Here is a 144,179-nt window from a genome sequence, read left to right as displayed (position 1 = left end):
GCGCACACCAAAAATAGGAAAGGGAGCTCGGCTAAATACACAATAAAAGTACAATAAAGGTTTAATTAAGGGTGTAAGGTCCTTCATTTAGACCGCTCAGTAAGGCTGGATTCCATTCGAAAACGTGATGTTTCATACACCATTTCCAAATCGGAAACGTTTAATGCTCTACTCGAAACCCATTTTCCGGGTAGTAGAACTCTCTCTGAAGTAGAGAGTGGCATGAACAATAACGGTAGCAACGGTGGAACCTCTAGGTACAGCTGGTATATTGCTAGTCGGATAGTGGCAAAGAAATCGATAAAGTTTTCCTTGTCTTCCTTTGAGAGCTTTAAGTTCCCTGGACCTGATGGAATATATCCAGCAATGCCTAAAAAAGGAGGAGACAGGCTGATTGAGGCCCTGAAAAGGATCTTCACAGCCTGTCTTGCATTTGGTTGCATACCATCCCAATGGCAATGCGTAAGAGTAGTATTTATTCCGAAACCAGGAAAAGATGACTATTCCCTAGCAAAAAGTTTTAGACTAATCAGTTTGATATCGTTCATGTTGAAAAGTCTGGAACGAGTGGTGGAGAAACATATTCGAGTGGGGGTATTGCCGAGATGTCCACTTAGCAGAAATCAACACGCTTACCAGAGTGGAAAATCATGTGAATCAGCCTTACACGATCTTGTTAGCAAGATTGAAGCCGGGCTGGAAGCTGACGAATACACAATGGGCGTGTTCGTGGACATTGAGGGGGCTTTTGATAATGCCACCTTCGGCGCGATATGTTCTTCTGCCGAACGACCCGGAGTTAATCAAACCATTGTAGAATGGATATACTCCATGCTCCCTGAGAGGCTGTTAACCGCTGGTGAGAACAGTGGCGAGCTAATCAACGTCAGGGCCAAGCAAGGATGTCCCCGCTTCTTACTCCGCTGCTGTGGTACTTCGTCGTAGACTTTCTATTAGTGGAGATGCAGGAACTCGGTTTTCACGTCCAAGTATATGCGGACGATGTCTGTGCGCTAACATCAGATAAATCCTTAAGGAGGCTTAGCACGAAAGTGCAGAGGATTCTTGACAAAATCAATGATTGGTGCATGAGACAAGGTCTTTCCGTTACTCCGAACAAAACAACCATAGTCTTGTTCACGAGAAAACGGAAATTGGACGGACTCAGTCTTCCAACACTGAAAAGTGTGACACTTGGTCTTTCCGACGAAGTTAAATATCTAGGAGTAATCTTGGATAAGAAGCTGACTTGGGAGACACACGTTTCACTGAAGGTGAATCGTGCATTGAAGATTTTTCAGCAATGCCGTAGAGCCTTTGGTAAAACTTGGGGTCTGAAACCTGCTGTGGTCCTATGGATATACACAGCACTTATCAGACTAATCATTACTTACGCTTCTGTGGCCTGGTGGTGACGGAGCATTTTTAAATCCACAATCCGGGAGCTATACAGGCTGCAAAGAGGCTGTATGTTTATGCATCACGGGTGCCATGAGTACAACCTCTGGTGATGCCCTAAATGCTATGCTTGATTTGCTCCCCCTGGATCTTAAGATACAACAGGAAGCAATAAAAGCAATGTGTAGACTCCATAAATATGGCTTCTAGCACGAAGATGGAGCTTCGGAACACAGAGAAATCTTTAAGTTTCTATCGGAGCAGTATCCACTGTTTTTGGCACCTAAAGATGACCTGATACCCACAGTTTCATTTGGAAGGAAATTTGATGTCAGATTTCCATTGCGTGAGCAATGGAGCAATCCAGAATGCATGCAGAGAGGTTTGACGGATATTTTCTTTACCGATGGGTCCAGAATGAAATAGGGTCTGGAGCTGGATGGTACTTAAACGATGGTAATAAGTATCACTATGTTATGGGGGAAATGGCAACTGTTTTCCAAACAGAAGTTTTTGCCATCCTGAAAGTAGCCGAATGGATAATCGAGAGGAGATGGAGCGGGAAACAGATTGAAGTCTTCAGTGACAGTCAGGCTGCATTGAAGGCCCTGGAGAACGCGAAGCAAACCTCAAAGATTGTTCAAGAATATAAGAAGAAGCTTAATTCTGTCGCAAGACAAAACAGGCTTGTACTTATATGGGCTCCAGGACACTTCGGTGTTCAAGGAAACGAAACTTCCGATGAATTGGCCAACCGTGGATCAGCGGTGCCCCCAAGAGCGATGGTGTGGTCTAGAACGCTGCAGAAGTGCAAAGTTTTTTGTGACAAGTCCGAACAGAAAACTGTCAAACTTTCTACTAAAACTTAGAAGGAAAGGCATTCAGTGATGACCCAGTGTGTCTGTCTTGCTTGGAGGAGGCGGATAGCACTGAGCACTTTCTCTGTGAGTGTCCCGCCTTCGTTAGTGCACGGCTACGAGTATTGGGTTCCGATGTCATGAGAATGAGCAATATTCGTTCTCTAAAACTGGAGGATATTTACAGATTTGTCAAAGAATCTGGAAAATTCTCACAGGACTAACTATCTCTATCTCTATCTCTGTCTCTATTCTTTCCTATCTCTTTCTCTGATACTTTCCTCCTTCCCTCCTTGACTATCCACCCCCTTTCCAGAGCTTTAAATACATGGGCTTTTTAGCCTGAGTGTTTCAGGAGCCACCAAATCTCCTGGTGCTCCTTAGCTCGACCTTTTCAAATTTCAATTTCACTAGGACGAGTTCCATAAACGTATTGCTTAAACAAACAAACAGAGTGGAGTGCAGTGCATCAATTTGTTTCGGTGGGCCTTCTCATATAAAATTTGTATTTAACATATACCGGTATGATAACAAATAATATTTTCAAAAATGTTAAAATTGTCCAGAGTTTAAACTTAAATTTCAAAATTTGAGGCCTCTGCTGGCGACAGCAGACATCATTCGATTGGGCTGAAATTTGGCACACACTTTATTAGTCTAACAGTGCAACTTTTCCGCACTATTAGAATTCGATCCTAAAAAAAATTTTTGTTCGGCCCACTCTAATACACATTTAACCCATTAATGCCCAGTGGGTATTTAAATACCCATAAGCTCAGGTTAGTTTGTGCGAAATATCATATCTCGGAAATGGTAAGTGTTGGTAGAGTGTTTTTAGGCGTTCTTTCTTAAGGTCAGTACTAACTTTACAGCCGTAAAATTTCGCAAGCAACATCCATTTGTCTTGCCGTGAAATGTTGCTGGCAACATTGAATGTCGAATGAGAAGAAACATCAAATTTATTAGCATCGCCCTAGAAGCAATTAGTAAATTTTTGTACGAAACGTGTGTTTAAACAATTTAATACAAATATATTTAGAAAAAATACAGGGTGCGCCATCTTTTATGTCGGTATGAAAACATTGAATAACTTTGCAAAAAAAAAAAACTAATTTGTATAAGTGAGGTTTTTTTATTTGGTTTGGTTATTTACAATTTATTAAAACTATTTTCTGAATACAATACCAATCAAGTGGGCACCTTTATTAGCAATCACAAATTGCGATCTTTTTCCTGCGTTTATCATAACCTTGTCAAGCATTTCGGGCTTTATAGCGTCGATTTCGGCACGAATGTTTGCCTTAAGCTGGCCAATAGTCTACGACTTGTTGGCGTAAACCTTACTTTTCAGATAACCTCACAAAAAGAAGTCCGGGGAGTTAAGTCAGGTGATCTGGGGGGCCAGTCGATGTCGCCTCTTTTTGACACTAAAGGGTCCCGCGAATTTTCATTGCAAAAATTCAATTGTTGCATTCGCAGTGTGGCATGGCGCACCGTCTTGTTGAAACCAGTAACCGCCTCAACCTTTCACACGCATTTGCGGGCACACGTTTCGTTTTCTCGTTAAAAATATGGCCCAATAATGGTACTTTCCGGTCATGCAATGGCGTTTCATGGATCTCGTGTGGATTCTTAGTTCCCCAAATGCGGCAATTTTGTTTATTCACGCTGCCAGAGGGGTTAAAATGTGCCTCGTTAGTCATTAAAATTTGCTTCCAAAAATTGGGTTCAGTGTCAACCATTCGAGCGACTGTTTGGCCGTATTGCAAGCGACGTGAATGGTCTGTGGGCAATATTCTTTGTGTCAATTGCACTTTATGCGGAAACAAATTTAAATCATCCTTTAAAATGCGTCGCATTGTGGTTTCACTGACGCCAAACTGCTGAGCGCGCCGACGATACGAAACTGTTGACTCCTGGGCAACGCTCTCCCACACTGCTTCGACAAGTTCATTGGAACGTCTTGGTCGCTGATGAACGGCATATTGACGAACTCCTGTTGTCGCTTGCTCAAAAAGATTCGACACCAAACGACGAATAGTATTGTCAGACGGTGCCTGTTTGCCGCGATACTTTTTGCGATATGCGCGTTGAGTTAAAACAATAGAACGACTATTTTCGATGTATGGCGTCATTATTTAAGCGCATTGTTTCGGTGTAGAGCGATCCATGGTTGAAATTGTACTGAATTGACGTATCGAAAACATGTATATGTTGAAGTCGATCGGTTGGTAAGTGGCAAAAGAGTTCAGCGTTTACATACCGACATAAAATATGGCGCACCCTGTATATAAAGAATACTTACTTGTACTCTTTGTGATGACGCTTCACTTACAAATGCCATATCTTCGGAGCATTCGAGCCGAGGCACTTCTCTCGCAAGCGAACTGCCAGTTTTCACTGAATTTTAAATGGCATGCGCACTCAACATTACAATATATTAAAATCCCATTTATGCGATCGCGTCTTTCAAATTGAATGCGACACATATTCTGATGCGAAAGAAATTAAAGCTGGTGTCCCACAGGGCAGCCATTTGGGGCCCATCCTTTACCTCATTTGTACATGCGATATGCCTATTGAGCAAAACTGCGTCACAGCAACGTTTGAAGACGACACCGCAGTCAGTTGGAAATACACAGATTGAGTGAATTGCAAATCTTCAAAAATATTTAAACGAAATATAAAATTAAACAAAACAAAAAAGCAAAATCCGTTTATATTAACTTCACGTACAATGAAATGCGATTGCTTCCACTACATATAAATGGAGTGCAAGTCCCAGTCCCCAAAGTAAAGAAGAGAAGAGGAGAACTTGATATTGAATTTAGAGACATGTGTTGGCTTATGGGTAATCGATCCGCGTTGTCCACTTACAATCCACTTCTCTACAAGCAAATACTAAAACCGATTTGGACGTATGGGACCCAACTATAGAGTTGCTCAAGCTCTAGCAACATACTTTAAATGCAAAGGTTCTAGAATAAAGTCTTGCGATGCGCTACTAATGCGCCCCGATATGTACGCATCAGCAACCTTAAACGCGACTTCGGCATAGAACCAGTTGCCGTCGTAGTTATAAAAAGTTCCTTATCTCATATGCGAAGTTTCAGCTCTCACCGACTAATACAAATCGTTCGCAAGGTTGAAATGCAAGAAGCTGTGGCTACTCCAGAAAATAGTTCCTTAGTTTATTTATAGTTAACGAGTTGCAATGTAAAAATAAAAAGGCAAGAAAGTGCACCCACAAAGGTGTGAGAAAATATTGCTGCCATGTTGCGCGGCGTGAATAAGAGGTGTTATCCTCCAATGCTTTCGTTGCTTGTGTGGCACGTAGCGCCGTCTTGTTGAAAATAGATGTTGTCCAGATCAATACCATCCAATTCCGGCCATAAAAAATCGTTAATCATATCTCGATAGCGCAATCCATTCACACTAACTGTTGCTTCAGCTTCATATTTGAAAAAGTAAGGTCGGATGACTTCGCCGGACCATAAACCGCACCCAACGATAGAGAGGCTTTTCAACAATAACTCCTGGATTTTCTGAGCCCCAGATCCGACAATTTTGCTTGTGCAAATGGGCCTCTCACTCAAGTCGATTTTTCGATGGAATTTTAGATCATTTTCATACATTTCAACGACCCAATCAGCAAAGACACGACGTTGTTGATGATCGACCGGCTTGAGTTCTTGTGTTAACTGGACTTTATAAGCCTTAAGACCCAAATCTTTATGCAAAATACGGTGTAATGACGTTTGTGGAATGCTGAATTCCAAAGAAAGACGAGGAATGGACAAACCTGGGTTTTCTTCAACACTTTCGGCTACAACAGCAATATTTTCGGCTGTCCTTGAGTGACGTGCACGGGTTTTATTCTTTACATCCATATTTCCCTTATTCTATAGTTGTAGTAGTCCCTTGTAAATCGTGTTTTCTTGGCTTCTTGAAATAAATAAAGTAGAAAAAATAAATAAAAAAATTGCCTTATTTGCACAACTGGTTTTGTTACTGAGCCTGTGATAAACGAAACCTTTCGCCCAATCTGCTATTGAGCTCTACCAATGCGGTTTCAGACCTAGTTCCTCCAGCATCGACCAAATATTCTCACTGCGACAGATCGTGAGGAAAACCCATAAGGACTAAATCAGCACACACCACCTACAAGGTAGCCTGTGTTACCCTGATTCGCGATCAACCACATCACATAATGTCTGAGTTCGTTATCCCTGCTAAACTGGTACGGCTGTGCAGAATGGCGTTGAACAGTACGCAAAGCTCCGTCAAGATAGGAAAGGACATTTTGATATCGGTCGAGGTTTCAGACAAGCTGACCCATTGTGATATGGTCTCTTCAAGAATGTGACTCGCAGGACGGGGGTGGAACGAAACGGAACTTTTTCCTTTTTCCAGCTCCATGGGTGTACTAATGACATCGACATCGTCGGTCATACCATGCAGGATGTCGCAGCCTATTTTACGTCTATTGAAAAGGAGTCCGCACATTTAAGTCTGAGAGTACCCGAGGGCAAAACCAAGCATAAGCAGGTATCTTACATTGAGCCGTGGTATCTTGAACTACGGATCGAAGTTAACACCTATATATTCGATGTGGTCGAGGTCTTCATTTATCTTGGTTCCGCTATAACCCGTAATAAAGATCAAGCGAAGGATAATGCTTGCCAAAAGGTGCTACTTTGGGCTAAGTGCGTAATTGAGTGATTAAGCCATCCTTCGACGAACGAACACTCTACAAGACGGTCATCATCCCGGTGCTTCTTTATGGCGTTGACGCCTGGACAATGAAACAATCAGAAGCAGCCACTCTTAGAGTTTTCGAGAGGAAAGCACTTCTCAAGGGCACTTTTTGGCCCTGCTCGCTTAGATGTTGGTTACAACATTCGAATGAACCACGAGCTGTAAGCGCTTTACGGAGATACTGACTTAGTGACACAAGTCTCCCTACAGCGACTTAAGTGGCTGGGTCATTTCGTCCGTATGGAAGAAACTACTACCGCGAAGAAGGTGCTTGAGACGATAATTGGCGGTCGACGGTGAAGAGGACGTGCTCGTGTCCGGTGCAAGGAACAAATTGAATATCGCCTGGCTTCTTTTGGCTCAAGAAACTGGCAAAGGTGTACGAAAAACAGAGACACCTGGTAAGACATTATTCGGCAGGTTGTAACTCGGTAACGGATTGCTATGACCAATTAAGTAAGGAAGTGGAATTTATGTGAAGAAACCAAAAACAATAGAAGCTTTGAAATAAAGGGTGGTTAAATTTCAAGGGCCGATTTTGAATGTAAACCACACCTAAACGTCAACGACACCGTTGGACTTCTTTCTTTGAGGTTATTTGAAATAAAAGGTGTACGTCGATAAGCCAGCAACAATTCAAGAGCTAAAGGATGAGATAACTCGGCACATTAACGGCATAGAACCTCAAATATGCCTCAGCGTCATCGAAAATTTGGACCATCGGATAGAGGTGTGCCGCCGAGGCCGCGGCAGCCATTTGGCCGATATTTTGTTTGGTAAGTAATTGAATCATACCAGTTTTATCATAATAAAGAGAAATGATAATAATTTTTTAAAACAATTGTATTTTATTCAAAATCAACATCGGCCCTTAAAACTTAACCACCATTTACAACGAGAAGGTGTCATGAAAATTGCATCAAAACTTTTTGCAAAATTTCATTAGTAATTCATAAACTGTAGGCCCTGTACCACCTAAGGCAATAAATAAATAATGAATTCCCATTCCAAATATGTGTTTCATTTTAGTTTTAAAAAGTGACTCGGGTGTTAAACGCTCTCAATAACGCAATTTGGTTTGTCATAGTTTTAAATTAATTAGCTTTATCGCGATTATCGCTTATTTTGAATTAATTGAAATGTTCCATTAGCAGCAGATAACCTTAGTTATTTAACCAACTATCCAATTCGCAGAAATGCCTCACTCAGTTGCTAATTTTGTGTTAGTCGTGCAAGTCGCTTACCGTTTCAGCGAAAATGCAAAACCGCAATCGTATTTTTTATTCGATAAGTGAAAACTTCAAAGATTCATCACAGCAACACACAAATCCCATACTTGCCTATCTCAAGTGGCATTTGTTGTTGCTGAAGTACATCGGTGTGATACCATTTTATACTACGCTCAACATGCACGAGATCGGTGCGCCCACTCGCCGTTGGCTGCTCATTACCAGAGCCATAGTTTGCATTAAGGTTCTTTTGAATCTCCTTCATGTCTATGCAATATTTTCGGCTTCAATTCTGCAAATGCTTTTCTTGAAAAGCAAAACGGATGGCATTAACAATATTCTCGATGTGGCCTTTTGTATGCTCAGCAACATAACCATTTCGTGGACGTGTGCTTGCAATGCCACACAAATAATTGCAATAATCAATCGGCTGCTGAAAGTTGATGAACTTCTCAAACGATATCCAGATTCACCTGCACAGAAGTCGTACAACAAAAATTTGTACAACACTTATTTAATATTGGCATTCAGTTACATCTTCGTTATAATGATGGCATACGTGAAGCGTACTGTGGATGTGTTATCCTTCTACTTTTGCCTGTACGTAGCCTTTTATCAGTTGGAAAATGCCGCCTCCTGCGCTTTTACCATTTTCATTTCGTCGCTGATGCATCTGCTGGCAGAACGTTTCCAATACATCAACCAGATGTTGAGCCAATATGACAGCAAAATTTTACATAAATCCGAATATTCTTCTACGAGCATTAAATTGGCTATAAATTCGAAAGGGGAGGGAAATATGCAGAGTGAGGCGAATTTACGTTTGTTTGCGCAAAATTCGAAAATGATTTATAGTTTGCATAATGACTTGTTGGATATATATAAAATGATTAACAGTTATGCCGGTCTGGGCTTGCTGGCATTCCTACTGTACGCCTTCTATGGATTGCTGTCCTCCACTTACGGCTGCTTTTTGTACCATTGGCAAAATAAATTTCATTGGAAGTATATTCTATTTACCGTATCATGGATACCGCTTTATACAGGAGTTTTGATATTGTTGACGAGCAACTGCGAAATCGCTACAAAAGAGGTTGGAGCAATAGATTTATTTATTATTATTTAAAACTAAAATTATTTACAAAATTACTTACTCTCACATGGGGTGTTATTGACAAATTTATTTCTGTTATTTTTTATTTATTTATTATTTATGATTATTCCAAGCCTCAATTTAACATAAAAAATTCAGCAGGTCTAAATGATAATTTTATGTGTTTAATTAGTAAATCTAGAAATACACGGTTTCATACAGGTTATACAGGGTAGCCAATATTCGACGGACCCATCTGTTAACCCTGTATCTTTTGACAGGTCAGATCGTTTAATGACTTACCGCGTTGGAAGCGTCAGTCTAAGCAGATTTTTACCATGAAACAGTACACGCCACGCGAGCGCTCCCAAATTGTTGAAATTTACATACAACAAAAGAAGTCAATTGTGAAAACTCAACGTGCGTATACAAAATTAAAAAATGTGAAAAGTGCGCCTTCTAAGAACACCATTAAACGTTTGTACGAAAGGTACGACCAAGGTAATCGGATGAGAATATTGCTCTTGTACGGGCCAGTGTTGAGACGTCGCCAAGGACATCCCAAAATCGCCGTTCTCAGCAGTTGGGAATTGCTCGGACCACTTTACAACGAATTATCCGCATTGATTTGCATTTATTCCCGCATAAGATTCAAGTGACGCAAAGATTGTTGCCTGCAGACAAGCCTCGTCGATTGGAATGGGCCCAAAAAACCCATGGGTCCGTCGAATATAGAAATTATAGTGACAATTATAAGTTATTATTTCGCAACTAAAGGGTTTTTAATATGTTATTTGATCTTCAAAGAAAAATTATATTTTTTAATATAAATTATCGGATGTTTATTTCATTATAAAGAGCAAGGTATGCCGTTAACAGTGGAAAATAACATTAGGCAAATGACCACCATGGCCACGCTTACAGGACAATATCCTTTTCATGAAATTTTCCATAACCGAATTGCAAAGTGGCTGCCGTATGTCCTCGATAGCCTCACGAATTCCCTCTTTGAGGTCTTGAATCGACCCAGGGCTGTTGGCGTAGACCTTCTCTTTCAAGTGGCCCCAAAGAAAAAGTCACAAAGTGTTAAATCACTAGATCTCGGTGGCCAATTGTGATCACCTCCTCGAGAGATAGCACGGTCAGGAAACCCGTAAAAGATCAATAGTTTCGTTGCGTGTGTGGTACGTAGTGCCATCTTGTTGAAAATAAACGTTGTCTAGATCAATAGCATCTTCCGGCCATGAAAAATCGTTAAACAGCTCCCGATAGCGCAATCCATTCACCTGTAACACCTATTATTGGAAAACCTTTATTTAAAAAATTTACTGAGTGATAATTGTAAATTATATTTAGATGGCGTTAAATCAAAAGCCAATGAACTCAAAATCGTGTTGAACTCATTCAATGTTCTAATCGAAGGTGTATTCGAGTCATAAACAGTTCTGACCCGCTTTAGGATGAAAAAATCATTACTACGAATTTTTTATTCAGTTACGTGAAAATGAATGCGCTTTAAAAGAAAAGGCGAGTCAACAGCCGCATTTGTAATATTGAAAATAAACCAATATACTTCATCAAATTATAAGTCTACTGTAACAATTTTAAATTGAATAATTCACATCTTGCTCTGCATGAAATAATCGATTAAGTGAAGTTTAACGATCAGAGTGCAAAACAAAGAAAATTTTTTTGAAGACCTTCAAGTCTACTACTGTAGCATTGATGAGATGGCTTCCAAACAAAAACGCAGCTTAGACCGTGCGAGCGAAGTAAATAGTGACTTTAACGTGCATAGACCCATTAAATCAGAGGCAAAACGCGGAATGAATTCAAGTGCAAAATACGATTTGGCGATGACAAAGTTCAAGTAACTAAAATACTGAAAAGTGGAATCAAAGATTGCTGCCAAATCAGTAATTTCACTAAGAGTATTTAGACGTAATCTTTGTACAAAATGTGAGATTGAGATTAAATGCTAAGACTTAGAATTTGGCTCATGACAAGATTTCTTAATATTTAGTTGAAGTAGATTCTTGCCACGCCATGCCACGACCTTGTTGAGTCTGATTGAAGGTTGTACGAATAAGACAGGACAAGATGTAGGTTTAGAAAAGTTTAAGTCGTCTGCATGTAAAAAACCAAACACTCAGAAAAATGAAAACATTCAATAAAACAATTATTAATAACAAAAAATATTGTAAAAGACCAAAAATGTTGCTCTGAGGGACACCTAAAGAGGAAGTAAAAAGTGACAGTGTACGTTATCGGCTACGACTAACATTTTAAACACTTTCCTCAAAATTTTGTAAAATGTCGGGTATGCGGTTTCATAGCCCACTAAATTTTTATCCAATTAGGCACAAGTTTGAGGTGGCGTAAATATCACGTTGGTTTCCGACAATTTTTTTTTTAATTTTTTTGCTGACGGCCTAATGCATTTTCTCCATTTACCAAATGTCCTACATTATTTTGCATATTGAAGAAAACACCGAATCATCAGAAAGTCAGAAAAAATAAAATTCAAATTCGTTCATTTAACATTTTTTTTAAGTTTTCCATTTCTCTTATTATATATGTATGTATATAAAAATATCTTATTATAAAAAAATTATATTAATTATAAATAATTTCCTTTTTTTCCAATTTCAAAAAATTGTATGGGAATAAGTTTCCGCCTGATACCATTTTTATGTTCGCTCTAGTAATATACTGGTAATTTGAAGGTGTATATATGAGGTCTCAATCGCAATAGTTGGCATTCGTTTGAAGCGTAAAGATCCTGACGCCAAACATGTCTACGTGCGTCCCGAAACAACAGCATTTGTGGAAATTTATGCTTCATTATTACCTTTTAAAGAAAAGTGCAGCTGAACGGTGTCGTATATTGACCAATATTTACGGTAATCACGCTCCATCAAATACAACTTGTAAAGAGTGGTTTCGACGCTTCCAAAGTGGCAATTTTGACGTAAATGATAAAGATCGTGAAGGGGCACCGACAAAATTTGAAGATACTCAACTATAAAAATTATTGGATGAAAGTGCATGTCAAGCTTTGAACCCTTGATTATATGTGTAAAGAGTTGAATGCTGATAGATCAACCATCGGTAAACGTTTTCACGCAATGGGAATGGTCCAAAAAGCAGGTAGCTGGATGCCAGAGGGAGACGGATATGGAGGGACGTTTGGTGTCGTGTGAGAAGGGCAGAAAGGGAAAGTTTTCTGCAACGCATCGTCACTGGCGATGAAAAATGGATCTATTATGATAACCCTAAGCGTCGAAAATGCTCGACACTGCCAGGTGAACCATGCTTCAAAGGTTATGTTGTGCATCTGGTGGGAACAGAAGGGTGTCATCTATTATGAAATCCTTAAACCATCTGAGAACATTACTGGCGATCGTTACCAACAGCTACTAATGCGTTTGAATCGAGCTTTCAAAGAAAAGCGGCCGGAATGGGACGGTAGACATGGCAAACTGATTTAGCTGCATGACAACGCCAGGCCACACGTTGCTAAATCGGTTCAGAAATATTTAGAGGGACTGAAGTGGGAAATCTTGCCCCACTCGCCGTATTCCCCAGACATTGCACCTTCGAATTACCATTTTTTCCGATCAATGCAGTCAGCCCTTACTCGAGAGTGGCTCACTTCTTACGAGAGCATCTCAAACTGGCTCAATGAATGCATGAAGTCAAAAAAACTCGAATTTTTCGTCAGAGAAATCCGTATGCTGCGTGATGCGAATGGACTAAAGCTGGATGTAGCTTCCAATGGCGCATACTTCACATAATATTATGTATTATTTACTTGCTTAAATATTCGTAATTTTGGCTAAGAAAGGACGGAAACTTATTCTCATACCAATATCATTTGCGCGTACACACCTTTGGGGTGTTTGGCCGAGCTCCTCCTCCTATTTGTGGCGTGCGTCTTGATATTGGCAGATATTTTTTATGAGGAGCTTTTTTGGGAGCTTTTTCCATACCCAATAATTTAAGCTATTGATATACCCAATAATAGCTATTGATACACTTTTAATACAGCAGATTTTTGACAATTTTTTTGCTGACAGCCTTATACATTTTCTCCTATTTGTTATACTCCACATGGGTTCTTATCGAAGAAAACATTCAAACCTGCCATTAAAAACGCTCGCCAGTTCCACTGCAGTGGCTTGTCATGTTGCAGAAAAGCAGGAATTGCTTCACTATTTTCTGTCACAATATATAGGACGGGATTTTTTTCAATTTCTTCCTGTATAAATAAATAAAAAATATTAGAGGTCTTTAAAAGGCTAAAGAAACCCTGCTTAGTGGAATGTGCCTCTTCGCGGTGCCAACGGCGGGCATTCACAAGAGAAAATTATCCGCATGGATGAGAGTGATAAAATTTCTCTATATAGTCCCACCCTGCAATTTTAACTTTACATAGAAGATACAAGAAATGGAATAAGGAAAATCTGATTACAAGATGTTCGTTCTAAAGTGAAACTAATATTACTTCTTTTTTTCTTTTTAGGCAAATAAAACCGCACAAATACTGTCACGTATCTATGGCAAAGGACAGGAATATCAGAGTGTTGTACGTATCAAAATTTAATTAAGTAAAATTACTACCTTTTCTTCGACAGATAGACAAGTTTTTGACAAAGAGCATCAAGCAGGAGGTGCACTTCACTGCTTATGGATTTTTTACCATCGATAAAACAACGCTGTTCAAGGTAGAAAATATTTAATAAATTAGACTGGAAATTTAGATGGAATAGAAATGCGTGGTTTTTAACAAAAATATAATTTTTTTTAGATTTTTTCAGCTGTCACTACTTATCTGGTACTTTTGATTCAATTCAGGCAGTTGGAGGAATCGAAGTCGAGCAATTAACTGAAAATACAAAGTCCAGTTTACATAAAATTTAATCTGTAAATAAATTAGAAAATATATATGAGAGCTTCTATGTTATATTTGAGCAATTCTATTACAAGAATAAGCCAGTCTTTGTATTTATAATGAAAAATATATCTGAAATTTTGTTATGTGGAAGTTTGTTTCTTTATTTATTTCTTTGTAGTTTTTAAACTCCTAAGCCATTCAGCCGAATGCAATACGATTTTGGTGAGTTGTTCTGAACATAACCGTGAATGTTCATAAGTTTGTTTGGAGCCCATAGGTGTCGCTGTAGTCGAGATATTTGGGGAAATTTTATTCATGTCCCAATTTCTTACCTACTTCGAGGTTTTTGTAAAATAAGGGGACTTTAGAATTCGCTAAAAAATTATAAAAAAAAATTTGAAATTTATGTATAGCCCGCATTTCATTTATGATATTTTTAGTTGCATTTTTATTATATTCAAATATCTTCGTTTCCTTTAGCATTTTTGTAATTCATATAGAAAGATATATGTAATCAAAGATTAGAATATACTTAAAAGCAAAATAGTTGAGAAAAAGATTTAGTTTGGTGATTAAAACCTTTTGTAAAAAAAAAATCAAATTTTATAATTTTTGAAAAAAAAAAACATTTTTTTATAATTTTTGGAAATTTCTTTTTTATAATTTTTGGAACAATTTTTTTTATATTTTTTGAAAAATTCTTTTTGATAAATTTTTTTAAAAAATGTATGTGATTTTTTTTTTTATTTCTGCTGATTTTTTCTGATAACTTTTGGAAATTCGTTGAATTTTTGTGAATTTCGTGAAAGATTTAGTGCTTTGAGTTATTTTGTTTTTGTTGTAAAAACATAATTTTTTTTTAATTGTTAAAATGTATGTAAATGTAATTATAGATTAGAATATACATACAAACAAAGTATTTAAGAAAAAGATTTATTTTCTTAATTAGAAATTTTTTGAAAAAAAATTTTTTTTTGATAATTTTTGGAAGCGAAATCAATTTTTTGTTTTTGATAATTTTTGTACAAAAAAAATATCTTTTTATGATTTTTGGAAATAAATTGATTTTTTTAATAAATGTTTGGAATTTTTTTTTTTATTATTGTTGATTTTTTCTGACAAATATAGCAAATTTGTTAAATTTTTGTGAATACATGTATCATAAATATAGTTAAAGATTAGAATATACATAAAAACAAAAGATTTATTTTTTTAATTAAAAATTTTTGGAAAAAACATTTTTTTGGATAATTCTTGGAAACGAACAAAGTTTTTTGTCTCTGATAATTTTTGAACAAAAAATTTTTTTTTCATAATTTTTGGAATTTTTTTTTTTTAATGTTCGAAAAACAGTGTTCATATTTGTGCTAATTTTCTATGATTTTCCTGAAAAATTTTTTTAATATGTTACATTTTTGTGTATTTCGTACAATGTTGGGTGCTTTGAGTTAAATAGTTTTTGTTGTAAAATAAATAAAATAAAAAACACAGAAATGTATTAAGAAAAATTGTTAAATTAAGCAATTTGTCGTGTTACTATTATATTGAACGCAGCTATACATAAACGCCTCTAAAATTTGTTGACGTTATCACTCACATTTAATTTTCCTTTGACAAATTATTTTCATGAATTCTCATTGGAGATCAGGTTTTAAAGCTAATTTTTAAGAAATTCAAATCGTTATGGACCCAAAAGTCGCTCGGTAATAAAATATTAGAATACAATTATTTCATATGGCTACCTAATTGCGACTGCTGGCAGCTGCTTTGAGAGGTTATCCCCCAAAGTGCGGCTATATCTTCCAAAAAACTCACACATACATCTGTGCACAACTACTTTTATGTTGATAATATTATTATTAAACGTACTACTTCACTAAAGTGCATGCAGGCATTTCCTTTTCCAGCTAATAACTACTTATACATTTGTGCGCACGTAAGTATGAGTGTATGTGTGCTTGTTCGATTTCCAATTATCGTAATTGCGTTCGATGCATATCTGAAGGCGAAGTTGAATGGCTGCTAGGTAGATATGTTAATGCCTTTATCAGTGAATCTAGAGTGGATAACGGTATTTGTGTATATATATTTGGCTTCAAACGCACATATTTGTGCATATATTTGTAGTTGGTTATTTGTAGTTATCCTTACCTTTGCATTCTCATCAATTCTACTACCCACTCGCATAACTTGAAAATATGGAGGAAAAATATGCAGAAGAGATACAATTTTTTTTTTTTAATTTCACTTTTAAATTTGAATTAAAAGAAAATGCAATACAATTAAACATATTCTGGACAACTGACATGCACTTTGCCGCATCGGATATATTTGAGATCTGATTTGCATAAGAGTTTCAGTAATTGAAACTAGTGTTTGTAGGTCAGCGCACTTGAAGGTTAGTTATAAAGAATTTTCCCCGTCTATACGCAGATTTTTTTTTTTTTTTATCTTAATAAAGGCTTACATAATTTTTCTTGCACACGAAATTTCTACTCACATGTATCTTAGTATTGAAATTTAATAATTTTGGATTTGTTAAGCTTCCACCTAAAAGCAGTTTTCATATTTAATGGAAACATCGCTGTGTGAAGAAATGGAAGCAAGTGTTTGAAAAATCCGACTGGAATGGCATGCACAGAGTAAAGCTGGCTTTGTTGCATAAAGTAAAGCGCTTTTCATATATTGAGACACATGAAAGCCCTGCAAATGGATTGTGGCATCATAGTGAAAGGCATTCCGATCTGTACTCTAAGCCTACACTCGGTATGATTTTAAGTCAAGAAAAACATTTTATTAAGTCGAAAAAAGAATTTTTAAATTTAATATAAATATTTATGTACATTTCTGTGCAATAAACTCCATTTAAGTTATGTCCAATAAGGTAGATTTTAGACTGGAATTTATTGGAGGCTCGCACTTCAATCCCATGGCATTTTGCGCCTTCTACTCACCACAGTACCTCATCCAGACCCAGTTACCTTATTAAAGATAAGATAGAGCTGGGTTGGACGTAGAGCTGGAAGGCGTATGTGGCTTTCTTCCGACTGTAAATGGCCAGGATATCGCAATCTTCTCCGCACTATAGCGCTGCATTTAAGAAGAAGCTGGATTGGAATATCCTGAGATTGGTCACAGAAACGACAAGAGACAGTGGACCATATCACGATCATGTGGAGATGACTACGCAGTCTGAAATACCCTGTGAGAAAGAGCGTGAGCATTTTCAGTTTATTCATATGAATTTTTTTATCGTCTTTTAGATGTACCACCTCCCCCCAGTAAGAATTTTGCCTGGCTAACCTCCATTAGCTTTAGCTCTTCACTCCTAAGCCTCTCCTTGATGGTGTGGGGGGCCATAGCAAAGAAGAGCTTGGGTCTTATTAATGACAAGGCCGTAGCCTATCTTGCCAATTCATCTGCTACTTCGTTTCCAGTTACACACCTGTGTCCCGAGAACCAAATTAGCCGGATGCGATTCAGATTCAGTTCCTCGATACACTCAAGGACGAGTGAGGACTTAATCGCAAAGGATGGCATAGCTTTCATTCCCGAAATTCTATCTCATCAAATTGCGGGACATCAGAATTCGTTTTAGAGGTATGGTTCCTTCGGCAAAGTTTCTTATTTTTATCCATAGAATACGATTTTCACAGAGCAATGAGCGATTTTTAAATCAACCCGCCCTAGTACATACATAATTCTATTACATTAACTGGTTTCGTTCCACCTCAATGGAAAGTAGCTAAAATAAAAATGACCCTAAAACTAGGTAAACGCGCTAAATAAGTCGAGTCATATCGGCCCATCAGTCTATTGCCACTAATGGAATCTGTTTTCCACAAAAGAATGGTCCCTATAGTTGAAGGCCGAAATATAATCTTAAATCACCGATTCGGTTTCAGCAAAGACTCATAAACAGCATGCACAAAGCATTTGAACATAAAAAAAATATTGCACAGCGGCTTACCCCGATATATCTCAAGCCTTTGAACACGTTTGGCATGATGGCTTACTCTATAAAATAAAGGACCCTCTACCAATTAAATATTACATATTTATTAAGTGCTACCTCGAAATCGATATTTCTTTGTCAAACAAGACGAAGAACAGTCTGAACTATGTGAAAGTTGAGCTGGTGTATCCCAAGGCAGTATTATGGGCCCCATCCTATAATTGCTATACATCTACGAGGCGCATTAAGGGGAAAAAAACAAAATCTGCCAAAGTCACTTTTATACTAAATCAATAAAAACAAATTTTAAACTTTTTTTTATTATTTTTTTATGTTTCTATAAAAGTATAGTGCATTCTACAACAGAAACTATACAGCTCAAAATCCCAAGTTTTCGACAAAAATCACAAACACTCAATACATGAAAATAAGCTTCAAAATACGATTTTTAAGCCACTTCAAATTTAAACTCTATTTTACTACAACTCAATAGACTTTAAAATCGGATGAATTTCCTTTTTCTAAAAAATCTGATTAAAATTGAAAATTTTTAGCACAATTTTTCGAAATTTCTTAAATTTTTGAGAAAATTTTTGGCAAAAAAAATATTTTTTTCTGCCAGTTTTTGGAAGAAAGTAAATGTAAATTTTTTATAATTTTAAGAAAATAAAGTTTTTTTATAATTTTTGGAAAAGTTTTTTTTTTATAATTTTTGGATTTGTTTTTATTACTGCTGATTTTTTTCGGTTTTTTCTGATAATTTTTGGACATTTTTTTCAAAAATTATCAGAAAAACAGATTTTTGAGTTTTCTTATATTTGCTGATTTTTTCTGAAAGCTTTTTGAAATTTGTCAAGTTTTTGTGAATTTCGTGCTTGGTTTGGTGCTTCGAGTTATATAGTTTTTGTTGTAAAATGTACTATACTTTTATAAAAATGTAAAACAAAATAATTACAAAAAAATTATTTAAAATCAAACAAATTTTTTTTTTTTCATTGTTAAAATGTATGTAAAATGTAATTACAGATTAGAATATACATAAAAACAAAATATTTGAGAAAAAGAAGGAATCAGAATCAGGAATTGAGATAAAGATTTAGTTCTTTATTAAAAATTTTGAAAATTTGTTGGAACAAAATTTAAATCAAAAATAAATAAAACACTTGCCCACCAGCCAAAAACTTCCCAAGCCACTGTTACACTAAATCATCCATGTTTCTCTTGAAAGTAAGCTCTCACTTTATTCAGCTATCGAAAACCGCGACAAATGGCAACCGGTACTTTTTTGATAGAATGTAAATAAATTTAAAAAACATTAATAACCTTCTAGGGTGCCATCACGACGGGTGCGTTTGTGCATGACTTCCTTTCGAAGGCTCCGTATTCCGAACTGTCCACTGGCATGAAACATCAAATTATAAAAAAAGCTTTTACGGAATTATGGTTCGATAGTCTGGAACCCATGCTACCAAATATTCATAGGTAAGCTAGAATCTAGAATTTTTTAAAGTTTCGTGATAAGAGATTTTTCAGAAAACTCGTTATATGAACTTCATCCTTGGAATAATTCTCTGAAAATAAATCATCTTCGCAAAATAATTTGTATTTATAGTTGAACTGCCCAAGGGATCGATTTCTATCTAATTTTTTCTGGCGAAAGTTAGTCTTCATTTTCTATCTCGAATATGAAGCGGCCCCTTTTCATAAAACCATTTAAAAGAAGCTTATTGCTCCTTATCCTTATGTTGAATTGAGGGCAGCTGAAAAAAATTTGGTACCCATATTTCGACGAAGATTTCATAGTAACAGCAAAAATCAAATGGCTAACATGGCTGGTAATATCATTGAATTGTACCAAGGCAAACGTTAGCAAGCAAAAAATATTGCATTGAAAAAATATTCAAAATATTGGGAATATTGTAAAAAATTCACTGTGTCGAAACTTTTTTGACTGACTGTATATACAACTTCAAACATAATTTACTAATCACTAATGCGTAACCCTTATTTCTTCAAATTTGCCTGCAATATTGTAAAAACAAAAAATCATTGTGCCAAAACTTTTTTGACTAACTGTATATACAACTTCAAATATAATTTACTCATCACTAATGCATAACCTTATTTCTTCACATTTGCCTGCAATTTTGTAAAAAAAATTACTGTGCCAAAACTTTTTTGACTGACTGTATATACAACTTCAAATATAATCTACTAATCACTAATGCTTAACCTTATTTCTTCACTTTTGCCTGCAATATTCTAAAAACAAAAAATCACTGTGCCAAAACTTTTTTGACTGACTGTATATACAACTGCAAACATAATTTATTAATCACTAATGCGTAACCCTTATTTCCTCACATTCGCCTGCCTTATTCTTCCATACAACAAAAGTGGAACTGCACACACATTCCTTACTCATTTTACACAAACATTCACGCATTCACATGAAAACCTCTCTTTCTTGCGCTCGGTTGTACTTGAAATCGTCACAACTTCACAAACTATTCGCACACTTAGTTTCACCTTATCCACCGGTGTATAAAACCGTTGTTGAGTTACTGAACTCTCGTCATATTGGCACTAAAATGCCTACAGAAAATATTCGATTGCGCGCGCCTTTGAATGTTTTACATAAGCAAACGCCGCGGCACAAACTCACTACAGTTTACCATCTCGTTAAGGACTTGAAATGGATATTATTATTGCTGAAAGTTTTCGGAATCATACCTCTTTTCCAAATTGTACACGCATTCAAACTTACGCCGCCCAAAACGAGAAGCTACTCCACATTTTACACCAGCTTCATGCGCATCATCGCCTTCCTTGTGGTAGTGCTTGACGCATTACTCATCTTTACGCCCACGGGTGGTGCGATGATTTTTGTCTACGGAGAATTAGATAATGCCACCATAGCATTACAAATTCTACTCAGCATCGCCATCTACGGCTTAATCATGTGGAAGAGCGCCTTTAAACCGCCACATTTCATAACCATCATCAACAGTTTGCTAAATGTGGACAAAGCACTGCAGCTGCATCCACGCGCGCCAGCTGCACTGCACAATAATTGCGCCTTCCACAAAGTCTATGTGGGTCTATTGGTGATGCAGTCATCATGCACAATATGGGTTATAAATTGGGTGCGAGTGAAAAAATACAGCTCGCAATTATTGTGTGTCGGATTATATTTCTTTCATTTGAAAAGGGCGGCGGCATTTAACGGTTATATAATATTCGTAGCAACATTGTTGCATTTGTTGGCCGTACGATTTCGATATTTGAATAATTTCATAGAAATGTACACAACAAAGGAGGATTTTTACGAAAACTTGCCAAAGCAGAGCGCAACGCACGCCAATATGCGTCAGGAGGGTGATGAGGGTAATGAATTGGCGATGCAATATTTTGCAATTGACGCGCTATTCTTCTACCGCATGCACAATAAATTATTGGAAATATACAAAATGCTGAACGATTACGTGCGCAGCGTGTTGCTGTTTTTCATCGCGCATTTCTTCTACGCCAGCAGTATGACGGCGTATCAGTTATATTTCGTTGCGGAAATGGATAAAAATTTCCAAATAAAAAGTTTGTTTTGGTGCGGTATCTTTATATGTGTGTATGTACCGGTTGCGGCACTGCTAATGAGTTGTTGTGATGCAGCTACTAAGGAGGTGAGTATAAAATTAATAAGTGCAGCAATAACAATAAGCAGAATTTTATGTGAATGGAAGTTAGATTAGGTTGAAGCGGTTGTCCACTTTGGGGCACACTCAGGCTCATAGCCCATTGTGATGATGTGTGGGGAACTTGTCCTTATCTCTCCCAAAGGGCTTATATACAGTTAAAAGGCCGATAAAGGCAAATTTTCCAGAATTTTTCTGAGAAAACTTTTAAACTTATTGATCTAAAAATTTGTATACATATTATGTTATCTTTTAACTGTATTTTAAAAATAAGTATTAGTAAAAATATTTATTTGGAAAGGACCTACAGCTAGTCTCCGGGAGCTCCTCTCAAAAAAGACGTTTTGCGGTGACCCCTATATCTCTGAACTGGATCCTCTGAAATTAAAAGACTAAACAGAGTTCGTTAAGGAAATGTTAAATCTAGTAGTTAGTCGAAGGAACAAGCAAAATAAATTTGTTTGACCAAAAGGCGGTTTCTCAAAACAATCAATCGATTTTTGATCAAAATTCCGGCCTTAAATTGTTTATAAAAAAAAAGTATTTATCGGTGAGAATAAATCTTCCATTAATTACTAACAAATATATTATATTTAAGAAGCTCGTGTTAAAACTTGAGACTAATCGGTTTAGCCGTTTTTAAGTAATTTTGTTGCGAAACACCATTTTGTGAAAAACGCGTTTAAAGTTTGAAAAGCACTTTACACGCACTCTGAAACGCCTTTTTAAATTTGCGTGTAACTTTGAAAATATTCACTGTAACGATATTAAATTTTCTGTATGTATTCTTAAATATATGTACATTAAGAAAAAAATAAAAATAAATAAAAAAAACTTCATTTTTTGAAAATTCGACATGTATGTAACCCCTAAAGCCAGAGCGCACTTTAAAAAAAATTGATAAGGTCGCTGAAGTCCACAGTACTGAGATTTTCCAATTCATTAAAAAATTGTCTACCTAAAGTAGTAAATCTACATGTGAGTAGAGCAAGACAATGGCACAGGAGGTGCGAGATCGTCTCTTTCTCTTACTCATCTAGACAGCTTCTGCAGAGGTCGTGTGTTTGCATCCCCATCCACTGGGCGTGTCTGCTTATTAGGCAGAGTCCCGCAATAGCTGAAATCAGTGTGCTAAAGCTGTTATTTGGGCTTAGCAGAGTTTCTATGCGTTAAACATTGAGAGTCGGCCACAATTGTCGTGCAATTCTGCAGGTGGGTTCGTTACGCCATCTTTCATTTGCTGCTCTTACATTTTCCTCAAAGAGCAGTGCATGGAAATAAAATGATAAAATAAAAAATCACTTATTCAACGTAATTTATTCTGATGCAATAGTTGTGTTTTTTTAACTTAATTAAATGAATCAGCCTATGGAAAGATGTTATCATTTTTGCACTTCACAAAAGCGTGAAATAATTATGTTGATTTGTTCCACCAATAAATGGTCAGTGGGGTTGGCGCAGCGTGAATATCTATGTCGACTTGTTAATCATCTCGGGCCAACAGAGCAAACGTTCCTGCATCGAACTGCTCGACTCGAACAGACTGCAACAATACGTGAGCTTGCAGGGCTCAGCCACCATCGAACTGCTCGTTTGACAGAGAATATCCCAGGTGGGTCCGCCGATGTCGCTGAGAACTAAGAAACATCAACCAAATGACGGGTTACGCATTCGGGCATCACCAGACGAAACTTGCTGTGAGGAAGGCGTCGAGTGTACAGTCTTGTCGGGCACGAATAATGCCAAACAGCGGCGGCCCTAGCCATAGCAAAAGAATGTTATATAATAGAATTGTCAGCTCGGTCCTTTTGTACGCGGCACAGATTTGGGCTGACGCATTGAATATAAAAAGCTATGTAAGCTTCACCATTGCAACATTACTTCCGATAGCATTTTCGGCAAAAGAAATGAATTCAGTACATATAAAGCTATCCGAACAAGACGATAGAGTAAGGCTTAAAAATATTGTAGCAGAGGAAAGGCGTCATTTGATCGTCTATTAACAGGACTGGTGGAACAGGTGAGTCAAAGGTAGATGGATGAATGAGCTAATACCTATCCTTACGACATGGCTAGAAAGGCACCATGGGGAAGCAAACTGCCAGCTAACCCAATTCCTTTCAGGGTAAGGGTGATTTAGAAAATACTCATGAACGGCGAGGCGCTTTTTCACTTAAGCGGTTACGTAAAGGGTGTTTTTTTTAGAGGTTAGGTTTTCAAGTTGGCACTACTTTTTTCGTAGATGATCTTTTTGAGAGCTGTCACTTGATTTATGCTCAGTCTGGTTTGCCATTTCATAATGAATAGACTTACACCTAAACAACGTTTGCAAATCGTGCAAATTTATTACGAAAATAATGGTTCGGTTCGCGCGACGCATCGAAGAAAATTTTGTTCAGCGATGAAGCTCACTTTTGGTTGAATGGGTATGTCAATAAGCAAAATTGTCGCATTTGGAGTGAACATAATCCACAAGCCATTGCTGAGACGCCGTTACATCCTCAAAAAGTCACTGTTTGGTGTGCTCTATGGGCAGAGGGATTCATTGGTCCATATTTCTTTAAAAATGAAGCCGGCCATAATGTTACAGTCAATGGAGAGCGCTATAGAGCCATGATTAATGACTTTTTCGTGCCTGAATTGGACGATGATGATGTGGACGACCTTTGGTTCCAACAAGACGGCGCTACATGCCATACAGCCAACGCAACAATCGATTTATTGAAGGAAACTTTTGGTGAGCGCATTATCTCGCGCAGTGGACCTGTGGCGTGGCCTCCAAGATCGTGCGATATAACACCGCTGGACTATTTGACGTCTTGGAAGAGAATATTCGGCGCGTTATTGCTGACATACGGCCCCAATTGCTGCAAAAAGTGGTCGAAAATTGGGCCTCTCGGCTGGAATTTATTCGAGCCAGCCGCGGCGGCCACTGGCCCGAAATCATTTTTAAAACATAATGGCAAACCCTTATCTTTATAATAAAGCTAAATTCTTGGTCATAACATTAAATTATATACGTTTTATTTCATCTTGAAAACCTAACCTCTAAAAAAACACCCTTTATAACCAAGTCTTGGGACATTGAAAATCCACGTGTGAAGCATAAAAGAGCTACCACATCTACTCCAAGACACTTAGTAGGCCCCCGTTCACGGAGAAGGAGCGATTGGGCCGTCGTTTTTTTTTCTTTTTTGTTGACAACATCAACGCCAATAGGGTCACCGTTACACGGACATCGGCGCAACCGCACACACATCATGGGTCACAAGGGATGTTGTAGAGGAAGCGTTTACTGGTCGCAAAACCTCTCGTTATGACAGAATTTGACATGATCAAGATCGCCCGATTTATCCATCCGAGACCTCTTTATTTGCAGTACTTGAAGTCGCGGGTTTATGGTTACAAGCCCCAGAACATAGCAGCCCTTAAGACGGATATTCGACAGAAATGCGAAGAGTTGTCACCGGAAATCTTGAGAAAAGTCATTGGAAAATCGGTTTACCCCGGGCACAAATGTGAATCAACACTGGCGACAGTCGCTTGAAGGATATCAACTTTTCCACTTAACAGAACAAATTTTAAGTGTCAAAATAAAGATTTCCCTCACTCAAAACAATTTGTTTTTTATTTTGCAAAACAAACTAAAAACCTAAATCAAAATTCTGCCACCTTGTATTTACTACTTATTAAGTCTCGGCACAAAATTCCATCAATAATGTTTTTATAATTCATAAACGAAGAATTCTCTCAGTTATCAACCAAAATTTCTCAACTTCCTTAACTTCCTTTCGCTGACAATTTTTATACTGCATACCATTCCGCCATTATTTTTCACAAAACTGTATTTCAGATTTGCATTAAAAATTTAAATTAAAATCCCTTCGCATCCATAAATTTTCAGGCAAACACAACATCACGGATTTTGGCGCGCATCTACGGCAGAGACGCGGAGCAGCAGAGACTTGTACGTAGTAGTTTTCAAATTTAAATTTCAGATTTTCTTACGCATTTCTAATGTTCATACAAAGTACTAGCAATGAAAATAAGCACATTGTTTTCCCGCTTAGATTGATAAATTCCTCTCGAAGAACATCAAGCAGGATGTACAGTTCACGGCTTACGGTTTCTTCGCTATCGACAAATCTACACTTTTCAAGGTGAAATTAAAAAATCTTAAAAAAATACTGCTTTTGTTAATTAGTTCTGCTTTTAGATGTGCTCAGCCATTACAACATATCTGGTTATTCTAATACAATTTAGGCAATTAGAAAACTCAAGGTCCATGAGCTCCACTGCGAATAAAATAAATGATGGCAATTAATTGGTACAAAATTGTAAACAGTTTAAAAAAGTGTTGGGCTTAGTAAACAATTTATTTGTTGTTTTAATTGTGTAAATTATTATTCATATTAGGCGATATGACACTCACTCACTCAGTGACTTAAAAATCATGCTGGCACTTAATCAAACGCACTGCCAACTATGTGAAGCAATTAAAAAATAAAAATCAGTATCAGAGTACGACTTAAAATCAGTCAGCTTAAGAGTACGACTTAAAATACGTGAGCAAACAAATGAGATGCTTTCCTACATCAGCTTACAAAATCTGCAATAATTTTCTTCTGAAAGTCCCGCATTTCCAAGGTGGTATCTCACCTCGCAATATTCAGTTGTTATTTGGCTTCCTCTGAGTTCCTAGAGGCACCCAATTATGTTCCAGTACTTGTTCATAGACAATTTGTTGACATCATCCGCCTTAAACACCGCGCTGTTAGTTCTGCCTTTTCCGAACTGGATAAAGAAACAAAGCGAATGCGTCTGATGGAGAACGAGAACAAAACTAAGTACCTCCTGTCATCAAACCAACAGTCGACGAAATCGCGTATCAACATCAATGGCACTGTTGACAGTTATGATTTTTATGATTGCGTCAATCAAGAAAAAGACGTCAATCATAGACTGTCCAAGAAAGAGCTATGAATCACGCCGATTGCTTTTCCCCCCTTTAATATACGCCAGTGTGCTGAAGTGTGTATCCCACAGAGAGTCCTCTTATCCCCCTAGTAGTTCTACAATCTATCCCTTGCGTATTTCGCTACAAGGCTCTTTACAGGCAAGCCTCGTTGGGACCACGTTTTGTAAAAATGCCAGCCTGTTTGTAACCGTCACACTCTCCATGGTCGATACCCAGAAGAACTCGACGTTGCTCGTTCGTGATTATAAGATCTCAATTGGTGTTCTAAAAGACTTTCGTGTACCTACAACCTTTCACACCATTTTTTTTTTGTAAAATCTAAGGATTTTAATCCTTCTTAATTGTCATAGAAGGTACACTATTTTTTGTTTTGTTGCACTTGTTTTTCTATGAATATGAAATCATCTATTTAAATTGTGAGAACCTCCGTCCAGTACTTGATTGGGGGGAGTATGCGCTTTGGAAAATTTTTCTGAAATTTAGGTCCAGCACACCCAACAGAGGGCACTAAATATGTCAAAATGTTGATGTGAAGGGCAGGCCGATGATTTTTCTAAAATATTTCGTGCATCTTTCTTTACGTCCAACACCTCCATCCGATGGTCCAAATTTTCGATGACGCTAAGGCATAATTGAGGTTCTATGCCGTTAATGTACCGAATTATCTCATCCTTTAGCTCTTGAATTGTTGCTAGCTTATCGACGTACACCTTTTCTTTCAAATAACCCCAAAGAAAGAAGTCCAACGGTGTCAAATCACATGATCTTGGCGGCCAATTGACATCGCCGCGACGTGAGATTATTCGGACATCAAATTTTTCGCACAAAAGAGCCATTGTTTCGTTAGCTGTGTGACAAGTGGCACCGTCCTGTTGAAACCACATATCGTCCACATCCATATCTTCTAATTCGGGCCATCGTCCAATGACCGATAAGCACAGCTCTTGTGGTTTGGAAATTGAATGACGTGAAGTCCTCAGGACTATCTGCGTTCAACGTCTGTTGTACTGAGATCAAAGTATTTTCGAAATAGCACATGAAGAAATGCAATAAAGGTTGTGAGAGGAACAGTCAAGCGGATGCTGATGACTAGATGGGAGGCTGCTAAGACCAATTCAGTCGTCCCTTCCTGGTAAGCTCATTAATAACTTCATGTCCCTTTATGTTACTACGTTCTGGAACCCAGATCAGAGAGATGGTACCTGCACACCCAAGAGATTTAATCACCTAATTACAGGAGTTGAACAGTGCAGTATTTTGCAATATATTTTTTCTTAAAGAGTTTTTTACCTTAAAAAAATAAAAAAAGTAGTAAAATGTTGCAAGGAAGCAAAGATATTTCACTTTAAAAGGTTCTGTACCAAAAATTTCAAAGCTGAATAAACTTCGAAATTTACATTTTTTTTTTTTAATTTTTTTCAGCTTACTTTTTATTATTCTCAAGCCAATAAGTAAATAATTTGTTAGTAGAATTGATGAAAATGCTCAATGCAAGTGCCTGACATAGAATCGTTCACTCGGAAGAAAGTCAAAAGAAAAGAAAATATTGTATTTCTTTACAGCGGCTTCTAGCGCAAACAGAAATAAAAGGGACGTGCGTTATTATGGGAAAATTCATCAAGCGGTTGAGATCAACTCCAAATAAACTCTAAGGTTTGTTGATGAAATGACAGTTAAAGTAAAGGGTTTTCCAATAACAGGTGTTGTTGGTGAATGGATTGCGCTATCGAGAGATGATTAACGATTTTTATGGCGGGATTGGATGGTATTGATCTGGACAACGTTTATTTTCAACAAGACGGCGCTACGTGCTACACAAGCAACGAAACCATTGATCTTTTACGGGAAAAGTTTCCGGACCGTGTTATCTCTCGAAGAGGTGATCACAATTGGCCACCGAGATCTTGTGATTTAGAGCCTTGTGACTTCTTTCTTGAGGCCATGTGAAAGAGAAGGTCTACGCCAACAGCTCAAGGTCGCTTGAAGACCTCAAAGATGGAATTCTTGCGGCTATCGAGGACATAGGGCAGCTACTTTACAATTCGGCTATGGAAAACATCAGGAAAAGAATATTGTCCGGTAAGCGTGGTCATGGTGGTCATTTGCCTGATGTTACTTTTCACTGTTAACGGCATACCTTCCTCTTTATAATGAAATAAACATCCGATCATTTATATTAAAAAAATATAAGTATTCTTTGAATATCAAAATACCACCTCTTATTGGAAAACCCTCTATTTCAATTGCATCCGCGTGAAAGCAGGATGGCTTAGAAGAAAGTGATAAGATTATCGCAATTCAGCGTCTCCAAACACTCAGCACAAAGAGTTGAGTCTCACCGCATCTCCTTTCGGAATGTGGCCCACCAATATAGTCTCAATATCGAAAGTTTCAGATTTGCTAGTTTCTGAATGAGGCGCTTAGTTTAAAATAAATAATAAATACAAGTTGGAAATTGTATGCCTGTATTTTAGTGATAAAATCCAAACACTTCATACAATATTTTTGATAGGCCTTTCCATTTTATCAAGAGCTTTGCCTTCTGACCCTTCAGTTTAATTTCTGCTGCGTGATTTAGTCTCACTTTCCCGCTAATCATATCCGATTCCGCAATGAATGGCATAGCAACGTCACCGAAAAAAAGCGGAAAAAATATTTTAATTTAATAATTAAAAGCGCAGGCATTTTTTCCGCAAATTATACGCCCTACACGAAGGCGAATGGTAATAATTTAAATGAAATAAATACTGCATTAAACCGAGAAACGGCATAACTACAAAAAATTCCATACAATAAGCCTTTCCCCAAGCACAAGTAAATTGACAACGCCCACGCAAATTTTTTTTTTCACATAAATATGTATAGATATGTGACTTGTTTACATAAATAGCTAACGCAAAAAAAATGTGCGCATACAATTCAGTACTACTCCGTTTTCTTGAGTATCTAAATTTAGCGTTTAAGAATTAAGATGAAAAAACCAAAGACAAGATTTCAAATGCCAATGCAAGCTGGTTATAGCAGCCCTGCTGGGAAATCCATGCCCCTTTGCTATTTATCATTTAAGAAAGTTGCGAAATTTACATGACAATTTTCTAGGAAGAGTTTCTATTTCAGAGAAAGTGTTTCATTTTGTAATGCTTCCCTAAAATCCCCAAAAAAAAAACCGTAACACTATTCGTGGTTTGATAAATTTGTTCATTATCTTTGAAAGTTCTTTCAGTTGTTTTTGTAGCAGCATAAACATGTGCCATACATATACGCGGAATGCTGCTGAAGTGACAGTCCTTGGCCGGATATAAATCCGAATCGTTCCGGTCACGTGGAACCGACAGTCGTAAGATTTCAGTGGCCTAAACTGCTTTTCGATTAGCCACTGGCTTACTCGTCTCATGTATTAAGCAGGAAGGGCATAGTATCGATATTTTATTGTATTTTCTGGATTTCACTATCCGGGCCCATTCGAATTCCTTACAAAATTGTATTGTTATTGCTTGATATTTGTAAAAGTTACGCCCTCTTGAGTAAATCTACCTCTGCACGTGTTTTCGATTTTTTACCAGTTAAAAAATGCACTTGAACATTTGAGTTTGTATTAAATTTTGCGTCAAAAATGATTTCAATGGTGCGCAAAAGCTTATAATTATTGGGAAACTGTTGCGGTAATGATTCGCTAAAGGCTCTAAAACAACAATTTCGAGTGGCATGAGCACTTCAGAAGAGTTTGTGAGTCCGTCGTCGAGGACGAACGTAGTGGAAGATGGCAGATCGTCGACATCGAAAACTGATGAAATCATCAATAAAGTAAAAGAAAAGTTGATCAATAGCCGCAAATCAATCAATAGTCATCAGAAAGCTGGCCAAAAACGTGAATATTGATTATGAATCTGTTCAGGTTGGTTCATTATGGTTAATGATTTGGGTTTGCGCCATGTTGGTGCCCAACGGACCTGAATTTCATACAAAGAAGGAAGCGCGTTGATATCACAAAAAACATTATTTCCAAAGCTTAATCCGACCCAACATTCATCAAATGCATCATTGCTGGACACGAGTCGTAGGTTTATGAGTACGACACGTAACCCAGATACCAGGGAAGTGAGTAGAGAGCTCCGAATGAACCAAGTTAAAAAAAATCATTACGTTTTCATTTAAAAAGGAAGGCAATGTTCAGAGTTTTTAAAGGATGCATTACACCATGCATTTTTCCCACAAGGTAAGACAGTTACTATGAAACATTATACTCCTTATGAGATGTCTATGTGAAGCAATTCGCTAAAAAAAGAAGATTTTATGGAAAAGCAATTCATGAATTTGGCCACAAGATAACGCACCGTCGCTCAATGTCATCAATATCCATGAATTTTTGACCAAAACCGAAACGAATACCATTAAACAGCCATCAAATTCACCTGTTATGGCTCCCTGCGATTTTTTTCTGTTTGATCAAGTCAAATAACTACTACGGGGAACGCGTTTTAATAGCCAAAAAGAGGGAGTGGAAAAATAGGCGGCACTGTTGGTTATACCGAAAATAGAGTTCTAGAAATATTTTGAGAGCTAAATCAAACGCTGACATAAGTGCCTTACAGCTGATGGGTAGTAGTTTGAGACAATAATATCTCACTTTTGAGGAATAAACTTTTCTATTCAATTTTGTGAGTATATTCCGGCAAATTTTTGATCATTGGTATACACTGCCTCCAGCTCTGCACCGTTAACCTAGAGCTCTGCACCATCCTGTATACTTGGATGGACCTGCCTTGTCTTATAACGTCTGTTTCCAACTCCCCCTTTAGGGAGGAAAGATCGTTAACATTGTGATGGTAATTGAAGCCGGTACGTAGTTCACTAGTCTGGAAAGCTCCGAAACACCGATATCAGGTCAGTCCATAAGTTCGTGCGTATTTTACCCATAATTTCACTTTTGTAAGATTTTGGCATACAAAAAATTATTCGCGGAATATAACGAAACTATTTATATTTTTTTTGATATATTGTGTATTCAACAAGTGATTTTAATCGCGGATAGAAGCACGTGTTGTTAAAAAATAAAATGGAATCTTCGAACGCGTGACCTGTAAGAGGCATATTTTGTATTTTTTTTATAAAAGTGGTAAAAATGCAAGAACTTCTGCTACAGAAATAAACCCTGTTCACAGAGAGGATACAGTGAGTGTAAGGACTGCGTAAAAATGGTTTTCAAAATTCCGAAGTGGTAACTGCGACGTGGAGGATGCCCCGCGCGCTGGTCGTCCTGAAGTCTTTAACTCCGACGCCTTGCTCGAACTCGTGGAAGCTGAGCCAAATTTGACAGTTGATATGATAGCTTAGAGGTTAAATTCATCGCATGAAACAGTTTAAAGCCACCTGGTTCAGTTGGGAAAGGTTTCAAATTTGGGAAAATGGGTTCCGCATAGACTTTCCGTCGCCAACCTTCAGCAGAGAGTGAATGTGTGTTCTCAGCTGCTGCAACGGCTTGAAAGTGAGAGTTTTTTTAACAGTATCGTTACTGGTGATGAAAAATGGGTCCTTTACAATAATCCTCTTTGCAAACGCCAACGCTTAGATAAAGATGAAACACCAGAACCGACCCCTAGAGATGGCCTTCACCCCAAGAAGATTCTCCTGTCTATTTGGTGGCATATGGCCGGTATTGTTTATTAAGAACTTCTGGAGGCAAACCAGACGATAACTCCTGATTAGTATTCCCATCAGCTAGCAAAACTGAATGAGGCACTTAAAAAAAATCGACCGTCTTTAGTGAATAGACGAAAAGTTTTGTTTCACCACGACAACGCAAGACCTCATACCGCAAGGCAAATATTAGGCAAGCTGAACGAGCTCGGATGGGAGCTAATGCCACATCCACCATACTCTCCGGATATTGCACCTTGTGATTATCACCTTTTCCGTTGACTTCAATCCCATATGAGTAACAAGAACTACTCCTCAAAAGAAGCTATAAAAAGGGATATCGAAGCGTATTTGGGCTCCAAGGACAAACAAATTTTTTAGCAGAGAATTAAAAATTTGCCTAAACGTTGGGAAGACATTGTAAATAATGAAGGAAAATATATTATTGATTAATAAATACTTTAAACATATTTTTTAATAATTTTAAACCACCTTTAAAAAACGCTCGAAGTGATGGACTGACCTGATATGACCGTGATAGACTAGTTTATTTATCTTTCATAAAGTGTTGAATATTATTGTCGCGCCTCAAACGGCACATTTTGTTTGCAAATTATCTAAAAGGAAGTTTACTGTCGGATATATTGCTTTTGATGACGTGGCTGTCATTGCACCGAATATGATAACAGTTGCGAACCTTTGAGCCTGGTGAGCCTTCTTAGTGTCTACACTCTTCTCAAAGGCGTCCCACTGCACTACAATGCCCTTGAAAAAGAATTCGCATATGGCGATATATATAGAGCCAGTGCATTATTATTGGTTCCATTCCCCATCTTTTGTCAACTGATGTGCTTTGCTCACCCTATCTGCAACTGTGAGCCCCCGATTTATGAAGTTTTCTATCCATCACAATTTCCAGAGTACTGAACCCTTTGCGATACTTTAAGTGTTTTCCCCGCTAGGTTTAAGAGTTTAAAGATGCCGTATGCCTCCTTTGGCGCCCTATGCTCCCAAGAAGAGTGAAACAAGGAGATAAAAAAATGGCTTCTTTTAAAGAGAATCACATTCGAAGATTCACTCTTAGCACTGGACTGTTACAGCAAAGAAATTGTATGAAAAAACACCTTTTTTCATTTCGTATAGCTTATTGAGCGGTCAAGGAAAACATCTCTACGGTAGTTGCTTGGATCACTGGCCACTGTCTCATACTTCGACGTGCTCAAACATGAAAGCATTAAATTTTGAATATTTCAGAAGCTGCAAGAATGAGGAGGAGGAAGAGTTTAGACAGCTTCTCTGTTACTGTGCCGCTCGGCAACGGTCTAAGCGAGTTGGTTTAGAGCCCGACTGCCACTTTTTACTACCTACCTACCTACCTATCTTAGAACACGTTTGTTTTTGCAAAAGTCGGTCTGGTTCTTTATTCTTAAGTTTCAATTTTCAAGTTCATATTTTTCCTGCAGGGCATGCGTATGCTTAGATATTTTTCTTTTATTAAATTATGACAGTCGCTGTGAACTCAGTTTTAATTTAGCCATAATTTCCAGCGTCTGTCTGCGCTTATTGTCATTGCACTTGTGTTTTAATTTTTTTTGTTGTAGCGTTTTAAATGTGCATTTGAGCTTTTTGTTTTGCGCTTGAAATTTCTAATCGTTTCATTTGCTTTGCGCAACATTTATTTCTATTAAGTTCTCTCCATTGGGCTTAAAGTATTTGAAAATAAGCACTAATGTGAGACTCCTTTTGGAATTTGATGTAAATTTGAATTGTTTTCTTTCAATTAAATATAAGAAATAAATTTGGTGTAGCTTTAATTTTACGAGTTATATAATTTACCTTAATTAATAAGAGAGGAGTACCATAAAATATTAAGATCTATTTTTTTTTTGTGTACGGCCGTCTAAAGTCAAATGTCAAATGCGACAAATTATGATTACGGCGGAAGTAAATTAGAGCAACAAAACCGAATCGCTTCACATATGTACACTTGTGCTCACATAATTAAGGGGTTAGGGTTAGCGAGAATTTTGAAAAAATTGGATTTTCTTTTGCATTTTCTTAAAGCATAATATCGTAGAAGTATTGTGTGAAAGCTTGAAGTGAATCCGACAAATACTTTTCGAGTTATTCAAGAATTAACAAAAGGCGTTCGAGTGCTCCGGAGCTTTCGACAGCAAGTAGCTAGATGCTTCACGTATGAAAGTGGCAGATAAGCGCGGTAACGATAACACTCGAGAAGGTAGAATGCTACGTAGACAATAACAAATCGATATTTTGGAAGCTGCTATGACGGCTGAAGAACTATTATATGGCCCGGGAATTGATGACACAGTGTAAGTAATTAAATAATTCGTATAACTCTACATAAATCGATATCAAAACTTTAAATGCGTTTTTCTCAAAACTATGTTTTTAGGACTGGTGATCACTGTTACTTAAAAACCGCTTGGTAGATTTCAATAAAATGTATATTGATTTTGAAAAACATAAAAAACTCGTGCCTGATCGAAGAATTTTTCTTTTTAACTTTCAATTTTTTTAAGCTATTAACTGTCGGTTTTTTTCTCGAAATCTTGAAAAATATTTCCTAAGGTCGCCATATTGTTAATTTTGAAAAAAAAGCTTCAATCAGGTGAAAGATTATCTATTAATAAAACTTATTTCTCTTGTCCGATTAATTTTAGATGAATCTCCAAGGACTTGTGATGATCACCGCAAGGGACTTCTGTTTTTCTTTTCGTTTTTTTTTTTTTTGAAAATTTGCTAAAGTCAACTCGAAACATGGTGCATCAATGCTAAGTTTTTACTTTTTATAAATAAAGCAATTGACTAACAAAAACAATTATTGAAAGTCATAATTTTTTGGGGTCTCTTAACACCTTAAGTCACTTCAACTTTTTCTAATATTCACAATATTTTTTATCTAACTTTTTTCGTTAATTTTTTTTTTTAAATGCTAAACGAAACTAAGTAAAGTACTCAAATCTTTATATATAAAAATGAATGTGTGTCTGTATGTCATCAATGAACTCAGAAACTATTGGACCGTTTATTATAAAAATTGGTATATATGTATATATATATTTTTCCACGGAGAAGGTTTGTAGAATATGCTCATTGATGCCACTCGCCACCGCTGCAGAGTAGCAACTTCTGCCCCGTTCAAGTGATTGTCCTAAAAATTAGTATGACCATGTATTTTTACACAGAGGAAACGAATATGACATGTTCATAGATGTAACATAGATTTTGATTGAAGACATATGTTTGACAATCGCTAACAAGGCACTAGTGCAACTGGGAATGCCAGCTTCAAACCGACCGGCAAACAACCTTTTCGATCGTGATTTGCCACGAGAAACACCCTATGATTCTGATGAACTGGGGACATTCGATAGAACAAATTTTCCGCAGTTTATTCCAGAACAACGCATTGCGTTTGACAGAATTATGCGTGCAATCACAGAACAAAACGGTGGACTGTTTTCCATAGATGCGCCCGGTGGTATAGGCAAGACTTTTCTTCTTTCACTAATTTTGGCAACCATACGATCACAAAATAATATTTTACTGGCTATTGCATCATCTGGAATTGCGGCAACTCCTTTGGATGGTGGCCGAACAGCGCATTCAGCATTGAAACTTCCGTTGACGGATCAAACAGACGGATCTTCGGTGGCGCACTCATTTTATTGGCTGGTGATTTTCGACAAACACTGCCCTTTATACCATGTTCAACACCCGCTGATGAACTGAATGCATGTCTTAAACCATCAATTCTACGGCGTCATTTACAGAAATTGACTTTGAAAACTAACATGCGTGTACAACTACAACGAGATGCATCGGCTGGAAATTTTGCAAAACAATTACTGGATACTGGAAATGGGCGAATGGAAATTGATGAATCTACACAATGTATCACCCTGCCAGCAAACTTCTGTAAGATCTCAGATAGCATCGACGAATTGGTGCAAAAAGTTCTCCCAAACATTGCACAAAACTACAAAAACCCTCAGTGGCTCAGTACGCGTGCTATATTAGCAGCCAGACTCTCAGTCAAGAGGCCACACTTTTGCCTGGAAAATTCAAAGGTGAAGACTTGCTATTGCCACGCATCCCAATGTTCCCGATAGATATGCCATTCGAATTCAAACGTTTAGAGTTCCCGGAGCGACTTACTTTCGCAATGACTATTAACCCATTTTCGGCAGCTGGTCGATTTTTCGACCACCAACTTCGGACTCCAATATCTCAGAAACTAAATGTAAATTTATTGATCAGTTTTCACAAGTTTTAAATTTGGAATTTAGTTAATTTCCAGAGCATAATTTTTTAAGAAAAAAAGGTTCAGGGCAGATTTTTGTAAAAGAATGAAATTATCACTATTTTTACGTATTTTTTGTGCAGATGAAAAAATAATGAAAAACAAAAAAACAAATAATTGTTACTAATTTATTGTGAAGAGAAAAGATGAAATTAAGAGAATCAAAAAAGTAACATATCGATATTGCAATAACTTTTACTGTTTCATGGACGTAAACTTTAGTGGTCGAGAAATCGACCGCTGGCCAGGAACTGTCATGTAGGATAGAACAAAATCTAGCAATATTTTTTTCTTATTGAAAGAGATGGAAGTGATTATCTTTGTGGTATAGGAAAGGTACTACCCCTTCAGGGAAAATCACTACTAGTGAACCAAAATTCTAGTTCAGCACTAGTACCTTACCTCCAAAATCGAACCTGTCCTATGTTGGATGGTACGGGACTATTAGAAAATACCTACAAATCGAACTAGTTCTCATTCGTCTAATATCGAACTAGGGCAGAACTATCCTAAAAGGGATGCAGCGGTGGAATGTTGGCATTCCGCTAAGATTTTTAGTTCTAGAGTTTTTCGCTTGAGTAAATCGGGTTTTGCCCGTCCCATATGGCGAAAACCCAGAGATTTTCAATACACAAGGACCGCAATAAATGTGGAAGCAATCAAATTGGAAGAAATGTTTTCTGAAATTGGTAAGCAATCAATCCTTTTTGTATACGTATATATAATTGCACTATTTTGTAGGCTCAAAATCCCCCTATGATCTCTTTACATTGTTTTTTGATCACAAATATTACCACTTTCACAAATGAGTATGCAAACCAACACAATGCTCCAATTAACATCACGCCAATCGAAATACGTAGGTTTATTGGAATATTGTACCTATCGGGGTACCACACTTTGCCACACATTGACCACTACTGGTCTGTTCGACCGGACATGGGAGTTCCAATTGTGAAGCAGGCTATGAGTCGTAAAAAATTAAGCAGTTTTTCCATCTCGCTGACAACACGAATTTAAACGCAGCAGACCGTTTTGCGAAAGTTCATCCTATTACTGACGCTCTCAACAAAAAGTTTATGTAGTTTGGAGTCTTTAGCCATAATCTCTCTATTGACGAACAGATGATTCCATACTTCGGACGCCACTCCTGCAAAATGTTTATCAAGGGAAAGCCAATCCGGTTTGGGTTGAAAACATGGTGCTTGTGATCTGAAAGTGGGTACTTATTTTCTAGTTCATTGTACGGGGGAGCAGCAACCCCTCACGATAAAACTATTGGTCTAGGCGCACAAACAGTCTTAGACTTGCTTGCCAATGTATCTGACCCCGAGTGCCACATCATTTTCTTTGATAATTTTTTTCTCTTCATACCATCTAATGTGCCCTCTGAACGAACGTCGATTTTTTGCAACTGGTACTATTCGCGAAAATAGAATGGGCGATTCTCCTTAGAGAAATTTAAAAAAAGAAATGCGAGGAACATTTGACCAACTACTTGATCATCAGCAAGAAATATTTACTGTTCGGTGGAATGATAATGCTGTAGTCAATGTTATAACTAATAACTCCACAGTCAATCCAATTATTAGCACTAAAAGATATTGTTCGGAAGAAAAAACAAACTATCACTATCCCGCAGCCAAAAGCTATTCAAGAGTATAATCATGGCATGGGTGGTGTGGATCTCCATGATAATGCGGTGGCAAAGTATAGAATAAAGTCACAACAGAATTATTGAATTACGACAAGGACGAGGACGCGTATGAAAACGAACACGGAGATGAAGGTCCATCGAACCTTCCTCGGATCAATGAAAAGCATGAGAAGCATTGAAAACAAATTTTGGCGGTGTAAATTTTGCAAGAAACATACTATTTTTACTTGCAAAAAGTGCAATATTCATTTACATATGTACTATATGTTTTGATGATTATCATAAAAATTTGTAAGCTGACTTTTCTATCAATAAAACAACAAAAAAATATTTGTATTTGAAATAAAATGAAATAAATTGACTTCGTGTGCTAAATTTTTTTCATAAATGTTGTATTTTTTTTTTAATATATTTGACGGTTTTTGGCCAGTGGTCGATTTTTCGACCAGTCCATATCTAAAACACCGATGGTCAGAATTTTTTTTTTTTTTTAATTTTTCTTGATTATGGTCCTATAAGCACTGACTAAAAAGGAAATGGAAAAATTATGTCGAATTCTTGTAGCGGCCGAAGATGGGTTAACAAAGCACAAGGACAGTGGTTACAAGTGTGGGGATTAAATTTGGGGAATCCATGCTTCTCACATGGGCAGCTCTATGTGGCTTGCTGACGCGTCGGAAAACCTTCTGATTTGTTCGTCTCCGCACCAGATGGAAAAACAAGAAATATCGTGTAGCACAGCACTTCAACAAACATCGAATTGAAACTAAACTTTGTAATGTCACAAATTTTCAACTTTTTAATCATTTTATAATTTTTATAACGCTTCTGATTATGACATTTTATAGCGCATTCAATTTTATTGGAATAAAAAGTAAGTCTTTAGTTGCTCACAAATCTCTTTGATTTTTGAAAGCCACTTCAATTTTTTACAATATTCGCAATATTTTTCATTCTACTTCATTTTTGCAATTTTTTTTATAAAAATACTCAACTAAATAAATAAAATACTAAAATAAACTGATAAATTAAAGTTACAAATCTCGCGAAAATGTGGAAATTTCAAAAATTGTCATTAAACTTTCTAACTTTTTAATTAGAATTTTCATAACACTTCTGATTATGGCATTTTATAGTCCATTTTATTTTAGTCCAAGTTTCCAGTAAGTCTTGAGTCACTCATAAATCTCGCAGATGTTTGACCATGTTTTTTTTTTGCCTACGAATTTGGTCACTTTTCCCAGTACTTTGTACTAGAGCTCCAGATACCCTAGTAACAATCAATGCAAGCAGCTCGATACTCGTTCCTCACTCAACTGCTCAAATGTTTGTTCAAAATTTTCGAGCTCTTGAACAATTTGAGCAGCGAAACAAAAACGGTCAATTTAATTAATCAGCAATTCTTTAGTTTGAAAACGACGTTGGCTGTGTATAAAAAATTTTAAAGGTAAAAAAAGTGCGTATAGCGTAGTACACATAACACAAGTGAAACTTTTAAGGCAGACAAAGAAAGAGGAGGAGACCCGAGAGAGAATGAGAGAGAGAAAGAATATATATCTAAATAAATTCAAAACATTTGCAGAGAATACAAATAGACGAAATTTACAAAAAACGGAGAAGGGTGGACCGGTGTAGGTAAACGTCGGACACACACCGTGGTAATAACGCGCACTACTCAGAGCGTTTATCACCCGCAGCGACAACAGGACCGCAGCAACGGCACAAGTTACCGCAAGGCAATAGCAAGAAATCCGACGACGAAATGGATAGCACTTTATAGTACGCACAAGCAATAGCTAGGAAACTGAAATAAGCGCCAAAAAGTAGGTACCAAAAAAAAAACCAGAAAAATTGGTACCAAAAATCGCCCCAAACAATAGACAACAAGGAAATATAACGCCAAAAAGTAGGCACCAAAAATATATTTCCTACAAGTTTGCACCAACAAACAGGCGCTAAAAAGTAGGGAGTGTTATTTCTTACTAGAAATTAGCAACCACAAGGAAAAACTCAGGAAAAATAGCCTAAAGTGTATCTAAGATATATGTAAGGTATATCTCTGTCTCCTTTTCCTCTACGTTATACCGGTTTTCTCTCTCGCGGAACGAAAATGACCCAAACGTTGCATAGCCTTGAAATTTTACTCTCCATTTTCGCTCGTCCATCGAAGCCTAAGAAGTTGCACTTCAAAAAGTGCTGTCAAGAAAGCCAGCATAAACAAAGCATTGCTTGAATTACTCGAGCAGCTCGATATACTCGAACTCTTGCTCGGAAATTTTCATGTAGCGAGCCTCAAGCAAGTGTGCGTGTACTCATTTCTCATTTGCTCGGGCTGTTGTGGGAAAACACGCAAATAAAATCGAGGCCTCTATTTTACAAAGAAGAAAAGCCAACGCCAAGAAATCGAGGTCTCTGCCTTATACAGAATAGAATTCAATATGAAAAAATCAACGCAATTTATTAGTGACTTGAAACTTTCACTTTATATTACCAAAATTGCATGGGATTATAAAGCTTCACACTCTAAATACTTTGATTAAAAAGTTGAAACTTTGTATGAGCATTTTTTTAATTTTTGTGAATTTTATAAAAAGTTTTTTACTTTAATGTAGTAGCGCAATGGTGGAAAATTTTTCGGCAAAAGTACCCGGAAAGTGTTAGAAAATCAACACACAAACGTCAAAGTATAACAAAATCCCAATGTGAATATATTAATTGATACCTTTGGACAGACTTATAAAGAAAAACAAATTTCAAGCAATGAATTAAGCTGGAGCTTAAAAATTCTGGAGGAAATTTTACCCAAAAATCGATGAAAAAAATGTCTTAATATTTTTTATTGAAACTATTAATTATTTATAAATGTAGACCAAATATCTCATTTTAATTTAATAAACTTTCCTATGAAAAATCATATTTTATTGAACTAAAAACAATTGCTTTTAAAGCCAAACAAGGGCTGTGAACCTTTGGTAAAAAAGTCCCCAAGACGACTTAATTTGTTTTTCCTGTCAATGCTCCATCAATTTTTGTAACAAAGTGAACTACATACTTTTTGTGAAGTATTAATAAAAAACTTTAGCTAAAAAAATATTGCGCATATTGGGAATTGAAATAATGACTTACTTATGTGAGCACAAGTGTACGTAAAAGTGGATTCAATGGTTTCAAATAGCGCTCCCCAATTCGTGCTAGACACTTCTGTTAAATTTTTCCAAGTAATTTGTAATTTTATGACCAAAACATAACTCATCATGCTCAAGAGTACTCAATGCGAATGAGCAGTGCATGACCTCATGCAATCGATTAATAAAAACCGAGTCAATGGAGCTGAGACAAATAAAAAGCTTTGAAAATAGCCGCAGCTGATTAATCCCTGGCCCTTCCGAAATACTGCAACATTTACAAAATAAATACAAATGAGTATAAAAAAAAAACAAATACAACGAGGGGTTGCACATGAACAAACGGTTTTTGGAATTTCTACTTACCTCTCAGCTAACTGTGTAACAAGCGACACTCCCGCCTCTTTTGCGCGCTCTCAGCAATGAGTGCACTGCGATCAGCCGTTGTCCGCCAACGCAAAGCTTATCAAGAACCAAGCGAATTGCGCACCGTAACGAGGCGAGGCAATGATCAGTGATCTTCATTATGATGTTTGTAAGCACGGCGCTGGAGCCAACGGTGGGCACGACTCGTGCTAGCTTCCGCCTCTAGTTGACTCTATGAGCTGGTGATGTTTGCGCGCACTGTCAGTAGCAGTTCGCTGATCGTCGTAAATAGTTGATGCGCTAAATATCTAACGGTACTAGAAATGAAATGCACAGAATTAAATCCTGTGTCTTTCGATAATTGTTTTTTTTTTGTTTTTACAACAACAAAGTGCAATTACTAGCGCAAGTAGGCAGTATTATTTGCTTGGTTGCAAAAGCAAAGAAGATCGTCGGCGATGTCTGTACCTGCGCCGACTGCGACTGCAGCGTAAATCACAAAATCGCTAGTAATTTAAACTCAATTGACCTGTTTCATGAATTTATCGCGCCTGTTCCGCGCTTTCTGTGCATTTGCGTGTGTGTACATATAATTGAAGGGAGGGGGGCTATTTGCGCACTGCCATTTACTTGCGTGGAATTAATAATTTCTTTATGCAAAATTTTAATGAAATAACGGCACAAAAATTGTTAGCGCGGAAAGTGCAGAAAAACTACAGCATAATTAAGCGATAAATGAAAATAAAATAAACTAAAAATAAATCTACAAAAATAAAAACGGCATATCTGCGAAGAATTTCTCCATGGAGCGGCGCTTGCAATATTTTAATATTTTTATGATAGAATTTCAGTCGTGGTGATTTAAATTTTTGTGATTTTATTAAAAAAATAATTTAATACAAATAAAAAAGTGCGATATTTAAACACGAAATGAAATTTATAAGCTTCCTTATATGCATTAATCGTATTTAGAAAAAACATGTTGTTAAATTTTAAAATATGTCCATGTTCGCCTTTGTCTGTGCCAAAATGCATCGCTTTAGAGTAGCAAAAAAATCGAAAAACAAAATAGAAAAAACAAACACGCAAATATGAAACTTTATGAAACTAATTGCATTTTAATCGACCAAATATAAAAATACGAAGCAAAGCATGCAAATAATGGAACTCTGTTATTAAATATTTAAATATTTTGTGCGGAGTGAAATTTGCGAATATTTAATCACTTATGCAACAGCGGCATATCACTTACACACACACAAATGTTTATTATGTATTTATACATATACATCTATGTATGTATGCTACAAAAAATTGCGTAGTTGGATATTTTCATTTTAATCTGCTTAACGTCGGGAATATTTTTTGCATTTTATACTGAAATTTTCTCCATTTTTAATTTTGCTTAAAATATGATTTATGCCTAAAATTGTTAGGGGAAAAAATAATTACTTGCAAATGCTGAGCATATTTCTAATCTTAGCGCACATAATAACTATGGTTGTAAAAATAAAATGAATTAAATAATCCACACATAAATGCAAATCCCTTTGAAGCCCTATGAAAAATTAGATATTCGCTTTATAGCTCGCATAGTTCAATTCGAAAGGAATTTTTAGAACGCAACATTATAAATTTTTATTCAACTTGCAATATTTCTTCTTCACATAACTGTTGTTTGATACCACAATGTGACATGTACACAAAAAAAGTTCTGAAAGAAGAGAGAAAGTGACTTTTGTCAGGTATTTATGACATTTCGCCCGATTGTCCATCAGTGGGCCCACATGAAGGAGGCTTCAGAAATATATTCAGCTTGACACAGGATAGATTAGTGCCAGTGGAGGTTTGGCATTGCCTGCCGAGGAGTGACCGCTATTAGAAAAATGTTTTTCTTAATTTTTTTTTTTTGGTGTTTCACCGAAATTCGAACCAACAATCTCTCTGTGAATTCCGAATGGTAATCACGCACCAACCCGTTCGGTTACGGCGGCCGCCGTAAAAAAATAATAATATTTTTTAAAAATCTGTGCAACAGATTCCACTACAAAATCCTGAACTAATGAAAAATAAGTAAAAAAAAGAAAATCACTAAGAATATCTTCATAAAGAGTAGCTTTCACAAGACGCGTCTAGATGTTGTTTTAAAATAAAATATAATATATAAAAGTTTAGGTTCCTTCAGGTTTCACTTATTTGTATTCAAACTACGACTCTCTGCAATTATTTGTGAAAAATTACATAATTTAAATGTCCACCAAAAGCACGTACAGGCTGTCATATAGAATTAAAATATTCAAGGACTCACTCTCACATTATCGCATTGAGTTCAGCAATCATGACCCGAACGTTGTCTTTTAGCTCTTGAATCGTTGCTTACTTATTCACATAGATTTTGCTTTTCAAACAGCTCCAGTCTGGTCTGCCAGTTTTTTTCTATCCTTGTTGTGATATCAATTTTGCAAGTTATTCAGCAACTTTGCGCTACAGCAGCAATATTTTCAACACAACGTCCAGTTTTTGGTCTACCAGTAATTTTTTATTCTAGACAGAACCAGTTTCTCCAAGTCAAGTCAAGTGATCCAAATTTTTTTTGATTTTGGTATAAATTTCTCTAAGAATTGGTTTATTTGTAGATTTAATATACATATTAAGAAGTAAACTGATTTTCTTTTTTTTTCAATTTCTTAATATTGAGGTTGAAAATTTTAGAGTTTTTTAAACTGAAATGTATTCGATTCTTTGTAACATTTTTATGCTTTATGCTTCATGTTTCTATGATAAAATGTAGTTTTTGAAAAAAATTGTCCCAAAAATCAAAGAATGTAATTTTTTTTTTTCAAAAATTTTTTAAAACAAAATTAAATTATTTTCAAAAAAAAATATTTTTTAACAAAAAATTAAATTTTCTTCCAACAAAAATATTTTTTACTAAAACATAATTTTTTTCCAAAAAATATTTTGGACAAAAAGTTTTTTAACAAAATATACAATTTTTTTCTAAAAACTTTAGAACCCCCGTTTTTGGTAATTTTTGAAAAACACCAGCACCTACATTTTTGAAACGAAAATGAATTTTCTTCCAAAAAATATTTTGGACAAAAAGTTTTTAACAAAATATACAATTTTTTTCTAAAAACTTTAGAACCTCCGTTTTTGGTAATTTTTGAAAAACACCAGCACCTACATTTTTGAAACGAAAATAAATTTTTTTTTCCAAAAATTTTGTGCAATGAAAATGTTTAACAAAATATTTACTTTTTTCCAAAAATATTCCGAACAAAATATGGAATTTTTTTTTAATGAAATATACAATTCTTTTCAAATAAATTTTGAAACCCTTGTTTGGTAATTTTTGAAGAACAGCAATACCTATAATTTCGAAACTAAAAATTTTGATCAAAATAAAACTTTTTTCCAAAAAAAATTTAACAAAAAATTAATTTTTTCGAAAAATATTTTGAACAAAAAAATTATTTTTATATAAATTATATTTTCCAAAAAAATTCTTAAACAAAAAATTTATTTCTTTCCAAACAAATTTTTTAAACAAAAAATAAAACTTTTTTCCAAAAATTTGTTTAAATAAAATATGAAATTTTTTCCAAAAGTTGAACAAAACAATAAAACCGTTTTTTTTTAATATTTAAGAAAAAATTAATATTTTTTCCAAAAATATTTTCAACAAAAATTAAATTTTTTCTAAAAATTTTGATCAAAATAAAACTTTTTTCCAAAAAAAATTTTAACCAAAAATTAATTTTTTTCGAAAAATATTTTGATTTTTTAAATAAAAAATAAAACTTTTTCCCAAAAATGTGCTTAAATAAAATATGAAATTTTTTCCAAAAGTTTTGAACATAACAATAAAACTTTTTTCTAAAAAATCTTTAACAAAAAAATTGTTTTTTTTTCAAAAATATTTTGAACAAAAAATTAAGATTTATTCCAAAAAAAAGTTTGAACAAAATATTAATTATTTTTCCAAAAAAATTTTTTAAACAATGAAATTTGTTTCCAAAAAAAACTTTTTTCCGGTCATTTTTGAAAAACACCAACACCTATAATTTTAAAACAAAACAGAAATTTTTTCTAAAAATTTTGAACAAAATAATGAAATTTTTTTCCAAAATTTTTTAACAAAACAGTGAAATTTTTTTCCAAAAGAACGAAAAATTAAATATTTCAAGAAATATTTTGAATAAAAAATTAAATTTTGTTTTCAAATATAATTTGAAAATGAAATAAACTTTTTCTAAAAATCTTTGAAAACTTTGCTTTGGTTGTTTATGAAAGTGGAAGTGCAATATGAGAGGGATATATACATTTTTTTCTTTTTTCGTTATTAGCTGAGGCTATGCTTTGTAATCCCTGAAAGTTTAACAGTGGAATTCCTTTAACTTTTCGAATTATATTCAAATATTGTACCTAAAGCGTAAGCAAACACAAGACTATGGTGGCTGGTAGTTAGCAATCTTGTGAATAAAACAATCTAAGATTTTAGCATCAATCAGGAGTAGGAAAACATTTGAATGTGTATGAAATATCGACTTATTCAAGGAGAAAATATTTGCTGCAAATTAAAATTAATATTTTTTTCTCTTCAATCTTCTCCATTACATCAACAGCTCTGGCTGGCTGTAGACATCTTCCTGACTGGCACATTTGACCATTTGACCTGCCTACCTACCTTCCTTTACTGTCAATAAATACAATTTTTCAGATATTTTACGAAATCTTAGAGTATTTTGCATTTATTTAGTGGCTAATGAGTAACCCATCCAGTTTTTGTAACTGAAGAGAATCTGCAGATTTTTAAATAATTTTAGTTTTAACACTTTTTTAAGTTTAAAGTTTTAACTAAAATTTAAAAATTGATTTTTTCTATTAAGAAATTATTTGTGCTATGTATTGAACCTACTTATAAATGAAGTTTTGAAATCTTATTACCTTGGATTATTATTAATTGTTATTAGCCAAATCGTGTGCATGGCCCATATTAAGGGGGGAAGCTGGTCTAGAATTTTGAAAAAATCGAAAAAAATTTTTTTGTCTTAAAAGGTGCTTTAGGGTCTTAGAAATAATATACCAAATGAGGGATGCCAGCAAAAATGTCTAAATGCCCAAATTTTTCATGCCTCGCAGGTATGCCCCGAACGCTACTTACAACTTTAAACGCGTTTTTCTCGAAATCACTTTTTTTAAACTGGCCGAAGACATAACTCGAACAAATCTTTACCGATTCTTACGAAATTTTGACAATACATTCGAAATACCTTTTTCCGGAGACGTACGTAGGATTTTTTATTTATATTACATAGTTTTTTTTTTAATCAACAATTTTATGTCGTTCTTATTTGTCGTAACTTTTTGTTCAAACGTGCACCATTTCGCGAAAAAACAAAATATCGAAAAAATCCTACGTACGTCTCTTTCTGTTGTTATATAGAAACTAAAAAAATTTTATTTTTTGATCCAGGACAAAAATTAAGGAGTTTACGTCTTCGGCAATGGACCCACTAGAAAAAAAGGTGCCTTAGGAGAACTGCTGGACAGCGGCCATTTTGAAATTAATTCAGACGAAAAATTTTGTATTTGTACCATGAAAGCTATATTATTAAACCTATTTCACAGATTTTCGATTGATTCCTTTGTTGAGTCAAAATAAATTCATAAAATATGCCCATTTTTTGCGCTCTAGACCAGCTTCCCCCCTTAAGGAAACGTCGCTCCTTATCTCTTCTTAGCGAGCGTAGTTGTTTTATTGTGTCGTACAAAGTGAATGCCAACGGATTTGGTTGGTTTACTTTTAATCCCTATCTTAAAAAAAAATGTATTTGTCAGAGATATTTTTTTTATACTTTTTTTGGTCCCTCCGATTTCAATTTTGGATAATGAAAATTTTTAAATGTATTTTCCACCCTTTCGCTAAATTTTCAATCTGATTGATTAAAAATTAATGTCGACTTTTCTGATCTGAGCACTTAACCAAAGGTTAGTTGACTTGCAAAAAAATAAAACGAACATTAAAAAAAGTCTGTGGGAACTGTTTCAATTAAATTTACTACCGACGAAACAAAACAAGTTAAGAACAAAACAAAAAAAACAAACACAAATCGCAAAATAAGTAAATGTGGAAATTGGAATAACAGATGTCTCTAGGCACTTCCACCTACACAATTTTTAACGCGTCTACTTATACACACAAAAAATTAAAAAAATAACTGAAACAATGTACGCCGCGTTGAAATTCTTTCATTAAAAATTTTAAGTAATAAACGGCAAAAATGCCAAAGTAAATAATTCAATTACAAAAGTGCAATAAGGCGAAAAATCAGTAACATTAGCTGAAATTGCTGTCACAGTCACCGCCACCGTCACCATCACCGTCACAGCCCTTGCCTCTTTCCTTACCTTCGGCTTCGTTGGCGCAGTTATTGCCTGCTCGCCATTGGCATCGCCGCCCATCGAAATTATCAATGAAGGAGCGCATTCGCACAAACACCGAAAGCAAATAAGTGAAAAATGAATGAAAAATAGCAGAAATGAAGCAACAGTGATAGTGATAAAAAAAGGAAAATCAAGTAAAAATTTTACAACAGAAAAATTACCAACAATAACAACCACAATGTCAACGGCTTCAACAAGTGAAACAGACGCTACAATAATGAATAGTTGGTTATGCAATAATAGCAACGGCGTCGTACGAAATGCAAAGCCATGCTATGGCAACAACAACAACATAAACCACACAAATAATAATGATAATAACAACAAATGGGCGGCCACAGCGTCGCTGCGTCCCGCTGTGGTCGCGGTCGCACTTGCGTTACTCTTCTTGATTAACATATCCTGTGCGGCGTGCGCGCGCGATCGTCTGCACAAGCAGACACATCTGGAGGCGAAGGTTGGCTCGCATGTGGTGTTCAATTGTCCCATTGACTTTCCGTATGATGTGCCCATTGAGTATTGGGTCAACTGGAGCAAGGATGTAAGTAAATGAAAAGAAATGCAAATGAATGCATGTGTGTATGTATGGATATATGTGTATTTGTGTATGTGCGTTGAGTGCACAATTGAATTTGAGTGAAATGTGTTTGCATATTCGGATTTATTTCAAAAGAGCAACATCTGAAGGTGTAATCTTTTCTCAATGAAATGAAATCTAATTTTTCCTATCTTTGCACCCTTCAGGTCACTTACAGCGCATTTCGCTACTGTTACTTTTAAATGGATAGTATTATAACGATAAATGTTAAACACCTTTAATTCTATAACTTTGTATTCAACTGTACTGTGTGATAAATAGCTTTTTTTTACCATAACATTTAGGTGGCAACACCAGTATAAAATATTTTTTCATTAAAGCTTGTTTAAGTACCTCTTATGTGATACTCATGCCTTAATAGTTAGCTGAAATATTTTATAAATTGTTATTTTCGCAATAATATTTAGGTGGCAACACCAGCTAAAATTTTGTTTTCAATCTTGTTTAAACACCTTTCATGCAATACCTATATTTTTACATTCAACTGAATTATGTGATAAATTGCTATTTTCGGACGGTATTTAGGTGGCAACACCAGGTAAAAATATTTTTTTATTAAAGCTTGTTTAAACACCTTTCATGCGATAACAATCCCTTTACATTCTGTACGATAAATTACTTCTTTAAAATAACATTTGGGTGGCAAAACCAACTTGAAATATTTGTTCATTAAAGCTTGCTTAAGCTCCTTTAATACTTTTATATTCAACTGTACTCTTATATTCAACTGTACTCTTTTTACAATAATATTTGGGTGGCAACACCAACTGAAAATATATTTTTACCTGTGTATTTATATTCAACTGAACTGCGTGATAAAACAAAACTTTTTTCAAATAACATTTAGGTGGCAACACCAGATAAAAATATTCTTTTATCAAAGACTGTTTAAACAAATTCCATTCTATACCTATATATTCATATTCAACTGCACTACGTGATAAATTGTTTTTTTTTTTACAATTTAGGTGGCAACACCAGCTTAAAATAGTTTTTTATTAAAGCTTGTTTAAACGCCGTTCATGAAACAACTATATTTTAAAAGTTAGCTGAAATGGGTATAAATTTGCTATTTTTGCAATAAAATTCAGGTGGCAACACCATCAAAAAAATTGTTTGTATAAGATGTTTCCTAAAAATATATTTAATGCTGAAATACCTGTCTTAATTTTTAATAGATTATTTTTTCTGAAAAACAAACAGGTGGTAACACCCAAAATGAGTGATACTCATAAACCATCTAAGCTTACCAGCAGTATAAAATATGTTAAAATCGGGGCAGTAATTTTTGAGTGAAGCTCTTTCGAAAAAATTGACGCATATAGAGATAATTGAAAGAGCCAACCGCTTACCACCGACATCTACTTCTTTTGACACTAAATCACTAAACTTAAATCAGTGTTAATCTGTCACTAATCATTCGTCTCACAGACTTGAAAACTAAAACCAAGTATATTTTTTATATCCTTTTTTTATTTCAAACAAATGAATGTAAATTAAGAGAAATATTTATTACTGATTTACTTGAAATTTCGACACAAATATACGATGCGTTAAACTGTTCAAATAAAAATCTGGCTCTAGTTTGAAATGCGCAACATCCGCAATGTTATACGAGCACATAAAAGCGAGACCGAGCAATCTCAACCTTCTTCTACACAAAGCCATGCATCCGCATAGAAGGTATTCTACTGTCTCTTCCTCGTCTATATCCTGATAGCATCTGCAGTCGTCATTGGGTGGTGGTCCTAATATAGTGGCATGTTTTTCTATTAGACAGTGCCCAGATAGGGCACCTACTAGGATTTTTAAATCCTTCCTACTTAACATACTCTTAGTACGAGCCTTGTTCCATTCGGGCATTAAAGAGATTTTCTTTAGTTTCATTTATTAAATAATTATATTTTTGACTATAAAAATTTATATTATTTTACATATTTATACAAAATTTAAATATTGTTGAGATTTTTTGTTTGCCTTCAAAATTGTCCCAGAAATTGCTAGACCGTCAGATTTCTTTCTTCACTACTTATGGTTACTCACCCATAGTCACAACGCCACACAGTGAGCATTTTTTAACAAATTTGGTTCAAATATGGCTAAAGGATCCAATTTTAAACCAATTTAAATTTTTTATCTTAAAATGCTCGTAAGTGATTTTGGAAGAGATTGTATAGACCCCAATTTAAAAGTTTTTTTTATTATATAATATAATATTAAAAAGCACACATCTTTGTTAAAAAATTCAGAACAACTTTAGAAATAAAAAACTGTATGGTATGTATTCAAAATCAGTTTGGCATTTTTTTATTTGAGTTCTAATGAAGGGTACGACAAGTACACAAATATCCATCCCCCTTAAGAGGTGAATTCATTATCCAACTATCTAGAAACTCAACTACTAATTTTTTTTCAAGGACAAACCTAGAATATTCACCGGAAATTTTCAAAAAATTGACATTTACGTTTTAGTTCGTAGTCAGTTTGTCCTTGCGAGCCCAAATTAAGTCAAATAAGTTTTTTTTTTTTTTTTTCATATAAACAACAGTTGCCGAGAGTGGACGTGTCGAACTTGTGCTCTAAATAAATTATCTATTTAAACAATTTTATAGTGTCAAATTAAACCAAAAGTTACAGTGACTAGGTACCAGCGATTGGATACCCGTCTTGGTCATCAGCAAAATCACTTCAAACAAATTGATAAGTAAACAAATAGATAAGTAAGCAAAACAAAGAAAAAAAACAAACAAAAAAAAAAAAAACTGAAACAATTGCGGCAGAGAGAGGAGAGCGGCCCTCAGCTGTATTTGTTTATCAAAATTAAATACTGTGCGGCGCGCCACCTATGCACTGACATAGAAATCTTAATACTACCTGCATTATCGACGCCAAATCGAATAGGGTTGCCATTTAAAAAAAAAAAATAAAAAAAAAATAAATAAATAAAAAATAAAAATGAATTTGCAAAGAACACCTCCACCGGGCGGTGGAAATTCGTTCAAAAATCGAGCCACTATTAATACACCATCTATAGGAGGAAATCTATTAAAAAAACATGAAAATATAGAGAAAGAAGATATTAAAAATTTATCGAAACAACTACAAAATATGCAACAAATTTGTGCTGAATTAAAAAATGAGCTGCAACAGCTAAAAATAGAAAACGCTAAACTAAAAGCTCAAACTGCAGTCACTAGTAAAACCAACAGTGCACAGCAAAATAAAACACCACCTCAATACGAAACCGATGAAGAAGAGCTAGATCGAGAGACGGACTGGATCTTAAAAAAGCGACCATCTAAAAAACGAAAAGCTGTCAATTCACCTGAACAAATAGGCTCAACTTCAAACTTGAATACAGTAATTGCCAACAATAAAACACCAAAAGATGATAAAAAAGTCCCACGTCCGCCACCAATTATGGTAACAGCTGAATGTGAGTACCAAAAACTGTTCAACATAGTAAAAAACGGGTCTAGCAATACGTTCTCTATTAAACTCCTGAACAATAAGATCTATAAAATAAATACATTTGATCCAGATGATTATAGAAATACTACAAAGTCGCTATCAACACAAAATATCTCTTGGTACACTTATGAAAACAAGCAAACAAGACCAATAAAAGTTATAGCAAAAAATCTTCATCATTCGTGCGATCCTACTGATATCATACAAGATCTTAAAAAACAAGGCCTAAAAATCACTAATGCAGTTAAAAAGCTAAAATGGAAAACAAAGGAGCCACTAGATATGTTTCTACTCACATTCGAATCAATTGAAGATATTAAAAAGATATTTGAAATAAAAACAATCTTACATGCGGTTGTCAAAATTGAAGCGATTAAACAAACAACATTAATTCCTCAATGTAAGTCATGTCAGTCCTACGGACACACTCAAAATTATTGCGGCAAGCAGCCACGCTGTGTCAAATGTGCGCAGAAGCACAAAACAATCGAATGCACAAAATCAAAGGAGCAGCTGCCAAAATGCTGCAACTGTGGAGAAGCACACCCTGCTAGCTACAGAGGCTGCATAGTAGCCAAAGAACTACAAAAAATTCGCGACAAAAAAATCGGACAGCGGAAAAATAACACTGAGGCTGAAAGCCAAACTAAAGGAAGAGAGAAAAATAAAGATGAAGCTAGTACAAAATCAATATTGCATAAACCAATACCAATTCCAGCACCAAGTAATCTACCAACCTATTCACAAGTGGCAAAAACTAACGAAAATGTCACTCCACATGAAGAAAATATACTTTCAAAAATATTGCAGAAACTAACAGAACAACAAGAATTTAACAAATCACTGGAGCAAAGGTTGCAAAATCTTGAATTTAAAATTTATCAGTCAATTACACATGCCTAATTTTTTAAAAATAATGTTATGGAACGCGAACGGTCTCCCAAAACACCGGCCAGAATTGGAAATGATTCTTAATTCAGAAAAAATCGACATTTGTTTAATTGCTGAGACGCATTTCACTAATCAAACTTTTTTCAAGATCAAAAACTTTGAAACTTACCACACTATTCACCCAAGCAACAGTGCCCGAGGCGGAAGTGCCGTAATTATTAGAAGCAATATTAAACACTACGAACAAGAAAAAGTCAGCACCAATGAATTCCAAGCCACCACCATCACAATTAATGCTGGAGGTGATCTAGCATTGACAGCTGTTTATAGTCCTCCAAGGCACCAAATCAAATACGATCAATATGTCCATCTTATTGAGCGTCATAAAACAAAATTCATTATGGGCGGTGATTTTAATGCTAAACATATCCATTGGGGATCTAGGCTAACAACCACTAAAGGAAGGGAGCTCTTCAAAGCGCTTCAACAAACAAACTGTAACACTGCATCTTCATGGATGCCAACGTATTGGCCATCTGATCCACAAAAAATCCGGACCTTATCGATTTCTTCATCACCAGAAAAGTCTCCAGTGCTTATCTTAATATTGAAAATGGGCTAGACATGAATTCAGATCACTCGCCAATCTATCTCACTCTCAGCGAAACGGTAGTGTTACGTGATCCAGTTCTCAAATTAACTAGTCAATTTACCGACTGGGATTATTTTCGCAAAATGCTAGAAGAATCTGAAGACAATACGTTTCCAATGGAATCAACAACAAAGATAGATGACGAAGTTTTAAAACTGACGAGAGAAATACAACACTCTGCTTGGTCGAGCACACCTCCTTTAATGAAAATTTCAGCTGGCCACAAATACACAAAAGATATAAAAGAAATGGTGCTAAAGAAGCGAAAAATGCGGCGTAGGTGGCATCAAACAAGATCACCTGTTGACAAAGCAGCTTTGAACAAAGCAGCGAAAGATCTCAGCCATAAAATTAAAGAATACAAAAATCAATCATTTACAAACTACGCACAGCAATTAAATAATAAAAGAGACACAAACTACTCACTATGGAAATGCACCAAAAAGCTTAAACAGCCAGCTAACCATAATCCACCAATCAAAGTAGGCAATAATGGATGGGCGAAAACCAACATAGAAAAGGCGAACATATTTTCAGATTATCTAGCGAAAATCTTTACACCCAATAGCGACACATCACCAATACTAAATAATGATGGCATAGCCAATGATAATTATGGCGATATAGTACCCATAACTGAAGATGAAATGTGCGCCGAGATAAAAAAATTAAAGTCGAAGAAATCTCCAGGGTTTGATTTAATAACTGCCGAAGTCCTCAAACAAGTTCCACGAAACATTATTACTAAGCTAACAAACATAATGAATGCTTGCTTTAAGCTGCAATATTTTCCAATCTATTGGAAAATAGCTGATGTCATCATGATTCTAAAACCAGGAAAGCCTCCAAACGATGTTGCATCATATCGACCAATTTCACTGTTACCCATCTTATCAAAACTGTTGGAAAAATGTTTGATAAAGCGCCTAAGCAATATCATAGAAAATAAACAAATAATACCAACACACCAATTTGGATTTCGCGCGCGCCACTCAACTATTGACCAAATTCACAGATTAACTCGTATCATCGAGAACACATTTGAAGAAAAAAATGTCTGTTCGGCTGTATTTCTCGATGTCTCTAAAGCTTTCGATAAAGTATGTCATGCTGGCCTGCTGTGGAAAATAAAGAATGTACTGCCAACAAAATGTTTTAATATCTTAAAAGCCTACCTATCTGAGCGCTATTTTCGCGTCAGGTACGAAGATGAGTTCTCTGAACTGAAAGAGATAAAAGCTGGTGTGCCGCAAGGAAGTGTGCTTGGACCTCTTCTCTATCTACTTTTCACTCACGACCTGCCAAACAGCAGAAATTGCTTTATAGCAACATTTGCTGATGATACTGCAATATTAACCGTCGGAAAGACAGAAATAGAGTCTACTACACAACTGCAGCTTGCTATCAATAAAATATACAATTGGACAGTTAAATGGCACATTAAACTGAACGAAACAAAGTCTGTACACATCAACTTTACAAACAAAAAGACCAACTACCTGCCAATATACATAAACAGCATTAAAGTACCATACTCTAATACAGCAAAGTATCTAGGTATGACGCTCGACACGAAACTTAGATGGAGTGCGCACGTGAAAAAGAAAAGAGAAGAACTGGACCTAAAATTCCAAAATATGCATTGGCTAATGGGTAAGCAATCAGCGTTATCCACACCCAACAAGATACTGCTTTACAAACAAATTCTCAAACCTATCTGGACCTATGGGATTCAGCTATGGGGTTGCACCAGCTATAGTAACACAGCGCATATACAAAGATTTCAGACTAAGGCACTCAAGCATGCAGTTTGTGCTCCATGGTACATTAGGACGCAAGATCTAGAACGTGACCTCAATATTGATTCGGTTACGGCAACCATAAAGAAATTTGCTAAGTCGCACGCAGAGCGACTAAGCAAGCATGTTAACAATGAAGCCTTGATTCTTAACGATAATACACAATGGAAACGAAGGCTCAAACGTAAAAAACCTCTAGATTTAAACTAATTAATAAATAAAAATCAGTTAAAAGTATGAATTGTATTTTGCTGAGGATTAACTTAAATTATTTGTTGTAACAAAACTCCACAAAAATTGCTCGTTAGTATATATATGTAATGTTATACTAGTTGCAATGAAAATACTAATAATAAAAAAAAAAAAAAAAAAATACAGAATATTCACTGAAAAATTAAAAAAAAAAATGATATACTATATATTTTTGGAATCAGCTGAAAGCCTCCGTTGCTAGCGCTGTGTTATCTTTAGGTTTATTTTACAACTCTATTGTTATTTAAGCTTTGAAAAAAATAAAAATAAAAAAATAAAAATAAAAAATAAATATTTTTGGAGTTGCGGAGTCTAAATTCATTGTCAGTTTGTTCTTGCGGGGCCAAATTGAGGCCAGTTTAAAGTCAAACATAAAATATTCACCGGAAAAATTTCAAAAAATTAATACATACGTTTTTGGGGATGCGGAGTCCGAAATCATTGTCCATTTGTTCTTTCGGGACAAAAATCATTTACGGGCATTTGAAGAAAAAAATTATTAAAATCCATCAATAATTGCCTTCTCTAGGATTTATGAGCAAAATTTACCAAAAACCCCCTTTTGTGCGCTCTTTTTTGAGACAGTTTTCAAGAAATCATCAACTTTTCTTATGATCTTCTTCTTCTAGTACGAGTTAATAAAAAATAGAAAATAAAATAGACTCTGAAAGAGGCACAAGAAACAGCAGCACACGTTCTATGCGACTGCCCAGCAGTGGCACGACGCAGACTAAATTACCTGGTAAATGGAGCTATAGATCCAAGCCTCCTTGTAAAATCAAGCCTACAGCAGTTTTAGGATTTATTAATGGCCTAAAACTGTTCGAGTAGGCTACATGGCTGCACAATAGAACTATTCAGGTCATATTGCACAAACAGCCAATCAATAATAATAATAATAGCAATAAATGAAGAAATAAAATATTCAAAAATCAATATTATGTGGATGAGGTTTTTATTGGAATTTTATATTGATTCTGCTGAATGCATCTAATTTATAAAAAAAAAACAATGTAGCTTACTGACAGCCCTACAGAATGACGATGGTAATTCAGGATAAGGCTGATCTCTCTCTATGCGACATTCCAATTTTAGTCTCAGAATCAAACCGAGTTTAAAATTCCAAACATGAATAGACAGACATCTTTATTATCACATGCACGCACCCTTATAAATAAAAATGTATTTAGAAAAATCAGATTGCGAATATTTATCAAATTCTTGGAATTGTTTACTACTCGCATGAATGCATTTTATTTTGAATCCAAAATGATTTCTGATTATTTTTACATTTCAAGATTCATCATAAAATTATTTATCAGCAGCATTAACCTGATGACCGCTGCGAATATTAATTACGGCGTAGCATTTCATTAAAAATGCATTTACTCGAAAATTATTTGTTTACAAACAACAATTAATCAAATTCACACATACATATGTGTACAGAAATGTATATATGAATATTTAGTATCGATATATGTAGATATATATGCATGAATTTGCCGTCTAATGGATTAGTGGCTCACGTCATCCCAAACAATATAAGGCGATTATCATTAATTTATGCCAATAAATAAGTGCATGGAATAGTAATTTGCTGAAATGAAATGCAAACTAAACGTATACATGTATGTACGTATCAAATTCTGACAGATGTTGTTGGTTGTTGTACATACAAGTAATATGCAAAAATTTAGCAGCACTTGTCCCATTGGCTTTTAGTGGCATGTGGCGCATGCTTGGCCTATTAAATGACAAGTGGCTAATAAGCAAACCTAAGTAGCAGGCAAAGTTTAAAAAGATATTAGAAAATGCAATAAAATAAAAATAATAAAAATTAACGGGAAATATATGAATAATTAAACTTATTCATAAACAACTGATATACGCATTGGTTAATGTCATGCAATAATTGATGGCGTTGTGGTTTGATAGCAAATGCTTCCAATTTCTCGTATCAATGGCAATGCCAGACCGTCTGTGCGCTTGTGGTTTGTGGCCAGAAGTTACTCAGATGTATCATAAATAGATTTGTATTTTATCCAGCTAATATTTGTGTGAATGTATGAAGCACCTATGGTTTATTGGCGGTTATACAGTGGAATTTCTCAACCCCTGCATGTGCATAGATGCAATTAGGTGAAATTCTTAGCAGCTGGAAGTGATTTGCTAATTTGGTCACTACATATTGTATAATGTATTTCATGGGAAAACAGCTTGAAGATAAATATTTACTTTCATTCTCCTTCTTGAAAAAGTTAGAAAGAATTAATTAGAATAGATTAATTCTTTATTTTTGTTTTCCCCCCAAATAGGAGTTTCTAACATTTGGAAATAATTTCCGTTTCATTATATATGTATTAGCTTTAAAACTTTCTCCTTCTTGATTGGCACTTTATACCAAGCAAATTTGGTTGAGATCAAATAAGCCGGTCAATTTTCTTCCAGACATTCCAAACGATTATACAACCAAACGGACTATAAATAGCCATAAAAATTTCAAGATTCTAGAAAAATAAATCATTGAAAATTCTGATTACCCCTAACGCCTTATGTTGTCGGTTTTTTCATTTCAACAAATTTCAAATCAGGGTTATGCCGCTAAATCGAGATCTTACTTCCGCAAATAAAACTTCGATACACGCCACTGGTCAATCTCTTTAATTCGACACGTTATTTTCAAAAATCACATAAACTCTGACAATCACAAAAAAAATTATTTCGCGTGTTACAAATATAGAAAAGCTAAAACAAATACGAAAAAGGGCTTGCAGACACTATTTCGAAATGAAAGTTTGTGGGAGGCAGGCAACTACGGAGAAAATATTACTTTCCTCTCGTAATAGAGGGTTCAAATAGCCACAAACCATAAGAAAATTTTAAGAATTTTTTTTTGTCTCTAATTTTTCTACAATTTTGCGGTTTTAGCATCTTCAAACGCGGATTTACTTAATATTTAAATATAAAATATATTTTTTTAATTTTTTCATGAGACACATATTTCTGGGTTCATCGTAATTTTTTTTATAAAAACACGGCGGTAAACCTTATTAAGAACAAAAATTTATTTTTAAAAAACTTTTTACCACACAACTTGTATATGCCAAGCGTGCAAGTGAAGTGGTGTGCACAAATTACTTCTGATTTGAGAGGATGTTTAAGGCTTAAAATCTATTTTGTCACAAAATAAGTAAGCGGATAGCATTAGATACTAGCTGCCTTACTACTCTAATGAAATCATCTGTAATTTTATATATTTTAATTGGCGCTTTTTGGGTGTTTGGCCGAGCTTCTCCTCCTATTTGTAGTGTGCGTTTGTTGTTGTTTAAGGGGAGAAAAGGAGGAGGGCAAAAATTTGGTGTTTTTCGAGAATTTTTTTAACAAAGAAGGAATAATCAGAAATTGTTTAAGTTTAGAGGATAATTTATTTATATTTTTAGGTACACTTTTCAATTTTTTTGAAGCTATTTCCGCGGGAGATAGTGGCGTTAGAGCGTGCTGTCCATGGACGATCGCCATCCGAGTGTCTTGCTGGTAGGAATTTCTGAAGTTGCAATTTTTCTCTGAAATCAACAGGAATTTTTTTTTTATTAACGACATATTTCCTAAGAATATGAACCTAATTGTAGTAAAAAAATATTGATAAAATTGCATGCTTTTGAGGCGCTTGAACACAAAGTAGTTTTTTTATACTATATTTTTTCATCTATTTTGCTTAAAAAACCATATTTTAAATAATAATATAATCGTAGAATTAGGTTCATATAAATTAGAATTGAATAAAGAAAAAATCCCGAAAAATTTAAGAACGATTGGTCTATAACTTTTTCGAGTAAAACGTCGTTCTAACTAACGTGCGCTACTGTGCGGAACCGACGGGCAGTCACTTAATTGCTCATAGAATCGGGAATAATGCAAATTACGCTTTAAAATTTTTACCATATATTCTTGAGTAGTTGTACTAACGATACTATACTAACGATGCAATAAAAAAGATCGATTTTTGATCGATTTTTATTTATTAAATAAATAAATTAAAAATAAATATCACAAGATAACTCACAAATTTTCTTAATTCGAGCTTTAGCTTTCGAATGATGCCAAAAAGCACAAGCTCCAAGACTTCCGATTTTGGTCTTCTTGTCAAACGTTCGGTGCACTGTGCTTCGCCAACATATGAAAATTCAACGTTCGGGGAACAGAAAACCATTAGTCAATATAACAGCAGAAAGTTATAATTCGCTCAGGATTTTTGTATGGTAGCACTGTATTGTGCAGTCGTGAGCTGTGCCGAGTTATAAATAGATACTAAGTTTATGTGAACGGAAAATGAGAATATAAACTTAGACGTTGTAGCACAGCACACAGTTCGAAGATTAAATATCTTGTGCACTAAGTTCGGTAATCGGCTTTCAGGTACTTTTTCAACTGCACTGTTGGGAGCTACGATGGGAACACAAAAATCGAATTTGTGGAATTTTTGTGGAATGTTGCTAAAATTTGGTGTTGTTCGACTAATACATAAACGATCCCGATCCTTTAACGAATATCGATCAAACAATTTGTGATGAAAAACTAGATGCACAGGAGCTGCTCTACTTAACCATATATAATATTCCATAAAAAGTCAAAGTATACCGATAAAATTTATCATAAGGTTTTATTTAATTTTTTAAAAAGGAATTTATATATCTGAATTACTCACAAATACACGCATGTGCATAGGTGCAAAAAATACCATCAACTGGTCTCGATTTATTATATTTGAATAAAAGTAGCGAGTTATTTACGCGTTAGTAAATGGAAAAAGGAAGAGTTCAATTTGTAGGCAGCAAATGTTTGTTATTTTATGAGTTCATGCACACATACGCACACGTCTACCCTATGACCCATTTTTGCTTAAACGCAAACCCATATATAAGAAAATTTACCAATTGATGCAGCATCAACTTAATGGATTAAATTTAATTTAAAAAAAATCATCGTTTAATTTGTGGCAGATGTACGGCAAGAACATTAAAAAGTTTAATTCGATTTTGAATTGCACGCACACAATCAAACCCAAACAGGCAGTGCGAGTGCACGCGAGAAAAAATCATGAAAAGCATTTTCACACACCCACACAAGCAAGCAGCTGCGCATACGAGTATACGGCAAAAACAAGACCAATTCGAGTGCTCGAAATTTCACAAAGTGTCGATATTCGCACGTCGGTTCATTGATTCCGCTGCCAATTGGCGATGAACATTTTTTTGGCCGCCATTTTTCTACGCTGTTCCAACGTCAATTTTTTATGCCTTTCCACAATTTTCACTTTTTTCCATTAGCTCATACATATGTGTGTGTGTGTATGTATGTATGTATGTATGTATATTCGTACAAAGCAGTACGGTTGATTGTGCAGGCAGCTTATTGACAGTTGGCGCTACTGTCGGCGGATATTTAAGCACTGGCTATGCGTTTAGCTGTTGTTCTGTCGATCAAATGCGTGATGACATCATGACCCATATTAACCAAAAAAAAAAATCAAACGAAAAAATGGACTCCAGAAAAATGTGAACTGCCCGTCACTGGCAGTTACTAGCTAATAAATGCTGTCTAATTGCTCGCTGTGCAGGGTTGTTGTTGTGATTAATGCTATTCAGTGCAAAAGATAGACACACGAAGGGTAGATCTATACACACAACTAAAATAAGTTTTTTGGAGGTTGAAAGTTAGTTGATTGGCAAATGACGTGATTTTCCATGAGTATCGTAAATCTACTGACTTTCCGAAATACCTACTCATACATACCTACTTCAATAGATATAGGTAAAATTACAGAAATCGGTGAATTTCAAATGATGTCCGGCATATATCCACCGTGGCTACGAGTTGCATGGTCCATTCGATTTTCAAATTTCATTCAATTTTTTTTTACTTTTTCTAATAAGTCTGAATAATAAATCTAAATGAGCCCAATCAGCAAAAGTACGACGTAAACGCTGGTCATTTGGCTTCAATTCATGTATTAGAGTTGTATTTCATCTATATGAGTTATATTTTATGGGCACCTAGGACAAGATCCTTTATAAAATGTTCCACGTAGTCGAAGGACAAAGGTCAGCAAGTTCGGAATGGTTACGAATCGACTTTCGGCGTCTTCTTCATCACTTTGCTCTATGAACTTCGCGAAGAGATTTATGTATTTTAAATTTTGTTTCTGTCGTTAAACGATTAATGATGGCTTGCCAAACCTTTCTGAGCAGAAACCTTTCTACACAGTTTGCCAATCTCAGCAGTCAAACCATGGTTATCGATATCATGTAGCTAAAAAGCATTCACTATTTTATATTTGATGTCATCATTTAATAAAGGCTCCGCACTTTTTTTTCTTGTAGTTATAAACTTTTATATTATTTTGAAATTAATTTTGTATTTCACGTTTTCAGAATTTAGCTAACAAATTTTGCAAATGTTTTTATTAAAATGTGGCAACCCTACCCAGAAACTTTTCCGAAATACTGCACTCCTAAAACCTTACCTTTGGTGTCCTCATTAAAATATTTTATTTTTTTCAAATATTATTTTTAGAAGCATGGCATCCCTATTTAAAAATGCATAACTTCTACAAACTTACAAAACTTTTATGTATGATTTTTTTGGTAATCTTGTTACGTATTGTTTTTATATTTTGTTTAATTGTCATATTTTTTTAATTTTTTTAACATACATACATATGTATATAGTATTCATCTAAGCTAGTTAATTAACTTAAAATATTTGCTCTAATGGTAACCCTATACAAAAAAGTGTGTACAATTTTTTTTTTTTAATTTTGGACAATATTTATTGTTCAGAGGGGATATTTAGTTAATACAATTATTAGATATATGGCAACCCTATCCAAATACTTTTCTGAATTGACCCACTAATAAAATAATTTTTCGTTTGATGTCCGCATAAATATATCTATACCTTCAAATATCATTTTTAGAAACGTGGCAACCCTATATAAAAATGTGTCCTCATTAAAGCTTTCTGGAACTTGTCTGTTGTTTTTTACATACATATTATGTTGCTCAATTTGAACATTTCATAAACTTACAAAATTTATATAGATGGCAACCCTAATGGCAACAAAAATGTGTTCATATTAAAGCTCTCTCAATTTTTCTTTGTTTCTCTAACATATATGTATGTATGCATGCTATATTTAATTAACTTACAATAGTTACGAAGATGGTAACCCTATTCAAAAATTTGTCCGAATTGAAGCACTCCTCAGGCCTTATATTTGATATCCGCATTTTGATACATCACTATTTAAATATTATTTTTAGAAATGTGGCAACCCTATCATGAATGAATCTCCATTAAGGCTCTCTTAAACTTTTCTTGCGTTTTTCACATTTGTACGTATATATATTCTTCAATTGGGATACTCAATAAGTTTACAATATTTAGATAGTTGGCAACTCTATGTAAAAATGTGTCTAAATTTAAATTTTCTTAAACTTTTTGTATATTTTTAACATACATATATTTTGTTCAGCAATGAAATTAAATTAATTTACAGTATTTAGACAGTTGGCAACTCTATACAAAAACGTGTCTATATTTAAGCTGCCCCAAGAATCTTTTGTTTTTTGGACATTTTAATACTCGTATAAGTATATTGCTTAACTATCATATTTATTTAGTTTAATTTTTTTTAGATACCTGGCAACCCTTTTTAAAAATACATCTCTATATATATCCGCTTTCTCCAGATATTTCATTTGATATCCACAGTGTAATATATTTTTTTCTACTTTGTGAAAAGTGTGCCTTTCAGATCTTCCTTTATTTCTTCTTGAAATTGAAGAATTCATTTGGCATAGTTCAGTGGTCCGATAGAATGGAAGGTAATTTTACAGCAAAAGTTCAAGAACACAGAATTGATTCCGAAAACAATGCAGGAGACAAGTCCATCAGGAAGTTGCCTGAGAAAAGTCTTGAAGAATCGAGTCCATGATTGGATTCTCTTTGAGTTTCTAGTATTCCCTAGTTGGGGCAAAGCTGGAACTGCTACTAATGGTAAGCGAGCCAATCTGTCCACTTGCAGAGTGTCCTGATTTCTTTGATCAAAGGCAAACAAATGACTCCTCTCGACAGTACTAATGAACCCCGTGGTTATTGTCTATACCGGCATCTTTAGAGCGCTGTTATAATGATTTCTGCAGGGGCTGTGGAGATATGCATGAGACAGAATTAATTCAACGCTTCCTCTGCAAATGACAGACATTTCAAAGAATGCACTTCATATTTCTTCAGGGGCATGGATGAATAGTCTAGTTTGGGAGTGCTGACTGAATTTGACAGATTACTGGTGTTTGAGTATGAAATCTTTCTTGGGAATCAAAAAGAACGTAAATAGATGCCAAGCACTTTAACAGCAGTCATTTAATCTAACTACACTTAGGAACGTCAAGCAGTCTTTCCTGCGCCTTTCTGTGCCACTCAAGGCGCGCTAATAATTTAAAACGCAATTCAGTCGAACTAAATAGAAGAACTTCACGATTTCTCATTTCTCACGAAAAGACACAGAATTCAATTCCATTGTTGTACACAAATTAATTGATCTGCTAGCAGCGAAGAGATCGCTTTCACATTTATGCAGATGTATACAAATAGGTATAAATGAAATGTAAATATTTAGATACCTGAATGAAATGCATATGGGAATATTTTTACCACATTCCCATTTTTCATGTAATTTGCAATAAATATTCGCAATGGTCGCTACAAATGCAGGGGTGGGCAAACATAGAGCTTTGAATGCCATAAATCATTTTTCTATGCGGCTGTCTAATGGTCCGCATGTCAATTTAATTAAATTGTGACACTTTCATCGGGTGGTACGTCAGTTTTATTATGTGTTTGTATATATCAAATAGTTGCAACGCCAATCAGCGGTTGGCTATATTGATCATTAAATAATTTTTACAGCATTTATGGTCGTGGGAAAGATAAATATTTGCAGTTGGTGCACATCAAGTGAATTTGTTAGTGAGGAAACGCAGTATTTTTTGAAGGAACTCAATTCGAGTGTCGAATATTACGCGTTTCGCCAAATCGTATAGATACATAAATTAAATAAAAATTTTTAATAGTTGGTTAAAACGACACGCTTCCATGAGCTCAGAATAAAATTCGTCTGGTTTGGTGAACTTTTGTGAAATTTCTCCACGGCCATCTTTACATACAATTCCTACAGGTTTAATAACGCAATTTTATGTGCGACAAAGTAGTGCAGAAGATTTAGACGATTTAAATTTTTTTAAGGTAACTGTCCCTCCTGGGAGACATTTTGCAAATTTTCCAGAAAATCGTCAAGATATTTGGCACGACTTCTTTGAAGTGGCGGACATTCATGGAGGAGGTATGTACCGACTCAATTTCTTTTTCATATCCACCACTTCTGCCGAAATCATTGTGAGGTACACCCAATCTATACTCATATCACAATGTTTCGGATATAATAGTAAATACATAAAATACATACCGGCAATATTTTGTGTACATATTTGTAATATATGTAAATTAACTTCTTCATATACTTCTCTTCACATCTAACTCAAGTACTATGACTTAGAAGAGGCTTTATTTAACCCACTAAGCACTGAAAAATGCTATGACTTAGTGAGGGAAGAGAGTGTACACTTTTTTGGGAGCAGTAAATGCGCTACATCAACAACAACATTAGTTTATTGAACTAAAATCTTATTTAATAAATTTAATTAAATTTAATATTTACGGTCAAAGGGTCGGACATTGGGCGCTCTACAGATACAGAAATATTTTTAAGACTGAGTACCAAAAATCTTTCTAGAAATTCTTTTAAAAAAGGTTATGGATTTTCTTATTTCTGTATAAATATGGATTTTATAATGAACATCTAAAACAAAGAGAAGAAAAATAGTTAAAAAGGGTCCAAATATTGATTCGCAAAGTCTATGCCCAAGGTTGAGAGACTAGCCGAAGTTCCTACTATGCAATATACTATTCAGACGAAGCTTTCCCAAGGAAAAGACAGATGCCTTTATATATGTTTTTTTAACTGCATGAGAACTACTGATATCAATAACTATGGAGAGAATTGCACGTTGCGTTAACATTTATTTTCACTTAAGTTTAACAAATCATGAGGAATCGTTCAACGCCAGAAGATTGCTTCCAAATTGTCAAAATTTACTTTGAAAAAAAAAAATAAATCTCTGCACGAAGTTCATAAAGCAAAGTGTTAGGAAGATGTCAAAAAAACCGATTCGTCGTCGCTCTCAACTTCTTCTGCATTTGTCCTTCGACTACGTGGAAAATTTTACGCCGGATGATCATTTCCTCCAAAAAAAAAACCAATTTTGCGACATGTCGATAAATTTTCTTAATAGGTTGGAAAATTGTGCATCTGTGTAGTTGACAAATATCAACGATGTCGTAAAAAAAGGTACCAACTAGGACTACTGACATCTAGGCATCCTTTCGGAAAAGCTCTTTACAACCATTCCTGTGGATAAATATGGATGAATTTTTTTACGAAAACATCACAGTAAACTTCATCTTCCGCACCATCAGACAGCACTACAGCTCGGAGTGAGCTTTAGGCGTCATGATTTTTAGCTGTTTCCCTCCTGTTGATCACGAACATAACCAAGTCAATGCTGACTACCCACTTTAGGTTGTCCTCGTGCTTTCGAATCCAGCGGATTATAAATGGCCAAGGTTTTTTGCTTCATCTTAGGTGAACTAAATTTATAATTGAAAGGCTAACGGATTGACTTTAATTTATTCACATAAATGTTCTAATAGCAAAGAGCTGCAGGAAATTATTTTTAGGTTTCGTTAGATTGATGCTCAAAAGTGTTTTAAAATGCGTCAGTAATTATAATAATTAACCCATAAACTTTCAGAAAGAGTTAGATTTTTTTAAGTTTATAAAAAAAATCCTAAAAAAGTCCTCCTTTCCAATTCTTATTTCAGAAAGCTCTCTGCTTGGCATCTTGCTACTTGTTTATTGAATTCATCTCCATCATCTTAGCATAAGCAAATAAGTCAATCCTAAATGGAATTGTGTGGACATTGGTGTAAAATATGTCAGAACATGTAAATAATAATGCAATATTTTTGAAGATCTATGGACTAAATATTTAAAATATTTAAGATCCCAACAGTTGCGGCTTGTTTTTGCATTAAGTTTGCTGCTTTTTCGCCTTAGAGTTAGTTGCTTTTTATTGTTAATATTTTTTTTGTCATTGTAACCCATTCTGTTAGAAAACCAGCCAGGAGTAAAAAGTAAATGAATTTTTTTTTATTCATTTTAGTAAGTCAAGAAATACAAAGTTTCTTACAGACTACGTAGAACTAAGTAATTAACAAAATTAAAGCTTAGGAAACTAAATTAACAAAATATACTAGGTAGTTATTTAGATTTCTTACAAAGGAAGACATTTTTTAATTGGGTATTAAATACATGTTTCGCCCTGGAGAAGTCTAGATCCAAAAGGGAGGCGAGATAGTTAATGTCAGACAGCGTTCTAACAAGAGGGGCATTGGCACTATATAATGTCCTCCTAACGCCAACATGAAAAATTTTGACACGGCGAAAATTCCTGCAAGGAACATTAAAATGTATTCTTTCTAGAAGAAACGGGCAGCCAATTAGTCCATTAACGAGATCGAAAATAAAAGAAACTGCCTGAAACGTACCTCTGTCACTTAATGGACAGAGACTAATCAAACGACAGCATGAGTCGTATGATGGTTTGGAGTCTGAGAAATTGAGTGAATGTAGCGCGAAACGCACAAAAATTTTGTGAACCCTCTCCAATCGATTTATATGGACTGCAGGATAAGGTCTCCAAATAAAAGAGGCATAATCTAATTTGGACCGCACAAACGCAGAGTATAAAATCTTAAGCGTATATGGATCAGTGAAGTGCGATGAGTGACGTCTAACAAAAGCGAGCATAGCAAGTGAATTAGAAATGGCATAATTTAGGTGTGCGATAAAATTAAGTTTAGAATCAAAGAAAACCCCTAAATCTTTTATCACATCAGACGAAGCAAGATATGTATAATTGATATGATAAGAGGTATAGAGGGGGTTTTGAAGCTCAGAAAATGAGATTTCATAACATTTTTCAATATTAAGAAATAGACGATTCATAAGGCACCAGGAAAATAAATTATTCAACGCGGACTGTAGGACGGCAGAATTACTAGAATTTCTCATTTCAGCGTACACTTTTAGATCATCAGCATAGAGAAGAAAATTAGCAAAGGAAAAGCACGAACAAATATCATTAATGAACAAAACAAATAACAAAGGTCCTAAAATACTTCCCTGAGGTACACCAGAGGTGGCAGTGTACTGTTTCGAAGAAACTCCATCGATAAGGGTAAGACTCCGTCAGAAAATATGAGATTTGCAAGTGGTCTTTCGATTTCTTTGAAACTTTGGGAAATATTAGTTCTAGGTAAGATACATTCGAGCCTAAAAGGATTTTGAAAAATTTTCAAAATTGAGTCATCTACGCCATGTTGAAAATCGGGACCGTGTTTTTTTCAAAAATCAATATTTCTTGAACCGTTGGATGGATTTCAATGCAATTTACAGACAATATAGAAACAAATAAGTAGTTTAAATTAGTATTATGTTAAAAAAAAATTTCGAAATTTTGACCAAAAAAAAGTCAAAAAAATTTTTTGAATCAATTTTTAGTTGATTTGGCCAGTTTTTTAGATTTTCTGTTATACACGTAACGATTCCTTATGATTTAACCTTTATTTTGAAAAAAAAAATTTTATGGTGTCTATAATAGTTCTCGAGATATTGCGATTTTAGTGGAAGCGCGCACCGTGAAGTTCGCGGTTACGCAGCGCGGGAGTAGAAAAACGCGCACAGACCTGCAGCAGTCTGCTCCAGTCACTTCATACAGGAACACATAACGCAGCGCGAACCGTGCGTGCGTACGCGAACCGTGCGGGCGCGCTTCCACTAAAATCGCAATATCTCGAGAACTATTATAGACACCATAAATTTTTTTTTTTCAAAATAAAGGTTAAATCATAAGGAATCGTTACGTGTATAACAGAAAATTTAAAAAACTGGCCAAATCAACTAAAAATTGATTCAAAAAATTTTTTTGACTTTTTTTGGTCAAAATTTCGAAATTTTTTCTTTTAACATAATACTAATTTAAACTACTTATTTGTTTCTATATTGTCTGTAAATTGCATTGAAATCCATCCAACGGTTCAAGAAATATTGATTTTTGAAAAAAACACGGTCCCGATTTTCAACATGGCGTAGATGACTCAATTTTGAAAATTTTTCAAAATCCTTTTAGGCTCGAATGTATCTTACCTAGAACTAATATTTCCCAAAGTTTCAAAGAAATCGAAAGACCACTTGCAAATCTCATATTTTCTGACGGAGTCTTACCCATAACTACAGTACAGCATCTCTTTATTAAATAGGATCGAATCCAATCAAGGAACGAAGAATGAAAACCGAGACAAGCCAATTTAGTTACTAAAATCGTATGGGAGATTTTATCAAAGGCTTTAGAGAAACCCGTGTAAATCGCATCAGTTTGGAGACCATTCTGGAAGCCTGTGTGGCAATCATCAGTAAAAACGGATAAGTTAGATAACGTAGATCTTGCAGCAACAAAACCATGCTGTCGAGGACTAATTAGATGTTTAACGCTAAAATATAACTTGTCTTTAACAATGCATTCAAAAAGTTTAGATACAGCAGATAATTGGGAAATTGGTCTATAATTTGCAATATCGCTTTTATTACCGCTTTTGAAAATAGGAGTGACTGAAGTCAGCTTCCAATCATCAATAAATATTCTTTCGGCCAAAGATTTGTTAAAAATTAGCTTAAGAGGTTGTACCAAAGAGCGACAATTTTTAAGCAAAGTTACCGAAAGCCCATCAACATCCGAATGAGCAGAGTTTTTAATCTTTAACAATCCCTCAATGACATCATCATCTGATACAACAAGTGTACCGAAGTCTACTGAAGAAGACACTTTCCTCAAGAAATTATGGCGAAATGTGTTTGAATTTTGGAAATTCTATAAAATTTCTTTTATTAAAGAAAATTCTATCACAAATCTCATCCACGTCCTGGAATATCCGCCGTTCTCAGTATACACCGACAGAATTGATCGCACATTAAATAATTAAAAACCCAATGTAAGCCGAAACTATGCAAGTGCTTAAAAAATTACAATTAATATTACGTGAAATAGTGGAAATAAAAGCGAATTAAAAGAGCTTAATGCCAAACCCAAGTTTTCCATGTCGCAATGCCTGTCAATTTTACTATCCAAAATTAATTAAGTTGTCCTCAAAAGCACTGACATGTGGCACTTCAAGGCATACAAATGCACAAACGAACACACACACCCACACACGGCTGCACAATTGAAAGTATTGCAAAAAGTGTAATGAAATGAATGAAAATTATCCGAAATACATTCGCTTTTGACAATCGACAGGACAGGCATTCCGCACAAGTGCACAAAAGCGAATGAGTAGAAGCAGAACGAGAAGGATAATTACATTCGTGTTAATTATGCGTGCATATGTATTACATAGTACATATGAGCAGCGCAGTGCATAACTTAAGTATTTTTTTAAGCTAAAGATCCTTTTTAGCTAATGGCATCTGTCCGTGTGTCACAACATTTTTTGAGATTTTTTTGTGTTTTTTTTTGCTTCCAATTATTCTAACATCGAATTATACTTTTAACAATTTCATCACACATTTCTCTATCTTTTGATGTTGTTAATAAAGTTGCAATGTTCCGTATGCCAGTTCAATGCCTTATGTTTCCTAGCTAAGGTAATTGTTTTCTACCAACTCCACTTTTCCTTCTATTTTCCTTGAAGTATTACAAACTATTCGACAATCAAAGAAGACTAGTATGATCATTAGATCATTCCAATGGCAGCCGGATCTACGTTACCGGAATGACTCGGGTTTTCCCCGACGAAGGGTGCCACCCCAGTAAACTAGCCCTGTCTAGTGTACCGTACTCCAGCTTGGTTAGATGAGTGTTATATTTTCGTTTTTTTTTTTTTGTTTTTTTTTCTATTTCTTGTTTTACTGCCATTTTTCGTATTGCTGAAATGCAAGAAGTTGTATTGGAATTTTGCACAACTTAATGCGTCGCCTAAACATTGACCAAAACTTCACTTGAATTTTTAAGGCTTGAAAAAAGTTTTCAGTATGAAACTTTTATTTTTGAGGCTGATTCTTTGAAGCTAAGTGCAGCTGATTGAGTTTTTGAGATGTCGAATATAATTTGTCTGGAGAAGAATAACCAGTGATGTCTATTAATAAAAATAGGATAATCAATACCTGCGGTCGCCATAAATATGAACCGGAAATGCAGAACAATTTTTCAAACAATAAAAACCTTTTTTTTAGTTTTTTTTGGTGGGTGAGGTAAGGTTCAAAATGCCTTCGCATTTACAGCGATCGTCGTCTATTGCGTCGTGTGGTGTGTCCACTAAAACGATCCCTCCTCTCCTTCTGGGGAGACACGCTCTCCGGTACTGCTTTCTATATAACATCGGGATGGCCCAGAACGGCATCCATAAAGGACCAATTCTATTCATGCACCCACGTCTGGGTCCACCATATTTGTTGCCAGCTTTCATGCTATAGGCGCGTCTTCTTGTGTCTCTATCTGTGCGGCTTCGCTTTATTGCACTGTGTCTAGGTCAATCTTTTTTTTCGTAGTACGTGCTCGATGTGTTTCTTTACCGCTTTCCCGCTGTCCTCGCGTTCGAGCATTTTGCTGATTATGTTGCTCGGTGCGATGTCGCCAATCTGCTCCCTCAGAACATTTCTTTCCGCGAGCCATCTATTACAACTAAGAAACGTGTGTTCAGCGTCATCGCTCAGCGCTTCGCAGTATATGCACTTGGAATCGGTTACCTTACCCATGCGGTATAGGTAGTTCATTTCGCCGTCCATCAGCCACTCGGTTCAGTGTACCATCGGCTTTGCCACCGCAGCATGGTTTGGTATCTCCGTTCTGCGAAGCTAGTGATGACGTGTTTCTACTAGTATCCGTGGCCCGAGAGGAACTGAGTTAAGAAGTAGTTCATTTCGCCGTCCATCAGCCACTCGGTTCAGTGTCCCATCGGCTTTGCCACCGCAGCATGGTTTGACATCTCCGTTCTGCGAAGCTAGTGATGACGTGTTTCTACTTGGAGTCCCTCGCATCCATTCGTTCCCGGACCATGAGGAGGTCGACAGGTGTCTGCCCACTGATCATGAGAATCGCTGCGCCTGAGACAGTGCGGTAGGCTGAGGCAACTCTGAGTGCCGCTGTTCGTTGAAGAGCCTCCAGTGTTTTGTGCTTGGCTTTGCAGTTTAGCAAAATTCCCCATACTTCGCTGCCATATAGGAGAATGGAGCTTGTGGCCGCCATAATATACTGTGAGGGTCAAAAGAAAGAGTACATTACCTATTGATAAATTTTGATTTGTTGACTGTTGATCCAGTTTGTAAGGACCTCATTGTTATCGTAAGTAACGCCCTTAATATGCTTTGACAGGGAGCGGAAAAGATGGTAGTCGATTGGTGCAAAGTCCGGAGAATATAGCGGATGCTTAAAGACCTCACTTTCGAGTTCTTGGAATGCGACTGTGCAACATGGGGCTTGGCGTTGTCGTGAAGGAGTATGATTTGACCTTGGCGATCAAGCCTTTTCAGTCGAATAGCCTCATTGATGCGATGTATCTGAGCTCCTTGTTGGCCGTGGCATTCTTTTCGAGCATTTCCCAGTGCACCATCCAGTGCACCTCCCAGTCGCACTAAACACATATCTCGGTCTTCTTTGGATGAAAGTCCGGCTTGACTCTCGGCTTTGGCATATCTTCTGGACCCACACACTCCTTTTTTCGCTTTCTATTGTTGTATAGGCACCATTTCTTCGCTTCCGTGACGATTCGGTAAAAACCGCTTTTTATGACGGCGTATTGCTCGATGGCAGGCGAGATGCTGAGAAGTAATTTGAAAGCGACTTTCTTTGTTTTTTTTCTCTTTCAGCTCGTGAGGCACCCAGGCTTCCATTCTTTTGGTAAATTCCATTGAATGAACATGAATGAGAATCGTTTCGACTGTTCTCCTTCAAAAGTGGTTTCACACGTTCTGCATCGAAATCAGAAGGCCTTCCGCTGCGGGATGTGCCATCGATGCCAATGTCGCCATTTTTGAACTTTACAAACCATTTCCGTGCTGTAGACTCGCTTAATGATACCTGCTCCATACACGTCGCAAGTGTCTCTGGCTGTTTCGGCAGCTTTTTGACCTCGATAAAAAAAGCAAAGAAGAGCAGCTGTTGAAATTTTTTTGCCTCCTGGGTACCCCATTTCTAAGCCTCAGAACTAATAAAAAATTAAATAACTCAAAAATACAATTAACATGGTTTTGTAGAGCAGAAAGAGTTCTATCGAATGATTACTTACCCTCTGCCAAACAGCAAATAAATCATTGTAAAATGAAAGAAAATATAAAAACGCTATGAAATTATTCCCCAACGGAAAACATTTTTAATTCTTATAATTTTTGGATATTTGTGACGGGAAATCAAAAGCGGAGATTAAATATACTCGGTTTGAAACATTTTATACCAAATTCATGGAAAAGTACATTTTTCCCATAGGAATTTTCAAAGCTTTTATTAATAAAAACAATGAAATTAGGTATTAAATTGTTTGGCCATACAACAAATTTTGCGGTGGACATCATGAAGAGAAAAACACTTTAGGGCATTCTCAATATTTATACCTGCACACATCTTTTGGTAAGTGCTTGATTGCGCATATTTTCCAATACTTGATGTTGCCCTACAACAGTTCTTTCTGTTTTCACAAGCCTTTCTATAATTTGTTGTTTCGTGCTCTCAAAATCCAGGTGGGCAACCGCCCATTGATATATTTATGCAGGTGCATTTGCATGTATTTAGCTATGCTTGAATTTATTTCTGTACATTATTATCACGTATTTATGCAAAATGCTATGCAATTTACCAATTTCGTTTCGTTTGCTATTTTTTCGTATCCGCAAATTTTCGCAGCACTTTTGCAGCCATTAGCCATTTCACGGTCAAATTTAACGCAAATGAGCATGCAAATATACATACATACATATGTACGCTAGCGTTTCGGTATATGGATATGTATGTATGTATGTTCATGCTGTACTTCTAAGGTCAATTTGATCGCTTTTGCGTTATAAACTAATTCAGTTTTCTAAGCGACTGAGATTTTTGCTATTACTTTTAACCCTCACATTTCCTTTGGGTGGAATCGCAAACGGTTTTAGTTCATTGTTCTGAAATACAACTTTTTTATTTTCAGATGCAGCGATGTAGTTGTTTTAGATTTAAAAGCGGAATGTTAAAGATTTTAAAAGTTTTTCAATTTTTTTTTAAGAACATTCAAAAGGAGAAATAAGTCGAGCCTCTTGCTACCGAGCCGAGCCACTTTACTCTATATACAGGGTTGCCAATGTTCGACGGACCCATCTGGCAACCCTGTATCTATTGACAGAGACGTCAGATCGCTGAATGATATGGAAGCGTCAGTCCAAGCAAATTTTTACCATGGAACAGTACACGCCACGCGAGCCCTCCCAAAGTGTTGAAATTTACATTCAACAAAAGAAGTCAGTTGTGAAAACTCAACGTGCGTATAAAAAATTAAATAATGTGAAAAGTGCGCCTTCTAAGAACACCATTAAACGTTTGTACGAAAGGTTTTCGACTGGTGATGCTCTTTCTAATCCAAAAAGGCCAAATCAAAACCGGCCAAGGCGATGGGATGAGAATATTGCTCTTGTACATCCCAAAATCGCCGTTCTCAGCAGTTGGGCATTGCTCGGACCACTTTACAACGAATTATCCGCATTGATTTGCATTTATTCCCGTATAAGATTCAATTGACGGAAAGAATGTTGCTTGCGGACAAGCCTCGTCGATTAGAATGGGCCCAAAGAGTTATCGAAATCCGTTGGGTCCGTTTAGTATCGGCAACCCTGTATATATATATATATAATTAGCGCGTACACCTTTTTTGGGAGTTTGGTAGATATTTTTTATGAGGAGCTCTTTCATGGCAGAAATACAATCGAAGGTTTGCCGTTGCCTGTCCAAAGGCGACCGCTATTAGAAACAACTTTTTCTTCATTTTGGTGTTTCACCGAGATTCGAACCTACGTTCCCTCTGAGTTCCTCTGCGTGAAGGAAAAAAAAAATCACTATGATTTTTGCGTACAAAATTCTTGTTGAAGAGCCGAAGATAACAGAAATACTCACATATTCATAACGGTTCACAATTTAATAAGAAACAACATGAACAGAGTGCGACCAAAAATGTGTGAGCCTTAACTTTTTTCGCAGTTCATAAGAGGGTTAAATATACTAACATTTTCATATGCCTGGAAGATTTAGGAATGTTAATACCGTAATGTCGTGATTTGAAACTTTTTTTAGTCCCGAAAATTTCGGAATTATTTTCCTACAATCCCGGGAATTTCGGCACTTGTAATTTTTCATGAAGCAAATGGAATGTTGGCAGAATCTTTCGCTTTTATAACAAAAAAGGCAACATAGACCTTAACTTTTTATCCAATATTGATACAAAAAAATTGACTTTTGTCTTTTTTCTACTAACTACAAATGAAAAAGTTTTAATTTTTAATAAAGAAAAATATATTTACAACCCATTTATTTATTATATGGCAGGCGAGAGCATCTCCATCAATGTTGATGCAATTTTTTCGACTTAAGTTGTTGCAAAATTATGAATATCGAAAACCCGAAAAATCGGGATAGTAACAATGGGATGTAACAATAACGGAATTGTAACAATATTATTGCAATTTCTTCGTGTTAAGTAGTTAAATCCCGAAAAATCATGATTATAATAATTATGGGATACCGAAAATCCCGAGGTTTCAAAAATCGAAAAAAATCACATCCCCTCTCTATATGTAATATAATATATGCAAATACATAAGTATGATCGCACGCAGTTCATAGTTGTGGGCAAGGGATATGTCAGTGTTTGTATGAAAATCCATGTATGATCCACGTAAATATGCTTGGCGCTGTTCTGTTCATTGGGTGCACACGAAAATTACCGGATAAATCAAGTTATGATTGTAATTTGTTTGATTGTGTTGATAAATGTGTTTTTTATTGCCAAGCTAGCATACGAACGCACATACATACATGCACCTGCCACCATACCATTTACTGTGAGATGCGCACAGTTGGGTGCTAGTGGCCATACATAAATATGTATCCATGTCTATTTTACTTTTTGCTAGCGCTATAAAATCATCTCTGATCTGTGTGGCAAATAAACTCAGACAGCTCGTCACGTCATGTCAAAATCTTATTAGTTTTTACTTTTTTTCTTTTCCTTTGCGAAAAAGTTGCAATCGAGCCAGTTAGGGACTAATAACTTTTTGAATTATTATTGAATTTTAGATTGCGCTAGAAATCTGTTTAGCTGAGCTAAAGCGGGGAGGGAAATCCACTTGGTGATTCGACCATGTCGTAGAAAAGTGTTTATAAGTGGTACAAAGACTTCAAAGAGGGTCGAGAACGTGTTGATGACTTGGAGCGCTCCGGGCGACCATCGACGTCAACAGATGACCAACACGTCAATAAAGTGAAGGAGTTAGTGCTCAAAAATCGTCGGTTGACTGTTAAAGACCTTACTGATATGATCGGAATATCTGTGAAAACCATTTTGAAAGACCATTTGGGCCTACGAAAAGACAAATCTCGTGTGTGTGAAACAATGCTTTCAGACTATCAGGACAAGCTCAAATGCATCATTACGGGAGATGAGACTTGGATTTATGCTTACGACCCTGAAACAACCGACCAATCAAGCGAATATCGTGCTAAAGGCAAGGCCAGACCGAAAAGACCACGTCAAAGTCGTTCAAAAATAAAGGTCATGATGCCAGTTTATTTCGATTTTCGTGGTGTGGTGCACTATGAATTCCTTCCACCTGGCCAAACTGTTAATAAGGAATATTATTTGAGCGTTATGCGTCGTTTACGTGAAGCAATTCGTCTAAAAAGACCAGAATTATGGGTCAACAACTCTGGGTTTTTGCATCACGATAATGCACCGTCTCACACTGCACTCGTTCTTCGTGACCATTTCGCCAAAAATTCCTCGCATATCGTTCCGCAACCACCGTATTCACCTGATTTGGCTCCGTGTGACTTCTGGCTATTCCCAAAACTCAAGAGACCACTCCGGGGAACGCGTTTCGAGTCGATTGAGGAGATAAAAGCTGAATCGAAGAAGGTGCTGATGGCTATACCGGAAATGGACTATTTGGCATATTTCGGGGATTGGAAAAATCGTGGGCATAAGTGTATTTCATCGAGAGGGGACTATTTTGAAGGGGAAGAAATTGATTTACAAGAATAAATAAAGATTTTTCATTTTACAACCAAATTCACCTTTTTGCCCACAGAGTATTCAATGCGGTACTATCAATGCGGTGCTAGCAGAGAAAAAGGAAAACCTCCTCCTCCTCAGGTAGAGAAGAACTTGACTTCACTTGATGGGTCCAACTGACGACGGTTTATACGAGCACGAAATGGCTGTCGCACTTTGTTAAACTCGTGCAAACTCGCATAAGAGGTTATCGCGCCAATTAAGAAGAAAAAAAGTTGCACTGAAACTTACGAAACTACTAAAGGTACATAAGAAAGTTTGTGCGTCTATTAAACTACTGATAATTTTCGCACTGTGAAAATGCATTCCAACAAAAGAGGTACAAAAGGCTGCAAAAATAGCACTAGCAAGGACATCGCGCAACTCCAATATAAATACATTCGTTAACAATCAAGCGACAATAAAAGCAATACACTCATTTGAAATTTCATCTAAAAACGTTCTTAGTACCAGGGAAGCCATAGAGAGACTACCCGCAGGCAGACGTTTACACATCTATTGGATACCCGGCCATAAGGGATTTGCAGAAAACGAAATTGGAGATGAGACCGCCAAAAGCGCTGTTTACATACAATTCGAACAAGAACACGAGATACAGAAACCTTTAAATACGGTATACAATGACATCGCTGCGGACATGAAAACACGGATAGACAGGAGTTGGAATAATCTAGCCACTTGTCACAACAGCGAGAATCATGTGAAATCACAGAATGCAGATAAATAAGCCAAATCCGTACTAGCGCTGTCTAAAAAAGAAAGCAGCTCTAATTAAGAGGCCACAACTTCCTAGCGGCACACGCATACCAGATGGGAATTACAAACAATGATAGCTCAAGATTTCGCAATGAACCCGATGAGAGGGAAACTTTTGAACACCTGCTATGTTCTTGCTTTGCTAGAACCCGATTGAAATGTTTAGGAGAGATTAGAATGTCTCAGAGCTTACTTAGATTCGCAAAAGACGCAGATTCATTACAAGAAAACGTTCCATCTGGTGCCACTAAGGACCAATAGGTCTATGTTATGCCTTTCAGCCAGCCAGGTCAACCAAACCTAACCTAAAAAAAGTACATGAATGTAGAATTTCTGAGGCAAGAATGGGGGAATGCAGACTTTTTTTTATACATCAGCATGGTGGCTAACCGTTTGTTATTAGTTTCATTGGGTTTGAAAGTTCCTAGCTGAGCATAGTTGTGTCTAATGCTGTTATTTGGGCTTCTTTACTCTGCGCGCTCAAATAGGATACAAAAGGCGCTGAATCTGAAAGAAAAATATGTAAAACATTTAACGAGAGTGCTTCTAGTCGAAAACCAGCTCAAAAGCGGGTGTAAACCTTTACAACTAGCAATAAGATCCTAGAAGTTAAACGACCAACAGAACGAGACGAAGGCCTCAAATGGAAAGAATGTTTTTGAAGTTTTTTTTATGAGCTTATAAAGAGTTGACAGAGGGTTGTAGAAACAGTTGGTGCATATTTTGTACATAGTGCAAATGCAAATGTTATATATTTTTGGTACTCTGTCTTTTTAAAGTAGAAAGTCATGAAACTCCTTGGCTACCTGAGAAATTAGAAATTAGTGAATTCTATTGGCAGCACAGAAATTTCAATATGATCGGTAATAAGGTGGCAAGGGACTGCCATAAAAGAGGGACTTACGCTTGAATCAAAAACGCACTCGTCAAAAACAGTTCTAGAATGTTTTAAACTACTAAATGACGTATCTAAGTGCTACAAGGTGCACCTTATCTGGGTGCCAGGCCACAGGAATATTGCAGGAAACTGCAAGGCGGATGAACTTGCACGAATCGGTACAATGCTCGATCTCGAACCGGATAAGGCGCTTATACCCATGCCCATAGCCACTTGTAAATTTCTTATAGACAGGGAAACCATCAAAAAGGTAAATACAAGCTGGCAAAACCTCACAACATGCGAACTAAGCAGACAGACATGGCCGAACTGGAACAGCGGTCGATCCAAGATCTTGCTAAGATTTAACAGAAAAGCTATAAGAAAAATGATAGGTGTATTAACTAGTCACTAGTCATAGGCGATTTCTGTAGAAGCTGTCTTAATACAGAAGAAGAGGAAACAGTCAGACACCTTTTATGTGGGTGTGAAAGCTTAGCTATGAGAAGGCTGCGCACTCTAGATACAGCATTTCTAACCGATGTAGCGGACATAGCCCATCTAAAACTAACGACGCGCTGCTCGTTTATTAAAGCTACCGGATGGTTTGAAAAGGAACACGTAGAGTAAGGATAAGCTCCAGTGGTATCACAATGGACCTGCGAAAGGTCTAAGTGTGTCTTTATGACAACCACCCCACCTACCTACCTACCTTGCTAGGCTTACAACTTATGAAGTGATTTCGTCAAGGAAAGAGAGTATAGTAGTTTCCTTGACTATCTTTTGCATGATTTTGAAAAGGAGCTTGCTTCCTTAGGTAGGCAAGAGTTGAAATTTGGCCTGACTTCAAGACCATGTTAGCGGTCTGTAGGATTAAGTGAAATCATCTGGACACCTACTCTTAAGCTGTGCTGCTTTCACGAGACTAAGATGCAGACTGCCTGGCTCTCACTTTTTAACTAACAACTGCTTAGTAACAGGCTTGATTATTCGCTGTCAGCTAATTTTTATCATCAGCATGTGTCATTTTTCACACCCGTAACTCATACACATTAAAATATTGATCTTGTCTCTCACTCTTCTTGCTTTTCTTTTACTACTTTCAATGGTACCACTGCGGGCGAATAGGTTTTCTCGTACGTTGGCAGCTGTGAGGCATGTTTCATCATCTTCTTGATCAAATAAAAGTTACAAATCTTAACTAATAGGTAAACAAAATTAATAAGAAAACATTGCGTGGCTGAGTATTTCCAATCGCACTTTCGAAGAAAAATTTCCTTGGTCCTGCCTTTTACATATCACTCAAATTACTCAGCTCCAGGCAACAATTCTGAGCATAAAGTAACATGAGAGGAACATCAAAGCTTCCCACAACACATAAATATAATTTGTATGCAATAAAAGCTATTTAGTAAAACAAAATTTCGTAAAAAAGTTTATTTAAAAAATTATTTTTTTTTCATTTATTTACTTTTTGCCATCATATTTGCATATTCAGGCAACTAAACTCAAGAAACTTATCCACAAAGGCGTTTTTTTTTCGCCAGAGTCTTCCATAGTTATTTTTAACCCTTCAGCTCCCAATGGCGCCCACAGAGGACGAAAGCTTAGTCTAGTTTTTAATCCAAAGAATTAATTTATCCTATTCCTTAACAGGAAAATATACTTCAGTCTTACCTATTAAATTTCCGAAAAATGGTGTCCAAATTTAAAAATTTTTAGTCTAATAATTTAGCAACAAATTATTGGGTAGTCGAAAAAGTGCTTTCGTATTTCTAATCAAACTTCAACTCATTTTTTTATATTTATAATGAACTTTATTAAACCAAATATGTACCATTTTGGTCGACCACCTTTTGCCATTTTTCTCCTAGAGACATTATTCCATCAGTGTAAAACTTTTGTGGTTTCTCGGCGAAAAACTGCGACAAGTAATTTTCACAGGCTTCTCTTGAAGCCAACTTTACTCCATTAAGGGAGTTCTGCCAGGCTTTTTTAAATGGTTAAAAACCGTTTGATGATGAGTGTTTAGTGCCTTGGCGATATCATGGCAGCTTATGTGACGGTCTTGGTCAATCTTTTCCATAATTTCATCGACTTTTTCAACAAAAGGTCGACCGGAGCGAGGTGCATCTTTCACATCGAAATTTCCAGAACGGAAGCGAGCGTACCATTGTTGTGCTATACGAACTGATACAGCATCGTCTCCGTAAACTTCACATATTTCATTGGTGGCTTGCGTGGCATTCTTCCCTTTTTTATACAAAAATTTCAAAATATAGTGAATTTCTTCATTATTTTCACTCATTTTTGAACAGCTATAACTTTTTTTGAACTTCTCCGAATTTGATTTTTTTTTAGGTTAAATGAAGCTTAAAATGTCACCTTTCTAACACCATATGATATGACACAATGTGATTGGTAGCACTGGAGATAGATGACTCCAACGACATCTATTGACAAAATACGAAAAGACTTTTTCGACTACCCAATATGAATACTTAGAGAATCAACATTTTATTATTATTATTTAAAAAATCGGCTTTTTAAATTATACTTACAGAATTTTTGCATAATAAAAGCTATTTTAAAACAAAATTTTCATAAACAATTAAATTTAAATTTAAAAATATTTTTTGGAATTTTTTATTTACCTAGCTTTTTAGCATGAGGTTTACATATTTGTAGGAATGTAACTAAAACAAATCTATTTTCGACTCAGTTTGGCTTGCGAGTGGAAAACCTAATTCTACAGAATTATCGAGCGCAATCAAACTCACTTAGTAATTTGTAAATTTTCCGCTTAACATCTGTCTAAAGATGTCAGCCATGCGAGCATCAGATGCTAGCGCAGCTGTGGCAAAAAACCACTCGAACTTGAAAGACTTTGTCTCTAAAAAATTTCACTAATTAGCCGTTGTGCTTAAAATTTATATTTCACAATATCATCACAGTGCCGCTGATAGCTTCTTGTCTACAATAGTATCACAAAAAACATCTACTGTCCATCCCTTGATTTTTTTTCATTTTCACGGTCTGCTGAGTTTTTCATTGCCTCAGGCACGCCAGTCCACAGACAAGAGATACGAAAAGCAAAGCTTCATAATTGATACGCGTGCCAATGGTTTAATGCTCCGTTGCTGCTGCGGCTGCTGCTACTTTACCCCAGTCAAACTCCCATAAATGTGATTGCGATTTTTGTGTTATTGCTTTGCTGCAGACGCAGTTACGTACTCATTCACGAAACTTGTATTGAAATGCGTGCAAATTGCCCTTTTGATCTGCCCATTTCGTGCGCATTGATGTATCATTCCCACACTAAGAGGATGGCAGAAAATAAAAGACAGAAAAGGCAAACAGTAAATCCAGCCAAAAAAAAAAACAAAAAAAAATTGCGCACTGATGCAAATTCACATGCCAACTCAGATTCACATTCAATGTCAGGCAAATGTTTTTGCTGCAGCCGCCGCATTGCGTTGTTGATAATGGTGGCAGACATGCGGGCGAATTCAATAGCCCCAAAAGCACACAATCAACCAAATGTACCTACACACACACACATACATATGCACGCGCAAACATTTATGAATTTATAAATTCTATTTTGTGCACTTCATTCATTGAATATTAAGGCAGTAATAACAAAAACACTGATATGAGTAACATTGTGCACTTTTGCTTGCGCTGTAAATACTATTTTGGTGCCTTGTTTGAATAAAGCGTCAATGTTACTCATACGCCCCCTGCCACCCGGCAGCACTGCGGGCGTTCTATTGAATTAGTGAAATAAGCAGGCGATCTAAACAAAGCCAATGACAGATGCAAATAGGCAGTAGGTGGATTCGAGGGGCTAGCGGGTTAAATTGATGCGCGCACGGGGCGGTGTGCAAGCAACATGAGCCTGCCATGTACAAATTTCCGCAATACTCATTGAGATGTAATTTGTTCACTGCTTTGATCTCTGCATTCGAAGAATACGTATATGATTATGTATACATAAACTCGCATATATATGAATGTATGAGTGCATGCAGAAATGCTTGAAAATTAATGGGCTATAAGCTATGCTAGTGTCAGATTTATCTGCATGAAGCATTAATATTTGACAGCGCACATGCATTTATATTTTGTATGCATATATGTATGAGTGCTTATATGAATATGCAAACATACAAATAATCACTCATTAAACAAGAACGCATTCCAAGGTAAATGTATTTATTTTAGCCACTGTAAAGCTCTTACCCATCCCTAAAGCCGGCAGTGAACTCTGGTCAATCGAAATTGCACCCTATCTTTCGAAGGTATTCGAGTAAATTATGATCTCTTCCTTCTAATCACTCCTTTTGGCACAAACGAAAAAAAATTGGAATTATCGCAGTAAGCATTGAACAAACTTTGGATGAGCCCACCAATATCCATGGCTTTTCTTAAAATAAATTTTAAGCGAAAAGCCATGCTTTTATATTTAGAAAAAGTTGTCAAAAAAGATGATGAAAAAATTTAAAGGTGTGAATACAAGAGCTTATTTGTGCTATACGAGGGGTGCCTTTTATATGTCCGGATTTGGCAACCCCGGTGTTGCAATCTGGTAACTGACAGCTGTATCGCAAAGTTTTACATTTTTTGGCTTTTACGTACTCAGAACGTTTTGAAATACCAGCGCTATTTGTGTTGTTTACAGTAACTTAAAAGATTCATCTCGGCCCAAAAATGGAATTAAATCGTGAACATTTTCGTGCGACTATTTTTTACAACTTTCGACGTGGATTAACTCAGCAACATTGCATGGATGAACTTAATTCATGTTTTGGTGATGAAGCTCCATGAAGGACCAGTGTTTATCGATGGTATGGTGAATTCAATCGTGGTCGTAGTTCACTCCAAGACGAATTTCGTGAAGGTCGTCCAAAATCAGTTGTTGTTCCGAAAACCATTGATGCTGTGCGCGAACTGATATTGCAAGATCGTCATGTGTTCTATCGTGAGATTGAGACAATCTTAGGCATTAGTGGGACCAGCATACATTCAATATTGCATAAACATTTGACTGTCAAAAAGATTTGTTCACGTTGGATCCCACACAATTTGTCAATCGCTCAAAAAAAGGCTCATGTCGATTGTTCGAAGGAAATGCTCAAAAAATACGATCGCGGGGCTTCGAAACACGTCTATGACATCGTGACAGGTGATGAATTATGGATTTACGCGTATAAGCCCGAAAATAAACAGCAGTCGACTGTATGGGTGTTTCAAGATGAGCCAAATCCAACAAAAGTTGTTCGCACACGAAGCACTTCCAAGCAAATGGTCGCCTGTTTTTTCGGAAAAACTGGACATGTCGTACAACCGTACCACTAGAACAACGCAGAACAGTAAATTCTGAGTGGTACACAACCATTTGTTTGCCAATTGTCTTCCAAGAAATTAGGAAAACCAATCGCCAAAGACGGATCACTCTTCACCAGGACAACGCGAGCTCTCACACATCGGATCAAACAACTGCATTTTTGAGCACCCAAAACATCGAATTAATGGGTCATCCGCCGTATAGTCCTGACTTGGCACCGAATGACTTCTTTTTATTCCCGTACGTAAAAAACAAACTGAGAGGTCAACGTTTTTCGACACCTGAAGAAGCGGTTGCGGCATTCAGAATGCATGTTTTGGAGGTACCTCATTCAGAGTGGCAAAAGTGCTTCGAAAATTGGTTCAAACGCATGCAAAAGTGTATAGATCTTCATGGAGAATATTTTGAAAAACAATAAAGTGATTTTCGATGATTAAAATTTGTTTTTGTTCTCTAATCCCGACATATAAAAGGCACCTCTTGTATTTAGTATTTAGCCAGGATTTGCGAGTTTTTTTTTAAGACTTTAAAATTCCATTTTGGGTACAGGCTTGAATATTTTTTTATGAATCTATAAAAGTATTTCATTAAGGTATATGAATAAAAGTATCAAATAAAAAGAGTATTTGAAGAAAATTTAAGAATATTTTTCATTTAAAATTAAACTTTTTTAGCATGTAAAACTGCCTTTAAATTTATTTTATTCAATGTGTTTGAACGCTTGAAGGCTACAATGGGAAATTTTTCTTGAAAAATAACAAAATGGCAGACTTTTGATAAAAAAGGCATGCTTTTCGGGTGGAAATCAGACTGTAGTATGCAAAGTTAGGGCTGAAAAGAGACGAAAGTAGCACCTGCCAGAATGACGAGCCTACAGAATAATAATCAGTTCAACTTTTTCGTTTTAGATGTCCTGAAGAGCCAAAATCCTGTTGGCAAGCCAACTATCTATTGTTTTAAGACGCTTACTTTGATGCCACACTACAACAAAAAAATAAAAGAAATATGTCAAAAAAAGATTGCTTTTGTATACTATTTGATGTCAATAAAAACATACTCTAAAATCAAAACGATCGCATTTTATTTTCTTTAAAAAACATTACTAAAAATTTCTTTAAAAAATGAGTATTTGACCAGACTACTATCTTAATTGTTTGGGGTAAGCCTTTTGCATTTTTCGACATAGTCTCCTTTTAGGCTTATGCACTTCGTCCAATGCTTTTTCAGTTGGTTTATCCCTTTTCAATAATAGAATTTGTCTGAAAAATAACCATTCGCTTCTGCAATCACCTCCTCGTTTGAATAAAATCTTTCTCCGGCCAGCCATTTCTACAAATCAGGGAACAATTATTAGTCGAAGGCATCCGAGGGAGCCAAGTCAGGAGCGTAAGGGGGGATGCGAAACGAGTTGGAACCCTACTTACATTAATTTCGCGACCACAACTGCTGAGGTGTGAGCCGGTGCACTGTCATGATGCAAAAGGAAAATCACTCAATTTCCTCAATTCAAGCCAAACTATTCCAAACGCAAAGAAATACACCGCTCCCGCTGCAAGTTGGTGTGTGTTCTTCCAAGCGCTGCTACTAACTAAATAGTTATAACCTCGATACGTGCCAATGGAGTCATCTCTCTGACTTTGCACAGGCATTTTAAATGATCCTCGTAAAGCATAGCTGCAAATTTACAATTATTAAGCCTTTTATGGAATTTTAAATAATAAAAATTTTCAAGTGCATTGAATAATGCGAAATTCTAAGTACTCTAACAAAAGCGCCATTCATAAAGAAAATACTTAGAAGTCCGGAAATACCTATGGCTGAGATTGAAGCAAAAACAACAACAAGTAGCTAATGCAATAATTCATATACTACAGCCAGATATTCGATTGTAGATGTAACACTTTCAATTAAATGCTTCACTGCTCCTTACAAAATTCAAGCACAGCTTTGAGTGCGCCGTCAGTAATGACAGATTTCGATAGGCTAGAATGTGTTAGTTTATTTATTTACCCAGAAATATTTGTTAATAGTACCATCATTATCATTTCCCTTTGGCTCGAATGCAGCATAGAGCCTCAAGGTTTCAGTTGTAGTACTAACATATTTCCATATATAAACAAATGCACCCAAATGCGACGTGCGTGCTGCAGTAGCAGTTGGATTTTCTACATTTCTATTCGTACCACTTAGAGGCTGTATTCCTCGCGGGCTTAAATTCATGTTATTATATCATTAGCTCAAAAAAGGTGGAGTACATTCATAAGTTACAAACCTAAGGAATATCTGGTGAGCTCCACGGGTAAGAAGACTAGATACTCAATAGCAAGAGGCCGCTTCTAAACTGAAGAAGAGACACCTTTTGCAGCCGTGTCGCTCTGAGGCAGACGGCGCAAACTGTTGGGGGCCTTTAAGGGGTTATATACAGTTAGAAAGTCGAAAAAAAACGAATTTTATAGAATTTTTTCTGAGAAAATTTTTAAATTTATTGGTCTCAAATTTGTACAAATATTATGTTATTTTTTAACTGTATTTTAAGACTTAGTATCTTCGTATCTCCGGGAGCTCCTCTCAAAAAAGACGTTTGGCATTGACCATTATATCTCTGAACTGGATTCTCTGAAATTAAAAAACCAAACAGATTTCGTTAAAGTCATGTTAAATCTAGTAATTCATCGAAGGAATAAGTAAAATAATTTTTTTGGATAAAATGGCGGCTTCTCAAAACAAAAAATCGATTTTTGGCCTAAATGTCGGCCTTACATTGTTTATAACAAAAATATTACCAGCACTATGAAACGCCTTTCAAATTTGCGTGTGATTTCGAAAATATTCACCGGAACTATATTAAATTGAAACTTTATTAAATTATCTGTGTGTATTCTTAAATATATGTACATAAAGAAAAAAATAAAATAAAAAAGATCGATTTTGAAAATTCCCTTAAGTTATATATATGTCAAAGTAGCCTCCGAAGCTTCCGCTCTCATTAGCCCTGACCTTGACTCCCACTCGAACTGGATACCTCGTACTTAACTATGATTGCTCAGGTTACCCGGGTGCATCACGTGGAGGTGAGAGTAGGAATTGAGATTGTAGAATGCTAGTAGTTACTTCTTCAGATTTCCAGAGCCCCCTTACAACTGACCAACAATGTTTTCACCACAAACTCCCTTTTCCGTAGACTTCAGTAGGTAAATACGGCTATGCAACTCTTGCTTTGACTTTATTTACTCTTGTATTTTTTTTCTTTCTTTGTGCAAAATAAGTAAACTAAAAGAATTTGATATTCGAGTAGCTTAAATTAAAAATAGTAAAACTTCTACAAAATGCGTTTCTCCCTCAGACAAAAGATATATTTTAATAAAATCTTATCTGGCTAAATGTGATTAAATTCGTGGAAATCGACCTTTCACAAGCCATTATTTTTTTTTTAATTTCCAATTTTGTTGCAATCTGTTTTAAATTTAAACAATAAGCAATTTACATAACTAGAGTTAATAGGGCGATCTTGAAGAGCGCGAGATAGGTGAAGTCCAAATTCACCTTCACATACTGAAGCTTGAAGTAAGAGCCATAACATTTTATTATTATTTTTTTTTTTGTTTTTTTTTTGTTTTTTTATGGTTTGAAGAGGTGTGTCCCGTTTGAGGCGCGATACGTAGGTGTCGGGCTGAATTATGACTCTGGCAAGTGCGTTGGGGTGGCTTGACAAAGGACTGCTGTATTTGTCGCTGAATCGTTTTATCTCCTCCCGTGTTGAAAATATCATCGTATTGCTGCGTTCCTGGAGTAAATCGAGTCTCCTGTGATTAATAGCAGCGTCTTTGCCTGAAACCTCTCTATGATGTCAGTGCTCGTTTTCGTCACCGCTCCCCATAGTTGGATGCCGTAAGTCCAAATGGGTTTAATTACGGATTTGTACAGAACAAGTTTGTTTCCTAGAGACAGCACTGAGCTTCTTCCCATAAGCCATTGTAGAGAAGTGAGTTTAAGACCGAGCTGTTTGGTCATTATGTGTGTTTGCCACCTTGGGCGTCTGTCCAGGTGCATACCCAAATATTTGACGCTATCTGCTTGTGGAAGCTGCGGATCGAATAAAGTGGCGGCAGCACATGTTTCTCGTTTCAGTGTGAAGATAACTTGCGTGGACTTTGTTGGGTTTACCTGTATACATCAACTATTTAGCCATTTCTGTATATCTTTAATGTGTTCTTGTAGAAAATATGTCGCCAAAATACTGTTGTGACTAGTAGACATACCGACGGTATCGTCAGCGTAAGTTGCAGTCTGAACCAGTTTTGAGAGTTGTAGATCCGTAGTAAATATCGTCTATAATACTGGGACAAGAACACTTCCTTGTGGTACACCTGCAGAGATGGGGAATAAATCCGTGATTTCGTCTCCTAGTTTGATTCTGAAATACCTTTCATTGAGATAGGAGCGTAACATCTCATAGTAACTGTGCGGCAATGTTTTTTTTTTTGTTTTTCAATATATACAGTAAACCTGGGTGCCAAAATTTAACGGGACGTGACGTGACGCATTTTGAATAGAATTTAGAGATAAGAAGAGTAGTGAATATCGAGTAGATGCAAACTGGGAACAATTTGTTAGTTAGTTTAAGAATAAACTTGGTGTCAAACGGACGAAGTTCGATGATTTACAAAAATAAAGATTAAAATAACAAAACTAAAGGTTTTTATTTTTAATAAGGATTAAAACAACAATACTTAGTTTGACTTTTAATTTTGTTTAAAACAACAAAATCGAAGTTCCTGATAATTTGGAACAAACATAATTATTTCTGTCGCACGATGCTCCCTAGCGGTCCCCCATTTAAGTACTAACCGCGCCCGACGCTGCTTAATTTCGGCGTTCGGACGAGAATCGATATTTTCAGCGTGGAATGCTCTTTGACGTGGTTGCTATGAACTCCGCCACCGTACAAACAATCATCAACCCAAATGTTCGTTCATGAATTTAAATATTTAAGTACAACAGAGTTGGTCTGTAAAGTCGGTTTTCTGAAGATAGTTTAACGTGACAACGTCATAAGAAAATACTAATGGAATGGTTGCACTTTTCAAAAGAAAATTTTAATTTTATTTGTTTGATAGATATTTTCTATGGATACAGAGAAGGAGGTAAATGGAATCGCAATGGAATTGATCAAGTTACATTTACGCAAACGTGAAAAATGACGGAACATTTATCAAATTCATGAAAGATATGTTCAATTTCGATTGTGCAGATTACACTCGAAACACTCCCTTTCATTTCCTACTTTTCCAATCATCGTCCTATTCTATCCTATAAATTAATAATAAAAATATTAAAACAACAGGTATTATTCACTAATTATAAATTCGGTATATACATATATATCAATATTTATATTTATACATCATTATTTATATTTTAATATTAATATATATACAAAAAACCCATTATATAAATATTATTGTTATATTTATTTCTACATAAACATAATAATAACATACATATATAAACATAACATAACATAACATAACATAACATAACATAACATAACATAACATAACATAACATAACATAACATAACATAACATAACATAACATAACATAACATAACATAACATAACATAACATAACATAACATAACATAACATAACATAACATAACATAACATAACATAACATAACATAACATAACATAACATAACATAACATAACATAACATAACATAACATAACATAACATAACATAACATAACATAACATAACATAACATAACATAACATAACATAACATAACATAACATAACATAACATAACATAACATAACATAACATAACATAACATAACATAACATAACATAACATAACATAACATAACATAACATAACATAACATAACATAACATAACATAACATAACATAACATAACATAACATAACATAACATAACATAACATAACATAACATAACACACATAACATAGCATAACATAAAGACGCATTTTTTGGTGCATGCAGCCAGCTACATTTAATTATAATACGTTATCACGTCAAAAAGTAAACAAAACCTTGTAATGGTTCTTTATTTAATGGCCATTTTTATACTAATGCCACTGTCACTTCAAAGGCACATTCACAAAAACTTCTGTTCACTTTGGAGAGCCCCTATATAAGTGAATAATTTGCGTATCTATTGATCGGCTATCTAAAATCCTTTTTGTATATGCATATTCATATATGTACTTATACATTGTCTGCATGTGTTAGTATATACATTTGTGATGTGAATATGAATTCGTCATTGTGTATTTATCTCATATTAAACGTTTTCTTCCATATCCATAATTGCATTCATGTTATTTGTGTGCAGCAAATTGGCTGCTTACTAATTTATTTATTACAATTAGCCTTGCAATAATAGAGATATTTGTCTATAGATTTAAGGTGTATAGATATAATAATTATTTCTTAACAATTTCTGTTTTGTTAAATTTTCATTTGTATGATTGTACTGAATAATAAAGCTCGCTTCCATTCAATCATTTGTTTTATTCACTGTGAAATCCTCGCCTTTGTAATACAGAGCCGTTGAGGTAAATTCGGGATTTTTGATGTCAAAATATAAATAGGAGTTTGATTTTCGCGCAACTTAAGAGGAGCCTTCCTAAGTTAGAGTACGCATGTCACATTATAGTAGAGAGTTATACAAGGAAACCTCCGCAGCTGCAAAAACTTGCAGTCGGGAACGAAAATGCCAATTTGCACCAACTAACTTTTTTTAGTCAGGTTGTCAAGTAGGGTTTGCGTTGATAAGAGAGGGCGTTATTACTACTATACTTTTTTGTTGTACTGATACAATCTTCATATGAACGTCCGTGAAGTTTCATTTCAATCTGTCAATTAATTATTTGTTTACAAGCCATTTTCTACAAGGGTAAAGTTCAAGTATCGCGCAGTTTTTAGTATTTTTAGAAACTTTAACGCAAAGAAAATTTATCAACGACTGTTCAAAGTGTATAAGGACTTTTCGCCATCAATTATTAGGTGTGCAACTAAGTTCCCGCTGTTTGTCAATAGATGCCGCCAGCTGTGTATGCTAGTTGATTCTAACACAACCTAAGCGTCATAAACCAAGCTTAGACATATGGTAAACCAACTGCTTCGACACATTAGTGATTTTGTTTTGGTATCATATACTTTTGGTTTTGCGAAAATGTCTGATTTTCTGCCGAATAGTCGTCATTAGCAGGAAGTGTTGATTTTCCTCTTGCATTCGAAAAAAACGGCGGCTGAAGCGCATCGAGAGCTACAAAAAGTTTATGGAGATCCTGCCCTGCTTTAAGTGCTTTAAGTGAAACAACGTCGCTTCAAAGACGGTGATTTTAATGTTGACGACTGTCCGCGTGAATGAAGGCCAAAAACCTTCGAAGACGCTGAATTGCAGGCATTGCTGAATGAGGATCCGTATCAAACGCAAGAAGAGCTTTCTTCAATATTAGAAGTTACCCGCCAATCCATTTCCAAGCGATTGCATGCTATGGGAATGATTCAGAAACAGGGGACTTGGGTTCCTCGTGAGTTCAAACTAAGGGATGTTGAACCTCGTTTTTTCGTCTGTGAACAACTGCTTCAGCGGCAAAAAAGGAAGGGTTTTCATCGCATCGTGACGAGCGATGAAAAATGGATTCACATTAATAGCACATGGTCTAGCTTACCAGCAGTTCCATTCATATGAAGACATCAAAAAATGGCTTGGTCCGTGGATAGTCTCAAAAAATGAACAATTTTACCGTGACGGTATACGAGATCTACCAGAAAGATGGGGAAAGGTAGTAGCCAGCGATGCGCAATACGTACTTTCAATGATTCATTTGTAACCATTTTTTAAAAATAAAGTTGTATTTTCATAAAAAAAACAGCAGGAACTTAGTTGCGCACCTAATAGTAAAGTGGAAAGATGGGTTGCTGAATTTAAACAACAACAATTTAAACAAAAAACAGCAACAACTCCAAAAATCATAGAAAAAATACAGAATATCGTATTAGAAAATTGTCGAGTTACTGGAAAAGATTTATTTTTAATTTTTTTTATTTTTTTGCTTTTATTTTCTGAACAGCCTGAAAAGTTTAAATTTTTCTAACCATTTCCAAGGTTGATAATGCTGGTAAGGAAAATCAGCAGTTATTTAGCTGTTTTCATTATTGTAATTTTACTTGAATTTAAACCCAACGAACCTTAGAAATTGTACCCCAAATTACCCGAAGGTTTTGTGGTAAAAGTAGTTTTATCAGTATGATAAGTTTTACTGGTTTTCTACTCATTATTTTGCACTGAACTTATAAAAAATTGGGCACTACTTTTTTATCAGGAAAATATACCAGTTGACAAAATTTGACGAGTCAAAATACTCCACACTTCAAATTTTAAATCAGAATTGTCGGTCGCAGCCCATACAGTAACAAAGCAGGATCTGTAGCTAATACACTGCGTCAAATAACTATAGCAAAGGAACTTATTGGCAGGCTGCAATTTCTCATTTCTTTCTCATTTAATTTTAATATTTTTTTTATCAAAAAAAAAGTTGATTACCCTATAAAAGACAAATGAGTCCAAATTGCAAACTTTGCGCAAATAAGAAAAATTTCCCGAATTTCCATAAAAATTACACACGTTTTAATCGAAACTTCAACACAAACACTCAAGTATGTAATTTTATAGTCTATTAGATGTTCTATAAAAAAAAGTACAATTTTGGAGAGGCGCAAACAATACCTTAATTTTATTTCTGGTGGCCTTGTGCATTTTCTTGAAATTCTGCGAGAATCTAAACTGAAAACAGTTAAGTTTTTGTTCAAAAACTTTTTTTTTTATTTATTTTATACTGAGTTAAAAAAAAAATAAAAATAGTTTACACAGTCATTACTTCTTTAATCATAAGATACTATTTATTGAGCCATGTCATCATTATTCTTTCAATTTAATGAGAAAATGCAGTATCAGTATGTACATAAAATCCATCTCAAAATAAATCACGTAACCCATAAATCTTATCACGAAGCAAGTGTGTGCTCCGTGTGATAGAAAAATTAAGATTGGCACATAAAAAATGGTATTTATTATCACTGACGTCATAGTATTTAATGAAATGCTGATTAAGAAGCTTATTAATAGAACCTCCCAGTTTCCATTAGGTATATGCAGATCTTATCGACTAGCTCTTCTCGACCGAGAAAAGAAAGTATTTAATATACCTGGCAGACTATGACAAACTACTAACAAATTCTTCTAGGAAAGCAAACTCGAACAAATTCTGATATATACCTATAATCGTTATATTCAAATGTCGAACAGGCCTATTCAACAATTGCCCTCAGATCGCCATTTCCAAGAGAAAAAGGTGCAGACAAACCTACAGTAAAAATGTCGAACTATAGTAAGTGCTTTAAAAAAATTGGCAGAGGTATTCAACATCCCAGTACCATTCGTCTCAATGTATTAAATAGTTCTGAAAATGTTGTCAAATTATTGAAGAATTTTTTTTTAATATCAAATCTTATGAAAAATATATCCAATTTTATCAGAAGTGTATCATAAAATAATAATAAATATTCGACATTTTCTGTTTTACACAAAAATTGGGATGTTTGAATTAAAACTTTTTGTTAATTTACAAAAGTTTTTTTTTAATTTTTTTTAATCATTCGACATTTTCTGCTTTCACAAAAATTAGGATATTTGGAATTACTACTTTCTTTTTACTTCAAAAAACTCTTTCTTTTATTTTTTTTTTAATTTTTTTTTATATTTTTTTCTTTTTAATCATCAAATCTAATGAAAAATATAACCAATTTCATTTGAAAAATTGAGATATTTTGAATTTATTTTTTTTAATTTTTTTTCAACTCCTTTTTTTAATTTTGTTTTTTTTTTTCATTACCAAATTGGGATATTTGGGATTAAACCATTTTTTAAGTTAATTTTTTTTTTTAATTTTCTTTTTCAATTTTTTTTATATGTTTTTAAATTTGTTTTTAATTTTTTAGAATCATCAAACCCTCATGAAAAATATGACCAATTTCATCAGAACTGTAGCACAAAATAATAATAAATTTTCAACCTTTTCGGTTTTTCACAAAAATTGGGATATTTGGAATTAAAACATTTTTAATTAAAAAAATTTGTTTTTAATATTTTTTTTATTTTCTTATCATCTAATTGGGATATTTGGAATCAAAACTTTTTTTTTTAATTTTTGTAATTTTTTATTTTTTTTATTATTATTATTTTTTAATCATCAAATCTTTTACAAAATATGACCGATTTAATCAGAATGTAGCAAAAATTAATAAAAATATTCGGCATTCTCGGTTTTTTCACAAAAATTTAGATATATTGGGATTTTTTGGGTTTTTCATACAAAATTAGGTATTTCAAATTTTAATTAAAAAAATTTTTTTTAATTCTTTTATTTAAGTTTTATATTTTAAAATTCGAAACGAAGCTTATTTCACATATATAAGTAGCCAGTAACGAATTTCCCTTCAAGCCCACCGTGACGCCCGCAAAAAAATTATAAAAAATCAACGCGATTTTTGAGTAACTTCAAACTTATACTTTGTTATGCCAAAATTCAGTGGACTATATCGCTGCATGCTCAAAATTTTTCTAAAGATTCTGAATAAAAAGTTGGAAAATTTTATGAAAATTTCATGCATTTTTTTCTAAGTTGACCCAAGTTGGAAACTCAGATTTACATAGATTTTGTAGGAGAATCAATCATGTTTTCATAATAAACTACCTAAAATTAAATTTAAAAAAATTACTTGTCAAAACTTGTCAATACGTCCTAGTACTGTAGTTGTTGAACGCAATTTATATCTATATTTCCATATCTTAAAGTATTTAAGTAAAAATTTTATTTGAATTAACTTATTTTACGACGCTCTCATCCCACCTTTTAACTCTTAACTTTGTTTACCACTTTTCCGTTTAGAATAAAAAAATCTTCACCTGGTACGAGGGTGAGTCCATCACAAGTGAGCTTTTCAATGGACGCTTAAGTCTTGTCACCAATCATCCGGAATATGGCAAAGCATCTGTTAATCTCACCGCCATACGTGAGTCCGATCAGGGTTGGTATCACTGCCAAATCATCTTCCCCAATCGCACGCCAAGTGTGCGCAACAACGGTACACTCTTCCACTTAGCCGTGCAAGGTGAGTATGACGAGCGAAAATATGCAGGAGAGAAATAAAAACTAAGGTAGCACAATAGCAAAAAGGATTAAAGTTACAGTAATGCAAGCAACAAAAAAATAATAATAAGGGAAATACATTCGTTCGGAAAGCTTAGCTAAGCGGAGCACAAACTGCTAATAAAAAATAATGATTTCAGTGTATAAATGCATTGAACTCTGAACGCTTACTGGCAGGAATTGTTGCTAACAAGTATTTGCAGCGCATTCGTTTGTGCTTGTCATATGATACCTGCAACATCAACAACAAAAAGCATGCATTATTCTACTTTACAAACTCAATCCTCGTATGTGTATTTAGCCTCTTTGTAACCTCTTTTTCACCTCTAAACTTTTCTCTTGCTTCCTCACATACAAATTGTCTGCGCGCGTGTGCGTGTGTAAAAAGGTGGTTCGCTCATAAAAATACCGCCAGTGAATCAAACGATTATGGAGGGTCAGACAGCTTTCTTTCATTGTGTAATGAAATACCCAGAAACTTCGTCCATTGTGTGGTACAAGGATGGCACGCCATTGGAGGAGGTGCAGGACTTAATGCGTCGTTGTCATACGGGTCCAGATGGCAGTCTCAGCATCGATCCGACAATGATGAGCGATTTAGGTGAATACGAGTGCCGTGTCAACAACACAGAGGGCGAGTTTCAGTTTGCTAAAGCATTCCTCAACATACAATGTAAGTGAATGCGAACATATGCTTAAGTTTATGTATATGTATGAGTGCGCATGCATGTATAAGCTTGCGTGTCTGTATGTATGTGAAATAAGTATTCTTGCGCAGCGCTGTAAAATGAGTAAAAATGCCAGTACACCAAAGCAGCAGCGCAGTTTCCTAACAATCCGTTGCACATACATGCATGCATATGCGAGCTTGTGTGCGTGTGTTTTTATTTTTGACTACCTGTCGCATGTCGTTTATGCTGTCATTGTCGTTGCTTACGTTGCATTGCTTTCAGATAAGGCCAAAGTGATTTATGCACCACCCGAGGTTTACCTGCCGTTCGGTCAGCCAGCGGTGCTTGACTGTCATTTTCGCGCCAATCCGCCATTGAAAAATCTGCGCTGGGAAAAGGATGGACTACTCTTCGACTCGTACAATGTGCCGGTATGTATGAAGGCAACGCTTGTAGAAAATATAAGAAAATTGAATTTTGAAGTCGTTATAAAATCATTACTTGGTTAAATAATATTATGACTCAGGTACATATCGATACTTTTCTAGCGAATATATAAAAATTAGTATATGTTAAGTTTTCCTCGAAGTATGCTGGAGAAATATTAAAACTTGTATGAGCTGCACCGATTCAAAATTACCTCCAAAAATCGAGTTTTCTTATAAATTTATCAATTCAGTTAAAAAAAAACAACGCTGGCGTACCACAAGGGTGCATCTGAGAGCCTCTGCTGTATCTCTTTTACACACAAGACCTACCACCGGTAAACCAGTATGTAACTGCAACATTGGCGAATGATACGCTACTTCCAGTGTACGACCCAATTGAAGGTGCTACTACTAAGCTTCAAGATGCTATCGACCAGACAGCCTCCTGAGCCAAAACGTGGAAGATTAAACTAAACAAGCAAAGCACAGAATACAAACCAGTCTTTATGGATGAATTGACAATCCCATACATCAATGAAGCCAAATACTTAGGTATTACACTCGATGCAAAACAGCACTGGAAAGTGCACTTAATAAGAAACGTGACGATCTCGCTTTGAAACTCAAAAAACTTCATTATTTAATCCGACGTCGCTCTAAATTATCAACTTTCAACAAATCACTTATCCACAAACAAATGTTAAAGCATGTCTGGACCTATGGCATCCGCTTCTGGGGATGTGCAATCAAAAAGTATATAACTTCCATTTAACGTCTGCAGAACAAGGTTCTTTGTAACATACTAAATGCGCCATAATACATACGAAACAGTGATCTGCACCATGATCTTGGCATGTTACCCGTCACTGAGGTGACGAAACAATTTTCCACAGCTCACAAACAGTGTCTACCAAACCATATCAACGTGGTTTATTTTACTTTTACTTAATTGCCTTTCGTATATGTGCATATAAGTATTTAAAATAAATATAAAATGCTTCCTTTTAAAATTAAAAAAAAAATTAAATTCAAATTGCTTGTTAGTATTATTATTTATCATTGATCATTGATCGAGAATTTCACAGCATTGCTGATCGGAGGTGGCGAGTGGAAACTACTTGCGTTACGACCAGACAAATCTGGCCATCTTACAATCTGAAACAGACAAAACCCCTTATAAGTCTTTCGAAACACGAACTAAGGCATATAGTATCTCTTATCACCGGCCACTGCCTTTTGGGCACTCACGCACGTCGGCTCGTGGTTCCTCAAAATGACCTGTGCAGATACTGCGAGGACGAAGAGGAGGAAGTATCGAGCAGCCATTTGCTGTGCAGTTGTCCCGGCCTAGCCAGAAGTCGTCTCGCTCTTCTGGGCTCTCCAACAATTGACAATCTTTCAGTACTCCCGGACCTAAAAATCGAATCTCTCATCAAATTCTTGAAACGAATTAATATCTTTGACCAAAATCTATTATTAAAGTCTCGGTTAGGTGGGGAAATCATACAAGATAATGAGCTCTAGGGCAACACAACGGACCCAACTTACGGACTATGTAGCACTCGGATGCGAGGTCACCCTTAAACCAACCAACCATTATTATTTACATACTAAAAGGAATATTATAACGTCTCTGTAAATAAATAAAAATAAGATGGGTTAATAAAAAACAAAAAAAAACTGAAAATATCTAAAGATGATAGAAGGATTTATGATCTAAAGACCTGTATCAAAATGTTTCAAAATTTGACCAACAGAATTAAAATACTGAGATTAGTGACGCTACTTTTGAAGTTTTTGGTTTGATAGGTTTAAGTAAAGCTTGAATGAATCACCAAAATCTTGACTCTCAATTTTGATTACTAACATTATTAGAAAATTTAGAAATTCTTTTTTCACAAATCTCAGCATATTTCTGTTTCGTTGCCGCCGTTGATAAAATTTTTGAACATTTTTATGCAGACCTTTTAAACTTAAACTCTTTAATCAACTGAAGTGAATAAAAAAATATATTTTCCCAAGCTAATTTTGTTCATAAGGGAGTATTCTCACATCAGTGCAGCTCACATGAATCCTTACTTTTTTTCGAAATATAAAGTGGGCCATGTAAAATTTGCGTTTTGAATCGGCTATAAAAAAAACTAATCAATATTTTTTCAAACTTTTTTTTTTATTTTGAAGATTGAACATTGTTATTTATGAATAATTCGATCAACCCAATTTTTAAGCACATTTTCTATTTTTTGGGCTCCAATTTCATGAATAGCAACTTCGATTTCGTGTTTTAAAGCATCAATCGTCTCTGGATGGTTCGCATAGCATTTGTCCTTAACAGCTCCCTACAAAAAATAGTCCAACGGGCTTAAATCACAGCTCCGAGGCGGCCAATTGATATCGGAATTTCGACTGATTATTCGGTTTTCAAAAACGGTAGCCAAAAGTTCGATTGTAACTTTGGCAGTGTGACAAGTTGCACCGTCCTGTTGAAACCAAATGTCGTCCATGTCATCCTCTTCAATTTTTGGAAACAACTCGTTGAGCATGTCACGGTAACGCTTGCCATTTACCGTAACCGCGGCTCCTCGCTCATTTTCGAAAAAATGGCTCGATGATGCCGCCAGACCAAAAACCGCACCAAACAGTGACTAGTTGTGGATGCATTTGCTTCTCTACAGTAACGTGTGGATTTTCTGAGCCCCAAATCCGACAATTTTGCTTATTGACGTAGCCACCGATGTGAAAATCAGAAAAGAAGAAGAAGACTCACCACTTTGGAAATAGGTTTTCAATATTTCCCAATTTTGTTCAAGCGTATAGCGTCCCATTTCGTAAATGTCAAACCTTTAAGTAAATTATGAACACATTTGACATGTCATTTGTGTTACCATTCTCAAAAAATAGGTGGTTCAAAAACAAAACGCTATATGGCCCACCCTGTACCAATGAGTTATGATGCTCTGCGCACTCCTTGTAGAGTAGTTGGCTGCTGCGTGAGGCTATGTGCAAAAGTTATAAGTCTTCCGATAGGGTGATTAATTTTGCGCCACCTTGTATATATTAAATGTATGAATAACTTCAAAAACTTTTCCCAAATTTTAAAAGGTTTAATTGGATTTTTTTTAATATTTTTAGGGTCAATATTCACTACTGTTTTTTTTAATTTTAATTTTTATATAAAATAAAGTGAATGGCATAGGGGAGAATGGGGAGTTGTGAGACGGGTTTTGTTTTTGGAGCCGTATTACTCAAAATCTTAATATTCTGCATATGTCAACGATGGAATCTTTAGTCAATGAATACTGGAAGCTATTGGTATGACCTATTTAACAAAACTACAATTTTCCTTAAAATTAAAATTGTATAAAATAATATAAAATATATTACAAAATATAAAAATGTGGGGAGTTGTGAGACACCATGGTTTAAATCAATAAAAATGACTTATTTTAGTTGTTAGTTCTTTATTAAGATGAAAAATAAAAAAGAAAAGACAATTGTTATAAAAAAGTGTATAAAAAATGCAATGCCATCAATCTGATGATTCGCAGTGAGAACATGTATAATAACCAGTTCGTAAATTGGCACACTGTAGGTGCACAGCTCGATCGCATACATTGCAATGAATGGAGTTGTTTCTGCTTAACTTTTTCGGCATTGCACCTTTGCAGATGATGCAAAAATCTTCTTCTTCTTCAAAATCTGATGAACTTATGAAAGATGTGTTAAAACGTCGAAAAAAACGGTGTCTCACAACTACCCACATTTGTTGTCTTACAACTCCCCAAATCCTTTTTTTTTATAAATGGCCGCGTAGTCATAAACACATCGAACATTCATGCCCAAGTGAATGTGTAAATTCAAAACTAATAGGACAATTAATAATTTGTATATATGTATTAACATTTGCAATTTGCTTCAACAACTGATCGAATGTATCGCAAAACAAATGATGAAAAAAACTTACCGAGAAATTCCAAAACACAGTAACTGGAGAGACGCGTCGAATGCGTGTAAATATGACCAATGCTAGCTGAAAAGTGAGATCGCATCGAGAACACTTGTTGACACTTAAAATTTAATGTAAACAAATGAATAATGCCGAAAGGTAACAATGTCTCACAACTCCCTGTGTCTCACAACTACCCATTTTCCCCTATTAATAAGTTTCGACTATATTTTTTTATTTTAATAATTTTTGTATAAAAATATATCCATTTTCGTTTGGGTATATCAATAATGTCGACTAGAGTTTTTGTTTTGTTCTTTTTTTAATTACTTTTAATTTTTATTTTTTTAATATTCATATAACAAAAGCCATATAAATCCAAGTTTCAAACTCTGAGCTAAATCTGAATTAAAATTCACACAATTTTTAGAAATATTTTGGAGAGGCAGTAATCAACTTCATCATCATCGTTCCCTCTAATTTGTGGGTAGCTTAGGTGAAACATCTCACGCCAGTTCGATTTTTTGCTGAATACTTCATCTCTAGCCATTATTTTCTATCCATTTCTCCTTCAAAATAGTGGAGCGATATGATGTTTTAGACATTCCCATTTTCCGGCTGACTATAGGACTCCAGTCAAGTGTGTGGTGACAGATTTCTCCGAAAGGTTTGCGTAAACTAAGTCCGATCCAACCCCATTTTCGCCTTTTTATGAGTATGGCCATAAATTTGATGTTACAGCGTTGGCATAACGACGAGTTCATTATAGTGTTGGGCCACCAAATATTGTGAATGCTTCGGAACCCTCTACTTATAAAAGCTTGTAGCGTGCTTGTAAGGCTGTCATTAACTAGCCCGGTTTACCCAATAATAAAAAGAGTTTAAAAATTGATTTTTGATAACTTTTTCCATGACGGTGTGGCGCATTTTCTCCATTTAACGAATACTCGTAAATTTCTGTTACTTTAAAACACTATAAAGCTGTGTATTCTATTTTTTTTTTATTGAAAAGTATAGAATTTTATAAACAATTTGTCGACGGTTTGTAAATCGTGTACAAGATTTGAAAGTTGGCTTAATACGGTTTATGTTATAGAGCGAACCATATTTTTGTAAAAATGAATAAATACATTTCATTTACATTGAAAAAATGTATTTAAATTGAATTTTTAACATTTATTTATTCATTTTTTTTATGTTATACATTTAATTTATTAAAAATAATTATATAAAACAATAAAATAATGAAAAAAATAAGTTTAATAATAGTTTGTTATGTATTGTGAAAGAATATTGAATTTTATTTAAAAAGAAATTTTTACTTATTGAGCGCTTTGTATAATTAATAGTTATTTATTAATCTCGATTTTACAAGAATTAAAATATTTTATTATATTACATTACATATTTTATACTATTTTATTTACATATTATTTATATTTTATTTGTTTTTAATAATAAATACATTTTTATCTACGCACTCCCTACTCACCTGTTTTGCTCTACTCTTCTGCACAGGGCGTTTTCTACAAAAGCAACGGTAGCCTATACTTCTCCAAAGTGGACGAGAGTACGGCAGGCAGCTATACGTGCACACCCTACAATGACCTCGGCACGGACGGACCATCGCCCATCATTAGTGTAATTGTATTGCGACCGCCAATATTCAGCATCACACCGAAACCCATTTACATACAGAAGTTGGGCGAAACGGCCGAATTGCCATGCGAAGCCATTGACCGAGACGGAAACAATCGGCCGACAATTGTCTGGAGCCGAGTAAGTACAGTTACAACTATGTAGAGTAAATATATGTATGTGTGTGTGCGTACTCGCACAATCTGTATAATTTCATGTCAGCCAGGCAGAGCAACATTCCTATATAAGTACGAGTGTATATGTAGATGTAGATGTAGTACTGGCAGTGAGTGAAGTGTAATGAGAGGGACATAGAAGAGAGAGGGAGTTGAGGTAACATCAGTATGCCAACCAGCTGCTGGTCAGTAATTGCAAATGCTGCAGCCGCAATCGTACTGCAGCACCACATGCGAACGCACAGAGTGACATATACACACATACACACTTGTATGAATGTATATATACAAACATTCACATGCACACGGCTGGCAAACCCATCTATAGAGCGGCGGAAATAAATTGGAAAGTGGCTTAAAGTGCGTAAAATGCGTAAAACGCACACATCACAACGGTATTGGCGAAAATTCATTGTTGGCGACACAATGTTGCACTATTGCAGCTGACTATCGTGGCATGTTGCAAGGCTTGCACGATAGAGGCAGCTTTGAAACGTGATTGATTGGTTGGTTAAAATTTAATGATAACAGCTTTCTCGCACAGCAACAGCATAGAGGTCATTCGGCGTACTAACAACCGCTGAACTGGCAATTGATCAGGCGCAAAAACAGTGCATTTGGGGGCTACTAGCAAATTATAGTGTGGCGAATTAATAGGGTGACAGGTGGGTGACATGCGAAGCAAATCTGACTTGAATGGAAAAATCGGATTTATTTCTCTGCTGCAAGAGTTTCTAGATGAAAAAATACTTGTACAGATTAACTGCAGAAGAAGATGAATGAAGATAAGCGACTCAATTTTAAATGAGAAAAGTTGGTTAAGAAAGTGATCGATTTTAAAAGCTATGAAAGTAATGGCTAGGAGGTATGACTGAACACTTCAGCTCAGAGCACCAATTTTTTCGTTTCAAGTCTAAAGATATTTAAAAATTCCGCATTTAAATTTAAAGCTTTTTTTATATAATTTTTCGATATTTTATATGCATGAGCGTAAAACATAAACACAGAAAATTATCACAAATTGAGTACAATATTCATGGGCTTAGTATTGTGGCGAAGATAGCGCCATAGCAGTGAAGCGCAGTTCATCAGAGTCATGGGCCATGAACTCCTTGCAGATCTTAGCTGCGTTTTGCATAAATATTTTTAATGATCAAGGCAACAAGGTGATGGTTCGCCCTTCATTTAGGATCAACAACGGTTTCACCTTCTTTCGCAGGTTTATGCTGGTCCTCAGTTAGTGAATTATCGTTTTCGAAGCTTTGCCATGCTTTTCCGGTGTTAAATCCTTAAGAAGGCTCAAGGCTCTCAAGGAAACTTTTCAAAATTTCACCCTCTAGTGGGATGCTTTTACTATTCACCAAGCTGTGTATACGAGCAACAGTGCCGCAAGGGTTTGAAGTATAATGGCGCATATAAAAAAGATCGTCTGGAAATCCCCCGGAATCTACAGCTAACTTTTCACGCTCCTCGGCACTATGTTTTCTTTAAATTTCCGATGCAGGGAAAAGCAAAATAATCGATTTGACAGGCTGCGAAATCCACTCCAGCATCTGTGGTTCGAAGCCACTCCTTAGATACGCCCAAGGCGGTCATCGCCGCCGAATGGCTTAGTGCGTGACTACCATTCGGGATTCAGAAAGAACGTAGGTTCGAATCTCGGTGAAACACCAAAATTACGAAAAAGTGTGTGTTTTCTAATAGCGGTCGCCCCTCGACAGGGAATGGCAAACCTTCGAGTGTATTTCTGCCATGAGAAAGCTCCTCAAAAAAAATATCTGCCGTTCGGAGTCGGCTTGAAACTGTAGGTCCCTCTATTTGTGGAACAACATCAAGACGAACGCCACAAATAGGAGGAGGAGCTCGGCCAAACACCCAGGAAGTGTGTATTATATATATCACTAATATCTTGTATTAGTCAAAATATTTAAAAACTATAACTGTTTTTTAGTTAATAACCTCTTCGTGCTGCTCATCAGCAAACGATGTATGAAATAATTTTTGACTACAAAGCAAAACTTTTCGACTCAGGGCAACACTTTTCGAGTATTTGAGGTCGTATGTCACAAATTGTGCGCTCCATATTAGTTTCTAAGGAAGTAATACGGGTTCGCTCTTTTGGTTAGATCCATAACCTCAAACAGCCACGCATACTAAATACGAAAATATGAAATCACAGCATTTTGGAGGCCAGTGCATACTTGCACTTCTGCAGATAATCCAGTCGCCGAAAACTTTCACCAAAAAATCAAGGACTTTACGCACAGTTTATCACGTGGCTGAAACAAAGCACCTCCACACCAAGTGCATGCACCTTTGAGAACAAAAATAAAAACAAATCGCTTAGCAAGTCTCCACACTGCTCGCTTGATGATTTTGAAGAATTATAACACAAAAATAGGTAACTGCTAGACCCAGCCCTGATCATAGAAAGCAGATATCGAACGCAAATCAAATCAAATGAAACTCAATAGGGCTGGCTTTGAGTAGCAAGGGAGATCCCGATAAGATAACCCGCTTCATCAGAGCACAAGAAAGCAAGACATATAATTGTTGACGGGTGGCCGGTGGAATTTGTCGAAACCTTCTGCTACCTCGACTGCACTATTACGGCCGACGGCAAATCAGATGAAGATGTCAATCGCAGCCTAAACGAAGCAGTCAGCTCATGTGCGGAGTCAGTATTGTTGTACGGAACTGAAACATGGCTGGTCTCTAACACCATCACACAAACACTATAATGTTTCGTCAACAAATGCCCTACATCATCTGTAGAATATTCTGACCAAACATCTTCAGCAACGACGCGCTGTAGAGATAAACTAATGAGGAGTTCACCCTAAAGCAAATCAAACGTGGAAAGTGGTGATGGATAGGCCACAGAAAACCACCAGATAGCATCACGAGAATAGCACTGGTCTGCAGCTCGCAAGGAAGCTGAAGTCGCGGTCTTCCAAAGATTATTTGGAGAAGGTCGCTGCTGCGTGAGCAAGCAGATCCCCACATCACATCGGACGGCGTAAACACAACAGCCCAGAACCGTTTACGATGGAAGAGTCTTGTCGAGGCCATATGCACCCGAGCGAAGTTAACAAGGATATAGAAAAAAAAATACCAGTCTAACGGTTAGACGCGATAGAAGTGAAACCTTCCGTAAAACAAACTGAGAGAGAATGAGACGAAAACAGCATTAGGGGCGGGATAATTATAGGTTCATTATAATATTGATATAAAGTTCATATTTTATTTTCTTCATTTTATTATTATTCATCCTCAATGTTTTCAATTTCAACAAATGATACGAGTGGCTTATGATAGCTAAAATATGATACAAATGCTTTGGTTTCGATGTTGTCAACATATCTTTGAAATACCGCGTCAATTGTTGTTTTTGATCGTGTTGTCGATTCAGTGCGATTGTTACACATTTTTAAATTGAATGTTGTATTGAGAAAGTCAATTGAAGGAACCGCTGTGTCCAATGCAAAATTTACGTTGAAATCACCTCTTAAAATCATTGGAACTTTATCGTATCCGCGATACTTCTGGTGTATACTTTATTAAATTTTCGTGAATGAATTCCGTGATGCTATTTATTGATTTTGGTTCTCCGTCACCTTTGGAAAATGTGTAAACAGTAAGCAAACTTTATTCAAATATTTTCCCTCATTTTTGCATCAGTAAAATTAAACAAACGCCGTAGCCGAATGGGTTGGTGCGTGACTACTATTCAGAATTCACAGAGAGAACGTCAGTTCGAATCTCGGTGAAAACACCAAAATTAAGAAAAACATTTTTCTAATAGCGCTCACCCCTCAGCAGGCAATGGCAAAACACCGAGTGTATTTCTGCCATGAAAAAAAGCTCCTCATAAACATATCATAAAAAAAAAAAATAACTGTATAAAAAAATTTTTTTTCTTGTGATTCGAACCAAGGATTTTGGATCGGAAGCTCACATTGCTAGTCGCTCGGCTACCGCGCCATGCTGTCGGCGCTGGCCTAAAAGTTATTTAGTTCGTCGCTACGTTTATATCAACATATAATATAACGCTTCGTAGCTAAATAACTTTTAGGCCAGCGCCGACAGCATGGCGCGGTAGCCGAGCGGCTAGCAATGTGAGCTTCCGATCCAAAATCCTTGGTTCGAATCACAAGAAAAAATAAAAGTTATTTAGTTCGTCGCTACGTTTATATCAACATATAATATAACGCTTCGTAGCCAAGAGGGTCGCTATTTCCGTTTCACTTTTTCTCAAATCACTCCCAACGATTCTAAAGAAGTTTTCACTTCAAAAAAAGACCCAGCGCAGGTCGTCGCTTTATGAAATACCTAATATGATTTGTCAAATTTACTGTCGCAAGGCCGAAATTCGTTCCCATTGAAAAAGTTCTTAAAAACACATTTTACCTAACAGTTATATGCAGCCCCCACCTTTTCGAAGAACCTATTGGAAATTTTCCTAAGGAATTGTTCATCCACAATCGCACAGCATCGCTGAAACCTCTACTCTTGAACTTTTCGAACTAAAGCATCACCTAAATAGCATACAAAAGCCTCATTATGTTGAATTATAAGCGCCAGGCGCACGAGCTCCGCGCGTTTGAATGTCAATCACAGTTGGCGCTAATATAAAATTTATCTATTATAAGCCTGCTTACCAGCCACAAAAACATGCATAGACAGCTTTTGTGTTAAATAAACTCTACCGTAGAATGAAAATTCCGCTACTCACTGCCTCACTACAGTTCAAACTGGTTTGCCATACATTTCAATGCGTAGGAATTAATTTTCCCTTTGTTAAGATTAAACTAATACCACCGAACTTTTAATGTTTCCTTTTTCCGCTCGTCCCTCTTGCAGAAAGATGGCAGTCCATTGCCTGATGAACGTCACACAATCAATGCTGGCAATTTAATCATTACGAATTTGGTCGAAACGGATCGGGGTATGTACGAGTGTTCGGCCACTAATGAAGCAGCGACCATAACTGCCGAAACGGAATTGATGATCGAGAATATTGCACCGCGCCCACCCTACAATTTGACAGCGAATAGCACGGAAACAGCGATAACGGTACGCTGGCAGCCAGGTGAGTTGAAACGCGTACACTGTCCGGCCAGATTCCACAAAATCCACGCTTTCACTCTGCTCACTCAACTCTACACACTGATTGTTGAGCGAAATTTGTGCTGTTAGTGGCGTCGGTTGAATGAATTTGCAGTCAACGGAATTTTTCTGGTTGATTGCCCAAAAGCATTATTGTTGATAGCTTAGTTGGTATTGTGGTGCTGTATTCAATTTTACAAAAACGCATGTTTATTTATGTTGTAAGCTGCTTTGTTGTTACCCAGAGTTTTGACTTATATTTGATGTGTTAGTTTATTGTGGCTTTGATGGATTACATTGGTTTACAATTTTTGTAAAAAAAGAGGAAATATATAAAAATTAGCTGCACTAATGGGAAATGGTGCTTATAGTACAACACTTTACTGATACAAGTAATGGAAGTTTTTAATTGTGAACATTTTGGCATTCTAAACCGCTTTTTGAAATAAATAATTGAAAGTACCTGCAATTTGCATCCTATAAACAAACTCCTACCATTAGTAGCCAGAGCATCATAACTACGTAAACTCTCAGGCAATCAAAATCCTCAAGGCAGCTAAGGTCCTTGGACCGCTAAACTAAATTTTTTTTATATAATAGGACTATGAATAAGTTCGTGCGGTTTTACAACAGATGGCGTAACTTGATTATTATTCCATCGATCCACATTTCCAAACATTCATTGGAGAGCTACTGTCGTAAGGCACAAACGTCAGTATAAGTTTTTTATTTGAAGCGTAAACAACAATATTTTTACCACACTTGAAAATGTCGAATTTCGTGCCAAATAATGTGTTTTTGCGGGGAATTCTTCTTCATTATTTTAATATGAAGAAAAAAGCAGCCGAAAGTCATCGTATCTTGGTGGAAGTTTATGGTGAGTATGCTCTAGCTGAGCGAACGTGCCAGAAGTGGTTTGCACGCTTTAAAAGTGGTGATTTTGGCTTGGAAGACGAAGAACGCGAGGGTGCGCCGCCAAAGTTCATGGATACCGAATTGGAGGAATTGCTCGATCAAGATCCGGCTCAAACGCAAGAAGAGGTTGCAAAAACTTTGGGAGTTGATCAATCAACCATTTCCAAACGTTTAAAAGCCATGGGAATGATCCGAAAGGTAGGCCATTGGGTGCCGTATGAATTGAAGCCAAGAGACGTTGAACGCCGTTTTATGGCATGCGAACAACTGCTTCAACGGCACAAAAGAAAGGGTTTTTTGCATCGAATTGTGACTGGCGATGAAAAGTGGGTCCATTACGACAATCCAAAACGTCGGGCAACGTATGGATACCCTGGCCATGCTTCAACATCGACGTCGGCGCAGAATATTCATGGCCTGAAGGTTATGCTGTGTATCTGGTGGGACCAGCTGGGTGTTGTGTATTATGAGCTACTGAAACCGAATGAAACGATTACGGGGGATGTCTACCGACGACAATTGATGCGTTTGAGCCGAGCACTGCGAGAAAAACGGCCGCAATACGCCGATAGACACGACAAAGTTATTTTGCAACATGACAATGCTCGGCCACATGTTGCACAAGTGGTCAAAACATACTTAGAAACGCTCAAATGGGATGTCCTACCCCACCCGCCGTATAGTCCAGACCTTGCGCCATCCGATTACTATCTCTTCCGATCGATGCAACATGGCCTGGCTGACCAGCACTTCCGTAATTACGATGAAGTCAAAAAATGGATCGATTCGTGGATTGCGGCAAAACCGACCGAATTTTTCACAAAGGGAATCCGTGAATTGCCAGAAAGATGGGAAAAAGTAGTAGTAAGCGATGGACAATACTTTGAATATTAAATTTGTAACCATTTTACGTCAATAAAGTTTCAAATTTCGAAAAAAAACCGCACGAACTTATTCATAGTCCTATTATAATTTTTAGTAAGCCGCACACTATTCTCTCATAAGCTCAAACTCTATAATTCTATCAGGCTATGAAACGAATAGCTGTCTGGGCCTAGGCTCATAAATCATACAGGGCTTGATTGAAAAGTAATGAGCCTTATTTTTTTTAAGCAGTTTTATTAAACCTTTTGGCTTATACAACTAATATTCTTCAAAATAGGACCCTTGAGCAGGAAACATTTTTTAAACTCATCCGCCGGAATCGCGTTCAATTCGGCTGTCACAGCTTTTTGGATCGCCTCGATGGTGGGTGGGGAAGCACCGGAACCCCCATCTTGGCCAATGCAAAGGTGCAGAGGAAGGCGGTGTGTGCCGGCGCATTGTCGTGATGAAGGGTCCAATTGTTGACGAGGTCGGGCCGAACCCGGGCGACGCGGTTTTTCAGCCGAAGGGGCACTTCTTTGTAAAATGCCGCGTTTACAGTGCTTCCTGGAGGTACAAACTGTTTAGCATTACGCGAAATTTGATCGAGTAACGTTCGCCACTGCAAAATCCTAGCACACTTTTAAAACAGCTTTCACGCGCGCAGCGATGTTGACTGCACCGCTGTTGCCAGCGAACTGGGACCGGTTTCTAGTGGAAGGGGAAGGCCCAACGATCATTTTCCCCCACCAGCCGATTCGATTGATCGCTTGGTAGACGCTCCGCGCGGGAAGGCTCATTACTTTTCAATCAAACCCTGTATGCACTTATCTCTGAGCTCCGACCAGCTAGTCCAAGTGATTTACAACTCATAATCATTGCTCTTAGATGGCCCCTTCTATTGAAGTCTTTATTTCCACTGCGTGAAATAATTATTCGAATAAGACCACAAATCAAGATTTTTTAATTCAATCCTGCCATATTTATGAAAACATTCGCTTACCATAGGATTAGATGCTTTTATAAGCCTTAGAACTGACTCTTCCATGACCCAAAGATCGCACCCAGAAATAACATACAAAAAATAATCATGAATTATTATTATTAGTTGCCATCGCGTCGTCTTTGGGCGCATAGTGCCAAATCAATACCTCCAATAAAAAAAAGTAATCATAAGTAATCAACAAAAATTATATTTATTTTTTTATGCGATGGTAAATAACGAAAAATATTAATTTGATTCCTGTCTTTATTGCAATTTTGATGGACAATTAAAATGAAATTATTAAAAAATATAAGAAATACAGTCAAAACTAATGCAAAGTGATCAAAAATAATCAAAAAGTAATCAAATTATACTTTTCATAAAGATTTTATTCAAAACGAATCCAGCGTAATCTAAAATAATCTGGAGTAGTCAAATAATAATTTGATTATAATTTCCTTATGTTTGATTACTCTTCAATTTATTAGATATATTTTTGATTAGTTCTCATTACTTTCAATAATCTGCATTTTCTGATTACTTTGTAATCATAGATTGTCCTGGATTCTTTGTGACTTAGAAGCTTTTAATAAGAAATTAATTATTACTTAAAAGTAGTCAAAAAATTGGGAGTAATCAAAAAGTAATTATAGAGTAATCAAAAAATAATTTAATTACCATTTGATTATTTATAACTACCATGTATTCTTTTCTCAAAAAGCTTCTTATTCAAAATAAATGAATGAATTTGGAGTAATCAAAACGTAATTTTAGGGTAATCAAAAAATAATTTAATTACCTATTGATTGCTTATAGTTACTAAGCCTTATTTTTGCCACAAAAAGCTTATTATGTAAAAGTAGTCAAGTTGATTAGTTCTCATTACTTTCAATAGTCTGCATTTTTTGATTACTTTCTAATCATAGATTGACCTGGATTCTTTTTGACTTACAAGCTTTTAATAAGAAATTAATTATTATTTAAAAGTAGCCAAAAAATTCGGAGTCATCCAAAAGTAATTTTAGGGTAATCAAAAAATAACTTGATTACCATTTGATTACTTATAACCATGTATTCTTTTCCCATGTATTCTTTTCCCAAAATGCTTCTTATTCAAAAGAAATGAATGAATTTAATCATTTTTTGATTTTCCTTTGATTGCTTGTAACTACTCAGGACTATTTTTTTGTCCGAAAAAACGTATTATTAAAAACCACTGCAAAAAACTCCAGATTAATCAAAAAGTAATTCTAAAGTATTCGCAAATTAGTAATGAAAAAATAATTGCATTACCCAGTAATTACTTATGATTACTCTTAATGTGGGTTTACTAAAAATATTAAATTAACAATTAAGCAAAATTTCCAAAGTAATTAAAATAATAATAGTGCCAATATGTGTCTACATATGTAATTAGATTATAATTACAGAGTACTTAAAAGTATATATCAATCGAAAAATTATTGCATTACCTTTTGATTATTTATCATTACTTTGTATTCATTTTGACTACAATTCTGATACTCTAAGAGTTGTCAAAAGTAATCTTAAAACATTTCAATTATTTTCCAGTTACTCTGAAATATGGTATACTTTTTAGTTTCTCTCATAGGTTACTCTGGATTATTTTTAGCTTATAATTAAAAGGAAATGCAAAACAATCCGATTAATCACAAAGTAGCTCTAAGTAAGTAACCAGAACATGAGTTGATTACCGTTTGATTATTTATAATTATTTGTCTTCTTAATTAGAGCGATAACCGCTTGAAGGATTTTGACCGAGCTTAACAAAGTGCGCCAGTCGTTTCTTTCCGTTGCTAAACGGCGATTATTTATAACTAATTATACCTATGTATATATATTGGCCCGTACACCCTTTTTTTTGGTGTTTCTCCGAGCTCCTCCTCCTATTTGTGGTGTGCGTCTTGATGTTGTTCCACAAATGGAGAGATCTACACTTTCGAACCAACTCCACGACAGATATTTTTATGAGGAGCTTTTTCATTACAGAAATACATTCGGAGGTTTGCCATTGCCTGCCGAGAGGCGGTCGCTATTAGAAAAATTTTTTTCTTAATTTTGGTGTTTCACCGTGAATTCCGAATGGTAATCACGCACCAACACATTCGGCTACGGTGGGTTAAGTGGTTAAGAACCCAGAGTAATCAAAAAATAATTCTTTAAGCCTGTTGATTATTTACGATTACTCTTTATTTATATTTTTTTCTTTTTTTGCCAAAAAGCTTGTAGTTAAAATGTAATCAGAAAGTCTAAAGTAATCAAAAGCAATTACTGAGTAATCAAATAATGATTTGAAGAATTAAACAATTGTTTGATTACCTTTTGGTAATTGATGAGTACTCTGCATTCTCTTTAGCTGAAAATCGTATATTCAAAGAGTAATCATTACGTAATTAAATAATTTTTTGATTACTCGGATTATTTTTCAGTATAATTAATTATTTTTCAATTAAAATCAAAAATTATAATATTTTTCTGTTCTTATAAATTGTTTGGTTTTTGGTTACTGTACAGAATATAAGATTATAATTTGATTCCAGCTATTCTACTTTTATATCTTTTTTTACTTTTTGTTTTTGAAGTAATGGTAATGGTAATCGATTATTGGTTATTAAAAAGCACAAATAATAACAGAATTCATCAAACGTATCATTAATGAAAATTTAATCAAGAACACAAGCCAAAATAAATTCTGCATCAGACCACAATTTTAAGAATCCTAATTTGAACTCAGATTAGTCGCAACAATTCAGAGATATTCTGAATTTAAATTGCAAAAATCACAACAGCCTGCAACAGGCAGTTGCACTATCAGCCTCTTTTTTCATTCACTTACAAAATGCCTGAAAATTCCAAGCGCTGCTGCAATGGCATACTGAAGGACTACACAAACTTTTCTAAAGAAACAAGATTCTTGTCATAATGTACGGGAGCCACAGGGTCAAGAAATTCCGCTTCATTTGCTATGGTTTCATAAGCCTGCTCGGGTATATCCAGTATAGTTAGGCTTATGGTATAGCTGATGTGAGTGTTCCATAAGCCAAATGGACGAATGGCTATTTTTGGTTAACTAAAGAAGCAACTGAAAGGAAATTAACGTCCATATCCCACCTTCCAATCTGTCTAAGATGGACATGATTTTTCGCCCGGATACTGGCCTAAGCTTATCACACGCCGCTCATTAGTCACAAGAGTGTCATATTCCAAAAAAAAAAATATAGATGAGTGTGCAGAAGTGATCACCAGCCTTTCTTTAATACTGTGCAAAAATTTGGGATGATATATTTAATAGCATCTGATTAGCCGAAAATGTGTGTTTACTTTTACCGCGAGAGGCATAGCAAATTTGAGGCTTTGACCTGGTTTTTCTCGAGTTTTTAAATTTCTGGTTTATGACATGTGTTTGTTCTTCCAAGCGTTCAAACAAGCGATTTGTAACAACGATGCTTCTGCAAATTAAAAAAAAATATTAAACAACTCTCCAGAATTTTATAGTTTTTGAAATCTAAGAAAAAATTTAGTGAATTCTTCACCCCAATTTCCACTGATGAGCCATGGGATGGTACTCTATTCTAAAGCACAAATTCCATTTATATTTCCAATATATTCCAACAACAAAAAAGTATAGTGAACTCCCGCACCGTACCTTTATTTCTATCCCTTCATTACAAACTCATTAACAGAACGAATTAAAATCCCCATAATTCAAACAGGTTACCTGCGCCCCAATCTGGAATACACTGTGTGGTATCGTCTTACCGAATCGCCCGAGTGGCGCACATTACGCATTCTACAGAAGAACATCATGGAAGCCACCATACAAAGTCTGCAGCCTGGACGAGAATACGAGTTCATGGTGCTCAGCCAGGACAAATATGGCGATGGAATGTTCAGCAAAACGCTACGATTTTCAACGCAACGTAAGCACGCGAAAATCAGCTTTTCGAGAATATTACTAACATATTTTGAAATTTCCCTATTTTCCTACATACACAGAATCGAGCATCGAATCGAACGAGGCCAACACTTTGCATGAGTCCAATCCGTTGGCGAGCAGCATTAGCCCACCCTGGAATTTGACCGCCACCAATAACGTACAAGGCTGGTTACTGCATTGGCAACATCCAAAACGTGGCTCGGAATCGGTGAGGCTGTACACCGTGCGCTGGTGGAAGGAACCCGAACATTTTCTCATCGGCACCATCGAAACATTCGACAATTTCTATCAGTTGCGTCACCTCAAAGAGGACGCCATCTTCAAGATACAAGTGATAGCAACTTCAATCAATGGCGAACAGGTGGCTGGCGATGTGCTCACCATCGAAGTGCCATCCCATCGCAAGACACGTGCCTTACTCATCGGCAGCACTGTTGGCATTATCTTCCTGCTGTGTGCGCTGGTCGCCTTTTTGTATGTCAAACGTAGCTGTCTGCGGCATCTGTTCGTTAGCGGTGGTAACGACGATGACACCAAAGATAGCGAAAAGATGAATAATACCTGAGTATATGAAATTAGCTGGCAATTTCACAAGCAAACGGTGAGCGAGAGCCAATGAAGCGGTTGAAGCGGATGGTGGAAGCAAAAGGAGAGACGGGAGTAATGAAAAGGGGAGCCAAAACCAAAGCCACAGCCATAAGTCGCATTTTCATACGACATGAACAAAAACACCCCATTGAATTGAATCGAGCAGAAATCGAGTTTTTATTTTATTTTTTAAGTTACTTACTATGGACATCATATTCTTCATATCGGAGCAGCCAGTTGCAATAAATGAAATTGAATATTTAAGTGCGAGATTTTAAATTAATACCTAATTATGAACTCGAATGTAAGATATTAATACTAAAAAATGTAACAATCGTATATTCTAATTGTAAATTTAAATGTAAAACTAACTGCGGTGAAAATTTGTTAAAATAAACTAAGCATTCCAATTGAAATTCACTTTTAAAAATTCAGTTTCAGAAAGCAACTTTGGTTAATAATTATAGTATCTGTGGTGTACCGAATGGCCGATACTTCGACCTAAAACAGCTTTTGTGTCTTTCCACATGGCATTTTTTGAACTGAATCAGCTGAATGCATTTAGGGGAAGTACGGCCTAATTTTTTTGCGGACAAAACGACAATTTTGCGTAACTTTTGCATGGTGTGGTCTCAAGGCGCATTCATTAAAGGTAGTGTAGTACTCACTAAACCAACAACAATGTCTTGCACGTTTGAGTGCCACGGCAAAGTATTGACAGAGTTCAAAACAAAGAATGAATTCGCCGTGTTTCATTCGGTACTGACAGCCAAAAACAAAATCAGCTGATTTACCGATATCAGGGGAGCCTGCTTTAGAGGCTTCAAAAAATCGATTTTTTTGTTTTTTTGCATAAATGTCTTCCCAAACTATCCAAGAAAGTGTCCTCAAAATTTCAGAGGCAAATTCAAATACTTTCGCAGTTACAGAAGAAATTGTGAGCAAGCGTCGAGCAGGTGTGCGAGCGGATTTTTTATATAAAAAAACTTTGACGCGCGATTTCTCGGTTTTTTGTTTTTACGATTTTTCCTAGTTGGCGGAAAAGATAGGGAAAAAGCTAAACGTGTATATAATTGTATTCGGAATTAAATTCTCTTCTAGTTGAACCTAAAAAACCTTAAGAAAGTTATGATTAGCCCACTTTTTAAACAATCTAAAGTGAATTTATTTTTCCAAAAAAATTATTTTTTTTTTAATTAGCGAAAAATTGTTGAATTCCTCACTTTTTGTTTAATTTTCTTGGTTTAACTAGAAGCTATACTATACTAAAATAAAAAAATGTTTGGGTTTATGGTTTCAGATGAAAATTGCGACCTGCATCTTTCCCGCCGCACGACACATGCACACTCGAAGTGCCTCGGCAAAATGCTTGTGCCAGGCATAATATGACATATATTTTAATGAAAAAATTCGAGAAGACTACTGAAATGTATAACAATAATACCTGAAAGTTTCGTTTGAATCGAATATTTCTTTCCTTCCCAAAAAAATCCACGAAAAAGTCGATTTTTTGAAGCCTCTAAAGCAGGCTCCCCCCTTAAATAAATTCGCCTTGGTTTGGTCTTATAATGGCAAAGACAAAATTTACGCTGCTTAAAATAAGAGAAAAAGCTGACACTCTGACCAAATTAAATGCGGGAGTTTCCATTATTGCTTTAGCTAAAAACTTTCGCGTGCATAGAGCAGCAAAAACTCGTATTAAAAAATATTAACAGTCCACAAAGGCGTTTTTTACGCGATCCGAATTCGGTTCAGGTAAAAGGAGAACTCTTACAATTTCTGAGTTGCCAAAAATGGAAAAGACATTGTACAATTGGTTTGCCCAAAACTTCCCAACTAAAAGTGAATGAAAGCCAAGAGAGAAAGAGAGAGAAGAAAGCTTAAAGCTTAAATCAAAGTTGATACATGCCGCATGCCTGGAGGCATCCACGCCAGCAATGTTTGGATTTCAAACTTAAAAGAGGCATGGAATGCGATGACTAAAAATTTGCAGAGAAAAATCATCAAATAATAGTGACTCTATCAACCCATTTTTGGACAAACTCAACAAAACAATTATGGGTTTGAGAGTGACAACACTGGAACGACACAAGCGGCCTTAATCACTCCAAAAAGTGTTTGAACTTCAATACCAACAGAGCAAAATCTTCTCTAACCCTATGTAAAAAGGGCGTCAGATTATTACTTTGTGGTGCACTTGCAGGTCCTGTAATAAACACTTTAACACAATAGGACTATCTGGCGCTAGTTTATGTAGATTCTGCTGTGATGAAGAGGAGTCTATGGAACACAAACTGTGAGGGCGACACAAAATCCTAGGCTCGTACGTACTAGAGGAGGAAGACCTACAATTGCTCCCTCCTAAGGAGATGATTCGATTCCCCGGTATATTAAATAATTATAATTAAGATATTAGGGGCGCACAATAGATCAATCTGGTCGCAGTGCATAAAGACCTTAGCCTAAGCCGTACAACCTTTACCATTACCAAGTTTGACAAAGGAGAAGATATACAGTGACGATGAGTCTGGCTTATTTTGTAAGCTCTTACCCGATAAAACTCTTGTGCGCTCAAATGACACCTCGGCTCCGGAGCAAAGGATCAGTAAAAATAATGGTACATAAAATAAAAATAATGGTTACTAGGAAATCGGCGAATCCACATTCAATAAAAAATTTTACTGAAAGGAAATAAAAATGCGCTGACGACCTTAGCTTTATTTGAAGAAAGGTTTCATAGAACATTACCTCTGGAACAGTATGTTCATTTTTTTTATCAACACAAAGAATCCTGTAAGGGTAAAGAGTTCCTTCGAGAGCAAAATCTTCCTGTTGATAGCGCCCCATGCCAACCCAAAGAAGGCGAGTTTAAGTGATACGACGGCCAAATATCGGTAATATGCTGTAATACTACCCATCGATCAAAAAGTTCTAAGGCCTACTAAATTGAGCCGCAAAAAATCCATCTTAAGTCACATTGTTGGTCTTGGAGAAACTATCGATGAGTCACTGCGAAATATCGACCTGAAAAATGCTCCTGCAAAATGTAACTTCAATTCAGTCATCGCTTCAAAAACTGACTGTTTGAAAAAGGGTGAGATTAAGATTGTGACGATATCATTCCTCTTTTGGAGTTACGATTACAGATCGCGATGATGCATCCAGCATTCAATTCATTGCAATTTTGCTTCGGGAAGTAGAACCATTACAATAAATCTCCCAATTTGAAATCAAGCAATGGATTGCTGAACCTCATTCGGAATCCCCAGCTTTAAATGAAGAATATTGTAATGAAGACAACGAAACAGACTAACGACTTGATGTTTAATTCAAATAAAATTACAGGGTGCGGCACTTGAAGTGTAACCAATTAAAATTGCCATAAATTTAGTTTGGAAAATTATTTTTATTCAATTTAAAGTAAAAAATGTGTGAAAATAATTCAAAATTAAGAATCACTTCACTTTTGCTCGATATTGCCACCTTTTGCCTTGACTATGGCCTTGAGACGATCCAGAAACGAATTGTAAGCCGAATGTGGCCCATTTGCGGACAATGGCTTTTTTTAGCGCTTCGAGACTGGTAAATCTTTGTCCAGAGAGAATAATCTATCGAGTTCGCGTTTGGTGAATTTGAGAGTCATTGTGTGGACGTTATAAAGTTCGGAACGTTGTTTTTTAGCCATTCTTGATTCAGTCGAGCTTTGTGAGACGATGAAACGTCTATGGTCTGCTGAAATGTCCGTGGTCTGCCACCGAAATGTTTGTCTGCCCACGGCTTCAAAGCAATCTCCAGAATACTTTCCCGATAATATTTTGCATGACACATTACCTTAAAGGTCCCAGAGTTATAACTTAATTGATACACCTCGTATGGACGTGAGAATTTTTTGACAGATAACTAAAACTGCATTTCGTGCTTAGATTTGGCTATAACCTTCTTCTATTTTATTAAAAAAAAATTAATACCACCTTAAAACTACTAAAACTAACAAAAAAACATTGTTAAACATCCCTCCATTTGGTCCCAGGTAAAAATTAATTATATATTTGAAACAGAGCTTCAAATTCTTGTGACATCAACACCAATTATTTCTTAGCCATTCAGCCTGTTGCCTAATGCTATGATTGACTATGTTGCTTCGCAAATCTTCACACTTTACAGCAATAAACTCCTTCCTATGAAATGCAAGCTGAGAACCACAAGCAAGCAATTACTTATTCAAAGTATATAAAAGCTTTTATTGCGTACTGTACGAATGAAAAGGTTGAGTGGTTAAAGCTTCACGACAGCTAAAGCTTTTCGGTTCAGTTCTTGGCTAGACGCAGCTGGTGAAGTCTCAAAGAAAAATATTAGTGAATATGAAGCTAAAATGTATGAAAAATTAGTCGTCGTTGTTTCAACAAATGACTGTTTTTTCGGTTAATATTCGTTTGTAGGCTAATAGAAGAAGAAAGTTGTGAAACAAAAGTTTTTGTGATTGTTTTTATTTTTTTACGTTTTTAAATGATTGGCAATTAGTTTTTTTTTTTTTTTTTTTGGTTGAACAGTTTTTGGTTGAACAGTTTACTAAAATTTGCAAGGAAGTTGGTTGGCCCAGAAAAAGTGATGCGAGATGGTATTTTAGGACCTTTGTTATTTGTTTATTAATGATATTTGTTTGTGTTTTTCCTTTGCTCATTTTCTTCTCTATACTGATGATCTAAAAGTGTATGCTGAAATAAGAAATTCGAGTGATTCAGCAGTCCTACAGTCCGAGTGGAATAATTTATTTTCCTTCACTTTTCATAAAATCACATTTTAAGCTTCGAAATCCCCTTAAGGGGTTATATACCTTGTGGTCCGGTGAAATTAGCGAAAGTTGGGTTTTTTTTAAAGATATGTAGCAATAATTTTATTGTATAAAAGTTTTTATTATTGGATATTACAATGTTTAAAGAAAAAAAAGGCTTTGTTTGTGTAAAAATATTTAAAAATGGCGGAGTTATGGCGTTTTCCCCCAAGACCCTTTTTTTGGAAGAGGCTTGCGGTGGACGCGATTCAAGTCCACCAAGTCAACTGAAATCAAAAAATCGAAAAGATTTCATTAGTATAGGGTTATATCTTCTTAGTGAACGATCAATATATTAAATATTTTGATTTTTGTGAAAATAGGAACATGTTTTTAAAAAACTCCACTTCTACAGTCCTAAAATTGGCATTAAAAAATTCATATCTGCAAAATAAAAATTTATACATAAAAAGTTGATCGTTCACTAAGAGGCGACATCAATTACGAACAATTTAAAAAAAAAATTATAAAAATCGGTTGAATACTTTTTTTGCAATCGCGTCCACCGCAAAAGCATTTTTGGAAAAACACGTTTTTGAGATAATCGCGTTTAAAGTTTCAAGCGCCGCATGAGGCCGTACGCTCAGGACGTGACGACGCACAATTTAAAACGCTGTAACTTTCGATCTATTGCTCAGATCTCTATGAAATTTTTGGAAAATGTTCTCAAGGGATTGTACTTTACGATAAAGAAATAAAATTTATTTTGATTTTTTTGAAAAACACAAGGTATATAACCCCTTAATACCTTTTATCGTATTAATTATACATGTCTTGCTTCATCCGATGTGATAAAAGATTTAGGGGCTCTCTTTGATACAGAGCTTAATTTTATCACGCAGTTAAATTATGCCGTTTCCAATTCACTTGCTATGCTCGCTTTTGTTCGCACTTCACTGAAAACATGGTTACAAGTATTGCCCATAGCTGGCTACTACTTTTTCCCATCTTTTTGGTAGATCTCATATACCGTTGCGGTAAAACTGTTCATCTTTTGAGGCTATCCACGGATCAAGTCATTTTTTGATGTCTTCATATGAATGGAACTGCTGGTCAGCTAGACCATGTGCCATCGATCGGAACAGGTGATAATCGGACGGCGCAATATCTGGAGATTTGGAGAATATGGCGGGTGGGGTAGAATTTTCCGTTTCAGTGTTTCCCGGTAGGTTTGAACGGGTTTGGCAACGTGAGGCCGAGCGTTGTCATGCTATGGAACCACTTTTTCATGCCTCCCCGCGTGTTGCGGACGCTTCTCGCGCAGTGCTCGCCTCAATCGCATCAATTGAAGTCAATACCCGTGATGGTTTCGCTTGGTTTTAACAGTTCGTAATAAATAACACCAACTTGGCCCCACCAAATACTTAGCATAACCTTCGCAGCGTGAATATTCGGCCGAGCCGACGACGTAGCAGCATGGCCGGGCAGTCCGCATGATTTTCTTTTCTTTGGATTGCTGTAATGAATCCATTTTTCATCACCCATCACGATGCGATGAAGAAAACCCTTCTTTTTTTGCCTTTTTTGCCGCTGAAGCAGTTGTTCACAGGCGAAAAAAACGACGTTCAACATCCCTTAGTTTTAACTTATAAGGAACCCAAGTCTCCTGTTTCTGAATCATTCCCAAAACACCAAATCATGCAATCGCTTGGAAATGGATTGGCGGGTAACTTATAATACTAAAGTAAGCTCTTCTTGCGTTTGACACGGATCCTCATTGAGCAATGCCTCCAATTCAATGTCCTCGAAGGTTTTTGGCCTTCATTCACGCGGATAGTCGTCAACATTAAAATCAGAATCAATCTCGGCACGTTGTTTCACTTAAAGCAGCATCTCCATAAACTCTTTGTAGCTCTCGGTGCGGTGCAGCCGCTGTTTTTTTTCGAATGAAAGAGGAAAATCAACACTTCCCGCTAATTTCGATTATTCGGCACAAAATCAGACATTTTCACAAAACCAAAAGTATACTCGTATGATACCAAAATAAAATCACTAATATGTTGAAGCAGTTTGCTTACTATATGTCTAAGCTTGGATCATAATGTTTAGGTTATGTTAGAATCGACTAGCACACACTGCTGGCGGTATCTATTGACAAACAGCGGTAACTTAGTTGCGCACCTAATAGAAAAAACAAACAAATATTCTCAGCGATTTTTTTTTTTTGTTTTTTGCTTCTGTAGGTAGGTGAATGCATGCCAAAACCAATCAAAAAGGGAAGAAATTAAAAATAAATGCCTGCGCTACTTAAAAGTTAATTATAAATGTGGCGTATTCACCACGTATTCCCATACAGAGGATAGCACGAGCTTACACTGGATTCTTAAAGGGGGAGCCTGGTTTATAAGGTCAAAAAAATCAATATTTTTTTTCGTTTTAAGCGATTCCTAATATATTTCAGAATATTCACACAAAGTTACAGAGCCTAATTCTCAATATTTCCGCAGATACAAAGCCAAAGGTAGGCGAGCGTTAGGTAGTTACGCTGTGACCGGACAACTATAGTACAAACTTTATCTTCTTTTCTCGACTTTTCATTTTTATGATTTATTTGAATTGGCGTACATGAAAGAAAAAAAACTAATGAACCTTTTGAAATGAATCATAGCTTGTTCCCTTCAGTATTAAATTCTCTACTATTTGAACTAACAAAATAGATAAAAAAAAATTTTCAAGATTTTTATACCAAGTTGAAGTGAATTTTTTTTTTTTATTGAAAGGCATTTTTTTCTTTAAAACCTCCAAAAAGCTGAAATTTTGGAATTTCTCTCAGTTTTCTTAGTTCATCTAGAATAAAAAATCATGATAATTAGAAATCAATTTGACTTTTTTGCTTTAGATAATAATTACGAGCTGTATCTTGTACACCAGTTGGAAACTCCAGCGTTGCAGCGCTCTACTAATTTCTATGTTAAACATTTTTTTCAACTTATTTCAACCAGTACAAAAATTTTTTATACTTTTTAAATGTTCATTAAAAGATAGAAAAAACTTTGCAGTGCTAAATTAATTTTTTCCTTAAAACAAAAAATCGCAAAGAGATGCAATTTTTAGACCTCATAAACCAGGCTCCCCCCTTAATGCACGAAAGCATATTTGGTCAATCACGAAATGAAATGAACGATTTTTGCCTTGTTTAGTCGAATATTTGATCCAATTATAAAAGTCACAAGCTAAGCTCTTCCTCAAATATTTTCTTAAGATATTATAGAAGTTCCATTAAAGACAATTATTTCATACAATAAACGCTTTTTTTAATGGAAAAACTGCTTAATCGAATCTTATTTATTCAAATAATTTATTCTCTCACTTTCACCTTTTTTTACAGAATATTCTAAATTGCGGCAAAAATATTTTTCACTCATTCACTTACGTAGATAAAATTGATTCTAAGTACTAGAAAAATTTAATTATTTAAAAGTGTAAATTTTCACTTTGAACCAGTTCAGCTGACGATAATCTAAGCCACACCAGCATGCCACACTTTTGTATTCTCACCAGACTGCATTATTAATATTGTTTTCTTTTGTGCACGAATGTGTGTCCTTTCGCGGGTGCAGAGCAATGACACTTTCCTCAGGAAACAATAGACTCAATTTCACAAATCAAGGTTCATTTACAGATGAGTTCGTTCACACGCCTTTAGGCCCAGCACCGTATAATTTCTATGCACGTAGTTTGCCGTTTTGCTTTTAGCATCCGAGCAACCGCAGTAGGCGGTAATTCAATAACACGCGGCTGTTGCTCAAATTTCCCTTTAAAGTGCATGGGTACGTGTGCACTCATACACCTGCGGTTATAGTTGAGAAGTCAATGTTGATATGAATTTTTAGAATTTAATTTAAATGGTTGAACTGTTTGTCATTTTCGAATTAGTTTTTTTTTATATTTAAAAAATACTTCAAAAGTACTTTAAAAATCCTGGTTTTTTTGATGATTCAGGAATAAGAAAAATTCCTAGCATAGCGAAAGTTAATTGCATAAGTAATACCACTTTTTATTCAGCATTTTTTGACTTTCTATAATTCAAAGGCTTATACTGGAGTGGTGAAATTTATTTCCGCAATCACTGTTCCGTAAAATGTGGGATAACCCATTAAGGCTGCATATTTCATAAAGAAAATATATTTCAACATATTTCTTTAAAAGAAAAGAAAAAATCAGGTTCTAATATAAAAGGTTGAGATCTTTCTATTGTAAAAAACTGAAGATATGGAAATTATTTATATAAAACTATACTCGCTAATTGGCTATCTTATGACTGTTGCCCTTTTGTTTTGAAGAAACCTTCGTTGGAGTGGTGGAAAAGATAGGTTCAGCTCAATTTCCATAAGTTGATCGTGCAAAATTACCTTAAAAGAAAGAAACGAAAATCAAAAGAAAAAATTTAAGGAGACAGATACCCGTAAAATTTCGAAAAAAAAGTTTTGTTTTCACAAAATGTTAAAATAATCCTGTAAGAATATTTCAAAAAAATTTTAGAACGTATTATTAAGACCTTCTTATATAATATTACAGATCGTCAACCGTGACGACTCTATTCTTTGCGTTCGAGCGCTGGGAGAGATATAGTTACGTTGCATTCAAACTTAAGACGCCTTTTTTTCAAAACTATATTTTTCGAATTTCGAATCTCCCTGAAATTTTGCGCACATCTCTTTTATGATAATACTTTATATCTGAATTTACAAGTTTTCGAAAATTTTTCGAAAAAGTTATTTTTTCAAAGCAAAAATAGTAGGAAAATTCGTCCCAAAATTCATTTTTTTTAAGCATTTTATTACGCGAATTTTTCGATTTTTGTTCAATTCATATAGAAATTATGCCATCAATAAACAAAAAATGTTGGTTTAGTGACGCCGATGCTACAATGGCCGCCGATTGAGAAGTCCCGGTGCGACCTTCCTGGAAGAATTGAGTGTACATCCGCCATTTTAAATGATTAAAATAAACAAAAAATTTATATGAACCTAATGTATAAATAAACTGTATGCCAATTTTGAAAAAAATATATTGACTTCTTCATTTTAAATAATTTTAATAAAAATCAGGGAAAATATGGCCGTTTACAGGTATCTGTCCCCTTAATGTTTCAGAGGGTCCTATACGCCGAGTTTTCCATGCAGATGTCTGGTATAAATTCTATGTTATGCGCAGCTCATGTCGGTGCAATCTTGAGAGCAGCGAGCTATTCGATCAAAACGCCCTCTAAACAAAATTAAATACCCTGAAGCCTGTGAGATGTGATAGATTTTTTCTGACGAGCAAAAACAATGCTTGCCAAGAAGGAAATACCAACCGAAGTTTGGTAGTACTTGAAGTTTCCAGCCACTGTTAAGATTTTAAGGGTTTTGAGCAACAAAGGATATGTGATGTTACCACACTTCTTTACTCAAGGATATCGAGTGAGTTCTGCTGCATGTATCGAGGCTCTAGAGGCAGTAGTGAAACTCTGTATTGATAATATACACACCGGCAGCTCATACATCTGTCAGCAAGACTCTGCACCTTCACACAAAGCGATGGCGACACAAGATTGGATGGTTGAAAATTTCCATAATCACCTAACACCGAAGATATGGTCGCCTAACTTCCCAAAGCTTATTTTCATAGATTACCATGTATGAGGCGTAGTTAAGCGTAAAACTAATAAGCATCCCCATTCTTATCTGAAGTCTGCAATTAAAACCGTTATTGCCAATATGAATACGGAGCATTTGTTTTGGGCATGCAGTCGTTTCCGGGCCCGTATCGAGAAGGTGACTGCGGCTAATGGAAATTTTATTGAATTATTTTATGGGTATGTAATGAGTTAATGTTGTGTGAGAAATTCTTGAAGTTTTATTAAGTTTTGTTCAAAATGAAAGCTAATCAGTTTTGCTCTCAAGTTGTCGTCAAATACCGTACGCGCCCTGTAGCAAGCATACAAAGCGTGCACAGCTACTGCAGGCATATCACATGCTCCAATGCATCACATCACGCGGCTCTTCCCACTGAAAGCAACTTTTTCTAAAGGTTCCTTAGACACAAGACTTAATAATTTATCAGAATGCGGTAAGCCGCACCACACTAAAATGCACTAAAAAGCCTTACGAGCCATTGAGCTAAAAAAACCCCAGAAGCTGAGGCAATATTCCCACTATCTTCTCTTCAGCTCTTCAACTTGCTACTAACTGTATTTGCTATAAATCTGCAAATATTTATTTAACTAAGTGTTTACATTTGATTTGAAGTGGGCACACTTGCGATGCGACGCCTAATTACCAATCACAAACAAGCATTCGATCAACATTTCACTGGCATATGGCACTCGTAGCAACCAACACTAGACGACAGTCGAGTGTTAAGTGCAGATGCATTGAATTTCGCGCAGTGGAAATTCTTCCTCAACTACTAACCAACCTCTGTCTATGTATGTACAGTATGTGTTTATGTATGTATGTATGTATGTATGCACAACGGGTCACACAATTCCAATGCATTTGTTATTATTTCCATTAGTTTGTTTTCTTTTTGATTTTATTTTCTTATTGCGATTTTCCAATGCACTCAACATTTGCAATTACAATAGCACCAATGCGCTGGACTTTGAAACCATTTGTGTTTAAGTGCAAGTGCACCTAAGGTGCACCTGCTTGGAGTAAATGACGCTGCTTCTGCTGCGACGAGCGTAACAAAGTCCGCATTACGCACACATACACACGCAGGTGCACAGAAATCACATGTATGAACTTATGAATGCCGCATACTTAAATATGCGTACACACACACATACATACGATGTGTATGTGTGTGCATTTAAATGATTGCCACCCTAATAACAGTGCAGTACGAGGAGGCGCTCAAGGCGCTTTACTGAGAAAATTTATTTATTTGTTTTAACCTCTTTTTCATTTGCTCAGGTTTTTTTATCTCAAGCATACACACAAGCACATATCCATATCGAGTTCAATTTCAGTTCACTTTACTTAACCCGAGACGCACATGTAACGTACAATTGGGCAACTGGGCAACTGAACAATTGTTTTAGGTGCATTCGAGCCTATACACGGACACACTTGCGGGCATGCGGGCATACCTACTGGCCTAGGCGTAAACACTTACATTAGCGTGTAAATAGGTTAACATGCAATTTTCTAATTTCATTCCCGTGTCAGTTGACAACGGAGCGGCTTTCGGTGGCAAATATCCAGAATGATGTATGCGACATGACAAGTGCAGACTTGTCAAAGTGGCTTGAAATGCACTGAAAAAGATTTGTGATACTAAAGACGATGAATATTTCGCTTTAGAATGGCAGAATTTCAGTGCAGGTGCAGAACAGGTGGACCAGCTTGAAATTCATTGAACTAACGTTTAGAAGAGGTCTGCTGGTGAAAGTTTCGCCGTATGACTGAGAATCTTTACAAAGCTATTAGTCGGATTAACTCTTCGATATTCATACTCAACTTTTTCAAATATTTAGTTTTTAACCCCACCCGCTCGGCAACCCTGAAACAGTCATTGGTTCGGTTAATGGTTAATGGTAGTAAAGGGTTAAGGTATGGACCTTTAGCACTGCGCCCATATTGATCTATTGTGCACCCTATGCTATCTATTGATGCGTCATCTATGCGTCAACCCCGGACATTCAATGATGAGATGTTCTATAGACTCCTCATCTTCGCAGCAAAATCTGCAGGTGCTGGTGTTACTTATGCCTAATTTACGTGAGTGTTTGTTGCAGGTGAAGTGAGCCGTGAGGGCGCCTGTGAGAGTGCGAATGCTCTTGTTGTTTAACGTTAGGGCCATGTTAGCTCTTTTAGCATTGAAACTTAAGAACTTTTTGGAGTGTCTAAGACCCTCTATGTTATTCCAATGCTGATTTATTAGAGTTTTGGCCCAGTATTTTACTTTTTGTTTTAGGCTGTTTTTGTTAAATCCAAACATGGGACTAGGTCCGATGAAATTTACATTTGCCCTTTTTTTGGCTTAAAAGTCTGCCTTTTCGTTGCCGTCATATCCCTCATGTCCTGGTACCCAAATGAATGAGACATTGTTTTTGGATGCCAGGTTATTGAGTGCCTTGTGCCATTCTAAGAGAGTTTTTGACTTGTAGGTATAGCTATCTAAGCTTTTAGAACTGATTGGCTCTCCGAGAGTATTCTAATCTTTACTCTCTTGTGGTTTCTACGTTGCATGATGTTTGCTGCTTCTATTATTGCGTATAATTCCGCTTGGAAGATGGTGGTGTCCCTGCTGAGAGTGACTGATTTGTGGATTCTGGGCCCCACTACTCCTGCTCCTACACCATAAGGTGTTTTTGATCCATCAGTGTACCATTTTTGTGAATCATCAGTCATCCATTTTGGGTTTGTTTTCCACTCGATCCTCTCAGGAAAGATAACTGTGTATCCTTTTGTGAAACAGAGGGTTGGGTCAATGTAGTCTGAGTCTTGAGCCATGCTTATGGTGTTTTTGATTTTATTTAGGATACTTAGGTGACCGGTGAGGTTGCCTAATTTGAAATTTTCTTTCATGTGTAGCATGAGTGCTTGCGTAGCTGCTTCCTCTTGGATTGCTATATGAAGTGGTGGGAGATTAAGGAGTGCTTCTATGCCAGCTGTTGGGGTAGTTCTCATAGCCCCTGTGATGCATAGGCAAGCAAGCCTTTGTACTTTCCCCAGTTTGGTTACCGCTGTTTTTTGAATAGATTTGCTCCACCATACTAGTGTCCCATACAGTATAATTGGTCTAACCATTTGGGTGTATATCCAGAGGGCCATACTAGGACTGAGGCCCCAGGATCTCCCTAGTAATTGTTTGGTTGTCCACAAAGATTTCGTGGCATTTTTTGTTATATTATTTACATGTGACTCCCAAGTGAGTTCCATTCCCATGTTACGTTCGAGGCATTTTGCATTAAGTCTGTTAGTGTCGTTTCATGATTGCCTTTCATGATTCCCTTTTTGTTTAGGTGCTGCACCAAGTCATCAACTAGTAGGGACCATAGCAGTGTTTCGATTAACAGTCGGTTTGTACCATTCATACACAACCTCTTATTTAAAATTCGGACTGAAGGGGACTCAAAGTGCTAATTAACTTGAGTGTATAATAATAAAATAAAAAGCAGGTATCAGCCCTTTTCTACAAAATTTCACCATCAAGGCTGTCTAAATCACCTATTTATTGGTACCCACTTGTGATATTTCATTTGCTATTTAAACCATTTAAAAAAATATATATGAACTTTCTCAAGAATAATACATTGGGATATACATACCTATTAAAACTTGGAAAATAAGGTCAGGCCGAGCGAAAAATTGCATTTAAATGTACAAAAAATTATTAAATAGAAATTAGGTGGCAACTCTTTTTAAACAAGTGTCTGTATTAAAGCTGCCTAAAGCACCTATCATTTGGTGCCGATATTGTGATATTTCATTTACTATTTAAATATTTAAAAAAAATGTTACCTTACACCATTTTTCACAAAAATAATATCTACCTAAAAAAGATCTGAGTGGAAAATTTCATTTAATGAATAAATAATTCAGATTGCAGATCGTTAAAATTCTTAAATCCTATCCCTTCCTATAACTCCCATTTGATCTTAAATAACTTAAAGCCTCTAGAGAGCGGAAGGTTTATACTCTCAGGGTCTTTTGTTTTTAGTGTAATTAAGGCCCTCGCTTCATTTGAAATTATGTTTCTGGGTGTTTCTTTAAAAGCGTGTAAAACGGAACTGATCCATTGCTTAGAAATGCATTTTTGTTTTGGCCAAACGAGGTTCGTTCAAAAAGTTGTCAGCCTTTAAAAAATGGTCTTCCAAAAACAAGATATGACGCTGGCAACATGGATTCCGGGACTCTCAACTGTCTGAAATGAAAAAGAAAGAAAGGTTTTTGTTCAGTGTGAATGTCATTATCGTGTTAACTACTATCTTAAAAAAAATTAAATTTGACAAAATGGCGGATCTTAAAAACAAATTAAATTTGACAAAATGGCGGACGTTCAAAAATGAAAACCCGTTTTTTGACCCTCTTTTACTTTAAAGGTCCGAAAAAAATATTAAACATTTTTCCCCCCAATGATCATCACCTAAATTTTATTTCATGATAATCGGGGTTCAGTAGAACCGGCTTTATCTGTGCTCATAGTCCATTTGAAGACCATCTTTTGAAAGCTGACAACTTTTTGAACGAACCTCGCATGGCCAAAAAAACATTTTTATTTTTTAAAATACTCAAAACGAAAATAAAAAATCTCTTTTCGTTTCCGTTTTACACGCTTTTAAAAAACATCAAAAAAGCAAACTATCAAGTGAAACGAGGGCCTTGAAGGAGAAATCGATGGTGCATCACTATTTCGCAGCATTCAATTTCATATCCCTGCTAGATCTCTACGCAATACTGAACCATTTCATCAAAAAATTCTAAACACGAACTATGCGCGCAGTGCTCCTTTCGCCCGCGCTCTAGGAAAATTCAATGAGATCCCGAGTTCTATGCCGCTTTACTTTCGGTGTCAAAGAATGAATTTTTTGAATTTCTAAACTCTTTACAGGGTTTGATTGAAAAGTAATGAGCCTTATTTTTTTAAGCAGTTTTATGAAACCTTTTGGGGTATACAACTAATAATCTTCAAAATAGGACCCTTCGGAGTCAACTCAAAACTGTAGGTCCCTCCATTTGTGGAACAACATCAAGACGCACACCACAAATAGGAGGAGGAGCTCGGCTGAACACCCAAAAAGGTGATATATATATATATATTAGGCCGGGTCGATTTGTGGGGAGGGAAAAAAATCGCCCATTGCTCTGCGAAAATCATATTCTAGGGACCAAAATAAGAAACTTTGCCGAAGGAACCATACCTCGAAACGAATGCTGATGTCCCCCAATTTGGGTCGAACTTTTTAGTTTCTTTTCTCATGTAAAGGCCAAAAATGGTGATATTTTGAAATGATTGTATGGGGAACCCCCCAGAGGAGTTCCAGGGGGTGTGCCACTAGTATGGGTAGATCGGCCGTCCAAAGTTAGTGGGGGTCATACATTTGGACTCGATTGGAGCACTCTAAATGGGTCAAAGTGGGATTTTTCGTTCGACCCAAATTGGGGGACATCAGAATTCATTTTTTACTTTGATCCCTAGAATATGATTTTCACAGAGCAATGGGCGATTTTTTTGCCTCCCCACAAATCGACCCGGCCTAATATATATATATATATATATAATATATATATATAGGATATATATATATAGGACCCTTGAGCGTCAATACACCGCTGGTAGCGGTCCTTCCACTGCAGGAAACATTTTTTAAACTAATCCGCCGGATTCGCGTTCAATTCGGCTGTCACAGTTTTTTGGCTCGCCTCGATGGAGTCGAAACGCCTCCCCTTCAGCTTTCTTTTCAGGCGCGGGAACAAGAAGAAGTCCTGTTATCCTGTTCGTCACTTTCCAATACTTCACGACTCTTTTCCACACGCATTTGCTTTTGTTCATCAGTCAAATCCTTTGGAACCAATTTGGCGCACACTTTAAGCATTTCAAGTTTTCCGGTCACGATTTCCCGCACATTGTAATAAGTTAAATTTAACTCTCCACTGATCCCACGTTGACTAGACTGAACGGTCAATGTTCAAAAATTCACGAACCCGGTTCACATCTTCGTCTGTTTGCGTCGTCGAAGGCCTACCAGATCGCTGTTCGTCTTCGACGTCCTCCCGGCCTTCCTTGAGCGACTTGTGCCACCGTTTTACCTGGGCACTGGACAGAGATTGGTCCCCGTAAGCATCCTTGAGTAGCCCAATGGCTTCGGTACTCGTTTTGTTTAGCTTTACGCAAAATTTGATCGAGTAACGTTGCTCCAATGATCGCTGCATTTTCGCCACTGCAAAATCCTAACACACTTGTAAAACAGCTTTCACGCGCGGAGCGATGTTGTCTGCACCGCTGTTGCCAGCGAACTGGGACCGGTTTCTAGTGGAAGGGGACGGCCCAACGATCATTTTCTCCCACCAGCCGATTCGGTTGATCGCTTGGCAGACGATCCGCGCGGGAAGGCTCATTACCTTTCAATCAAACCCTGTATTTCGTAAAAACTCTAATTTTTTTCAGACTTGAAATAAACAAAAAAATATGAAAACATAGTCACTTGACATTACTTTTAGTCCGATATAGTGAAATAATCTTCTGTCTTAACAATTTTCTTCAAAGGTTGAGCTAATAAGCACAAACGGTTCATTTTTAACTCGATCTAAAAACTGAACTAAGCTACATAGTTAATTTATGGACTGCTGAATTGAGGCTTAACTAAACTCAAAAATCGTTTTTGCGCAAATTTTCAAGCCGAGTTACGATTCGTACCTATAAATGCGTATATCGTAGAAGAAATGTTTGCACTCAACTCGCATTACTTATTCAGTCACGTTAAATATAAGATAGTAGAACTGAGTCACGTAGTAAACGATGAGATGTCATTGAGATTAAAAGGGATATGTAGAAAAAAAGGAATAGAAAAGCATCAGCGATTAGTAGAAAATGCTGCGAAATATTCTCACACTCCTAGTACTTTTCCCATGCATTGATATTCCTACCGTTGGGTATTTTTCCAACACCCATTCTAAAACGATTCACTCACCTCATTATTTACAGTGTAATTAAAGGTTAACTACCCATATTGCCAATAGTTCACATTCCGCTACGATGTCAGGCAATTCAATACCTCAATTATAGAGTAAATTGCTTTGCACTCGGTATCGTTTAATCCGATTGCTCGGCTCATTTTCTCATTTAATTGATGTCCAACGCTCAAGTGTAGTTTGTGTGCCCGCCTCACCTCAGCACAATTTCGAATAATATTTATTTACATAGTTGATTTTTTAAACAAACAAACGTTGAACTCAATGACTAGATGTAATTTCAGTATTATGGAATAGACTAGAATTTCAGATAGTCGAATACTGAAATTCCACCAAAGCGCCAAATTGCAATACTTGCAGTTTTCGGCTCGCTTAATCATAAAGGTTTCTTCATATTTCTTTGGTATTTCTGTATTAAAAAAAAAGAAGCAATTCGCCACTTTGTATGTCCACATAGATTGATTGGCTACCGTAAGTCATCAGCCATATCAGTCAATGGCCAACTGATAAGCTGCAATTACCGTTCACATATCGAAGTCATAAATAATCGATTGTAAAACCAGCAACGGAACACAAAACAGCAAATAAAGGTTTTGAAAATGTTTGTACAGAGATTAATTTATTACAGGTTGAAGTATTTGGTTTATAGATTTGACAAAGCGTTTACAAATTGCACAAATATGGACGTGTTGGCATTGTTGAATGAGTAAAATTTTTTTATAGATATAGAAATTCGATGAATAGAGGACAATAGCTGTTTTTTATTTATTTCTATATATTACAAAGTTAAAAAAAAAAATCACAATTTTATTAGACACATTAAAGCCATTTCTAAGATTCTAGCCATGGAAAGTCATAAGCCAAGGAAAAAAACTATTTTTAGTAAGAATGCAGAAAAGATTTTTTCTAATATGGATACGAATGAATATGTCGCAACTGGTATGGACGCTTCAAAAGCGATGATTTTGATGCCGAAGTCGGTGAAGTTTTGAAAAATAGAAAATTAACAAAGATTCAGGATTGCAGAGGAAGAATCTTTACACGTTACCGAAATCGAACGTAATAAATGCATTTGAGCCGAGCTCTGAAGGAGAAAACGGCTACGATAACAAGAGATATAGGGCAGAGTTATCCTACAGCATAGCCCAATGTCGCCAAAGAGTTGAAGCCATACTTGAACACGTTGAAAAGAGAGATTTTAACTCACCCGCTGTACTTCTGAGAAGTTATTTCTTCCCAATATCATTTGTTTCGAACGATGGCAGTTGGTCTGATTGATCAGAATCTTGGATTATACGACAAATCTTCAGTCATAAAACAAATTTCATCAATTGTTCAGCAAAGAATTTATTGCAACCGCTGCAGTCTGGGTGCAATAAGCATAACTACTCTACGGCTATGATACTTGATGATATAAGGATACAGATTTACCTTCTGGATTTCTCTATGGCTTTCGATTCGGTAAATCGTGACTTTTGCGGTAAAAAGCTTAAACACATTTTTTGGATTTTCTGATAACTCTGTCAAACTTCTGAGTAGCTAACTTTCTGGAAGAACTCAAAAGGTGATGTGCAAGGTCCATTAATAAATAAATATGAAGAAGTTGAATCGATTTATGAATCGCTTAATCACAGTGCGGAACCCGTGCGGGACCAGAAAGCCAACACTTTTTTTCAGAGGAAAGTGGTGAAAGCAATATTTATAATGCAATCAAAAATATTCTTAGTATTTAAATAGAAAATTGGGTGACAACTGCATTTTTTAAGTTACATGAAATATAAGTAGATGGCAACCTTATAAAATATTCCCGCAGCACACTACTTTTTGAATCACCTAGATAAAATATTATTTTATATAAATGCAATATTTTATACAGCCATCAATACCATTTCTGAGAGGCTAATGTGTAATTATATCAATTAAGTAATAATTAACTATTTAATATTTCAAGAACATCTCAGAAACAGTGACAAGTTTTCATTATTTAATTTTGACGTGATAACGTCTTATAATTCGATTTAGCCGGCTGCACGCACGAAAAAATGTGTCGTTACCTTGCTCATTAGTGTTACCTTGCACATTTGTCGTTACCTTGCTCATTTGTCGTTACCTTGCTCATTGCCGTTACCTTGAATGAACTGCAAGCGAAAGCGCGGAACGAACAAAGCAAACGAACGGCAACGTTCGACATCTTGCTCTCTCCTACTTAAGTGAGCGTATATACATATGTATGTATATGCGCATATGTACATATATAAATTCACGTATTTGTATTTGCATATGCCTTCTTATTGATTATTATTAATTTGATTTACTTGAAGAATTTAAAATAAAACCAAGTTTGTTAATAATACCTGTTGTTTTAATGTTATTATTATTAATTTTTTTATTATATATGAAGGAAAAAATGTATGGTAATATTTACCACATACCATATAAGATATGTTGTATACTAATATATGTATATAAACATCCATTTACATATACAATTTCGCGCAATTTTCAAAAAGAATAAATCTATATGTAAAGATGCATACAAGTCATATGGACATATCAAATATACGAATCTATTCCGTACGCAAGCAAATGTAAGCTAATGTGCTTGAACTGCAAGCGAGAGCGCGGAACGAACGACAAAGAGCACAATCGGCCCCCGCGTTCGGTAACGTTCCACATCTGGCTCTGTCCTACTTGAGTGAGCTTATATATGTATGTATATGCGCATATGCATATAAATTCACACATTTGTATTTGCATATGCCTTCTTCCTGTGTGCATGGTAATGAACCATTTCTCTGTTGAGAATAGGACGAGGATAGAAAAAGTAGGAAATTAAAGGGAGTGTTTCGAGTGTAAAGTGTCTTGCAAAAAGTCAAATCGATGATGTTGCCTCTTAGTATTGTTGACTTATTAACGTCTGATGCACAATCGAAATTAAACATATCTTTCATGAATTTGATAAATGTTTCGTCATTTTTCACGTTTGTGTAAATTTAACTTGACCTATTCCATTGCAATTCCATTTACCTCCTCCTCTATATCCATACAAAATATCTATCAAACAAATTAAATTAAAATTTTGTTTTGAAAATTGCAACCATTCCATCAATATTTTCTTATGACGGTGTCACGTTAAACTATCGTCAGTAAACCGACTTTACAGACAACCTCTTTTTTTTTGAAATTTTAATTTTTTTCAATTTTAATTTTTTAATTTTTTTTAATATATTTCCTTTGCCATTGTCCTGCTCTAAGCATAACTCGTTACAACTGCCTGGGATCGGCATACCTACTTTTCATCTCTGAAGGATATTGATGATAATAGATTAAACTGGTTATTAACTTCTGGTCTTGTTAACTTTTGATAATTTTTTCCCTGACGGTGTTGCAAATTTTCCGCATATAACGAATGCACGAGAATTTTAAAACCAACTTAAACTTCCACCTTGGGTCACTGCACTATTGGCATCTTAGCCAGTAGAATGAGTGTAGAAATTGAGTCCGTACAACACAACCTCTGTAAACGCCCTGCACTTTAAAGAAGCCCTGCCAAATATCTCGAGGATTATTGCTTCGAAGACCTGAGAAATCTGCAAAATGTCTCACTAGAGAGACCATTATATTCTTAAAAATATCTAAGTGATTTAAGCAACTTAGTTAGGGAATGGAAATCTAATACAGGTGTCACAATTGGCCTTAGGACCAGCGAGTGTCTTGTCTTTGAGAAGAAACCTGGCTAAGCTAACCTAACCTAACTCAAAATTCCACCTTGTTATAATAAAGGGTGGTTGAGTTTCAAGGGCCGTTTGAATAAAATCGGCCAAATGGCCTCGGCGGCACACCTCCATCTGATGGTCCAAATTTTCGATGACGCGGAGGCATAATTGAGGTTCTATGCCGTTAATGTGCGAATTATCCCATCGTTTAGCTCTTGAATTTTTGCTGGCTTATCGGCGCACACCTTTTCTTTCAAATAACCCCAAAGAAATAAGTCCAACGGTGTCGTTGACGTTTAGGTGTGGTTCACATTCAACATCGGCCCTTGAAATTTAACCAGCCTTTATAATGGAACGGACTAGAAAAGCGTGAAATTTTTTTGGTAATCGGTTGAATGCCTAAAAGTTTTGCTCTTGAATTTATTTGGTTTTTATTATAGAAAGAAATACAAGATCGCGCAAAATTATTCATCAAATTTCAGTGCTTGTATGTTTGTATAGTGAATTTATCTAGTTCAAAAGTGTCAAATAAGATTCACATACAACGCCATGTGCAAAAATTATAAATCTTTCGATGGGGTGATTAATTTTATGCCACCTTGTATGTATTGAAGCTACGAATAATCTAAAAAACTTTACCAAAACTGTAAAGGTGTAATCAGATTCTTTTGATATTTTTGAGTCAGTATTCATAGTTTTCAAAACTCTGAGTCCCATAATGATGAGTTTGATGCTGAATGGTGATAAGTTCCGACTGCGGCCCCCAAGGAAGCCGAGGGCCGAACATCTGGAGACGACTGCTGGAGAAGAAATTCGCTGTGACCCTATATTCCTTACTGAAACTCTAGGAATTTATGATGATGAAAAGCCAGTTAAATCTCTGTTTTAAACTTCTGATAGGTGATTAATTTGCGCCACTTTGTATATAAAAAAATAAGATTGAAATTCTCTTGTTTTTGAATTTAAGTTTGCATATTTTATGGTACATATAGAAGAGCCGCCATCTGCATTGCCATCAAAAAGCTTTTAAATTTCCTTTTACTTATTTCGTAGCATTGCCGTTGAAGAAGTTTTTAACACTGACAATTGGGTTTGACGGGACTTTCACTGACAGAAAATGGCATTTTTCGATAGGTTCATAGGTTACTTTTTATCCAGAAGTACTACTCTTCATACGACGCTGGCATAAAAATATTGCTAAAATTCCTATTTATGATCCGAATTGACTACAATAGCAAGCTTTCATGTGAAGAAAGAACTCTTGAATCCACCTGCAAATTACTTGTATATGTGGACCTACATTTTCCCGTGTATCTGCTGGCATTAAAAAAATATATTTCCTTAATTTTTTTAATTATATTTTTTGATCTCTCACAAATGAGATTTTTGTGTAAGTTTTTCCATCGTTTTTTCTAATCTTTGCTACCCTGTTCCTCCTTTTGTTGCATGATAATGTAATTCATTGTCGTCGTTTTACACGTTTCTCACCCTGTAGTGATTCGCATGTGTGACTGTTTGTCTGATAAGTGACTTGACAAATGTTCGCTGATGCCGCCTAATCGCGATAACCGCTGCCACTTTGTTTAAGGCAATAGTTTTACAAACACTTAACTGCATTATTCGTGTTGGCTACGTCACTTCTGTGATTACCTATTTGAGGCAATTTGGTTTTTTTTCTTTTTCCTTTGAGTAAAAAAGCGTTAATTTTATTAGTTAATGATAACTAAAGTGGCATTTGAACTTGAAATATGTATGTATGTATGTAAGTATAAATATAGGTATGAAATTTTGCGTGCTCTGTGTAAGTAGAAAGAAATTTGAAAAAAATTATGAAGTACTTGGCTATGTTGAGTATTAAGTACCCAGTTTTTTGATTTTCAAGAGTTGGGGTAGTTAAAAGAGTGAAATTTGAATAAAAAATGTTTTGGATAATTTTGACACTCGGTTGCTTAATTACCTTGCGAAACGTGAAGGTAACACAAAAAAAAAAAATGGCATATGTTATTATTACGAGTATTAGAAGAAGAAAAAGTAGGTGAATATAATTCCATCTTCTTCTTTTGCTAAGTCTTTGAAAACCTTAAAAGAAAAGGAGCGATATGCATCTACATATATGTATGTATTTATATACAGAAAGTTAAAAAATGTCTCCGAGGAGCATCCACAAAATCTGCTGTGCTCCGATTTTAACATTTTATACACCGTTGGAAAACCTTTGTCGTAGATGATACGAGTGTAGTACTAATTTTAGAAGGGTGCTGCCCCTTTTTTTATTTAAAAAATTGGTTTATTAAAAAACGTTTGGGTCGCAGATGAATTGTGTGCAATACTCAATTTAAAAAGGTGTTGCCACCTGTTTTGATTAAAAAAAAGCTTATAAAACCATCTGGGTCGTTGATGAATTGTGTGTAATACTCAATTTAAAAGGGTGTTGCCACCTGTTTCGATTAAACAAAAATAGTTTATTAAAAAATATACGTGCATAAGTATTACAGCTCGGCTAACAAGAAAAATATTTTTAAGAAAAATTTTGTTTTTATAGCGTTGCCACCAAAATTTTTTTTGCAGTAGTAAGAATTCATCACAAATTTCAGTTTAGTATTGAAATTAGGTAACTAACGAATGGATTTTAGACAAGCTTCAATAGTAAAAATAATTTTTTGACGGATGCTGCCACCTGGTTTTTGTTTGTTTTTGTGTTTGGAAAAAAAATGTATTACAAAACTATTAGGTATTCGTGAAAAATATATAAAAATAAAATTTGAATGCATACCATATATATATGTATGTACATATGATGCCAAAGATAGCCTCAAGATAGCGTTGCCATCTAATTTTAAGAAAAATTTCAATTAATAACATAATTTAATTAGATTTTAGGGTATCGATATTTAAAAACATGTATTGGAAATTATAAACAAAGATTAAGTTAAAAACATAGACAAATAGACAAACATAGACGGCGTTGCCACTTAACTCGCAAAATAGTTAATAATTGTACAAATTAATTAAGTATTTAGATGTGGGCATCACGCAATTATGGTTGCGTATATTTTAATTAAAAAGATAAATTTTACATGGCGTTGCCACTTATTTTTATATCAAAAAGTATTGGAATTGCTTTATAAAAGAAGAGATGAATTAAGCGTTAATATAAGGGTATCACGCAAATTATGGTGTAGCATGTTTTAAGTGAAAAATTATCTATTAAATGGCGTCGCCACTTATTTTATAAATTAAACAAAAAAATGTACATGTTTAGTAATAGCAAATATAAAATAAGTGTGATGATGTGGGTATCACGCAAATCATAACTGAGTATATTGAATTTGAAAAATATCTTTTAAATGGCGTTGCCACTTATTTTTTACATCAAAAAGTATTGCAAACGCCTTATAATATAAAGTAGGCGCACCTACTTTAGAACACCACTATCAGATTCAGACATTAATTTAAAAGTGTTAGTCTTAAGTATTTCATTTTATACTTAAGCAAAGCCATCTGCTCGACAAGCCGATTTCGCCATACAGTTCCTCTTTTCTGAATTCCGTGTAAAATCGAATCGACAGTCCATAGCAGCGCAGCGACTTAATAATAAAGAATTAATTTTGATTGCCACCAAATTTTTCCATATGAAAAGGTAGAGTCGCCTTTTATGTCATTTTCATTTTCAGCCGTTTTGCGAAAATTTTCCTTTCGTGCTTTTAAAAATTCGATTTTTCGGTTTTTCCATTTTGACTGAGATAATCATTCAAGGTCTCAAACTGCAGGTGTTTCATAACATTTTTTAGCGATAATGAAAATAAGCTCATCCAATCGTACTAGCATTTGTATGTACGTCTATACCAACCTAATGTAAACTCCTACAGGCTGGTCATGTGCGAAAGCAATAAATCTTATCACCTTAGCTAAAACCATAATCGTTCGATTAAAAGAATCTTATATTTCTACAAAATCTACACTTATTACTAACCGAAAGCTACTGTAACCAAGGGAAGACTATAGCCAATAGCCAGAAAGAATGAAAAACTGTCTCGAAGCATATAATTTGAAGTGGCAGGCAGTCATATGCACACGTGCGAACATATATGTATATATGTGTGTGCAAAAGTATAGCCAATTAATCTCAAATTTTATATTAATCATTATCTCGCTAAACACTCTCTTATGAGTAAGCCTTTGCACGGCCTTTCAATTCGCTCCACTCTAATTCAATGCTAATCCATTAATCTCTCTCTCACTCTTTTTCTTATCAATAACGGCTGCTTAGCTCAGCGGATATTTATATTCGTCAATCAATTGAACTGCATCTAAATCAACTACTTACCAATGTAAAGTAGTAAGCAACGCTTGAGTGCACCCGTACTCAGCTCCTTTGTGTCGTAGCTCATTGAATCTCTAATGACAATGTAGGGAAACCAATCATTACGTACACGTAGAGTGACGACTCTTATGCAGTTGCATTGCGTTTTTGGAACGAATTCATTTATACACACACACCCAAACGTACATCCAGCACGTGCCTAATATGCATATATGCATGAGTGCCTTTTCAAAAATGTGTGCGATCGAGCTATGAGTGCGTGTATGTGTGTGGATATGTAATCAGTGAGTAAAACCTTCTGTTAAATGCAAATCAATGTAATTCTAATGCAACAATAAAAGTGTGATTAGCAAACAACAATCGGTCTAATTAGACTTGATGGAGGCAATTATTTGCTGTCTGTTAAAAAGTGAGATGCACAATTACAAAAATGAATAAAGGATTAAATTAATAAATAAAAAGTAAATAAATAAAAAATAGATAAATATTAAAAAAAAAACAGAATTAAAAAATAAAGATGTAAATAAATAAATAAATAAAAAAAATATAAAAAAAAAAATAAAAAACCCAATAAATAAATAAATAAGAAATAGATAAATAAAAAATATGATGTCAATGCCAAAGGGAATAATATCTCATTTATTTAAGGGGTTATGTACCTTGTGAGCCTGAAAAAATTCACGATTGCCATAATTTTTTTTAAATATGTTTTAGAACTTTTATTCAATTGAGGCATATATCATACTGAAGGGTAACTCTCGAAGAATACATTTATTTTATTTAGAATACATAGTTTTTATTTAAAGAAATGCTATTATTTATTGTTGATATCGCCCCTCCCCCGAAACGCCGTTTTTTAGAAGAGGCTTGCGGTTATCACAGTAGCGCATGAGCAGCTCAACTGAAATACAAAAAAATTAAATGATTATTGTAGAAAAATGTTTTTTAGTGAACGGTTTATTTACCCAAAAAAATTTCTTCTCGATATGAAAACCGCTTTGCACCAAAAAAAAACGATTTTTGAGGGGTTGAAAAATTAAAAAAAAAATTAATTCCAGCGAACTATGCAAATATTTATAAAAAGTGAACCGTTCAGATTCACGAGGTTGGAACTTCGAATAATTAAAAAAAAAGTTTATGCACATCGGTCAAATAGTTTTTGATAAATAATGATCACCGCGACGGTAATTTTCAAAAAACACGACTTCGAGATAATCGCGTCTAAAGTTTTGCGAGCACTTCTCGTTCCAAGAAAGGTCGCGCGCTTCCACGGCCTGTAACTTTCGTTCTAGTGCTGCGAACTTTATCATTTTTTGAATTTATATTTTCAAGATGATGTACTTTTAGAATATGTCATAAAAAAATGTTAGATTTTTTAGTCCAACACAAGGTATAAAACCCCTTAAGGCCAAAATGTTTGCATTGAATTTTTTTTAGGGTATGAAGTTTAATTATATTTGTGTATGGAAAGTACTAAAATCAAAGCTTACTGTAATAGTTATACTTGGTAATAAAGTGAAAAAAGTGAAGTCCCTTAAAAGGCGATGGCGAATACCCCAGTCAAATCGACCATCAATTCCAATGCCGTGGGTTTTAACACCAGCCCAAATATTGTTCTATGAAGGCGCAATAAACACTACAGATTTTCAGATCAGAAAGAAAAAGTAATTAAATATCGACAAGAAATTGCTTAAGCGATTTAAAAAGCATTTTAAAACAACTTATCTAGCTGTTATTTTTTTTTTAATCTATATTCTACATATTCTATTGTACTAGAATTAATTTTTAAATTTCTTGTAATCTCCACGCTGTAGATGTAGTATACAAGTAAAAGCCCTTTCTTTGAAGGCTATTTAAATCAAAATATCAGAAACATCATCAACGGCGCCATCGCAACAGTGGTATAGGGGGCATGCCTCCACTAATACTATACGAATCCCTCACCTTGGCTAAATTCCACTCCGGAATCTAAAGATATTTCATCAGAGTCTGCTGGCACGTTTATGTCTGCTGGCACAACATGTACCTTCCTCCAGGTTTTTCTCCTGTGGGCGTATTGAGACTCTACGCCTTCGATAATATCCATTTCCTCCTCAGCGTTTTTGGAGTAAGTGGAACAACGGAAATTTTGCGTGTTGTCATATGACTGATACTATAGTGACTGCTTATCTCAAACGTTTGTTCGAGTGTTTGTTTGTCTAAAGCAGTTCGGCACCGATGGTAGCTGCTGTTGTCGGCGTTGAGATTTCCTTTCCCAATCAATTTGTTGCAGTTTCGTCGTGATTGAGACCTCAAATTTAAAATCTTACATATCTTAGATAAATAAATAAATAAATAATTTTTCTTTTATTACACATTGCTTTACCTAAAAATAGATAAAAATCATATATTTTCGTTTTTCATATTCATTTTTTTTTTGTTTTTTAATTTTAGAGACATTTCAGAGTACCTATAAAAAATAGTTAACATTTTTATTTTTTTAACTAAAACATAAATTAACATTTTTCAAACATTTCTGTAGGCAAATTTAAAGAGTAGATAGCAATTTTTTTGTTTTTGTTTTGGAAAAGTGCAGGGAAATCAATAAAAAATTTAAAGCGTTGGTAGTGGAAAAAATAACAAAACTGGAGGTATAATATTTTAGCTAGCGCAAATTGCATTGGATAACATAAAAAAAAATTTCTTGTCATACTAATTTATACATTTGTGTCTACAAAAATAGCAGCGAAACCTTTTACAAAATTGTGACTATATATTTTTTATTTTTTTAGCAATTTTTTTCTCATAAAAATGTAGGTCATGCTACAACAAACGCCATATAACTCGAAGTTTCAAAATGTGTACAAAATTTCAGCAAATTTAAAAAGTTTTCATCAAAATTGCATATTTTAAAGTCAGAGTCTTTATTAAAATTCTGGGTATGCAGTTTTGTAGCCCTTTATATTTTAGTATAAAATTTTGCCAATTCAAAGTGGTTTAGTATTCGCTTAGATTTTTTCCAATTTTTTTGCAGACCGTGTTTTACAAATTCTTTCAACGAATGCTCAAAATTTTTGTTATTCACAAAACCGACAGCAAAAAAAAACCAAAAAAAAAAATGAAAAAATAAAAATCAGTTTACATAATCCCTATAAAAAATATTCAAAACTTTTATTATACTAAAAAAGCTTAAATTAAATATAATCGATCTGCAAATATTTTTCTCAAGCGAATTTAATGGTAAGGTTTAAAGCGTTAACGGCGTGGATTAATATTAAATAAACAAAAAATAAAAAAATGGGCATATTATTTTTCGACTAAAAAAAATTCCGGGCCTAGCATCAAAATCCGAAAAAAAATTCAAAACAAAACAAAAAATTTTAAAAATTAAAAAAAAAAATTTTAAAAATTTAAAAAATTAAAGAAATTAAAAAAAACAAAAAAAGAAAACAAAAAAAATATAAATAAAAAAAAATCAAATAACCAGATATAAAAATTTTAAAGCGACTTGCTTTCGAAATTCAACGGTCTATAAAACTGTCTGCTCGAAATTAGTTTAACAACTCAGA

The 144,179-nt window shown here is 35.6% G+C and overlaps 3 protein-coding genes across 3 annotated transcripts; all 3 read left to right on the top strand.

Moving 5' to 3' along the window:
• Positions 1-8,270: 8,270 nt before the first annotated feature.
• LOC129248857 (gustatory and pheromone receptor 32a-like) lies at positions 8,271-14,223 on the top strand. The gene is made up of 4 exons (XM_054888468.1): positions 8,271-9,335; positions 13,861-13,923; positions 13,973-14,062; positions 14,146-14,223. Exons 1-4 carry the CDS (start codon positions 8,271-8,273, stop codon positions 14,221-14,223), a joined length of 1,296 nt encoding a protein of 431 aa, XP_054744443.1.
• Positions 14,224-20,778: 6,555 nt separating this feature from the next.
• LOC129248856 (gustatory and pheromone receptor 32a-like) lies at positions 20,779-26,203 on the top strand. Its single transcript, XM_054888467.1, has 3 exons — positions 20,779-21,867; positions 25,950-26,039; positions 26,096-26,203. The coding sequence occupies exons 1-3, from the start codon at positions 20,779-20,781 to the stop codon at positions 26,201-26,203; spliced, it is 1,287 nt and encodes a 428-aa protein (XP_054744442.1).
• A 22,263-nt stretch (positions 26,204-48,466) lies between these two features.
• Positions 48,467-115,550, top strand: LOC129247557 (protein borderless). Its single transcript, XM_054886725.1, has 8 exons — positions 48,467-48,960; positions 95,596-95,818; positions 96,245-96,529; positions 96,810-96,958; positions 102,420-102,680; positions 107,579-107,807; positions 114,323-114,529; positions 114,606-115,550. Exons 1-8 carry the CDS (start codon positions 48,499-48,501, stop codon positions 115,109-115,111), a joined length of 2,322 nt encoding a protein of 773 aa, XP_054742700.1. The 5' UTR covers positions 48,467-48,498; the 3' UTR covers positions 115,112-115,550.
• The last annotated feature ends 28,629 nt before the right edge of the window (positions 115,551-144,179 follow it).

The sequence above is a fragment of the Anastrepha obliqua genome, chromosome 5 (genome assembly GCF_027943255.1).
Source record: "Anastrepha obliqua isolate idAnaObli1 chromosome 5, idAnaObli1_1.0, whole genome shotgun sequence".
Classification (NCBI taxonomy): domain Eukaryota; kingdom Metazoa; phylum Arthropoda; class Insecta; order Diptera; family Tephritidae; genus Anastrepha; species Anastrepha obliqua.
Note: the sequence above shows the minus strand (reverse complement) of the source record. Positions and strands in the feature narration are given on the sequence as shown.

What these genes read in the sequence shown, in the direction of transcription:
- LOC129248857 (XM_054888468.1), top strand. Translation starts at nt 8,271, where the DNA reads ATGCAAAACCGCAATCGTATTTTTTATTCGATAAGTGAAAACTTCAAA. An exon ending in GCGAAATCGCTACAAAAGAG is followed by an intron (nt 9,336 to 13,860) that starts GTTGGAGCAATA and finishes TTTTCTTTTTAG; the next exon opens with GCAAATAAAACCGCACAAAT. An exon ending in ATAAAACAACGCTGTTCAAG is followed by an intron (nt 14,063 to 14,145) that starts GTAGAAAATATT and finishes AATTTTTTTTAG; the next exon opens with ATTTTTTCAGCTGTCACTAC.
- LOC129247557 (XM_054886725.1), top strand. Translation starts at nt 48,499, where the DNA reads ATGAAAAATAGCAGAAATGAAGCAACAGTGATAGTGATAAAAAAAGGA. An exon ending in CTTCCACTTAGCCGTGCAAG is followed by an intron (nt 95,819 to 96,244) that starts GTGAGTATGACG and finishes GTGTGTAAAAAG; the next exon opens with GTGGTTCGCTCATAAAAATA. An exon ending in TCGACTCGTACAATGTGCCG is followed by an intron (nt 96,959 to 102,419) that starts GTATGTATGAAG and finishes TCTTCTGCACAG; the next exon opens with GGCGTTTTCTACAAAAGCAA.
- LOC129248856 (XM_054888467.1), top strand. Translation starts at nt 20,779, where the DNA reads ATGCCTACAGAAAATATTCGATTGCGCGCGCCTTTGAATGTTTTACAT. An exon ending in GTGATGCAGCTACTAAGGAG is followed by an intron (nt 21,868 to 25,949) that starts GTGAGTATAAAA and finishes TTTCCCGCTTAG; the next exon opens with ATTGATAAATTCCTCTCGAA. An exon ending in ACAAATCTACACTTTTCAAG is followed by an intron (nt 26,040 to 26,095) that starts GTGAAATTAAAA and finishes TTCTGCTTTTAG; the next exon opens with ATGTGCTCAGCCATTACAAC.